The sequence below is a fragment of the Zophobas morio genome, unplaced genomic scaffold, assembly GCF_036711695.1.
Source record: "Zophobas morio isolate AGI-343-1 ecotype UQ-CSIRO unplaced genomic scaffold, CSIRO_AGI_Zmor_V1 ptg000004l, whole genome shotgun sequence".
Classification (NCBI taxonomy): Eukaryota; Metazoa; Arthropoda; class Insecta; order Coleoptera; family Tenebrionidae; genus Zophobas; species Zophobas morio.
The window spans coordinates 1,878,851-2,021,154 of NW_026972109.1; the positions used below are offsets into that span (position 1 = coordinate 1,878,851).

General features: G+C 32.9%; 12 protein-coding genes across 22 annotated transcripts; 8 read left to right on the top strand and 4 right to left on the bottom strand.

The window, feature by feature from the left end:
• Positions 1–35,098: 35,098 nt before the first annotated feature.
• On the bottom strand, positions 35,099–37,682 carry LOC135136898 (splicing factor U2af 38 kDa subunit). Of its 2 annotated transcripts, XM_064066371.1 has the most exons (5): positions 37,591–37,682; positions 37,389–37,543; positions 37,186–37,340; positions 36,937–37,136; positions 35,099–35,429 (listed from the first exon to the last, which is right to left on the bottom strand). In XM_064066371.1, the coding sequence occupies exons 1-5, from the start codon at positions 37,632–37,634 to the stop codon at positions 35,300–35,302; spliced, it is 684 nt and encodes a 227-aa protein (XP_063922441.1). In that variant the 5' UTR covers positions 37,635–37,682; the 3' UTR covers positions 35,099–35,299. The 2 variants fall into 2 exon arrangements, with proteins under 2 accessions (XP_063922441.1, XP_063922433.1); XM_064066363.1 differs by having other exon boundaries at positions 37,186–37,543.
• A 50-nt stretch (positions 37,683–37,732) lies between these two features.
• LOC135136907 (uncharacterized) lies at positions 37,733–38,378 on the top strand. Its single transcript, XM_064066385.1, has 2 exons — positions 37,733–37,816; positions 37,873–38,378. The coding sequence occupies exons 1-2, from the start codon at positions 37,760–37,762 to the stop codon at positions 38,368–38,370; spliced, it is 555 nt and encodes a 184-aa protein (XP_063922455.1). The 5' UTR covers positions 37,733–37,759; the 3' UTR covers positions 38,371–38,378.
• Positions 38,379–44,841: 6,463 nt separating this feature from the next.
• LOC135136915 (multidrug resistance-associated protein 1) lies at positions 44,842–82,000 on the bottom strand. 7 transcript variants are annotated; one of them, XM_064066446.1, is made up of 19 exons: positions 81,815–82,000; positions 80,165–80,259; positions 79,641–79,946; positions 70,580–71,034; positions 70,230–70,427; positions 69,545–70,178; positions 68,916–69,062; positions 61,765–61,849; positions 61,005–61,712; positions 60,578–60,958; positions 54,825–54,908; positions 53,878–54,107; positions 53,686–53,703; positions 53,427–53,439; positions 52,697–52,878; positions 52,045–52,458; positions 45,992–46,299; positions 45,727–45,941; positions 44,842–45,677 (listed from the first exon to the last, which is right to left on the bottom strand). In XM_064066446.1, the coding sequence occupies exons 2-19, from the start codon at positions 80,207–80,209 to the stop codon at positions 45,319–45,321; spliced, it is 4,782 nt and encodes a 1,593-aa protein (XP_063922516.1). In that variant the 5' UTR covers positions 80,210–80,259; positions 81,815–82,000; the 3' UTR covers positions 44,842–45,318. The 7 variants fall into 7 exon arrangements, with proteins under 7 accessions (XP_063922516.1, XP_063922509.1, XP_063922494.1 ...); XM_064066439.1 differs by lacking the exons at positions 52,697–52,878; positions 53,427–53,439; positions 53,686–53,703 and having other exon boundaries at positions 53,884–54,107; positions 70,230–70,358; XM_064066424.1 differs by lacking the exons at positions 53,427–53,439; positions 53,686–53,703; positions 53,878–54,107 and having other exon boundaries at positions 52,697–52,917.
• On the top strand, positions 80,330–89,963 carry LOC135136973 (PIH1 domain-containing protein 1). Its single transcript, XM_064066492.1, has 5 exons — positions 80,330–80,580; positions 80,632–80,713; positions 89,006–89,586; positions 89,642–89,785; positions 89,834–89,963. The coding sequence occupies exons 1-5, from the start codon at positions 80,500–80,502 to the stop codon at positions 89,867–89,869; spliced, it is 924 nt and encodes a 307-aa protein (XP_063922562.1). The 5' UTR covers positions 80,330–80,499; the 3' UTR covers positions 89,870–89,963.
• LOC135136968 (sphingosine-1-phosphate phosphatase 2-like) lies at positions 89,804–97,034 on the bottom strand. The gene is made up of 4 exons (XM_064066479.1): positions 96,662–97,034; positions 96,364–96,614; positions 90,850–91,022; positions 89,804–90,800 (listed from the first exon to the last, which is right to left on the bottom strand). The coding sequence occupies exons 1-4, from the start codon at positions 96,936–96,938 to the stop codon at positions 90,383–90,385; spliced, it is 1,119 nt and encodes a 372-aa protein (XP_063922549.1). The 5' UTR covers positions 96,939–97,034; the 3' UTR covers positions 89,804–90,382.
• A 70-nt stretch (positions 97,035–97,104) lies between these two features.
• Positions 97,105–110,130, top strand: LOC135136955 (dnaJ homolog subfamily C member 16). Of its 2 annotated transcripts, none has more exons than XM_064066458.1 (9): positions 97,105–97,567; positions 97,618–97,878; positions 97,925–98,205; positions 98,259–98,439; positions 98,491–98,677; positions 98,729–98,939; positions 98,987–99,353; positions 108,854–109,096; positions 109,159–110,130. In XM_064066458.1, exons 1-9 carry the CDS (start codon positions 97,404–97,406, stop codon positions 109,571–109,573), a joined length of 2,310 nt encoding a protein of 769 aa, XP_063922528.1. In that variant the 5' UTR covers positions 97,105–97,403; the 3' UTR covers positions 109,574–110,130. The 2 variants fall into 2 exon arrangements, with proteins under 2 accessions (XP_063922528.1, XP_063922536.1); XM_064066466.1 differs by having other exon boundaries at positions 98,990–99,353.
• Positions 110,131–110,245: 115 nt separating this feature from the next.
• LOC135136991 (protein anon-73B1) lies at positions 110,246–110,843 on the top strand. Of its 3 annotated transcripts, none has more exons than XM_064066524.1 (3): positions 110,246–110,401; positions 110,455–110,642; positions 110,688–110,843. In XM_064066524.1, exons 2-3 carry the CDS (start codon positions 110,493–110,495, stop codon positions 110,787–110,789), a joined length of 252 nt encoding a protein of 83 aa, XP_063922594.1. In that variant the 5' UTR covers positions 110,246–110,401; positions 110,455–110,492; the 3' UTR covers positions 110,790–110,843. The 3 variants fall into 3 exon arrangements, with proteins under 3 accessions (XP_063922594.1, XP_063922603.1, XP_063922586.1); XM_064066533.1 differs by having other exon boundaries at positions 110,246–110,396; XM_064066516.1 differs by lacking the exon at positions 110,246–110,401 and having other exon boundaries at positions 110,408–110,642.
• On the bottom strand, positions 110,794–111,889 carry LOC135136980 (charged multivesicular body protein 3). The gene is made up of 4 exons (XM_064066505.1): positions 111,739–111,889; positions 111,626–111,686; positions 111,397–111,576; positions 110,794–111,345 (listed from the first exon to the last, which is right to left on the bottom strand). The coding sequence occupies exons 1-4, from the start codon at positions 111,781–111,783 to the stop codon at positions 110,978–110,980; spliced, it is 654 nt and encodes a 217-aa protein (XP_063922575.1). The 5' UTR covers positions 111,784–111,889; the 3' UTR covers positions 110,794–110,977.
• Positions 111,890–112,066: 177 nt separating this feature from the next.
• LOC135137010 (MICOS complex subunit MIC10-like) lies at positions 112,067–112,667 on the top strand. Its single transcript, XM_064066546.1, has 2 exons — positions 112,067–112,352; positions 112,437–112,667. The coding sequence occupies exons 1-2, from the start codon at positions 112,274–112,276 to the stop codon at positions 112,586–112,588; spliced, it is 231 nt and encodes a 76-aa protein (XP_063922616.1). The 5' UTR covers positions 112,067–112,273; the 3' UTR covers positions 112,589–112,667.
• Positions 112,668–118,005: 5,338 nt separating this feature from the next.
• LOC135133964 (kinesin-like protein KIF9) lies at positions 118,006–120,814 on the top strand. The gene is made up of 11 exons (XM_064062533.1): positions 118,006–118,315; positions 118,362–118,455; positions 118,507–118,729; positions 118,776–118,900; positions 118,952–119,172; positions 119,222–119,372; positions 119,420–119,707; positions 119,754–119,892; positions 119,939–120,261; positions 120,311–120,586; positions 120,635–120,814. Exons 1-11 carry the CDS (start codon positions 118,065–118,067, stop codon positions 120,812–120,814), a joined length of 2,271 nt encoding a protein of 756 aa, XP_063918603.1. The 5' UTR covers positions 118,006–118,064.
• A 7,868-nt stretch (positions 120,815–128,682) lies between these two features.
• LOC135137018 (transcription factor BTF3 homolog 4) lies at positions 128,683–129,555 on the top strand. The gene is made up of 2 exons (XM_064066558.1): positions 128,683–128,789; positions 128,870–129,555. Exon 2 carries the CDS (start codon positions 128,883–128,885, stop codon positions 129,372–129,374), a length of 492 nt encoding a protein of 163 aa, XP_063922628.1. The 5' UTR covers positions 128,683–128,789; positions 128,870–128,882; the 3' UTR covers positions 129,375–129,555.
• Positions 129,556–135,869: 6,314 nt separating this feature from the next.
• Positions 135,870–137,670, top strand: LOC135137027 (ras-related protein Ral-a). Its single transcript, XM_064066570.1, has 3 exons — positions 135,870–136,171; positions 136,257–136,750; positions 136,970–137,670. The coding sequence occupies exons 2-3, from the start codon at positions 136,262–136,264 to the stop codon at positions 137,084–137,086; spliced, it is 606 nt and encodes a 201-aa protein (XP_063922640.1). The 5' UTR covers positions 135,870–136,171; positions 136,257–136,261; the 3' UTR covers positions 137,087–137,670.
• Positions 137,671–142,304: the final 4,634 nt, after the last annotated feature.

The window sequence follows — 142,304 nt, forward strand, 5'->3', positions numbered from 1 at the left end:
GGGTCCCCGAGATTCGTTCAAGCTACTTCAAAAACCAGACAAAAGGGCTCCCAGAGATACTTTCAAACTTCTTCAAAAACAAAACAAAAGGAGTCCCCGAGATTCTTTAAAACATCTTCAAAAACCAGACATAGGAGGTCCCCGTGTTTCTTCCAAATTCCTTCAAAAACAAAACAAAAATAGTCCCCCAGGTTCTTTAAAACTTCTTCAAAAACCAGACACAATGGATCCCCTAGGTTCCTTTAAACTACGTCAAAAACCAGACACAAAGAGTGCACGAGATTCTTTCAAACTAATTAAAAAACCAGACACCAGAGGTCCCCGAGTTTCTTCCAAATTTCTTCAAAAATAAAACAAAAATAGTCCCCCAAATTCTTTAAAACTTCTTCAAAAACCAGACACAATGGATCCCCGACGTTCCTTTAAACTACGTCAAAAACCAGACACAAAAGAGTCCACGAGATTCTTTCAAACTAATTCAAAAACCAGACACAAGCGGTCCCCGAGATTCTTTCAAACTTCTTCAAAAACAAACAAAAGAGATCCCGAGATTCTTTCAAACTAATTCAAAAACCGGACACAAGAGGTCCTCCAGATTCTTTAAACTACTTCAAAAACAAAATGAAAGGATTCCAAGAGATTCTTTCAATCTACTTCAGAAACCAGACGCAAGAGTTCCCTGAGATTCTTTCAAACTTCTTCAAAAACCAGCTATATGAGGTCCCCGAGATTCTTTCAACCTTCTTAAAAAACCAAACACAAGAGATCCCGGAAATTCCTTTAAACTACGTCAAACACCTTCGCCCTTTTCGTCCTTCTTCTTTTTCGTCCTTTTCGTCCCTCGTTTTTTTCGTCCTTCGTTTTCTTCGTCTTTCGTCCTTTCCGTCCTTCGTTCATTTCGTCCTTCGTCCTTTTCGTCCTTTTCAGCCTTCGTCCTTTTAGTCCTTCGTCCTTTTCGTTCTTTTCGTCCTTCGTCCGTTCCGTCCTTAGTCCATTTCGTCCTTCGTCCTTTTCGTCCTTTTCAGCCTTCATCCTTTTCGTCCTTCGTCCTTTTTGTTCTTTTCGTCCTTCGTCCTTTCCGTCCTTCGTCCTTTTCCTCCTTCGTCCTTTTCGTCCTTTTCTGCTTTCGTCCTTTTCGTCCTTCGAGATTCTTTCAAACTACTTCGAAAACAAAACAAAAGGAGTCTCCGAGATTCTTGCAAACCACTTCAAAATCCAAACAAAACGAGTCTCTGAGATTCTTTTAAACCACTTCAAAAATAAAACAAAAATAGTCCCAGAGATTCCTTCAAACTACTTCAAAAATTCAAACACAAATAGTCCCCGAGATTCTATTAAACTACTTCAAAAAGTAGAAAAACGGGGTCCTTTTTCGTAATTTTTCGTCCTTTTTCGTATTTTTCATCCTTTTCTGTTATTCTCGTCCCTTTTCGTATTTTTCGTCCTTTCGTCCTTTTCGTCCTTTAGCGTCCTTGTTTGTTCTTCTTTGTCCTTTTCGTCCTTTTTCGTCCTTTTTCGTATTTTTCGTCCTTTTGGTCCTTTTCACCCTTTTTCGTCCTTGTTCGTCCTTTTTCGTCCTCTGCGTTCTTTTCGTCCTTCTTCGTCATTTTTCGTCCTTTTTCGTCCTTCTTCGTATTTTTCGTCCTTTTCGTCCTTGTTCGTCCTTTTTTGTATTTTTCGTCTTTTTCGTCCTTCTTCGTCCTTTTTCCTCCTTTTACATATTTTTCTTCCTTTTTCGTATTTTTCGTACTTTCCGTCCTTATTCGTCCTTGTTCGTCCATTTCGTCCTTTTTCGTCCTTTTTTGTACTCTTCGTCCTTTTCGTCATTTTTCGTCCTTTGTCGTATTTTTCGTCCTTGTTCGTATTTTTGGTCCTTTTTCGTCCTTTTTCAACCTTTCCGTCCTTTTCGTCCTTTTTTGTCCTTGTTCGTCCTTTTTCGTTCTTTTCGTCCTTTTCGTCCTATTTCGTCCCTGTTCGTCTTTTTCGTCCTTGTCGTCCTTTTTGTCCTTTTTCGTCCTTTGTCGTATTTTTCGTCCTTTTTCGTTCTTTCTTGAAAATTTAAATACGGAGCATGAAAATATGTAAAGACGAAACTTTGAAAAAGCGTATTAAAAACACTTGAAAAAAAATCTTGAAAAAATATTGGTTTAAAAAAATAAATTTGAAATTTTGAACACATCTTTAAAATTTCATGAAAGTTTAAAATTTCAGAAAAAATTTAGAAAAAGTGCAAAAGACGTTGAAAAATCTTGAGTCTTAAAATATGAATATAAAACCTTGAAAAAATCTTGATTATTGAAGAAAGAACTTAAAAATATTCAAGAAAATGTTTAAAATTTCAAGACGGAATTTGAAAATCTTTTTAAAATCTTGAAAATTTTTAAAGAGGTATTGAGATTCTGTCAAAAAATTTTTGGTAAAATCTTTAAAGGAAACTTAAATAAAATCTTACATTTTTGAAGAAGGATCTTGAATATTTTGAAAAACATAGGTTTATATTTTTAAGAAGGATCTCGAAAATTCAGAAAAAATGTTGCATTTTTTAAGGATCTTGAAAATCCCAAAAAACCTTTAAAATATTAACGATTTTGGAAATCTTGAAAAAATCATGAAAAATCTTGAAAATTTAAATATGCAGCACGAAAATGTTAAGATAAAACTTTGAAAAACTTTTCGTCCTTATTCGTCCTTTTTCGTGTTTTTTCGTCCTTTTTCGTCCTTGTTCGTCCTTTTCGTCTTTTTTCGTCCTTGTTCCTCCTGTTTCGCCCTTTTTCGTATTTTTCCTCCTTTTCGTCCTTTTCGTCCTTTCCGTCCTTTTTTGTCATTTTTCGTCCTTCTTCGTGTTTTTCGTCCTTCTCGTCCTTTTTCGTCCTTGTTCGTCCTTTTCGTCTTTTTTCGTCCTTGTTCGTCCTGTTTCGTCCTTTTTCGTATATTTCCTCCTTTTCGTCTTTATTCGTCCTTTTTCGTGCTTTGTCGTCCTTTTTCGTCCTTGTTCGTCCTCTTCGTCCTTTTCGACCTTTATCGTCCTTCTTCGTATTTTTCGTCCTTTTTCGACCTTTTTCATATTTTTCGTCCTTTCCGTTCTTTACGTCCTTGTTCGTCCTTGTTCGTTCTTTTCGCCTTTTTTCGTCCTTGTTCGTCCTGTTTCATCCTTTTTCGTATTTTTCCTCCTTTTCGTCCTTTTCGTCCTTTTTCGTCCTTGTTCGTCCTCTTTGTCCTTTTCGACCTTTTTCATATTTTTCGTCCTTTTCGTCCTTTACGTCGTTTTTCGTTCTCTTCGTCCTTTTTCGTCCTGTTTTGTCCTTTTTCGAACGTTGTCGTATTTTTCGTCTCTTTCGTCCTTCTCGTCCTTTTTCGTATTTTTCGTCCTTTTCGTCCTCATTCGTTCTTGTTCGTCCTTTGTCGTCGTTTTTGTTTTTTTCGTCCTTTTTCGTCCATTGTCGAACTTTTCGTCGTGTTCGTAATTTTCATCCTTTTTTGTCCTTGTTCGTCCTTTTTCGTCATTTTCGTCCTTGTTATCCTTTTTCATCCTTTTCGTCCTTTCTCTTCTTTTGTCGTATTTTTCGTCCTTTTTCATCCTTTGTCGTCCTCTCTCGTCCTTCTTCGTCCTTTTTCATTCTTTCTTGAAAATTTAAATATAGAGCATGAAAATGTTAAGACGAAACTTTGAAAAAGTGTATTAAAAACACTTTAAAAAAATGTGAAAAAAATCTTGAAAAAGTATTGGTTCAAAAAAAAAATTTGAAATTTTGAACACATCTTTAAAATTTCATGAAAGATGTTGAAAATTTCAGAAAAAAATAAAAAAAAAAGCACAAAAGACGTTGAAGTCGTAAAATATGAATATAAAACCTTGGAAAAATCTTGATTATTGAAGAAAGATCTTAAAAATATTCAAGAAATGTTTAAAATTTCAAGAAGGAATTTGAAATTATTTTTAAAATTCTTGAAAAATTTTAAAAAGGTATTGAGATTCTGTCAAAAAATTTTGGGAAAAATCTCTAAAGGAAACTTGAATAAAATCTTGCATTTTTGAAGAAGGATCTTGAAAATTCAGAAAAAATGTTGCATTTTTAAGGATCTTGAAAATCGCAAAAAACCTTTAAAATATCAACAATGATTTTGGAAATCTTGAAAAAATCATTAAAAATCTTGAAAATTTAAATATGGAGGATGAAAATGTTAAGATAAAACTTTGAGAATCTCCATAAAAAAAACTTCAAAAAATCTTAAAAGTCTTGGTTTAAAACAATAAATTCGAGATTTTGATAACATCTTTAAAATTTCAAGAAGGATCTTAAAAATTTTGAAAGTCTTAAAATGAATGTAAAATCTTGGAAAAATCTTGAGTATTGAAGAAAGATGTTGAAAATATTCAAGAAAATGTCTAAACTTTCAAGAAGGGCATTGAAAATCTTTTTAAAAATTTTTTAAATTTGTTAAAGAGGAATTGAGATTATGTCAAAAAATCTTGGGAAAAATCTCTAAAGAAAAGTTAAATAAAATTTTAATGTTTAAAAAAGATCTTGATTATTTTGAAAAACATAGGTTTATATTTTTAAGAAAAATCTTGAAAATTCTGAAAAAGAATTCCATTTTTTAAGGATCTTGAAAATCCTCAAAAACCTTTAAAATATCAAGAATGATTTTGGAAATCTTGAAATCATGACATTCATTTATATATAGTAATAGACCGATTCCGGAAAAACTGGGTGGCCAAGAATTGTGAAAAAAATTACATTCACGTAGGAAAGATGGATCTATCAAGGAGAATGAGTCGACTAGCTTTCGAAATATTCGATTTCAAAATCAAATTTTTAATAAATTTCAAAAGTTGCTATACCATTTTGAAGATTTCAAAAATTGGCAGGAATTTTCGAAGAATTGAACTCGTAGGAAATTTTCGAGAATCAAAATGAACAAAAAAATCTCATTGCTAGTTTCGTCAGAAGAATAAAAAAAATTAAATTTCAAAAATTATGGAAAATTGAGCTTTTAATGAAATTGCCTTAAAAATCAACAAAACATTCTGGGAGATAAATTTTTCAAACTACTTCAAAAACAAAACAAAAATAAAATAAAACTTCGACCTCTTTCAGGCTCCAATTTAAATTTTTCCAACGCCAGTTCATCAGGTCCAATCGGAATGCGCCCCTGCATCTACTCATTTGAAAAAGTCCAAAATAAATCGACATTATTTGCAAACAATTCAACATACAGTTGATGAAAATTCTAGCTATTTAATATTTATTCAGTATTTTAAATGTGATGAACTCATGACAAGCCTCCAGTTATAAATCCCGGAATGCAGTACCCATTTTATGCTTTTTGTTATTAATGAGTAACATTTTACGAGTACGAGCATTATAAAAACACATTCGCGAATTTATTATTGTAACCTACATTTAGCATTTTTTAGAGAAAACGTCTGTTGAGTAACACTGTTGTTAAAAAATCCAGTGTTCTTAATCTCAAAGCCCGATGATGAGAAATTTATTATCGTTTATAACGCGTCCCAAGTCGTAATGAAAATAAAACAGGCTGTGTCAAAATCGATACAGCGCGACAAAGTACCGAACTCCCACTGTTCCGGTCTTAAAAATTATTATAGATACGGTGCGTAAATCTAAGAATGACACTCTTGTATACATTACACATTGGACGTTACTTCGACAAATATCTATCTTAGTGAACCGTCCACTTATTGCTCTCTAAGTGCTAGAACAGCAACTTTCTTTCCTGTTATTATTTTCGCGTTTCGTTCCTCCGTCCGGTGTTTTTCATTGTCACTTTTATTGGTTTAACAATAATTATTACTTCGCAACAAACTTTTCCTCTTAGATCCTAATTTACGACCGAGTCAAAAGTGTTTGCTTGCCGCTTTACCAACTAATGATATTAATTACGTTACACAAAATACAAAAACAATAAAATTAACAAGTTCGTTTAGCTTGTATTTGTCTTTCCAATATTTTCGCTACAATCCATCATTCGGATGTTAATTATAAAATAGGGCGCAGAGCACACAGTTCGCGTAGATCGAATCCACCCCTAAAAAATATGACTTTACCCTCCCCTCATACAAACTAGCTTACGTGCGATCCTCCTAGTTTTAATCAAAGCAAGCTATAAAACACCCTCATCTCATGACACGTCAAATGAAAAAGCATTACTTCCAAGCTTACTTAATGGTGATGACCTTATACCCCCGGATTCCAATTTTGGTCAACCGTCGGTGCGTGAAATAACATGATGCCGTGCGTATGCCACTGTTAATGCTAACATTTTCTTGGTAATTCATATTCAAAGTTTTATACGCAGCGCGCAAGTTTTGGGCAAATCGCAGCGGGACAAGTGAGAAAACGACGAAAAGTAATCATTAGACGTGCGAATCAAAGTACTAAAATGTTTTATTGCTTTGTCATCACACGAGTGTAAAAATGTCTATATAAAAATAGAATCTCTAAGACGACATGCTGCGAAAAGTGGAAATAATAAAATTAATAATAATAACCCCCAATCTTGTAATACTTATGTTCCCAGATTTTGTACGTAAATCCTGGATTATTTATGTTTCTAATGAAGCTAATTCGAGGCTTGACGTCCGTCACAAAGTTTACGTGACGTCCCCTATCCCTATGTTATTTTCGTTCACTGGCTTTCCCTTTAGTTTTTGACTTAAAGCTTTCACTTAACGCTTGATTTTAACTGTGACGTTTGAAATGCGCATCTACATACACTGGGTGTGTGGAAAATGGCGGATTAACCCTGCGGTACGTTATGTACGGGGGTTTTGAGAAAAAAATTTGTATGATGTAGAGTACGAAAAAAATCAGTCTCATCCTAGCTAGTATCTGTTAAGACTGATTTTAGCAAATGACATATTCTCTTAGCAAATAGTAGCCCCTCCCACCCACCCTTTCTTTTCTTAGAAGATATATCATTTGTCAAGAAGATTTTTGAACATCTTGCAAAAACGCACTCGAGCACCTAAGGACCGTTTACATTAAAAAAAAGGCACTAAGGATGCCCGAAATTATTATTAAACATATCTGGGTGCAACATTACTGTATTTTCAAATTTAAGCGGATTCATCAACCACACCTACAAGTACTATGAACCTTCGCAATTCTTTAATCTTTCAGAAAAAAAGCAACTAGGATCCCAGAGGTTCTTTTACCTTATTTAAGAAAAAAAAATACAATTGGGCCACGGAGAATCTTTACACCAAAAAAGGCATTAAATATAGGTGAGTGCAACATTAATTACTGTATCCTTAAATTAAGGCGGATTCATAAGTCACAATTACGGAAACTAGGAACCCGAGAGAATCTCTCACATTTTAAGAAATGTGTAATTTTTCTATCCAAGAAAATTAATTTTTATTTGATTATTTTTTTTAATATTTGATTTTTCAATTTGTCGTTTTTTAATTTTTCGATTTGCAGTTTTTCGTATTTTCAGCTTTTGACTTTTTCAATTTTTGATTTTTGGACTTTTGAATTTTTCAGTTTTACGATTTTGTCGTTTTTAGTTTTTCAATTTTTGTATTTAAATTTTACGATTTTATTTAATTTATGATTTTTAATTCCACAGCACATCGGTGTCATTCGAATGTTATTGCTTTCACCACGTTTGTTTATATCCTGTTGACTGAGTATTTTTTAATAGCACCCATTTTTGAATTTTTATAAATTACACCGTTTTTCGGTTATGATTTCTGTTTTTCGATTTTTATTTTGCAATTGTTTAATTGTACAATGTTTCGTGTTGCAAGTTTTTAGAATTTTCAATTTTAAGTTTTTCAAAATTTTTTTTCAATATTTTAATTTCAATTTGTCGATTTCACAGTTATCTCGATTTGTTAATTTCTAGATCGTGTATTCAGTTTTTGGATTTTCCAGTTTCTCGATTTTTAATATTTCGATTTTCATATTTTCCACTTGTGAATTTTTGTTTCTTCAATTTTTCCACTTTGCAGTTTTCCGATTTTAGGGTTTCTAGTTTTCAATTTTACAATTTTTGGATTTTTTAATTTTTTAATTTTGTAATTTTTCGGTGTCCCAGATTTTTAATTTTCAATTTTGCACTTCCTCAATTTTTCAATTTGTAGATATTTTAATTTTTTCTTATTTCAATTAATCGAGATTTCAATTTTTAATTTAGCTTTTTTTCAAGTTCTCAATTGTTTATTTAATGTTTCATTTTCTCAGATTCTAATTTTTAATTTAATTCAAAAAGAACAAATTTTTTTAATCTGAAATTTTCACAATTTTACAGTTTTTGGATTTTTCAATTTTTATATTTAAATTTGTCTTAACTAATTAATTTTGAATTGCGTTCACCGCATCTATTTATAATGTGTTTTGACTGAACGTTTTTTTAAATAGCACCCATTTTTGAGTTTTTAAAAATGCTTTAGTTCTCCGTTTTTGTAATTTCTCTATTTTCTGATTTTTGTTAGATTTCACAATTTTTTGAATTTGTTGTAAGTTTTTCAGAGTTTCTATTTATCAACTCCTGAATTTTTAAATTTTTCGATTTTACAGTCACTTAGATTTTTACCTTTTGTATAAAGTAGTTCTTTGGTAGAAGACCATTTTAATATTTTTTGAAAATTTTTGGAAAATATTTTCCTCATTTTTTAAGTTTTTTCACGGATTAAAACAAAAAGGAACTCAGATTATTAATCTACGAAAAACTCTTTATGAATCACTATTTTTTCCCATTCGGATACCTGTCCTTTTAACAATTTTTGGAAATTTTTTGAAAATTTTTTAAAACATATTTTGCCAATTTTCTCGCTGGTGGGAACGGACATAGTCAAAATGACGTCAAATTATTAATCAACAAATAATTGTTTATAAAATAGTGCTCTTTTGTTTGAAAGAAAGAGACCATTTTAAAATTTTTTCAAAATTTTTCTTAACTAATTAATTTTTAATTGCTTTCACCGTGTTTATTTTGATTGTGTTGGCTGAGTACTTTTTCAATAGCACCCATTTTTGAGTTTTTAAAAATTATTTAGTTTTCTGATTTTGTAATTCCTCGATTTTCCGATTTTTCTTAGATTTTACAATTTTTCGAATTTGTTTTAACTTTCTTAAAGTTTCTATTTATCAATTATTGAATTTTTAAATTTTACGATATTACAGTTACTTAGATTTTTAACTTTTCCATAAAGTAGACCTTCTTTTCCTTCGAAAGAAAACCATTTTAATATTTTTTGAACATTTTTGGAAAATAATTTCTTAAGTTCTAAACCTTGAAAAAATTTTTAAAATGACCTCAAATTATTGATCTACGAAAAACTCTCCAAGAATCATAATTTTTCCCTTTCGCATAACTGCCCTTTCAATAATTTTTGGAAATTTTTTGAAAATTTTTGCCAATTTTCTTGCTTATACAATGGACAGAATTAAAATGACGTCAAATTATTAATCTACAAAGAATAATCTGTAAAGTAGTTCTTTTCTTGTTTGAAACAAGGAGATCACTTTAACATGTTTAGGAAAATTTTTGGAAAATATTTTCTTCATTTTTTAAGTTTTTTCAAGGATTAAAGCAAAAATTACCTCAAATTATTACTGTACGGAAAACCCTCCATAAATCAGTATCTTTTCCCTTTCGCAAAACTGCCCTTTTAAGAATTTTTGGTAAATTTTTGAAAGTATTTTCCTCATTTTTAAAGTTTTTTTCAAGAATTAGAGCAAAAATTACCTCAAATTATTAATCTACTAAAAACTCTCTATAAATCAGTATCTTTTCCCTTTCGCATAGTTGCCCATTTAAGAATTTTTGGGAAATTTTTGAAAATTTTTGAAAACTCATTTTGCCAATTTTCTCGCTTGTTGGAACGAGTATAATCAAAATGACCTCAAATTATTAATTTACAAAGAATTCTCTATAAAGTGGTTTTCCTATGAAAGTTTTTAAAAATTTTTTAGTTTTCAGATTTTGTAATTTCTCAATTTTCCGATTTTTGTTAGACTTTATAATTTTTCGATTTGCAATTTTTTGAATTTATTAACTAAGCTTTTCAATGTTTTTAATTTGAATTAAACGATAATTTAAATTTTTATGTTTTCAATTTTTTGATTTGCAGTTTTTCTAGTTTTTAATTTTTAGTTTTTTCAAATGTTAGCTTTCAAATAATCAAGTTTTCGTTTTTGCATTTTTAAATTTTGGACAAAAAGAACAAACTGAAATTTTGAAAAAATATAAAGAAACATCCATATTAAAAAATCTAAAAATTGTAAATGTAACCGAAAAACGAAAAATAAAATATCGAAAAAAAATAATAGAAAGAACCAAAAGCAACGAAATATTGAAAAATCGAAAAACTCAAAAGTGCAAACTGGAAACTCAAAAAATTGCAAATTAAAAAATTGCGGAAACGAAAAATTAAAAATCGAAAAACTGAAAATTCGAAAATTTGCAGCAAAAGAAATTGAAGAAACCGAAAAATTCAAAAATAGAATTGTGAGATCCAAAAATTGCAAATCTCAAAGGTGAAGTAACGAAAAACTAAAAAATCGAAAAATTGAACTGAAAACTCAAAAAATTGCAAATCAATTGGTGAAAGGAGAAATTAAAAATCGACGAACGGAAAATTTGAAACACTGAAAAAACGAAAAAAGTAAAAATCCGGAAGTTGAAAACTCAAAAAGTCACAAAACGGATTTATTGAAAAATTCGAAGAGTTGCATTACGGACAGCCCACATATTAAACGACATCAATTTTGCGGAGACGATTGTAACACTAATTTTTCACATTTATTTTTAGAATATTAAAAAAATCCAGAAATATATCGGATTTCATCTTTTCAGGGCTCAGGTTACCCTAATAATTTTGTTTTTAATTAAAACTGCACGCCCCGATCACAGCTAACTCTAAATCACTCTGTTTTCGACCTCACTGTTGCAATTTTGTAAAGTGAAATTAACGCTGATGTGTTCAGGTGTTAGCAGTTGGCTTAATAACCGCGCAAATAATTTTAATTACGTAACAAAAAAAAGTAGATTGCAGTTCACTGTTCCGCCAAACTTCTGTTTAGCACTACATAACTTGATAATAAAAACCGTAATATTTCGTCTGTGGATGGAATTTTATATTCTGCGAGTGTGGAACGACCAAAAAACGCCAATAAAAAAATTATTAAGTTTTTCTATCTCATTTATGATGTTTTTCCTTTCGTAGCATAGAACAAAATTACACGGCGAATTAATTCGAAATTTCGTTAAACAAGGAATTTCGTAATGTGCACGAGTTCATTGTACTCCATTTCATATTAAGCTGGGGACGGCGATGTGGGAGTGGTATAACTTTTACATTCAGGGATGTCGATACTCTCATTAATAATTGAGATTTGTCTGTTATATAAAATGAAAATAGTGTGCATGATTGGAATGTAAATTGTTTTAAGTTTGAAGTTGGATTTGTCAGTTAAAAATAGTAGTCCCGTTAAGAAAGTACACCTCAATAATTTAAGTCTAATAGTTCTCAGAATGGTTGCACGCTTGAGCTAGAACATATATTCTAATCCATACACGTGCTTTGGAACTAAACTATAAAGTAAGCAAAAATTACAAGTAGTGCTTTAATAGTTAAAACTGAACTGAAAACGTAGGTGACTTAAACACAATCGTATTGTTGTGGTTTAATATTCTCGTGGGTCAGCTTCGCGTTTGAACAAATCTTAATTAAATTAAAAGTTTAATTAACTACTTAACTTTGATTACCGAAACTTGTTATCAAGACACATTAACAAGCGGAACTAAAATGCAAAGATTACTGTCGTTGAGTAAAAAGGCGGCTTTACGGCCTACTTAGCGACTAAAACCCGAATGCGTACTTGTTATCGTAAATAAATTTAATCAAAAATAAATTTTTCAAGCAAAGTAGGTAACGGCTGTTTTTTAAAGTTGTTTCGCGTAATCGATAACACAGAGGTAGTAAAATTCCGGTGCGCTAATGGCTCGGGGAGAAGTCTAATGGGAACGTGTTCAGGTCATTCGAGACTTAATTTAAAATTTTTATTTGTAAAAGGTCAGATTAATTTCGAGCTTACAATACCCAGGGACAGTGGTCTTATCGCTGCATCAAAACACAATTTAATGAGACATTCACGTGACAGTTAGCTATGTCATCAACAAGGGCTGTTGGTAAAACACGATAAGTAATCTGCTTCATAAAGATTAGGTATTTGCCCCGGCGTTAAACCACAATTAATCAATCAGACTCAAATCGAGCCGGCCTAAATTGAAACTTTTTCACCCATAGATTAAAACCTTTAGTCGACGACGCTATTTGATGTCATTAAGATTTAAAGGTGAAAACCTCTTCAGCTAGGGTTTCTCATCGAGCATCAAAGTTGTTTTCAAAGCGGAAAAACGACTGATGTATTCAATCTCTCAAATTGGGTAAGAGAGTATGCAAAGCAGGGAGTGAACTAAAGTGCGTTATATGTAAATCAATCTTAGAATTCATTACTTTCCACGTTCTACTTCAAATATCATCCCGATATTTAATATTGAAAGAGGTCCCGCAGGACCTCCGCCTTTTGTACTACTTTTATGCACGAAGCGCGACTGCCGTTAAACAATGTGTCCCTCTGCGTACTCCCCTAAGCTCTTATCCCTACGCGAAAATATGTCATTCGGTGCATTACGTTTTGAATAAGGCGTAAGTTCTCATGTGAATTGCTCCTATTTGAACAACTACGTCTTTTGTTGCTGCTAAAACGCTCCGGAATTAACCGGAAAGCAAAAATTCGTTTTTCTCGAAGTCGTTCCACGATTTTTTTGTCAGAAACTTTCAAACACAACTAGCTACCAGATCTTGGAAATTATTTATGCTTGTTTTATTAAAGGAAAACATTAGAATTCACGACTCTCCTGCATATATTAACTATAAATAACAAAAAATAACACATGCATACTTTATGCACTGAGCTTTATTTCCCAGAATAGAACTTTTAGTACCTTCTGGCAGCCGCAGTGTTCAGTAAATTTACTATCAACCTGTGGGTTGCTCTACAAGCGAATTTAACATTATGGTTATAGAACAGGTAAAATATTGCCCAATATTTTTTTAAGCTTTAGCTTGTTAAACGATAATTTGTCAACAGGATAAAGTACGTGGAGAAATTAAGCTCGAACATTCCACTAATACGGAGCCAAATAAAGGACCTCGAAAATGGTAACCGCATTTAATCGTTTCAGAAGACGAATTTGTTACGGATTCAGTCCTGGTCTTTTAACTCGTACACACAGAGAAGTCTTTTGTAAATATCAATTCGGATAAATCAAAGCATCCTTTTCCAGTCTATAAAACCCCAAAACGAAACTATTAACGTTTGATGTCGGGAGTTAGGTGAAACCTCGAGTGAAACAACAAATAGATTTGACTCGTTTTCGAAAACTGAGAACTTGATTGATCTAAGCTAATTTTGGTACTATTTTTTACTTTTATTTTTAGCAATAAAGAATTAAAATATCAAAAATTAAAAAAAAAAATTGAAGAGTTCCTAAAATTGATAATGTTGAAAAATTTGAGAAATCGAAAACTTGAAAAATCGGGAAATCCAAACATGAAAAAAACAAAAAAACTGAAAAATGTAACGTTGAAAAAACGAAAAAGTGAAAAATACTAGAACGACTAAAGAATCGAAAAACTGAAAAATCACAAAATTGAACAAAATATCCAAAAATTAGGAAATTAAAAAATTGAAAAATTGAAAAATAGAACTGAAGAACTGAAAGATCGAAACTTTGGGAAGTCGAGAAATGGGAAAATCAAAAAACAGATTAATTGAGAAATCGAAAAACTGAAAATTCAGAAACGTCAAAATTTGAAAATTAAAACATATAGGAGAACTGAAAAATCGAAAACTCCAAAAATCTAAAATTTAAAACATTGAAAAATTAAAATATCGTAAAATTGAAAAATGGAGAAATCTAAAAATCGAACAATTTTAAAAATTGAAAACTAGAAATATTGAAGAACTGACAAATCGAGAAATCGAAAAATCTAAAATTTACCACATTGAAAAATTCAAATATCGAAAAATTGTAAAATTGAAAAACATATCGTTGAAAAAACGAAAAATTGAAAATCCAAAAAGTAAAAAGTCGAGAAATCAAAAAACCAGAACTCGAAAAATCGAAAAGTCGAAATACTTTAATAAATTGAAAAAATACAAGAAAAACCAAAGAATTGAAAAACTGAAAAATTACAAAATTGAACGAAATATCCAAAAATTAAGAAACTAAAAAATTGAACAGTCAAAAACCTGAAAAATCAAAAAATTGAACTGAAAAACTGAAAGATCGAAACTTTCAGAAGTCGAGAAAAGGGAAAATCAAAAAATAAATTAATTGACAAATCGGAAAACGTAAAAATTTGAAAATTAAAAAATTTTGGAGAACTGAAGAATCCAAAAGTACAAAAATCTAAAATTTAAAACATTGAAAAATTAAAATATCATAAAATTGAAAAAATTGAGAAATATAAAATTTAAAAATTGAAAAATTGAAAAATCAAATCGAGAAATCGAAACTCGATAATTAAAAAAAATGGAAAAATGAAAAATCAAAACATCGAAAAATTCAAAAACTGAGACATCGAGAAATCAAGGAGTCGAAAAGTCGAGAAATCGAAAAATTGAAAAATTGAGAAACCGAAATTGAACAAAATTGAAAAATCGAAAAGTCAAAAATGGAAAAATTGATAAACCAAGAGATTGAACAATCAAAACATCGAGACGTCCGAATCTCAACAAATTGAACAAAAAACTGAGACATCGAGAAATCGAAAAATCAAAAGAACAAGGATTCGAAAAGTTGGGAGGTTGAAAAACTGAAAAATTGGGAAATCTAAAAATCGAACAATTTTAAAAGTTGAAAAATAGAAATATTGAAGAACAGACAAATCGAGAAATCGAAAAATCTAAAATTTAAAACATTGAAAAGTTCAAATATCGAAAAATAGTAAAATCAACATGAAAAAATGAAAAAAATTGAAAAACTTAACGTTGAAAAAACGAAAAATTGAAAATCCAAGAAGTAAAAAGTCAAGAAATCGAAAAATCCAGAACTCGAAAAATGGAAAAGCCGAAATACTAAAAAAATCCCAAAACTCAACTATCAAAAAATTGAAAAAATACAAGAAAAACTAAAGAATCGAAAAACTGAAAAATCACAAAATTGAACGAAATATCCAGAAATTAGGAAACTAAAAAATTGAAAATTGATTAATTGACAAATCGGAAAACTGAAAATTCAGAAACGTCAAAATTTGAAAATTAAAAAATTTTGGAAAACTGAAAATTCGAAAAGTCCAAAAATCTACAATTTAAAACATTGAAAAATTAATATCATAAAATTGAAAAATGGAGAAATTTAGAATTTAAAAATCTAAAAATTGAAAAATCAACAAATCGAGAAATCGAAACTCGAATTGGAAAAATGAAAATCGAAAAATCGAAAAATTCAAAAGAACGAGAAATCAAGGAATCAAAAAGTCGAGAAGTCGAAAAATTGATAAATTGAGAAACCGAAATAAGAAAAAATCGAAAAATCGAAAAGTTAAAAATGGAAAAATTGATAAACCGAGAGATTGAACAATCAAAAGATCGAAACATCCGAATCTCGATAAATCGAGATCTCAAAAAATTGAGAAATCGAAAATTTAAAAATTCGGAAAATTGAAAAATCGAAATATCGAAAAGTTGAAAAATTGAGTAATCGAAATATAAAACAGTCGAAAAATTGAAAAACCTAAAGTTTGAAAAACGAAAAATGAAAATCTGGAAAACTAGAAAATTGGGAAATCGAAAAACCAAAAAAGCAAAGTCGAAAAATGAAAGAATTAAAGAACTGAAAAATCGAAACTTGGCGAAGTCGAGAAATAGGAAACTCAAAAATAGGTTAATTGAGAAATCGGAAAACTGAAAATTTAAGAACGTCAAAATATGAAAAATTGAAAAATAAAAATACTGAAGAACTGAAAAATCAAAAAATTGAAAAATCTTAAATTTAACACATTGAACAATAATTAAAATATCACAAAATTGAAAAATCGAGAAATCCAAACATCAAAAATCAAAAAATAAAAATTTAGTTTTCTTTGTATAACACGATTACTAAAGAACATATTTCACATAGTAAGTTCTCGTAGAACGATTTTACAATTAAACTCCTCCTCTCGGCTTACGACGAATAAAAAAAATCATCAGAATTGAGACAGGGCGGGTGGGCGGGGCTTATATTTTGTCTTTTTTTTAATACACATGGCCATTTTTTCACAACAAAAAACTTAGACCATGGTTAAAATGGTACATTTTTGCAATATATTTGGATTTTAAGTTTCCTGTTGTGAAAAGAAGTCTACTCATCTTAAAATAAAAAGGCAAAATATAAAACCCGCCCACCCGCCCTATCTCAATTGGGATGATTTTTTTTATTCGCCGTTAACCAAGGGGGCGGAGCTTAACTGCATAATCGTATTATTCAGAGATTACTATGTACATTAATGAAAAATTAAAGACAAAAATTAAGCCATACCCCCCCTTGTGCTGATGTAAATAATAATTCATTCATTCGTTGGCAGACCTAGGGGCGGAGCCTAATTGCAAAATCCAATTTTCCTTGCAAAAATTTACCATTTTAAATGTGTGTTAAATTTCTAAGAATAAAAAAAATCATCACAATTGAGATGGGGCGGGTGGGCGGGGTTTATATTTTGCTTTTTTTCTTAATATGCATATTATTCTTTGAAAAACACGATACTCAAAAACATGTTTTTTAATTTCTTGTCAAGAATTAAGTATTTTGCAGTTAAGCTCCGCCCTCTTGGTTCTCGGCGAATAAAAAAATCATCACAATTGAGATAGGGCGGGTGGGCGGGCTTACATTTTGTCGTTTTGTTTTAATATGTGTAGAGTTCTTTTCATAACAAGAAACTTAAAACATGTTCAAAATGGAAAATTTGTATAAGGAAACATGTATGTATGTTAAGGAAATAAACAGGCAAAATATAAGCCCCGCCCACCCGCCCTATCTCAATTGTGATAATTTTTTTTATTTGTCGTGAGCCAAAGAAGCGGAGCTTAACTGCAAAATCCTTATTTCTCTACAAGAAATTAAATACATGTTTTTGAATATCGTGTTGTTCAAAAAATACCATCTATATTAAGAAAAAACGGCAAAATATAAACCCCGCCCACCCACCCATTTCGATTGTGATGATTTTTTTTATTCTTAGAAATTTAAAACACATAAAAATCGAGAAATCAAAAAATCTAAAATATAAAACATGGAACAATTGAAATATCGCAAAATTGAAAAATGGAGAAATCCCAATATGTATCAAAAAAGCAAAAAATAACAATTCGAAAATTTAAAATTAAAAAATCCGAAGATTGAAAATTGGAAAATCGAAAGATTGAAAAGCTCAAAGTAAAAAATCGGAAAACCGAGAAATCCAAAAACCGAAACATCGAAAAATTCGAAAACTGAGACATCGAGAAATCGAAAAATTAGGGGATGGAGAAATCTAGGAGTTGAAAGCCGAGAAGAAAAGTTAAAAATTGAAAAATTGAAGAATCGAAAAATTGAACAACCGAAACATCGAATCATCTGAATTCAATAAATCGAGAAATGGAAAAATTGAAAAATCTGAAAATTTGAAAAAAGAAAAATTGGAAAATCGAAAATTTTAAAAATTCGGAAAATTGAAAAATTGAAATATAGAAGAAGTGAAAACTCGAGAAATCGAAAAACCTAGAATTTTAAAAATTGAGAAACCGAAGTATAGAACAGTCGACAAATTGGAAAATTTAAAGTTTAACAAAAAATTGATAATCGAAAACGTAAAAAATCGAGAAATCAAAAAATCCAGGAGTCGAAAAATCGAAAAATTAAAGAAGTGAAAAATCGAAACTTTGGGAAGTCGAGAAATAAAAAAGTCTGTAGATCAAACAAGTTCTCAGGCGACGAAATGTCTCTTCTGTGTGTAATTTTTATTAAAATGTCTTTGGTTTTTGATCTCTTAGAAGGAAACGAAATCTTTTCGAGCTTTTTTCCCGTAATTGGGTATTTATTTGTTTAAGACCTTATTACCTAGCAACATCGTGATGCTTATTACGTGGCCAACAAGTAAAAATGAGCCCTCGTACGCAAATACACGTCCTCTAATTTGAAAAAAACAAACAAGCCCTAAGTGGGCCCATGTGAAGCAATAATTAGAACAATTTGCGAGCAAGAAAACGTAAACAAGAATCTTGTACAACAAACGAGGTAATAATATTCCCAAAAAAGGGTCATTTTGCCGAAACTCGGCCGAGGGCTTATCCCGAAAATTTAAGACAATGTCGTGTGCGGTCCAAAAAATGCACCGTACACAATTTCAACTGTAATTAGTGCAGGAATGTATGTTCTACAACAAAAACTTGAACCCTCACAAAGCGTAATTTTACAAGCACGCCTCAATGAAATTGCGAACTTTCATTCATAAATAATTCAACCTGAAATAATATCGTTAGACCGTTAGAAAGCTTTCGGTTTTCTATCACTATTGTATGTGCGGGCGAGTTTTTTTTATTCGATTTTACTCACGCTCATTAGACCCGAACTTAACTCTTTGTATTAACGAACGCACTAATACAATTCTTGTTGAAAAGATTAATCAAGTTATATCCGGTCAACCGGAAATTTAGTTCAACTTTATAAATCACATTACTTTTAATTAGATTTTACCACCACATACACCGGCTAATATCCTTCTAATGATCCCGGTCGAAGAGCAAAGACTCGGTCAAGTGATTGTGGTTCTTTACCCTGTTATTTTAGTGGATTTATTAAACACGAAAGAAATCAACTCGACGTTGTTGGTCGGCACGCACGGTTTATGTGTGTTGATTAAAAATTCATTATTTGCTTGTATGGATTCTTTTTTACTTTCATTCTATATTCTCCTACACTATAATTTCGCCTCGCGTTACGATCTTCCTTATAATATTTCGCCTCATAAAACTTTTACTAAAACTATGTCGTTACCGGTAAATACCGAGGACGGGTTTTCCATTAAGAAAAGTCATTACGTGGTGGTTACTTTTGCTCCAGTATAGTTAACTACGTGTATTATTGTCGATGAAATACTCGTAAGAGAAACGAAAGTTGAAATTTGTGTTCTCGCTTCACGCTGAATGATTGACAAGCAATACACGATGAAAAAAATAAACCACCATGGGATTTCCCGACTCACTACGTTAAACAAACTTTTCCGAAAACACTAAACTCGGAATATTACCCACCACTCACTTTAAAATATCATCGAGATAACCCGCATTGTGTACGACCATTTCATAAAAATTTTAGTAGGCAGCCAAGCTTGTAATATTTTCTTTGCAGTAAATGCAGTGTCCATTTGCATATACACGTATTTATTTTGTTACGCTCATAAAGTTTATCCGTATCAGACACGTCCTAACAAGGATTTGTCGTAAAATGTTTACGGAGATACGCCCAATATACTTGACCTAAAATTGTTAGCGCACTTTTTGCGCTAATAAAACAACCTTAATTATGTAAAACACGAATTAGGAACTCCGCGCCTAATGATAGTAACATGTGCAGCCAGAAGTTTCCTTTGAACAAAGTTCGGGACAATGGTTATAAAACCATAAACTAAACTATGCTGCAGGAATTCCAACAATCGCAGGAATTGCTTTTTTGTGGCGTCTCCTGATCACGAAACACGAAATTTTTAATTTTTAGATTCAACTAAACCTTCACCGATTATGTGTATATTATGCGCAACTTATAAAGTAAGTAGGATAGTTCGAGCTCTTTAATGATAAGGATCCGCAGGTAAATTTATGTGGGTGTTGATTATATTATCTAGAATACCCACGATTTATGTGCTTAGTCCATTACCTCATCCTCTCAAATTCGCAAGTAGCCCCATCAACTTCCAACGAGCCCCTAAATGAGAAAAAATCGGCGGCGACAATATGGGGGTGCTAATTCCCCGGCAATATTTCTGGTGGAGTAATTTGATTCCGATAAAACTACGAAAACGTCGCAATATAAGCTGTTTCATCGTCCCTTTAACAACGCGTTTGTTATTTCCCCCACGATATATTGGTCAGCATCGTGCGAGCAAAAAGCAAATAATTCGAAATAAATCCAACTTATGCTTAGCGATGTGTGAGAACTCGGGGGAAGTTAGTTTGCAAGCCCTTCTACAATAGAAACAGACGTGCTGTCTGCCGCCCCGCGCCCTACGCAAACAGAGAGCATCCGCCCTTCCCGCAAACCAGGACCGGACTGGTCACAAAGCCCCGACACTACAAGCTTAAGGGGGAACACTAGACGAGAGACAAGTTTGAATTGGGCGCCATTTATGATAGGCGGCCCACAACATACCTTCAGCACAGAATAATCATTTCTGGTATTCTTTTGACATATTAATTTTAATATTCGAGATAAATATTATAATATTCAAACACAATTTAGACACTGTAGAGGAAATAAGGCTTATCAAACCCGTCTTTTACTTTATTCGCCTAAATGTATTATTAATACCGTTTTCTTGTTGTTTAGATAAAGGAACAAATTAAATCGAAACATTAAAAAATCAAAAAATTAGAATATCTGAAAATTGAAAATCCAGAAATTGAAAAGTTCTCAATATTCAAATCCTGAAAAATTGAGAAATAAAAGAAAAGAAAAATCCAAAATTTAAAAATTCGAGAAATTGAAAAATTCAAATATCGAAAAATTGAAAAATTGGGAAATCGGAACACCAAAAAATCAAAAAAACAAAAATCTAAAATACAAAAATCAAAAAATTGAACACTCGAAAAGCCAAAATGTCGAAAAATCGAAACATCGCAATGTTCAAAAACTGAAACATCGAGAAATCAAAACATCAACAATAGAGAAGTCAAACAATCAAAAAATTAAGAAACCAAATTAGACCAAAATTGAAAAATCGAAAAGTTAATAATTGAAAAATCGAATAATCGAGAAATCAAAACATCAAGGAAAACAAAAAAATTAACGGAAAATGTAGAACTTTAAAATTGAAAAATTAAAATACCTATCAAAAAATTGAAAAACCAAATCGAAACATCAAAAAATGGAAAAATTAAAGAACCGAAACATTGCAAAATCCCAGAACTGAAATACTGACAAACTAAAAAATGGAAGGAAAATTGGAAAATCGAAAAAGTGAAAAAATTCAAAACTGAAATCTTGAAAAACTGAAAAATGGAAAGAAAATTGTAGTATGTAACTAATAATTAAAATTTCGAAAATTTTTACTTTTTTAATTTTTCGATTTTTTAATTGCCCGCAATTTTTGGATGTTTCAACTTTTAGATTTTACAATTTTCTGATTTGCAATTTCATGAGTTTTCATTTTTTAATTATCCAGTTTTTCGATTTACAGTTTTTCGTTTCGGTTTTTTATTTTCAAAATTTTCAGTTTTTCAACTTTTTTAATTTCTCGATTTTTCAATTTTTGGTTTCTTTCATTTTTGATTTTCAATTTAAATATGTAACTAATAATTAAAATTTTGAAAATTTTTTGATTTTTAATTTCCCCCAATTTTTGGATGTTTCAACTTTTAGATTTTGCAATTTCACGAGTTTTCATTTTTTAATTATTCAGTTTTTCGATTTGCGGTTTTTGTTTCGGTTTTTTTATTTTCAAAATTTTCATTTTTTTAACTTTTTTAGTTTCTCGATTTTTCAATTTTTGGTTTCATTAATTTTTGATTCTCAATTTAAATATGTAACTAATAATCAAAATTTTGAAAATTTTTACTTTTTTAATTTTTCGATTTTTAATTTTCCCCAATTTTTGGATGTTTCGGCTTTTAGATTTTGCAATTTTCTGATCTGGAATTTCTGCTATCTTCAGCCTGTTTTTATAATTTTTCTTTCTCTTAATGTGATTTTTTTAAAATTTTCGATTTTTCAAGTTTTAGATTTTTTAATTTCTCGATTTTTCAATTTTTCGTTTCATTTTTGATTTACCGTGTTTCCAGTTTTCAATTTAAATATGTATCTAATTATAATTTTGAAAATTTTTACTTTGATTTTGGGATTTTAGAATTTTTAATTTTTTCAATTTTTCGATTTTCAATTTTTTATATTCTTCCAATTTTTGGATGTTTCAATTTTTAGATTTTGTAATTTTCTGATTTGCAATTTCACGAGTTTTCATTTTTTGATTATTCATTTTTTCGATTTCTCAATTTTTCGTGTCTTCATTTTTTCGATTTGCAGTTTTTCGTTTCGGGATTTTTGTTATTTTCTAAATTTTCAGTTTTTGAATAGTCTGAATGTGCAATTTTTAAATTTTTCGATTTTTCAACTTTAATTTCTCGATTTTTCAATTTTTTGTTTCTTTCATTTTTGATTTTCAATTAGACCAAAATTGAAAAATCGAAAAGTTAATAATTGAAAAATTGAAACATTTTAAATGAAAAAAAATCGGTAAACCGAAAAATTGAAAAATCTAAAAATCGAGAAATTGAACAATCTAAAAATTAAACAATGCAAAAATCCAAGAATTGAAAAACCAAAAAATCTAAACCGAGAACTTGAAAAATCGAATAATCGAGAAATCAAAACATCAAGGAAAACAAAAAAATTAACGGAAAATGTAGAACTTAAAAATTGAAAAATTAAAATACCTATCGAAAAATTGAAAAATCGAGAAATCGAAACATCAAAAAATGGAAAAATTGAAGAACCGAAACATTGCAAAATCCCAGAACTGAAATACTGAAAAACTGAAAAATGGAAGGAAAATTTAAAAATCGAAAAAGTGAAAAAATTCAAAACTGAAATCTTGAAAAACTGAAAAATGGAAAGAAAATTGAAGAATCGAAAAAGTGAAAAAATCCAAAACTGAAACATTGGAAAATTCAGAAATGGAAAAATTGAAAAATCACAATTCAAGAAAGAATTGAAAAATCGAGAAATAGAGAAATGGGAAAATCAAAAAACCAGTTAATCGAAAAATTTAGAAACGTCAAAAATTGAAAATTGAAAAATAAAAAAAATTAAAAATCGTAACACTGAAACATCGGAAAATTGAGAAATCGAAAAATGAAGAAATTCGAGAAACCGAAAATATGAAGAATCGAGAAATCGAAGAATCGATAAATTGAAAAAACCCAACAGTAATATGTCGAAAAATTGAGAAATCGAAATCGGGCAAAACTGAAGTACCGTAAACTTAATAAATTGAAAAACTGAAAATTTTTGAAAAAAAAATCGTATCAAAAATTAAAAATTCAAAAAAGCGAGAAATTGAACAATCAAAAAATCAAAACATTGAAATCCCAGTAAGTTATAAATAGGAACATCTAAAAAACAAAAACTTTCAAAATCCAAGAATTGAACAACAAAAAAATCCAAGCCTGAAAACTCAGAAAATCGAATGATCGAGAACTCAATACATCAAAGAAAACAAAAAATCTAAAATTTAAAAATTCGACAAATTGAAAAATCATGGAACTGAAAAATCGAAAAGTCGAGATAGTGAGAAATCTAAAAACCTAAAACTTTAAAAACTGAAAAATTAAAATATCGAAAAATTTAAAATCCGAGAAAACACAATATCAAAAATTTGAAAAATTGAAGAAACGAAATATTGCAAAATTCCAAAGCTGAAATATTGAAAAACCTAAAAATGGAAGGAAAATTAAAGAATCGAAACAGTGAAAAAATCCAAAACTGAAACATCGAAAAATTGAGAAATGAAGAAATGGGAAAATCAAAAAAATTGGTCTAAAGAGTTTAGAGAGTACTTCCCTCGCTATCGGAAACGTGACGACTGCATGCCTATTATGTTTATTCTCACATTAGATTTCAAAGCATTCGGTTTTGTAGTTCCTGATTAAATCAATAAAATAAATTTGCGCATTCATTAAATTTTTTGAGTCACCCTGTATATCCGAATCCAAAAAATATGAATGGAATGATAAATTACAAGACACTCATCATATTTTATACATTTTAAATAGGATTATTCGGCAAACTTTAGAGCTGACGTCATCAATTTTTTGGAGGGGATAAACAAATATATTTTGATTAAAAATTTATTATGCTCTTTATAACCTTAAAACATTTGCAAGATTTCAAAGCATTGGGTTCTGTAGTTCCTGCTTAAATCAATAAAATAAATTTACGCATTAATTAATTTTTGGGGTCATCCTGTACATGCAAATCCAAAAAACATGAATGGAATAATGAATCACAAGAAGAGACTCATAATATTTTATACAATTTAGATAGGATTTATTCAGCAAAATTTTGGGGTGGCGTTATCCATTTTTTAAGAGGGATGAGCAAATATATTTTGATCAAAAATTTACGATGCTTATGATAAATTTAAATGGATGTAGAAACATTTGTGACTGCCAAAGACGTTTTTTTGAGAAAATTATCTTTGAATTTAGACCAAATTGAAATAGACACTAGGCAACAGGCAAAAGAAAGAGAAATTAGGATTATGGCTTCAAATTTTGGACGTATTTAGAGGTAATAGTCATACATACTATGGACAACAAAGTGAGGAAAAAGCTGTCAAGTGTTTTGAAACAAATAAAAATATAAAAACTGAACTTGCTTGTTTATTTCAAAACAATTTCCTTACTTGGCTGCTAGTCCAGACAGGGTTCTAGAAGATAGGAGTGCATTAGTCGAAATTAAATGCCCTTCAAAATCGCAAGATTTGTCTCCCGAAGAAGCGGTCAGAAAAATAATCAAATTTTGTATATTGACAGACAGAGAATTGAAACTAAAAAAAAATCATGATTACTACTTTCAAGTCCAGGGACAAATGCTTGTTACGGGTATTTCACAAGTTTATTTTGTTGTGTGGACACCCAAAGGAATTAATATAGAAAAAAACGAAGAAATATGTAAAAAGGTGGCAGATAAACTTGGCAGATTTTACTTTGGCGCATTATTGCCCGAAATAATTGATTTAAGAAGAAAGAGGAACCTGCCTTTGCGAGAGATTTTTTTAAAATAAATAAAATTTGTTTCTATTTTTTTATGTACTTTAATAATTTATTAGGAGTACATTTATCATCACCAAGACTTGCATATTTTTATTATAAATATATTTTGAAAATGATCTCTCGGCAAATGAAAACATATACGAGCACTTTTTCGAGTAAACAGTGAAGGGAGAAGTTACTGGGCGTAGGGCTTTTTTAACACCTCCTTTCTGGGATAAGTAGTAGATACACTTAGATACTTATACGTGTTAAACAAAAGCTGTATTTTATACATTTTTTATTATTATTATAAATATGTTTATTAGTTTTATTAATTAACAAAGTAAAATATATATTAACAATAATATTACAATGAATTTTTAGTAATCATGTGTATTGAATTCAGGATCCTGAGTGGAGTAAAAATATTATAGTTCCCCAGTTTTAATTCGATTTTATGATAGTACCTCATTGCGTAAAAGTTAATTTCCTTAACAATAGATTACTACGGCCGGTCCTGGCGGCTTGTTATAAAACTGAGTTTCTTGCCATAAATTAGAAAAATCAGCCGTGAATGCTAACAATCAGCTTATGGTAGAGCAGGCGATAAGGGTTTTACCTGGAAAGTCGCTTCCGTAAATTTTAGTGGCGCTCCTATCACCAAAGTACTGAACTAACGGCTCAAATTCTGTCGAATTGATACCCATTTTTTTTTTCAATAATTATTAGTTTTTGTTAAAAACTCTGCTAAGCAATAGATCAGTAATTTTCCTCTGATATTCCTGTTAAAATTATTCGACGTATTTTGCTTTAATTTGTGGTATATTTTGATTTTAATAAACACATTATTATTTAAACAAATTGTACCACTAACAAACATTTAATGACTCTGCGCCCTGTAAAAAGTGACGTTTTATCCATGTGCGAATTTTCAAGCGATTCGATGATGGTTATGACTCAAAAAACTTGAAAAGAAAACATACAATGGCGCTTTTTTTACGATATTTCTCAGCCATATTTTTTTAATTGATTGAACTGGTCTCTGCGCTTTAGAATATGAAAAAAGCTGCAGTTATATCTATATTAATATCATTTTTTCATACAAAAAACCAAAAAAATGTTATACCTCGTCTAGTCCCCTTAAAACACAGAAAAAACGCTGTCATTTCGTGTCCACACTCCTAAAACGACATAATAATAAACGTAATGAGTGCGATAATTGTCGTTAGTCCGGGCCTGGTGGTTTCAGACACGCTCCAGGGAAACTTTAAAATAGAGGAAACTAAACTTTGCGGCGAATGGGGGAATGCTTGGTTCGGCCCCTTCTAATTTTATTTGTTAGATTGGCCACTCGTTTCATAAGAAGAATCCCGGCGCTGAAAAAATATTTACACCGTCGAAATTATTCCGCCTTTAGAACGAATGGAAATTCCTGCAACAGTTTTATATTGGAAAATTCGTCGCATGCTTTAGAGCTCATTAAAATATAAAATATTTAAAATGGCGCCATTTAAAAGCTTTTAATTAACATTCAGGAGTTCTTAGTTGGACAAATCCGATTATCAGTCAGTTATTTCTGATTAAATATAAGTTTTCGGGATTGGTTCTAGTTTCGTGAAAAATGATTACCGAGTTGATTGCAGCAGTAGCAGCGAGCGACTTCCTATGTAATTTATATCATAGCAAAGAAAGGCTTAAATAATGTAATATAATGCCGGTTCCAATATGAGAAACATCGAGGCACGCAAAATGAAATACCGACTTTGTGTGTCTTTTTAGAACATTAGTAGGGTTCCTGCAGTCATTATTGTATGAAATATGAACGTTAATAGTATTTTTAAATATAGACCAGAACTGTGCGTCTAAGTTTACACATCAAGTGCGTAATTTAAATAATTAATCATCGTGTTGGCGCGCCCATCATCTCGCGTTTTACCGAACTTAATTACACTAGTGATTGTGGCAAACAATAAATCTCCAACACTTCCGGCTCAACAGCTCTGCCTATCGAGTTAAAAATTTCCCGATTAAAAAATGAATTGGAATCCAGATTGACGTGTCCCGGCGCATCCGCCAAAACGTAAAAATTAAATTTACACCACAATGCATTCTTGCTATTATTACCATTGATTTGATCCCGTGATTCCATTTTCGCCGTTATTGGGGCCAAATCGATGGTCTCATCCGTCGACATTTCCAATTTAAATAATTTTTAATAATGGATCTGCAAGCCGGCGCTCGCGTCTGTTTGTCTAACCCTCCGGTCCCCCAACTTATTTGTCACGGGGACTTTGAAAACGCCAAACATTATCTGAAGCCCGCAGAGTTTAATATGGTAATGTGCCCCTCCGTCCCGCTAATATGTATTTATGATCTTATCTAGCATTCGTAGCATTGTGGATTGCAATCAGGATTATTGCTGCTAATATGTAGATTATAGCCGAATTTACATTTCCTTTGTTCTGGGGCAGATGCTCCAGTTTATTATTGGACGGGAAATTAGGATTTATGCCGGGTATTATGATCTCGCGTGTGCCGCTGCGGCTAATCTCGTAGATCGGACCTTCGATTGTTCGCAAGGCGAGTTTCTTCTTCATTTATCAACGCCGCTTTCGAGATATTGTGGGAAAAGATGCTTGCGACTGCTTGATAAAGCAGACAATTACTCCGATTTACATCGGCGGCTGAGTTTCTAAACAGTTAAATGAAACAGCGAAACCTTGCCTAATAATTTTGTGGCTACATGAATTATTTAACGGGCCACGGAATCGCACTCTTTCGACGTGGAAAGAGAGACGTCCGCAAACTTAGGGTCCAACGCTGACCGCCTTGCGTCACTGTACGAGTTCATGGAATTCTAGGTTATGTTTATGCAGCGATTCGCGCGAATTTTAATCTCTCATTATTGTATGAAACGCTTGTGCGATAAGAGTGTTCGCTTTGATTTACTGCTGATCGTGCAGCACAATTTCATAAACTTTGTTGGTTATTTGCGGCACTGGAGTTGAGATATGAAGGCGGGCGTCGGTGGTCATTAATTTAAGTTTTGTGTTTTGGTTTTTTGCATGAAATTCGCAATGGAGTCATTGTCGACGCAAATAAAAAGTCGAACTGTGGAATTTTATTTCAGTGAGAGTAAAATTTGTTTGGTATTTTCACTAATGTCGGACCATTCCCATTACCTTAACAAAAAAAAACTACTCTGTCTGGTGTCTGTATCCATTTTTATACAAGTAATAGCAACTACTGGCTAATCATCCCCACCACCAATGAGATGACGTTATCTCCAAAGTTTATAATGAATTTTTTTTTAATGTTATAAATAAGATATTATTTATTTGTTTATCCCTTCCAAAAATTGATGAAGTCATTCCAAAATGTACAAAATATCATTAGTCTTATAAGGTAAGACGTAAATAACGGTCCTTTTGACTTGCATTTTTCAGTCCTTTACTATTCCATTTTTTTGTTTTTTCATTTTTTCAATTTCAAATTTTGGGTTTTCAACTTTTGAATTTTTCAATTTTTCGAACTGAGCTTCTCGAGTCAATTTTTAAATTTTCAATGTTCCAATTTTGTAATTTTTTGTTTTTTTAATTTCAATTTTCCCGTTTGCAATATTTCAATTTTTTGTTTTTCTTTTCCACAATTGTGCGATATCTCTTCGAGTTTTAATTTTTAAATTTTCCAGTTTTCCGATTTTCCAACTTTCCAACTTTACAACGTTTCAATTTTTAGATTAGATTTTGCAGTAATAAACAATGATCTATTTTATCGAAAACTTTTTCGAAATTAGTATATATGATATCACATTGTCCATTACCATCATACCGACTACGTATATTACGATTAACGTAAAATATAAGCCCCGTCCACCGCCCTATCTCAATTGTGATGATTTTTTTTAATCGTCGAGAGCCAAAGGAGCGAAAATTATTTGCAAAATTCTCATTGTCTCTGTAAAAAAAAAATACCATGTAATATGCCCTGATCTAAATAGTAATGAAGTTTCATTAGTTCGCACACCTAGGGGCGGAGCCTAATTCTAAAATCCATATTTCCTTAAAAAAAATTACCATTTTAAACGTGTTTTAAGTTTCTTAGAAAAAAAATCATCACAATTGAGATGGGGTGGGTGGGCCGGGTTTTATATTATGCCTTTTTTCTTAATATACATAGTATTCTTTGAACAACCCAATACTCAAAAACATGTTTTCAATTTCTTGTAAAGAAATAAGTATTTTGTAGTTAAGCTCCTCTTGGTTCTCGGCGAATTAAAAAAAATCATCACAATTAAGACAGGGCGGGTAGGTGAACTTACATTCTGCCTTTTTGTTTTAATATTTCTACTACTATACTTCTTTTCACAACATGAAATTTAAAACATGTTGAAAATGATCCATTTTTGTAGAGAAATATGTATTTTACGCTCCGCTCTTGGTGTAACAACGAATGAAAAATTCATCACAATTGAGATCGGGGGGTGGGTGGGGTTTAATCTTTGTTTTTTTTAATATATAGTTTTCTTTCAAGAACAGGATAGTTAACATATTTTCAGTTTCTTGTTGTCAAAAAAGACTTCGTATATTAAAAAAACTTGGAAAAAATATAAGCCCCGCCCACCCACCCTATCTCAATTGTGATGACTTTTTTTATTCATCGTGAGCCAAGAGAGCGGAACTTAACTGCAAAATCCTTATTTCTCTACGAAATAAAAAATAAGTGTTGTTCAAAGAATACTAAGTATATTAAGAAAAAATTAAGCCAAAGATTAGGCCCCACCCATACTCGCCCCGATATTTTTTATTTTTTTATTTTTTTTTATTTTTTTTTTATTTTAATAATTACTTTTCCAACAGGCCGAGAGGCCCAATTACAGGAAAAGGGGACATACAAAAACACCCAGAGACAGAGCGGGAATCGAACCCACGACCCAAAGTGTAGTGGGCAGATGCCAAGCCACCTCACCCACCGGGTCCTCTATATTAATTCTCAATTGTGATGAATTTTTCATTCGTTGTCAGATCGAGGGGCGGGGCTTAATTCCATATTTGTCTACAAGAATTTACTATTCTGAACATATTTTAAGTTTCTTGTGTTGAAAACGACCACGTAGATTAAGAAAAAAGGCAAAATATAAGCCCCGCCCACCCATCCTGTCATGTTTTTAATTTATTGTAAAGAAATAAGTATTTTGCAGTTAAGCTCCGCCCTCTTGCTTCACGGCGAATAAAAAAAAATCATTACAATTGAGACTGGGTGGGTGGGCGGGCTTACATTTTGCCTTTGTAGTTTTAATATGTGTAGACTTTTTTTCACAACAAGAAACTTAAATCATGTTTTTAAAATGGAAAATTTGTATAAGAAAATATTAATTTTGCAATTAGGCTCCGTTTCATAATTGCAAAACAATGTTTTACGTTTCTTGTTGTGAAAAAATGGCTATGTATATCAAGAAAAAAGGGACAAAATATATGCCCCGCCCACCCACCCCTTCTCAATTATGCTGAATTTTTTATTCATCGTGAGATAAATGGTGGAGCTTATTTGCAAAATTCTCATTTCTCTCCAAGAAATTACAATATAAAATATGTTTTTAAAAGGGCAGAATTTTCTAGAGAAATTTTGACGTTACAATTAAACTCCGCCCCTCGGTCTGATTGGCAATGTTTTCATCACAATTGAGATTTTTGTTTTTTTTTTCTTTATGTACATTGTTTTCTTTCAGCAATTTTTTTGGCACAAAGAACATGAAATGTTATAATAGCAGTAAAAAATATAGGGTTTATATATTATTCAATGATTTTGGACTATACAATGTAAGGATTTTACAATTAAGCTCCGCCCCTCGACTCACAACGAAAAAAAAATCATCAGAATTGAGATAGGGCGGGTGGGCGGGGCTTATATTTTGCCTTTTGCAAGGAAATATGGATTTTGCATTTGTGGAGTGGAGCCTAATTGTAAAATCGAGATTTCCTTATACAAATTGTCCTTTTTAAACATGTTTTAAGTTTCTTGTTGCGAAAAGAAGTCTACACATATTAAAACAACAAAGGCAAAATGTAAGCCCGCCCACCCGCCCTATCGCTATTCTGATGATTTTTTTATTGGACGAGAACCAAGAGGGCGGAGCTTAACTGCAAAATGCTTATTTCTCTACAAGAGATATAGCAGAATTGTAGAAAAGAAAAACAAAAAATTAAAAATTGCAAATAGAAAAACTGAAGAAATGAAAAATTGAAAAAAAGTGAAATTGAAAAAACAAAAAATTTCAAATTAAATCATTTTTGTAGAGAAAAATTAATCACAATTGAGATCGGGGGGTGGGTGGGGTTTAATCTTTGTTTTTTTTTTTTAATATATAGTTTTCTTTCAAGAACAGGATAGTTAATATATTTTCAGTTTCTTGTTGTCAAAAAAGACTTTGTATATTAAGAAAAAATGGACAAAATATATGCCCCGCCCACCCGCCCCTTCTCAATTGTGATGAATTTTTTATACATCGTGACATAAATGGTGGAGCTTATTTGCAAAATTCTCATTTCTCTCAACAAATTACAATATAAAATAGTTATGTTTTTAAAAGGGCAAAATTTTCTTGAGAAATTTTGACGGTACAATTAAACTCCGCCTCTCGATCTGATTGGCAATGAAAAACTGACAATTGAGATCTTTGTTTTTTTTCTTTATGTACATAGTTTTCTTTCACCAATTTTTTGGCACAAAGAACAAAAAATGTTATAATAGGAGTAAAAAATATAGTGTTAATACATTATTCAATGATTTTGGACTGTACGATGTAAGGATTTTACAATTAAGCTCCGCCCCTCGGCTCACGGCGAATAAAAAAATCATCACCATTGCGATAGGGCGGGTGGGCGGGGCTTATATTTTGTCTTTTGCAAGGAAATATGGATTTTGCATTTATGGGGTGGAGCCTAATTGCAAAATCGAGATTTCCTTATACAAATTGTCCTTTTTAAACATGTTTTAAGTTTCTTGTTGCGAAAAGAAGTCTACACATATTAAAACAACCAAGAGGGCGGAGCTTAACTGCAAAATGCTTATTTCTCTACAAGGAATTAAAATAAAAATATGTCTTTGAATATCGAGTTATTCAAAGAATACTAAGTATATTAAGACAAAGAAACCCCAAAATATAAACAAATATTTTTCCGATTTCAATTTTTGAAATTTCAATTTATACATTTTGCAATTTTTCGAATTGAGTTTCTCAAGTTTTCAATTTTTTATTTTTCCATTTGCAATTTTTCGTTTCAGTTTTTTATTTTCTTTATTTTTACAAGTTTTCAATTTGTCGATGCTCCGATTTTATAACTTTTTATTTTTCCAATTTCATTTTTTTCAATTTTTCGTTTCGTCGACTTTTCCATATGCAATTTTTCAATTTTTTGTCTTGTTTTCTACAATTCTGCGATATCTTTTCGGGTTTTCATTTTTCAATTTTCCACTTTTCCGATTTCTCTAGAAAATTCTACCCTTTTATAGACAATGTTCAAATGGTAACTTCTTGTAGAGAAATGAGGATTTTGCAATTAAGCTCACAATGAATATAAAAGTCATCACAATTGAGAAGGGGTGGGTGGGCGGGTCATATATTTTGCCCAGTTTTTCTTAATATACGAAGTCCTTTTCCCCAACAAGAAGCTGAAAACATGCTATCTTGTTGTTGAAAGAAAACTCTATACGTTAAAAAAAAAAAAGATTAAACACCACCCGCCCGCCCCAATCTCAATTGTGATGAATTTTTTCTAAGAAACTTAAAACACGTTTAAAATGGTAAATTGTTGTAAGGAAATATGGTTTTTACAATTAGGCTCCGCCCCTGGGTCTGCGAACTAATGAAACTTCATTATTATTTAGATCAAGGCATGTATGGGTGGGGCTTAATCTTTGGATTTAATTTTTTCTTAATAGTTTACTCAAAAATATGTCTTACATGCTAATTTCTTGTAAAGAAATAATAAGGATTTTGGAAGTAAATTTCGCTCCTTTGGCGGTCGACGATTAAAAAAAAATCATTCAAAAATTCAAAACTCGTGAAATTTGAAACCGAAAAACTGCAAAATCTAATAATTGAAACGTTCGAAAGTTGGAAAATCGGAAAACTGGAAAATTTAAAAATGAAACCTCCAGTTTTGTTTTTCTTGGTAACGTTATCAAAATTCCAAAAACATCATTTTTTCGAAACACCAAAAAACAGAAAATAATAAAATCAATAATAAACCCAAACAACATTAATTTGTTGAAATATATATTAAATTATTATTTATTTACATTGCTGAACGAGCGGTTAAACTAAAGTTTAACTTTTTTTCAGTTCTGAAATTAATTTACACAAGCCAGATTAACCTTTCGAAACTGGGTTTACGACACGTTGATAAATTATTTAATCGCAAATCCCTCATTTGCGCTAAAATGGAATATCCAACGAAATAATATTAACAAAGTGTTTAACACGAAATTATTATTATTAATGGAACGTGGTTTAAATTCTGCAACTACGCCGAATTTACTCCACTTCTGCAATTATTAAAAAATTTCAACTCCTGCAAGTGCTCGAGAAGACGTAATAATATTATCGTTTTCCTTCATCCATCCGCCACAGATTTTAAAAATTACATCATCTGGTGGTCGCGGCTTGAAACAGTGTTTTTAATTTTCCTTTGTATTAACGCTTCAGGCTTTGGAGATTTGAAATGGACTCATAAATTTAAAGTTTCATTATGATTCTTTGTAATCAAAAATATGTTTATACTAACATTCTTTTATTACGGATATTAATCTTTCGTTTCATCATTTATGAATATTATTTTATAAAGCAACATTTTTATTAGCGCCGAAGCAAATACAGCTGCAAACAAGCACAGATTTATGGCGCACAATGCGGTAAATTTTCATTACTTTCTACCCGATTAAATTTTTCACTACATATCTGTAATTAATAGCTCGAATTAATTCAGCTAGTTCTTGCACTTTTTAGATGTAAATAAGGCTGATTTACGGGACAGAACATAAACATTAAACCCTTTGTGTGCTCTGTGTGAAAAACATAATGCATCTGACATTATTTTATAATTCAAAAACATCAATAATTCATGATCAAATGGCATTAAAAACTAAACGGAAATATGGGATAGCTCATTAAAACACAATTCGATTTGTTTTAAAAACGATAAATCGAGAACAAAGGCTTTATCAACATGAAAAGTCGCGGTTGTAGAAACATTTAGCTGAATATTTTAATTTCCTTTTTGTGACGCTTTGATTTCCAAATTTCTACATTCATTTGTCATACACATTACACGATGTGTTGCGAAGTAATTTCGGGCCGCCATCGAATCGTCCGTCGTTTGCATATTAACCCTATTTATCAAGTACAAGATAACTGGAGGGTTTTGCAAATATACAGATGTATTTCAGCCAGCGCGGGTCAGCTTACCGTAATTGCGATTATTTGCATTTCACTCGAGTGCTGCTGAAAAATAGTGGCGATAATTGCGTGACCGGCGCAAGAACTATAGGTAATGCTAGTAATCGAGGTGAAAAGCTTGCTGAGATTGTGAAAATCTAAAGACGCCGCCAGCAGTGGCCTAAACAAGCAAAGGGCGGTAATTAGAATTACTTGGTGGCCAGACAGATTAAGTTAACTTATTGTAGTTTGCTTATGTTAACGGGTTTGCTGGAATAACTAGTATTACGTTACGATATTCTAGACACTGCAGAAACGTCTGCTACGACGTAAACACCTGGATTTTGCTTGTTTTGTTTTTCGTACATAAATAAATACACAACGGCCCTTCGTTAAAAAAATAATAATTAAGCGCATCTAACCTGTTTACTAAATAGACATCAAAGTTTAAATAAACCACTCGTTGCAAAAAATAATCCTTTGAGGGTTTAATTGTGAATTTTTTAACAAAAAAAGCTTTAATTCGCTCGCGCTTGAGCTCCGTTTCTTATACATTGCGTCGCAAACCACCTTATTAATTAAAAATGAACACACAAAATAAAAACGCTGGAAATCAGGTAACGAAAACCCCCAATCCCAATGAATTGTTTATTAGATCTACATCCGTTAACATATTTCTTATTCAAACACAGAGCATAAACAAAATAATCCAAAAGAACTTACAATACAAATCTATACGAAGATACTTACTTGACTAACACAAATCCACAAAAGAACAAAAAGAACAATAGATTATTGATCGAATAAGAAACTTCTTTGTGAAATAATTATAAATTCAGTATCTGCCACTACGCCCTGAGCGATGACGTGGTGAACGAGATTTCCTTTCCCTCGAACGGGAACGTCTTCGTGGCGAGCGTGACCTAGAGCGCCTGCGGCCGGATTTTCTTCGCGAATATAAGTATCTGCAACAACGTTTTGAAAATAATCGCCAGATAAAAAGTGTTTTTAATCCCGAATTAATGGATCGGGGATCCGTGATGAATTACGTTCCCCGAACGACATTAAACGCTCAAATGAATCTGTCAACACATCTTTCTAATTTAATTGATCAATGTAATCGCTTCATCAAAAGGGTCAAGCATGTTTTCATAAACATATCAGTCCATTACGCTAAGTATTCATCGCAATATCTTAATGTAGCGGACCACAAATAACCCCCGGTTATTATCGAAATGTTAATGCATTCGAACCGAATTATTTACAACAGTGAAAGCATGGCGGCGCTTAAATATCACTTGAAATTTATTTATTATCCGACGAGGGTTTTCGGAATCGTGCACTACAACTTGTACGAGAAATACGACAGGATTTCGTCGAGAATATTGGATTGCGTGTTCAGCGTGCCGTATTTTATTTACCATTTGATACTCCTATTTTTGGAAAAAAACCAGTTTTCGGAAATTAATAGAAACAAATTAAAATTGTTCGCTTTGACGATGGTTTGTTTTGGGAAAATTACGACTGACTATTTCTGGTTTGTACTGAAGCGCCGCCAAATGGTTCAGATTATCCATGAAATCGAAAAAATGTGCACAAAGCTGCCGATTGATTTTAACCACAAAAAAATCAAAATTCAAACTGTAACACTATTTATAGCGATTTTAATTCTCTGGATTGTCACTTACGCGATAAATTTTACTAGTGGGTACGACGCAACGGTGACGTGGATCACCGAAATTATTATTTTCATCGGATTTACGAATTATTTCATGTATGTAGTGACAAACGTAATTAGGAGGTTGTTTCTACTCATAAATAACAAAGTCATTAATTTCGCGTTAGAAATGCCCGCACAAAGCGTAATTTTAGCGATGAAAAAAAACACCGAAATACATCTGACGCTCGCAAATCTAGCAAGAAAGTTAAACTCGTTATTTGCCGTCCCACTACTAGGCAACACTTTAATACTTTTTGGTTTAAGCGTAATTGTCGCCTATCATCTCACGCTGAATTTATATCTGTCCAAAAATGTGTCTGAAAACGTAGACAAAATAATCGGGGACTCGATTTTCTTGCTTTTCGTCGCATTCCAATTAGTATTCATGGTGTACTCCTGGGATTCCATTCCTCAAACCGTGAGTATTTTTTCACTCTTTGGTTTGTAACAATGCAGATAATTCAGGCGCACAAAACGGGATTATTTTTGCATAAATTCTGGAACGAGTTTCCCGAAAATGGGTGCGACGAAGAAATAGACAGCATAAGTCTCCACCTACTACAAAATAAAATAAAATTCACTGTGTGTAAATTCGTGGAATTAAACTGGTCCTTAATTCATCTGGTAAGTTACGTTATAACGACCGATTTTACACCTTTTCGTTTCAGATAATTCAAACCACAGCGATGTACCTAGTGTGGCTAATCCAACTTAAATCCTAACAATGCGCATGCGCCTAACACCTGACTCACCGTCTCAGCTCCCGTGAGATGGGTTTCAAGTGCATGAAATTACAGAACCCGGACCTGGTGCACTCCCCCATCTCGTACTGGCGACAGCACGCTTCCCTAAAGTCAGTGACTGGACTCAGCTCAGCATACACCGGGCGCCCCCCAAACCAACGATTATTCAAATCGTTTACAGCCCTCTCGGCATCCTCTTCGCGCCGGAACTACAAAAAACACAATTATATTTACCATAACCCCACAAATAAAACTCACTTTAATATAAACATTCCCTACAAGGTGGTCACCCAAATTATCACAAACATTCATTTCCTCGATTTCCCCGTACTTATCCTCGCACTCAACGAATACATCCTCGAAGAAATTATCATAGTGCTCTTGCATTTCTTCATCAGAGACGTTAGCCACCACTAGAAACGCAAATTTAGGGGGGTTAACTACGACAATGTCAAACTTACAGTGACTTCCGTCCGCCGATTTCGCAGAGTTCTGCGGGTTCACGTACAGGTTTTGGAGGAGGCAGGTTTGAGAGAAAGTCGGTTTGTTGTGGATGCGGGAGCATCGGTCCCCGTGCCGGCAAGCCCCGATTTTGAAGTAGAAGGAACAGTTGACTCTAGAACGTGCAGTTGTAATGGTGCTCTTTTCGAGCTTCGTACTTACTTGTCCTTCTCTGTACCGAAAATTGACGCCAAATATTCTGCCATTTTTGCCTAAGTTTGTTTTTAAATTACAAAAATAATGTGACGCTTTGCCATAACACGAACCACAACGTCAAACCTGCCAAGATGGTGGGTCGGTAAAGCAGGGTGCTGCCGCGGTGTAAATAAACATGGCGGAGGGAGTGGATTCTGTACTGAAAATAGCGAATTCGCAGGTGCTACCGCAAGTATTAAGGTGAATTTAGGTGTAAATAATGACTCTGTAATTTTTTGTGTGTTGTAGTTCTTGCATGACTGCGTGGACGATTTAACAGGGACGAAACAAGCGAATTTTAACAACTACAACAGCGACCTCGAGTGGACGATTGACGACTTTAATCATGCCAAAAGGAGTGTTCAAAAAATTTACCGCCAAAGTGTGATTAATGACAAGGTGGAAATAGAATTCAGTGTGGGAGATAACGTGGAAAGGGAAATCAGGAAGTGTCTAGAATTGAGGAAAGATGATATTTTTGAAACTCTAGTGAAAGAGAAGTTGGTGAACAGTGGTCATAATTTGGTGGAAAATATTGACTGGAAGTTGAAGTGGGTGCTTGGAAATTCAAAATTGGCGTCAGTGAGGGAGGCGTTGTTGCAGGTTGATCTTCATTGCGCGAAAAGTGGCCCCAATTTTGATAAAGTTAGCAAAAATAGTGTTAATTTTGAGGTAAATCTGGAAATGCTGGACTTACTTATTGATCAACTACAAAAAGTTAGGGAAGAGTTGGAAATAAATAAATAGGGTATGAAGGTTTTTTGTATTATTTATCCACTGAGGAAATATACAAAGTGGGGCCTTGTAGTATTGTGTACAGATATTGTTTGAGTATTATTGTTACATTATCTGATTTAAATATGAAATATATTTAAAGCAGATTAATAACAGGAAAAATGTAGACAAGTTCAATTTCTCAGTATATGCTTAACTTCGACTGTTTATGTTCATACTTCAACCGAATTAAAAAAAATCAGCGATTAAAATAAAATGAAATTTGGTTGATTTTGTGTCCTCAGTGCAGAGAAAACACTGACTGATTAATTCATACTCAGTTTTTTTTCCCAAAAACACTCATAAATTTGAAGAAATTCGGCAAAAATGTAAAATGACGGACAAATTTTTACCAACAATTTACCAAGTTTCAAATAATCTTAAAATATTTCTACGATTTCTCAAAAAAAATAAGATCTATAAATTCTTACCAAAAACAAAACCAACAAAAGAAAAGTCCATTAAAGCATAACCAACTAAACACTAGGCAAGATGTTTAAAATTCCTGCCTTATGCACATAAGTAACCTCCGAATTTGGATCATTTAAAGATAAAACTGATTTTGCTAAAGGGCATGCTCTCTAAGAAAAGAGAGGGTGGGTGGGCGAGCGTAATAGCTGCCAAGAAAAGACTGAGTTTGGCAAATGACATAGCTTCTAAGAAAATAGAGGGCGGGTGGGCGGGGTTAGTACTTGCTAATAAGAGAGCGATTTTGGTAAATGACATACTCTCTAAGAAAAGAGAGGTTGGGGGGGGCTAGTAGCTAAGATAAGAGTGATTTTGGCAAATCAGATATCCTCTAAGAAGAGAGGGTGGGTGGGTGGGGCTAGTAGCTGCCAAGATAAGACTGATGTTGGCAAAAGGCATAGCATCTAAGAAAATAGAGGGCGGGTGGGCGGGGCTAGTATCTTCTAAGAAAAGAGAGGGGAGGTTATTTTCTTAGAGAGATCTCATTTGCCAAAATTACTCTTATACTAGCAGGTACTAGCCCTGCCCACTCATCCTCTCTTTTCTTAGAAGGTATCTGATCAGCCAAATTCAGCTTTAGCTTAGCAGCTATTTCCCCGACCACCCACCCTCTCTTTTCTTAGAAGGTATGTCATTTGCCAAAATCAGTTTTATTTTGGCAGTTACTAGCTAGAATAAGACTGATTTTGGCAGATGAGATATCTTTTAAGAAAAGAGAGGGTGGGTGGGCGGGGCTAATCTCTTCTAGGATAAGACTGATTTTGGCAAATGAGATATCTTCTAAGAAAAAAGAGGGGAGGTTATTTTCTTAGAGAGATCTCATTTTCCAAAATTACTCTTATCCTAGCAGGTACTAGTCCTGCCCACTCATCCTCTCTTTTCTTAGAAGGTATCTGATCAGCCAAAATAAGTCTTATCTTATCAGCTACTGCCCCGCCCACCCACCCTCTCTTTTCTTAGAAGGTGTGTCATTTGCCATTATCGATCTTATTGTAGCAGGTACTAGCCCCACCCACCCGCCCTCTCTTTTCTTAAAGAGTATCTCATTTGCCAAAATCACTCTTATCTTAGCAACAAGTACTGGCAACGCCCACCCACCCACCCTCATTTTCTTAGAGGGATCTATATAATACCAAAGAAAAATTAATATATTTCAACAATGTTAGTACTAAGTAAAGTTTCACCCCACATTTTGTTTTTTAATTTATTATAATAATAGGTGTAATATATTTTTAACAGGCCAATTTTGACCTTGAGGTGTTTTTTTTATAAAAATCTCAAAGTCAGGGGTTTCTATGATATATAGATCCACTGAAATCATTGACAAAATCTTTAGAGTTATCCACAACTTAAAAAAAAAAATAACCTTAAAAATGGGGTGAAATGTTAAAAAACGCATTATGAAAAACTTCACAACAAAAATTGTCTTTTTACTTCCCGAGAAATTCTAATGACTATAACTCTGCAACTCTCGGCTCCGCCTCGGGTTTATTTGCAAATTTCAGTTGCAGTTAGGTCCAAGACGAAGCCGAGAGTTGCGAGAATATTAACAATGACTGCAATCATTAATAAAAATAGTAACATAGACTCTAGAGACTATATGTTTGTAGATCTCGGCTTCGTCTCGGCCTATTTGCCATAAATGATAATTGATTTACACGATTTTTAAGTTTGTATTTTTTCTTAAGGTACACCGTTATCCGATAACTTTTTTTTGACGACACTATAAAAATCGGTATATTTTATTTAGTGATTTTGGAAAAACGGTAGGAATTTCTGAAAAAACGAAGCCGACAATGACTTCTAAGATATCGAAATGTACAAGAAAATGTCCAACTAATTTTCGGAAATGGTTGAAAAATGGTCGAAAATATCAAAAGTGCCATAATCAGTCTGATCTTATCAAATACTAGTCCCGCCCACCCACCCTCTATTTTTTTTTAAAGTATGTTATTTGCAAAAATCAGTCTTATTGCAGTCCACCCCCCTTCTTCTCCTTCTAACAACTAATTTTATTTCTGATCATTCATTTTATTCATATCGGTTAAAATCAGTCATTGAAAAGGAAACAGGGTGGGTGGGCGGGACTAATTATGTTCTTCTGTTGACTGGGACTGGAAGCTAATATAATAAATTTTAATACTAAGTATTTGCTATAAAATTTATTTCTTATTTTATGTACCTGACCTGACTTGACCTGTCGTGACTTCTCTCTTGTCCAAAATAAACAAATTTTAAACATTTTTGTAAATATGTAAAAACTACAAAATACACTCTTGAAAGAAATGTATTTTGTGAAACAAAAATTAATAATAATTTTCTTTTTTATCTACAAAATTTTTATACCGAGCTAATTTCGCGAAACTGTAAAAATTGCTATATTTCAATTAGTGATTTTGGAAAAATGGTAGGAATTTCCGAAGAAACAAAGCCGAGAATGACTTTTGGATATCGAAATCTACAAGAAAATGTCTTCAACTAATTTTCGGAATTAGTTGAAAAATGGTCGAATATGTCAAATAGTAGCCCCACCCACCCACCCTCTATTCTTTTAGAGAGATCTCATTTGCCAAAATTAGTCTTATCCTAGCAGGTACTAGGCCTGCCCACCCATCCTCTCTTTTCTTGGAAGGTATTTCATCAGCCAAAATCAGTCTTACTTTAGCAGCTACTGCCCCGCCCACCCACCCTCTCTTTTCTTGGAAGGTATGTCAGCTGCCAAAATCGATCTTATTTTAGCAGGTATTAACCCCTCCCACCCGACCTCATTTTCTTAGAGGGATCTCATTAAATATATAACACCAAAGAAAAAGGGACAAATTAGTAATATATTTACATACCTAAACAATGTTAGTACAAAGTAAAATTGTCCGTTTCACCCCACATTTTGTTTTTTAATTTATTATAAGGTACTTTATCATTTTTAACAGGTCAGTTTTGACGTTGAAGTTTTTTTTATATATATCTTTTTTAAAGTTTAATTTTTTTATTTTTAATTTTCAATTTATAATTTTTGGATTTTTCAATATTCCAATTTCTCGGTGTTTCAATGTTACAATTTTTCGTTTTTCGAAAATTTTACGTCTCTACATATTTATATTTTTACTTTTTTCAGTTTTTGATGTTTCAGCTTTTTATGGATTTACTTTCTGGATTTTTAATTTTTGATATTTGATTTTTCATTTTTTGCTTATTGATTTTGCAATTTTTCAATTTCTTAATTACATATTTTAACTTCCAATATTTCGATTTTTTAATTTTTTCATGTTTCAATGTTACAGCTGTTCGTTCGTTTTCAATTTTTGATTTTCCGATTTAAAATTTTATCCAATTTTTCAGTTTTTGATTGCTCAAATTCTCAATCTTCCAATTTTTTAATTTTTCACGATTTTCTATTTTTTTATATTTTTTATGTTTCAGTATAAAATTTTGAGATTTTACTATTTCTGAATTTGGCAGTTTTCATGTTTCTTTTCAAATTCTAGATATTTTTGTTTTTCGATTTTTAATTGTTAACAATTTTTGGATGTTACGCTACAATTTTTGGTTTTTTCAATGTTGAGATTTTACAATGTCTCGTTTTTTGAATTTTAAATTTTTTCTTCTGTAAAGTTTCATTTTTTCAATTTTAGATTTTCAACTTTTTGGTTATTGTTTTTGTAATTTTTAAAGTTTCGATTTCTCAGTTTTTTATGTATTCACTTTCTGGATTTTTAACTTTTTGATATTTGATTTTTCAATTTTTTCATATATCAATGTTACAATTTTTCAATTTCTGGATACTTTATTTTTGGTTTTTTCAGTTTTTCAATTTTTTGCCAATAAGCAAAAAATCAATAAATTTTTCAATTTTTCAATTACATATTCTAACTCCCAATATTTCGATTTTTACATTTTTTCATCTCCAAGATTTTTTTGACTTCTAAAAAATATAACACTAGATTTTTTAGACTTCTTTAAAAATAAAACATAAGTAATCTCCGAGATTGTTTGGGCTTCTTAGAAAAAATAAACCCCAGTGACCTCCAAGATTTTTTGGACATCCTTAAAAAAATAAAACACCAGATTTTTTGTACTTCCTTAAAAATAAAACACAAGGAATTTCGGAGATTCTTTCGACTTCTTAAAAAAATTACACATCAAATTTCCCACATTTTTTCGTCTTTAAAGAAATAAAACACTAGGGACCCTCAACATTTTTTGACTTCTTCTTTCATTCTTTGGACTTACTTCTTTAAAAAAATTAAAGATCAAATTTCCCATATATAAAAATTTCAAAGTCAGCGGTTTTTATATGGATCCATCGGAATCACGGTCAAAATCTTTAGAGATCCTTAAAAATGGGGTGAAATGTTAAAAAATGCATTAAGAAAAACTTCACAACAGAAATTGTCTTTTTACTTCTCGAGCAATTCTAATGACTATAAATTTGCAACTCTCGGCTCCACCTCGGGTTTATTTGCAAATTACAGTTGAAGTTAGGTCCAAGGCGAAGCCGAGAGTTGCAAGAATATTAACAATGATTGCAATCATTAATAAAAATAGTAACAGAGATTCTAGTGACTATATGTTTGCAGTTCTCGGCTTCGGCTCGGCCTATTGGTAATGTACACTGTTATTCGGAACGTTTTTTTTTTTTGACGAAATTGTAAAAACTGCTATATTTCAATTAGCGATTTTGGAAAAACAGTAGGAATTTCCGAAGAAACGAAGCCGAAAATGACTTCCTGGATATCGAAATATACAAGAAAATGTCAAAAGTGCCATAATCAGTCTTATCTTATCAAATATTTGCCCCGCCCACCCACCCTCTGTTTTTTAGAGGATATATGATTTGCCAAAATCAGTCTTATCGTAGCCCACCCCCTCTTCTTCTCATTCTAACAACTAATTTTATTTCTGATCATTCATTTCATTCAGATCGGTTAAAATCAATCACTGAAAAGGAGGCAGTTTGGGTGGGCGGGGCTAATTATATTCTTCTGTCGAGTGGGAGTGGAAACTAATAATATAATCTAGGATATGAAAAAAGTAAAAAAGCGCTAATTGTTACTTTTTTTAATACTATTTGATATAAAATGTATTTGTTATTTTATGCACCTGACCTGACTTGACCTGTCTTGACTTCCCTATTGTTCAAAATAAACAAATTTTAAAAATTTCTGTAAATATATAAAAACTACAAAATACACTCTTGAAACAAAATTTATTTTGTGAAACAAAAATTAATAATTTTCTTTTTTATCTATAAAATTTTTATACTGAGCTATTTCGCGAAACTGCAAAAATTGCTATATTCCAATTAGGATTTTGGAAAAACGGTAGGAATTTCCGAAGAAACAAAAGCCGAAATTGACTTGGATATCGAAATCTACATACAAGGAAATGTTTTCAACTAATTTTCGGAAACAGTTGAAAAAAGGTCGAAAATGTCAAAGTCTTATCTTATCAAATACTAGCCCCGCCCACCCACCCTCCATTTTTTTAGAGGATATGTGATTTGCCAAAATTAGTCTTATCTTAGCAAGTACTAGCGAATTGACTTTTTATTTTATAAAAAAGCAATAAAAAACTTCAACAATGAAAAAAAAAGTGAGGTCACCAAAAATTATGTTTGGTAAATATGAATTAAAGCGGCAAAATTGTAAAATCATGTCATTATTGTTTTAGAGGGACATAAACGAAGAAAATTTGATTAACGATTTACCTTGCTTACGATAACCTAAAACGTTTCCAAAATTTCAGAGCAGTTTCAAAGTTAAATTGCAAGATGTTGTAATTTTGATTGTTTTTCTCCAAAATCTGGATGTCTAGGATAAAAATTCAACAGGGCTTCATAAATCTTATGTGCTGAAGTATCTTATTTTATAAAATTTAAACAATATTTACTACTACGTCAGCAAATACGGACAGACAGACAGACGGAAATTGCGACCTATTGGCACAATCCGACCCTGTGCAGGGTTAAAGAAAAAGTCCAGTATCAACATTATTTCTATTTATAAAAAGTTACAGTACAATTATAGATTAAAAATAGTGAACAATAGGTACAATAAAACTTTGATCAATTTTGTAACGCAACTGGGAATACTGTATAAGTTCTATGAAGAAGTGACACTACACGTAACATCCTAACATATGCAATAGTTATTGCAAACGATTGTTCCTAATTATTAACAAGATCACAATTTTTAGAAAAATCTAATTCACATCATAAGGCAAGTGTATAATAAAATAAACCAAGTACAAAAATAGAAAAAAATTCATACGAAAATAATCTAAAGCACCAAAACGACATTAAGTAACAAACTCCATAAAGGTATCAACAATACATGTAACAATCATCAAACAATCTTAAAACCTGACCCACGTGATAATGTGACTTACTGAACACATAGATTATTAAAGATAATGACAAACACAAACTCAATTTTATTTACAAAAATCTTAAATTCAAGCTAACCCTGCATCTTTACACATACTGTGAAATACTGACTGATGTTGTTTGAGTAAGTTCGGCGGCGAATCGAACTCCACTATCTTCCCCTGATCTAAAACTATCACCCGGTCCGAGTCCATGATGGTGTTCAACCTATGCGCTATAGTCAAGACCGTGCAATCCTTAAACTCGCTCCTGATGGTCCTCTGGATCAAATCGTCCGTCTCCAAATCCACCGCGGCCGTCGCCTCGTCCAACACCAAGACTTTCGTTTTCCTCAACAGCGCCCGACTCAAACAAATCAACTGTCGTTGACCCACCGACAAATTCTCGCCGCCTTCGCTAACCTCGTGGTACAAACCCGCCGTTAAACCTGTCAAAATACATAAATAAACACGTTTTCACCGAATAAATCCCACCACCTTTCACGAAAGATTTCAAATGAGCGTGCTCCAGAGCCGTCCACACTTCCTCGTCGGTGTGCTTATCGAAAGGATCGAGATTCATTCGAAGCGATCCTGAGAATAATACGGCATCCTGGGGGATAATTGTGAGCCGCGACCGCAATGTATGCAGTCCTAAACCTGCTATATTCACTCCGTCGATAAGGATTTCGCCTTCGGCGGCCTCGATAATCCTGAAGTGTTAATAATTAAAACGTCACGGGATTAGGGAGGGACACTTTACCTAAATAAAGCTAATGTAAGGCTTGATTTTCCCGCTCCCGTCCTACCCACAATGCCCACTTTTTCTCCACCCTGTATGCTAAAGTTGACCCCTTTTAGCACTAAGTCCAGGCCTGGTCTGTACCTCACTGCGTATTTGCTGAATTCGACTTTTCCGCTATCGGGCCACGTGGATGGAGGGCTTTTATTGGGGATCTCCCAGTCGGCTTCCTGGGGGGCTTCGCCGTACTCTTTGATACGTTCGACGGCGACGATGTTGGTTTCCACGTCGGACGTCATCCGCACCAGCCAGTTCAAAGTTTGCGTTATCTATGTTCGAAGAACGGGGGTTATTTTTGTTTTAGCTGGTGGATTGATTAAATACACACAGATAGACCCAGTGGTTGAAAGTAATTCAAACCCGCCCTTTATTTTCTTAGAGGGTATGTTATTTGGCAAAATCAATATCTTAGTAAGTACTAACCCCGCCCACCCACTCTTTATTTTCTTATAAGATCAGGTCATCTGCCAAAATCAGTTTTATTTTGGCAGATGATGCCTTTTTGTTTTAATATGTGTAGACTATAATTGCAAAATCCATATTTCCTTGCAAAAATGTACCATTTTAACCATGTTCTAAGTTTCTTGTTGTGAAAAGATGGCCATGCATAATAAGAAAAAAAGGCAAAATATAGTAGTGAAGTTTTCATTCATTGGCAAACCTAGGGGCGGACCCTAATTGCAAAATCCATATTTCCTTACACAAATTTACCATTTTAAAAGTGTTTTAAGTTTCCAAGATTAAAAAAGATCATTACAATTGAGATGGGGTGGGTGGGCGGGGTTTATATTTTGCCTGTTTGTTGTAATATGTGTAGACTTTTTTGATTTGTATAAGGAAATATCCATATTTTTTTCGACTTTTTCGTTTTACGATTTTTTTCGACTGTTCAGTTTTAAAATTTTCAGGTTTTTTCAACTTTTCAATTTCGAGATGTTTTAATTTTTTGTTTTTTCAATTTTTCTATTTCTTAGTTTCCTGATTTTTAAATTTTTTGATTTGCAATTTTTCAATTCCTCGCTCTTTCAATGTTTAAATTTTCGATTGTTTAATTTGTCAATTTTTTTAATTTTTAGGTTTTCGACCTTTCAGTCGTTATAATCTTAATTTTTCAGTTCACAATTTTTTGATTTTTTAATTTTTCGATATTTGAATTATACGACTTCTCAATTCTTCGATTTTCAGTTTTACGATTTTTCAATATTTCTATTTGAATTTTTCGAGTTTGAAATTTCACAAAAAAAGAAACATAAAATGCGAGCGCAGCGAGCACGTTCAGGTGCAATTTAAAACATCGTTATTGGTGTCCCTGAGAAGCTAAATTATTAAGAACAATTTTGTTGTTATTTAAATAAATAATTTCTAAGGATGTTGAAGTGAAAATTTGGAAAATCGGAAAAAGGAAACGGAAAACTGAAAAATTCAGTCAGTTTTTCAATATTTCATTTTTCGTTTTTTAGAGTTTTCAACTTTTGGATTTGCAATTTTTAAATTTCACAGTTTGTTTTTAATATTGCGATTTTTCAGTTTTCAAGTTTTAATTATTTGTTTTTAAAATTTTTCAGTTTCTCGATATTTTACTTTCACATTTTTCCATTTTTTGATTTGCGAGTTTTCCACTATTAAATTTCAAAATATTCAGTTATGCGTTTTTTCAATTTTTTGATTTTTTGTTTCTCGATTTTTGATTTTTAATTTTTTGTTTTTCCAATTTTTCAATTTCTTAGTTTCTTGAGTTTTCAATTTTTTTAATTGCAATTTTTCAATTCTTCGATTTTTGAGCTTTTAATCTGTACAATGTTAATTTTTGACTTTTTACTTTTTCGATATTTGAATTCTTGGACTTCTAAATTCCTCGATTTTCAGTTTTACGATTTTTCAATATTTCGATTTGAATTTTTCGGGTTTGCAATTCCACAAAAAAATAAACATAAAATGCGAGCGCAGCGAGCACGTTCAGGTGTAATTTAAAACATAGTTATTGATGTCCCTGAGAAGCTAAATTAATTATAAGAACAATTTTGTTGTTATTTAAATACCATGTAAGCCCCGCCCACCCGCCCCATATCAATTCTCATGATTTTTTTATTGGTCGGAAGCCGAGGGGCGGAGATTAATTGTAAAATCCTTATTTTTCTGCGAGAAATTACCGTATGAAATATGTGCTTAAGTAATCGTGTTATACAAAGAGATTAAAAAAGAAAACCAACCACACGTCTCGATCTCAATCGTGATGAATTTTTCATTCTTTGTCAGACCGAGGGGCGGAGCGTAATTGCAAAATCGATATTTCCCTATACAAATTTACCATTTTAAACATGTTTTAAGTTTCTTGTTGTGAAAATATGTTTCTTTGTTTCTTCAATTTTACTATATACAACTGTTCGGGTTTTTGTTTTCAAGTGTTTCAGTTTTGCGATTGAAAATTTGAACTTTCATTTTCTCATTTTTCAAGTTTTCCATTTTTTAATTTTTCGTTTCTTCAATTTTTCGATTTGCAATGTTTCCTTTTGGTTTTTATTTTATTTATTTTTTGACTTCAACGTTTCTTCACTCTTTGATTTGCGATTTCTAGTTTTCATTTTAAATATGTAAGAATGATAGTAATTCTTAAAATTTCCACTTTTTCAATTTTACGATTTTAGAATTTTCCCATTTTTTTATTATTGGATTTTGAGACTTTCATTTATTCGATTTGTCAGTTTTTCGATTTTTATTTTTTCAATAATGTTCCAGTTTTTTGACTATTCAATTTTGACGATTCAATAATTTTTCGACTTTACAATTTTTGGGTTTTCTAATTTTTCGATTCGATTCGTTTTTTCTTTCCAATTTTCCGAAACATTTATTTTTATTTTTAGTTTTTCAATGTTTCAATTTTTCGTTTCTTCGGTTCATCGATTTTTTAATTTTTCGAATCGAAAAATTGCAAAATTATAAAATTGAAAAATCAAAAATGAAAAAACGAAAAAGCATAAAATGAAAACTTACAAAACTCTAAAAATTCGAAATCAAGAACTTAAAAAATTGAAGAAACAAAAAACTGGAAAATCGAAAAATTAAAAATTAATGAACTTAAAAATTGAATAACTGCAAAATAGAAGAAACGAAATATTGTAGAATTGAAATATTGAAAATTATAGAAAACGGAAAATCGCATAATTGGAAATTCAAGAATTGCAAAATTAAAAATTAGAAAACCTACCAATTGAACACTCGAAGATTGAAATTTTTTAAAAATTGAATAAACGAAAAATTATAAAATCGAAAGAAACATTGGAAAAATCCAGGACATGATTAAACGAAAAATTGTGATGTAAAAAAAGAGAAAACGGAAATTAATTCAAAAATAAAACATCAAGAGTCCATATTCTTCCAAAAACAAAAATCTTGGAGGTCCTACAATCTTTTCCAATTTTTCCAAAAATGAAAGTATCAGGAATCCCCGAGGTTTTTTCAAATTGCCCCTAAAACAGAACAAAACCCCAAGGTTCTTTCAAGTTATTTTAAAGATAAAACACCAAAGATTTCTAGGATTCTTTAAAATTCTTCCAAGAACAAGAAAACAGGCCTCCGAAATCCTTAAAAAAAATCAAATATAACATTCATTCGTGTTTGAGACTGTTTCAAATTTTTCAAAAATAAAACAGCAGGAATCCTCAAAATTTTTTCAAATTCTTCCAGAAAAAAAAACACTAGAGCCCTAGAAATTCTTCCAACGTTTTTCAAAAATAAAACACCAGGAATCCTTAAGATTCTATCAAATTCTCCTTAAAACAGAGCACCAGAACCCTAAGGTTCTTTCAAATTATTTTAAAAATAAAACAGCAAGAGCCCTGAAGATTCTTCAAAAATTTTTCAAAAGTAACAAATTTCTACGATTGTTTCAAATTCTTCTAAGAACAAAACAAAAGAAAAATAAACTTGAAGTCCAAGAATTCTGTCAAATTCTTATAAAAACAGGGGCCTCTGACATACTAAAAAATTTAATAAAACATCAAGGGCCCTTCAAATTCTTCTAGAAAAAAAAAACACCGAAACCCCATAAATCCTTTCAACATTTTTCAAAAATAAAACACTAGAAAAAATTCTTTCAAATTTTCCCTTAAACAAGATACTGAAAGCCGAGGTTCTTTCAAACTGCTTCAAAAATGAAACATCGAGTACCAGGAATCCTCGAGATTCTTTCAAATTATTTCAAACTCAAAATACCAAAGGTCCTGAAGTTTCTGCCAGAGCTTTTCAAAAATAAAACACACGTAATCTTCAAGATTCTTTCAAATTCTTACAAAAATAAATCACCGGAAATTCCCAAGATTCTTTTTTTATAAAACATCAGGTCTTCGAGATCCTTTCAAATTTTTCAAAAATAAAACATCAGCGGTTCCCAAGGTTTTTTAACTTCTTCCCGAAACAAAACATCGAACGCCATAAAGATTCTTTATTTTTTTAAATAAAACACCGGGAATTTTCAAGACTCAAATTTTTTCAAAAAAAGGATTTCCAGGATTTTTTCAAATTATTTAAAGAAGGAATAAATTAAAATAAAACACCAGGGGTTCTTGAAATCCAAATTTTGTAAAATAAAACAAGAGCCCCAAAATTGTTTTCTCTCAAGGGATCTCAAGATTTTGTCGATTTTTTTTTATAAAACATTAGAATCTCCAAGATTATTTTAACTTCTTCCAAAAAACCAGAGGCCTACGATATTCTTAAAAAAAAAAATAATAAAATAAAACACCAGGGGCGCATAATATTTTGTTTTGTCTTTTTTTAATAAAACATCAGGTGCCTCAGTATTATTTACAATTCTTCCAAAAACAAAAAACCAGATACCCCCGAGATTGTTTAATAAAATCTACAAATAAAACACTAGGGATTCTCGAGAATCTTTCAGGTTTTTCAAAAATAAAACACCGAGAATAATCAAGATTTTTTAAAATTTTTGAAAAAACCAAATCAAATTAAAATAAAATAAAACATCCGAAGCCCAAACATTATTTCTATTTTTTCCAAAAACCAAAAAAAGAGACCTAAGAGATTCTTAAAAAACATAAAAAACAGGGGATCTCGAAATTTTGTCATTTTTTTCTAAAATAAAACATTAGGTACCTCAACATTTTTTCATATTCTTCCAAAAACAAAAAAAAAAAACGGAAACCCCGAGATCCTTAAAAAAATTTAAATAGAACCCCAGGGATCCTCAAAATTTTTTCAAGTTTTTCAAAAATAAGTCAGCAGGAACATACATTTTGCCTTTGTTGTTTTAATATGTGTTGACTTCTTTTCACAACAAGAAACTTAAATCATGTTTAAAATGGAAAATTTGCATAAGGAAATATCGACTTTGCAATTAGGCTCCGCCCCACAATTGTAAAATTTATTAAGAAAAAGATGATTAAGCCCCACCCACCAGCCTTATCTCAATTCTGATGATTTTTTTTAATTGTCGTAAGCCGAGGGGCGGAGCTTAATTGTAATTCAATGTTATCATGTATGTTAGATAATAAGCGAAACATTTTCTTGGTTAAAATTAAAATAAATTTTCATTGTACTTATATCATAAAATGTGAAAGAAATCACTTATTTTCGAGTATGCGACATACTTTGCCCGTTTTTTAAGACATATTAATGCAAGTGGTTTGTCTTTAGTGCACATCTGCCCCTCTGTAATCTAATAAATTTTCCTTTATATTTATTAGAAACAAAAGCGAGCTCACGAAAGCCTAAACAAATTTTCCAATGTGTTATTTATATTTATTTTTACGTTTTCAATAGCACCAGCAAGTATTTAAAACAAGTGATTGACTAGAAATATCGGCAAAGTTGTGTTAGGCTCACCGGCAACGTTGTAAATAATCTTAATGCTTATGAGTTTCTTACAATTTTTTTCCGTCGCCCTCTATCGAGTGGTAGATTTAAGAATAGTTTTGTTGCTGTTATGGGGGTAGTCATCTCTTATACTAAGATGAGTCTATCTGTATGTACTTAATCGATGCCTGGTGACCACTTACCTGGAGCGAATACGTCACAGACAGCCCAACCAATCCGGGATTTTGGTCTTTCCCTAGCACTGCAAACAAAGCCGCAAAGAAAATGATCAAGTTGCCGATCATCTCGAGCCTGACAGCCAGCCATCTGTTCGAAATGATACTTGGATAATAGCAAACTTGGTTAACGTCCACCTTGTGTTCCGATTCTCTGATAAACCGGTCTTGTTCCCGGAATGCTCTGATGGCTTGCACTCCCGTGATAGTCTCCCCGAAATGCGAATAAATCGGCGATCGAGACACCGACTCTAAACGCTTTAATTGACGTGACGTAGCCACATAGAACCTCTGAATAAAATAGTACAGTATTCCTATTGGTACGATTACACTGATGAAAATCGGCGTCGTATAACTGATTACAACTAGTGTACCCAAGACCTAAAATATCGTGAGTTATTTTCTTTGCGGACGCATTCAAACAACGCGATGCAGCGTGAAGCGAAGCAGTTATATTTAAATTTTCCGTAAATTGCACAACATTTTCCCTCAGACGTAATACATTTAACATAAAATAATAATAATAAAACGGAAAAGGCGTGGGACAGGTAAAAGCCAAATGAATCATGAAATACGAATGGAAACCTCGCTGTGCAAATACTGGGTGTCAAGATTATACCTCAAACAGGCAATAAATTCCGTCTGTCATGCCCCAAGGCAAAGTGGCATCCATAGTTTCGACATCTCGAGCAAAGCGACCCAAAATTCGTCCAAGAGGGGTGGTATCAAAGAACAACATTGGAGCTCGTAAAATACCCCGAAGCATGATCTGGTGTAATTTTATGGAGGCATAGCAACAACCTAATTGAGGCGCCAGATCAGCGAATAATGACACAACGGCTGAAATTTTCAAAAGTCGAGTTAGGGGTGTTACTAGAATTGCTGCCCGTCGCCAGTTTTAGTTACAGTTATAGTTAAAACTAGGAATGTGTTGCGTTTTTCAAAGTAACAACTTATCAACACATTTATTCACCAGATGTGTGCATCGAAAAAGAAATACTGTGTCTGGTACTATACAAAAAAAGCTTGAGTTAGTAGAAATCGGATCGTGTTAGTGATTACTAGTTTTACATATAATTAGACGGAAATAAAATTTACAAGCTTTTTGGCTACTAAAAGCGACTTGCAGAGGAGAAAAAGTTAAATTACAAGCGTGCGTCGTAATTTATATATTTATTTACAATCGACTGAAAGAAAATTCACCTCGGCACCAGTTAGAATACCTAGAGACAAAGAAAATAAGCCCAAAATAAAAGAAACGAAAAAGAAAATAGTTTTAGTGTGATAAAAGAAAACATAAAAATAAATTTGCATTTAAATATAACTGCTGTTAAAGTGTTTAAGATGACACTTACAATACAACTACTCTCAATGACTTCGTAACAATTGAAAGGGAGTTCCTCATCGAGGCCGCCTAAATCTCTAGAAAATCGACTCAGAATTCTGCCGACAGGAATTAACTCGAAAAAACTCATCGGTTGTCGAAAAATGTTAAGTAGGAGACCTTTATGAATTTCGGAGGCGGCATTTAAAGACGCTATTGTTAAATTTACCTCCGACGAACAAATCGATATTGCTACAAGTTCAAAGTTTATTTTACACAAACACAAGCAACGAGAGACTACGCTATGACACTAAACAGGAGATCAAGCAGCTAAAGGTTAACACAAAATTAAAACAAAAAGAAGTGAAGCTGTAAAAATGTCAAGTGTTGTCAAATGTATCGTGAACGAAAATGTTGGCCGTGATAAAGCTTTAAAAAAACATATAACTGCTTTGATGACACTGACTAGTTCAAACACAAACCGAGAAAAAACAAGTGATCCATCCTCTGATAGTCATCGGTAATATATTGTCCAAAGTATCTACATCTTTAGAAAACCTATTTAAAATACGCCCAACTGGAGTAACGTCAAAAAAGGTCGTGCAAGGAACTCGTAAGATGTTTGATAGTAGCAACTGGTGAAGCAACTGAGCTCCGTTTAGCGATCCTATGAATAACGTCAACGCCGATAACAACACGGCAACAGCTGAAAACCGATCACAAACCTCATAAAATTCACATGTACAAGGGGTAAATTCGTCACAAAATAATAAAACAAAGTGCAAATAAATAAGCCAAAACATAAACCAAAAAGCATGTAAGCGGTAAGCTAAATCGGACAAAACACGGTTTTGTTAGTGGGTGATTTTAGAATCGTGTTAATATTTACCGTGAACATCATTACAAAAGCGGATTGAAGGGTGCCTGGTAATACGTTATCCAAGATGTTAATATCGTTAGAAAACCTGTTCAAGATTCGGCCCTGAGGTGTCGTGTCAAACATTAACATTGGCCAACGAAAACTACTGCTTAAAAGGATCTCGTGAGTTTTCACGGCTGCATGGATAAATCCGATTGCATAAGTGAGAGACATAACAAGAGAAGTAACACCTAGAAGTTAATAATGACACAAGTGTTAATCTGATTCCTGTTTGAATTAAAATAATGCGATTGCAAACTAAAGTACCACCAATTTAGCCAGCGTAATGATAAATTCCATTTTATTGGAACGAGATTGAGCTCACTAAACACACTATTATCCTTCCCCGTTCCAATAAAATGGAATTTAGTTGTCATGCTATTAAAAAAAAATTGTCTGCAATTAATGGAAATTAAAAAAGCAGCAAACTAATCATGCCGCTAACTATGAAAAAATAATGAAATAATAGGATTACTTTAGTCGGGGACATCGAAAAAAACTTACCTTGGCCTAAACCTAAGGCACCATAAATGCCAAGATAAAAGTCTCTTGTCCCTGAATCAGTCACATTATCGTCCGCCCAAACACCTAAAAAAAATTGGTGGAATGTTATTTCGATAGAACTTCCCTCGCCCCCCAATATTTCAATTTGAGTTTCTCGAAGTTTCAATTTTTAATTTTTCAATTTTTCGATTCTTTATTTTTTCATTTTAGCTTTGTTTATCCTTCTACAAAATTTTGGAACAAACGTTTAAAAAATTGCGATTTTTTGTAAATTCTTCCAATGCCAAAAAATGTCAAGAATGGGGTGTTTAATCTAAAAAACTAAGCTGTTACGCTTTAGAAATTGACTCTGTATAGTTAAAAATAATTTCAGAGTATAGTCCTCAAAAAACCGTAGAACCGTCTTTGACTTTTTTTCTATCTCTAATAATATTTAATGAAATATCGAGGACGGCGCGTTTGGTGAGTCACCCTGTATATTTATCTCCAAAGTGTATTTCACATTTTTTTTATTCTTTTATTCACAATAACTATACCCAGAAATTGTACCACGTCACAGATTAGACATTAATTTACCGGTTTTTCAGTTTTTTATTTTTCAATTTTTCGATTCTTTCTGTAATTTTTCATTTCTTAAAATTTTCGACTTGCAATTTTTCGTTTCGGTGTTTTATTTTGTTTATTTTTTCAATTATATGAATTTTCTACGTTCCGATTTTATAATTTTTTTTGTTTTTTCAAGCTTAATTTTCTGTTTCTCGTTTCTTCCATTTTTTTTGTTAACTTGATTTTTTGCATGATTTCATTTGTTTTACTCTCGGTTAGTCAAGTTTTTGTCAGTATGCATTGTCAGCTAACCTCTTGTACGTTTATGCAATAAATTATATCTAACTTATCATATCTATTATCTTTCTTCAATTTTTAGATTCTTTAATTTTTTCATTTCTTCAAATTTTCGATTTGCAATTTTTCAGTTATTTTTTTTTGTTTCTTTTTTCATTTTTAAATTCTTCAGTTTTTCGATTTTCCAACTTTTGGATGTTTCAATTTTTAGATTTTGCAGATGTTCGATTTGTAAATTCACGAGTCTTCAGTTTTTGGTATTTCGATTTTTAGATTTTTCAATTTTTCATTTCTTCAATGCAATTTTTAGCTTCTGTATTTTGTTGATTTTTTTTTCAATGTTTTTTGATTTGTAGTGTTTCCAGTTTTCAACTTAAATATGTATCTAATAATAATTATTATAATTTTGAAAATTTTTACTGTAATTTTGGGATTTTAGAATTTTTAATTTTTTCAATTTTTCGATTTTGCAATTTTCCTATTTGCAATTTCACGAGTTTCCATTTTTTAATTATTCAGTTTTTCGATTTCTCAATCGTTCATGTTTTCAATTTTTCGATTTGGAGTTTTTCAGTGGTCTGTCATTAAAATTTTTCTATTTTCCATGTGAAAATTTTCAATTTTTGGATTTTTTGATTTTTCGTTTTTTTAATTCTTCTACACTCCTTCATTCTAGTGACTACTATTGATAGTGTTCAGTCTTATCCTAGCAGGTACTAGCCCCGCCCACCCACCCTCTCTTTTCTTAGAGGGTACATGATTTGCCAAAATCAGTCGTGACTTAGGAAGTACTAGCTCCGCCCACCCGCCCTCATTTTTTTTGGTTATTTTTTAAATTTTCGATTTTTCAATGGGCTGTTTTTATAATTTTTCTTTCTTTCAATGTAAAATTTTAAATTTGGCGATTTTTCAACTTTTATTAGGTTTTTTAATTTCTCGATTTTTCAATTTTTCGTTTCTTTCACGTTTGATTTGCAGTGTTTCCAGTTTTCAATTTAAATTTGTATCGAATAATTATTATAATTTTGAAAATTTTTACTATTTTGTTTTGGGATTTTAGAATTTTTTAATTTTTCAATTTTTCGATTTTTAATTTCTCCCAACTTTTGGATGTTTCAATTTTTAGATTTTGCAATTTTCTGATTTGCAATTTCACAAGTTTCCATTTTTTAATTATTCAGTTTTTCGATTTCTCAATCTTTCATGTTTTCAATTTTTCGATTTGCAGTTTTTCGTTTCGTGTTTTTTTTTGTTTTTTACATTTTCCGTTTTTCAGTGGTCTGTTTTTATAATTTTTCTTTTTTCCATGTGAAAATTTTCAATTTTTGGATTTTTTTAATTTCAATTCTTCTACACTCCTTCATTCTAGTAACTACTATTGATAGTGTTCAGTCTTATCTTACCAAATATTAGCCCCGCCCACCCCCCCTCCTCTATTTTCGTAGAAGATATATCATTTGCCAAAATCAGTCTTATCCTAGCAGGTACTAGCCCCGCCCACCCACCCTCTCTTTTCTTAGAGGGCACATGATTTGCCAAAATCAGTCGTGTCTTACGAAGTACTAGCCCCGCCCACCCACCCTCTCTTTTCTTAGAGGGTACATGATTTGCCAAAATCAGTCGTGCCTTACGAAGTACTAGCCCCGCCCACCCGCCCCCAATTTTTTTTGTTATTTTTTAAATTTTCGATTTTTCAATGGGCTGTTTTTATAATTGTTCTTTCTTTCAATGTAAAATTTTAAATTTGGCGATTTTCAACTTTTATTAGATTTTTTAATTTCCTGATTTTTCAATTTTTCGTTTCTTTCACGTTTGATTTGCAGTGTTTCCAGTTTTCAATTTAAATTTGTATCGAATAATTATTATAATTTTGAAAATTTTTACTATTTTGTTTTGGGATTTTAGAATTTTTTAATTTTTCAATTTTTCGATTTTTAATTTCTCCCAACTTTTGGATGTTTCAATTTTTAGATTTTGCAATTTTCTGATTTGCAATTTCACGAGTTTTCATTTTTTAATTATCCAGTTTTTCGATTTGCAGTTTTTGTTTAATTTTAATTTTTCACTTTTTAATTTCTCCCAAATTTTGGATGTTTCAACTTTTAGATTTTGCAATTTTCTGATTTGCAAATTCACGAGTTTTCATTTTTTAATTATTCAGTTTTTCGATTTCTCAATTTTTCATATCTTCAGTCTGTTTTTATAATTTTTCTTTCTCTTAATGTGAAATTTTTAAAATTTTCGATTTTTTAATTTCTCGATTTTTCAATTTTTCGTTTCTTGCAATTTTGATCTGCAGTGTTTCCAGTGTTCAATTTAAATATGTATCGAATAATTATTATAATTTTGAAAATTTTTACTATTTTAATTTTGGGATTTTAGAATTTTTTAATTTTTCAATTTTTCGATATTTAATTTCCTCCAAATTTTGGATGTTTCAATTTTTAGATTTTGCAATTTTCTGATTTGTAATTTCACGAGTTTTAATTTTTTGATTATACAGTTTTTCGATTTCTCAAATTTTCATGTCTTCAATTTTTCGATTTGCAGTTTTTCGTTTCGGTTTTTTTTTGTTATTTTTTTAAATTTTGGTTTTTCAGTGGTCTGTTTTTATCATTTATCTTTTTTTCAATGTGAAATTTTTAATTTTTCAATTTTTCGATTTTTAATTTCTCCCAAATTTTGGATGTTTCAACTTTTAGATTTTGCAATTTTCTGATTTGCAATTTCACGAGTTTTCATTTTTTAATTTTTCAGTTTTTCGATTTCTCAATTCTTCATGTCTTCAATTTTCCGATTTGCAATTTTTCGTTTCGGTTTTTTTTATTTTTTTAAATTTCGGTTTTTCACTGGTCTGTTTTCATAATTTTTCTTTTTTTCAATGTGAAAATTTTAAATTTCTCGATTTTTCAATTTTTCGTTTCTTTCTGAAAAAATTGCTCGGAGGTTATTTCGACAGAACTTCCCTCGCTCCCCAAGTGCAGTTCAAGAAATCACGCCTCTTCGATTTTCCGAGCTTTTAATTTTTTGGTTGTTCGATTTCTGGATATTTCGGTTATTCAATTTTTCGATTTTTAAGATCAAAAATTTTTAACATCGAAAAATTGAAAAATCGAAACCCGGGAAATCGAAAACTTGAAAAGTCGAGAAATCGAAATACGGAAAATCGAAAACTTGAAAAATCGGTAAATCGAAAAAGTCGAAAGATTGTAAAAATCGAGAAATCGAAATCCGGAAAATCGAAAACTTGAAAAGTCGAGAAATCGAGAAAAAGTCGAAAAATAGTAAAAATCGAAAAACCGAAGTGACAAAAATTCGAAGAAATGTAAAATTTGAAAAATCGAAAAACCAAAAAATCATAAACTAGAAAGCGAGAAATCGCCATATCTACAATTTAAAAAATGGAAAAATTGAAAAAACGAAACTCGAACATTCCCAAAATTGAAAAATCGAAAAATTGAAATATCGTGAAATGGAAACACCACAAAATCGAGAAACTGAGAAGCCGAGAAATCAAAAAATCCAAAATTCAAAAATTTGAACTTAAAATAAACGATAAATCGAAAAATTGAAAAATCTAGAAATCAAAATTTTTCATTTCTTCAATTTTTATAATTTTTCTTTCTTTCAATGTGAATTTTTAAATTTTTCGATTTTTTAACTTTTAGTGTTTCCAGTTTTCAATTTAAATATGTATCTAATAATAATTACAATTTTGAAAATTTTTACTTTTTAAATTTTGGGATCTTTAAATTTTTTAATTTTTCAATTCTTCGATTTTTAGTTATTTAATTTCTCCCAATTTTTGGATGTTTCAATTTTTAGATTTTGCAATTTTTGATTTGCAATTTCACGAGTTTTTTTAAATTATTCAATTTTTCGATTTCTCAATATTTCATATCTTCAATTTTTCGATTTGCAGTATTTCGTTTCGTTTTTTTTTGTTATTTTTTAAATTTTCGGTCTTTCAATAGTCTGTTTTTATAATTTTTCTTACTTTTAATGTGAAATTTTTCAATTTTTAGTTTCTTTCATTTTTGATTTGCAGTGTTTCCAGTTTTCAATTCAAATATGTATCTAATAAAAATTTTTTACTTTTTTAATTTTGCGACTTTCGAATTTTTTAATACATATTTAGATTCTGCAATTTTCTGATTTGCAATTTCACGAGTTTTCATTTTTTAATTATTCAGTTTTTCGATTTCTCAATTTTTCATGTTTCCAATATTTCGATTTGCACTTTTTCGTTTCGGTTTTTTTTTTTGATATATTTTAAATTTTCGGTTTTTCATTGATCCAATTTTTCTTTTTTCAATGTAAAAATTTTCAATTTTTGGAGTTTTTAATTTTTCGATTTTTCAATTCTTCTACACTTTTTCATTCTAGTGACTACTCTTGATAGTGTTCAGACTTATCTTAGCAAATACTAGCCCTACCCCCACCCCTCTATTTTCGTAAAAGGTATATCATTTGCCAAAATCAGTCGTATATTAGGAAGTATTTTTGTTTTTTTTTATTTTGACTAATCAGTTTCATGATTTTTCAATTTTTCTTTTATTCATTTTTTTTCTTTTTTCTAGTTTTCATTTTAAATATGCAATAATAACTACAATTTCAAAAATTTTAATGTTAATTTAACTTTTTTGAGTGACCCTGTAAAAGCAAATCTAAAAAATGAGGTTCTTAATTTGATCAATGAAAAATTGGTCGAAGGCTATGACTGTAAAAATCTAATTTTACGATTTTCGTTTGGTGATAGCCGCTGTAATGTATAAACCAGAGGCATAAATACCACCTCTTGTGCTTCAACATTAGGTAATAGCAATCTGACGCTCAAGTGTTTATTTACATTGGAAGAATGCCACGTAGAAATTAGTTTTTTTACTTTTCGAGATAATTACGCTACTCACCTAGCCACACATTCGACCCGATGCTAAAACCTTGGAACAACATATTGAGGAAAATCGTGGCAAAAGTCAAAAACAACCCAATCGACTTCAAGTAGTGCTTGTAAACACTCCACTTAACGCTACCAGTTTCAGTTTTTTCCACCTCTATCAACTTGTCGCCTTTCACCGGCGGCTTTTTGGGTTCTTCCACTGAGCTAGACCGATGACGCAAACTCCGATCGGCACTATCAACAGACTTTTGCCTCTGTAGCGACAGACTCGTTTGATCAGACCCCGTTTCGGACACCGATTCGGAAACCCGTGACCTATGCCTCGACAATTTCTTACTAATTTCTTCCGAAACGGCAGTCCCACTCAGTTGGTTTTTCAAAGCGTCCAGTTCTACAAAACATGTTTAGAACTTAAGTAAACCCGACTCAGTACCAACCTTCTTCGTCTTCTTCCACTTCGTTAATATGCTGCAACAAAAACTCCGAAAACGCGCCTTTTTTATCTAGTAGTTGTTGATAAGTACCACACTCTGAGACTTCTCCGTCTTTAAGTACAACGATTTTGTCAGTCTGGGGTAAGTACGTAATTCCGTGAGTCACCAATACTCTCGTCTTATGTTTAAGTAACCCTTCTGGTCCAATCACCTGTTCGAAAATATGTTTCCCTACGTGACTATCCACAGCGCTTAACGGATCATCCAAAAAGTATATATCCGAGTTTGCGTAAACCGCTCGAGCCAAACTAACCCTCTGTTTCTGGCCACCGGACAAATTTATACCCTTTTCGCCGATTTCGGTTTGGTCACCGGCAGGCAACATAGCGAAATCCGGCGTCAAAGCACAAGCTTCCACCACTTTATCGTAAAGCGCTTTATCGAACGACTTCCCGAATAAAATATTATCTCTTAAGCTAGCATTCTGAATCCACGCTTGCTGCGCAACGTACGCTATACTACCCAAGGTGTTAACACGACCTGAAGTTTTATCCATTTCGCCTAAAAACGCAGAAACCAAACTGCTCTTCCCTGAACCTACCGAACCCACGACTGCAGTCAGAGTATTTTTTTCTAAACGAAGATTGATATTTTTTAACGTCGGGTCGTCGTCCCAGTTGAAGGAACCGTTTTCGATTACGAGCGGGGCAGCTGAAAATCATCGATTAAACGTATACAAAATTGTAACGAAAAATGTACGTACTTTCAGAAGAATCGTGGGTCACACTAGTCGGATCGAGCTCTTCAGCGTTCATAAATTTGTTTATCCTTTGAATCGAGACCATCGCCTATGAACAGGTGACAAGTTAAGGGGTGCGCTACTATTATGAAAACACGACTGTGCGTGTTTCATAATTTTTTACGGCAAAGAGGCGAAAGAAATTAAAGCAATAATGGAATTATTGGAAAGCTCCCACGATCGTGTCGTTATGGGGAACGCTAGACGAGAGACAAGTTTGAATTGGGCGCCATTTGTTGCCTTAAACGCAACCAGCAATTCTTCTTTAAATCTACCTGATGCGAATAATGATGATTTATGACAGGTCCACAACATACGTTCAGCACAGAATAATCATTTCTCGTATTCTTTTGACATATTAATTTTAATATTCGAGATAATTATTATATTATTCAAACACAATTTAGACCCTGTAGAGCAAACAAGGCTTATCAAGCCCGTCTATTAGTTTATTCGCCTAAATGTATTATTAATACCGTTTTCTTGTTTAGATAAGGGAATAAATTAAATGCACAGTTGTATTTTTAAACGCTCTGTATTTTTGCTCGGTAAAAATGAAAAATGAAATATACTTAAAACAGACAACAAATCGGAAAAATCGAAAAATCAAAAACTTTAAAAATCGAAAAATCAAAACACCCAAAAATCGAAACATTAAAAAATTAAATTAAAGAACCGAAACATTGCAAAATCCCAGAACTGCAATACTGAAAAACTGAAAAATGGAAGGAAAATTGAAAAATCGAAAAAGTGAAAAAATTCAAAACTGAAATCTTCAAAAACTGAAAAATGGGAAGAAAATTGTAATATGTAACTAATAATTAAAATTTCGAAAATTTTTACTTTTTTAATTTTTCGGTTTTTAATTTTTTAATTTCCCCCAATTTTTGGATGTTTCAACTTTTAAATTTTACAATTTTCTGATTTGCAATTTCATGAGTTTTCGTTTTTTAATTATCCAGTTTTTCGATTTGCAGTTTTTCGTTTCGGTTTTTTTATTTTCAAAATTTTCAGTTTTTCAACTTTTTTAATTTCTCGATTTTTCAATTTCTGGTTTCTTTCATTTTTGATTTTCAATTTAAATATGTAAATAATAATTAAAATTTTGAAAATTTTTACTTTTTTAACTTTTCGATTTTTAATTTCCCCCAATTTTTGGATGTTTCAACTTTTAGATTTTGCAATTTCCCGAGTTTTCATTTTTTAATTATTCAGTTTTTCGATTTGCGGTTTTTGTTTCGGTATTTTTATTTTCAAAATTTTCATTTTTTTAACTTTTTTAGTTTCTCGATTTTTCAATTTTTGGTTCCTTTAATTTTTGATTCTCAATTTAAATATGTAACTAATAATTAAAATTTTGAAAATTTTTACTTTTTTAATTTTTCGATTTTTAATTTTCCCCGATTTTTGATGTTTCAGCTTTTAGATTTTGCAATTTTCTGATCTGGAATTTCTGCAGTCTTCAGTCTGTTTTTATAATTTTTCTTTCTCTTAATGTGAATTTTTTAAAATTTTCGATTTTTCAAGTTTTAGATTTTTTAATTTCTCGATTTTTCAATTTTTCGTTTCATTTTTGATTTACCGTGTTTCCAGTTTTCAATTTAAATATGTATCTAATTATAATTTTGAAAATTTTTACTTCTTTAATTTTGGGATTTTAGAATTTTTAATTTTTTCAATTTGTCGATTTTCAATGTTTTAAATTCTTCCAATTTTTGGATGTTTCAATTTTTAGATTTTGCAGTTTTCTGATTTGCAATTTCACGAGTTTTCAATTTTTGATTATTCATTTTTTCGATTTCTCAGTTTTTCATGTCTTCATTTTTTCGATTTGCAGTTTTTCGTTTCGGTTTTTTTGTTATTTTCTAAATTTTCAGTTTTTCAATAGTCTGAATGTGCAATTTTAAAATTTTTCGATTTTTCAACTTTAATTTCTCGATTTTTCAATTTTTTGTTTCTTTCATTTTTGATTTTCAATTTAAATATGTATCTAATAATTATATTTTGAAAAATTCAAAAATCAAAAATTGAACACTCGAAAAGCCAAAAAGTCGAAAAATCGAAACATCGGAATGTTCAAAAACTGAAACATCGAGAAATCAAAACATCAACAGTAGAGGAGTCAAAAAATCAAAAAATTAAGAAATCAAATTAGACCAAAATCGAAAAATCGAAAAGTTAATAATTGAAAAATTGAAACATTTTAAATGAAAAAAAATCGGTAAACCGAAAAATTGAAAAATCTAAAAATCGAGAAATTGAACAATCTAAAAATTAAACAATGTAAAAATCCAAGAATTGGAAAACCAAAAAATCTAAACCGAGAACTTGAAAAATCGAATAATCGAGAAATCAAAACATCAAGGAAAACAAAAAAATTAACGGAAAATGTAGAACTTAAAAATTGAAAAATTAAAATACCTATCGAAAAATTGAAAAACCGAGAAATCGAAACACCAAAAAATGAAAAAATTGAAGAACCGAAACATTGCAAAATCCCAGAACTGAAATACTGAAAAACTGAAAAATGGAAAGAAAATTGAAGAATCGAAAAAGTGAAAAAATTCAAAACTTAAATCTTGAAAAACTGAAAAATGGAAAGAAAATTGAACAATCGAAAAAGTGAAAAAACCCAAAACTGAAACATTGAAAAATTCAGAAATGGAAAAATTGAAAAATCACAATTGAAGAAAGAATTGAAAAATCGAGAAATAGAGAAATGGGAAAATCAAAAAATCAGTTAATCGAAAAATTTAGAAACGTCAAAAATTGAAAACTGAAAAATAAAAAAAAAAAATAAAAATCGTAACACTGAAACATCGGAAAATTGAGAAATCGAAAAATGAAGAAATTCGAGAAACCGAAAATATGAAGAATCGAGAAATCGAAAAAATCGATAAATTAAAAAAACCCAACAGTAATATGTCGAAAAATTGAAAAATCGAAATCGGGCAAAACTGAAGTACCGTAAAGTTAATAAATTGAGAAACTGAAAATTTAAAAAAAAAAATCGTATCAAAATCTAAAAATTCAAAAAATCGAGAAATTGAACAATCAAAAACTCAAAACATTGAAATCCCAGTAAGTTGATAAATAGGAAAATTTAAAAAACAAAAATTTTCAAAATCCAAGAATTGAACAACAAAAAAAATCAAGCCTGAAAACTCAGAAAATCGAATGATCGAGAACTCAATACATCAAAGAAAACAAAAAATCTAAAATTTAAAAATTCGTCAAATTGAAAAATCATGGAACTGAAAAATCGAAAAGTCGAGATAGTGAGAAATCTAAAAACCTAAAACTTTAACAACTGAAAAATTAAAATATCGAAAAATTTAAAAACCGAGAAAACACAATATTAAAAATTTGAAAAATTGAAGAAACGAAATACTGCAAAATTCCAAAGCTGAAATATTGAAAAACCTAAAAATGGAAGGAAAATTAAAGAATCGAAACAGTGAAAAAATCCAAAACTGAAACATTAAAAAATCAAAAAATTAAAATATCTGAAAATTGAAAATTCAGAAATTGAAAAGTTCTCAATATTCAAATCCTGAAAAATTGAGAAATCCAAGCATCAAAAAATAGTAAAATCGAAAAATGTAAAATTTAAAAAATCCAAAAATTGAGAAATAAAACAAAAAGAAAAATCGAAAATTTAAAAATTCGAAAAACTGAAAAATTAAAATATCGAAAAATTGAAGAATTGGGAAATCGAAACACCAAAAAATCAAAAAAACAAAAAACTAAAATTGAAAAATCACAAAAATGAACACTCGAAAAGCCAAAAAGTCGAAAAATCGAACCATCGGAATGTTCAAAAACTGAAACATCGAGAAATGAAAACATCAACAGTAGAGGAGTCAAAAAATCAAAAAATTAAGAAATCAAATTAGACCAAAATTGAAAAATCGAAAAGTTAATAATTGAAAAATTGAAACATTTTAAATGAAAAAAAAATCGGTAAACCGAAAAATTGAAAAATCTAAAAATTAAACAATGTAAAAATCCAAGAATTGGAACACCAAAAAATCTAAACCGAGAACTTGAAAAATCGAATAATCGAGAAATCAAAACATCAAGGAAAACAAAAAAAATTAACGGGAAATGTAGAACTTAAAAATTGAAAAATTAAAATACCTATCGAAAAATTGAAAAACCGAGAAATCGAAACATCAAAAATGGAAAAATTGAAGAACCGAAACACTGCAAAATCCCAGAACTGAAATACTGAAAAACTGAAAAATGGAAGGAAAATTGAAAAATCGAAAAAGTGAAAAAATTCAAAACTGAAACATTGAAAAATTCAGAAATGGAAAAATTGAAAAATCACAATTGAAGAAAGAATTGAAAAATCGAGAAATAGAGAAATGGGAAAATCAAAAAATCAGTTAATCGAAAAATTGAGAAATCGAAAAATTTAGAAACGTCAAAAATTGAAAAGTAAAAAATAAAAAAAATTAAAAATCGTAACACTGAAACATCGGAAAATTGAGAAATCGAAAAATGAAGAAATTTGGGAAACCGAAAATATGAAGAATCGAGAAATCGAAGAATCGATAAATTGAAAAATCCCAACAGTAATATGTCGAAAAATTGAGAAATGGAAATCGGGCAAACTGAAGTACCGTAAAGTTAATAAATTGAAAAACTGAAAATTTTTGAAAAAAAAATCGTATCAAAAACTAAAAATTCAAAAAATCGAGAAATTGAACAATCAAAAAATCAAAACATTGAAATCCCAGTAAGTTGATAAATAGGAAAATTTAAAAAACAAAAATTTTCAAAATCCAAGAATTGAACAACAAAAAAAATCGAAGCCTGAAAACTCAGAAAATCGAATGATCGAGAACTCAATACATCAAAGAAAACAAAAAATCTAAAATTTAAAAATTCGACAAATTGAAAAATCATGGAACTGAAAAATCGAAAAGTCGAGATAGTGAGAAATCTAAAAACCTAAAACTTTAAAAACTGAAAAATTAAAATATCGAAAAATTTAAAAACCGAGAAAACACAATTGAAAAATTGAAGAAGCGAAATATTGCAAAATTCCAAAGCTGAAATATTGAAAAACCTAAAAATGGAAGGAAAATTAAAGAATCGAAACAGTGAAAAAATCCAAAACTGAAACATTGAAAAATTGAGAAATGAAGAAATGGGAAAATCAATAAAATAAATTTACGCATTAATTAATTTTTGGGGTCATCCTGTATATGCAAATTAAAAAAACATGAATGGAATGGTAAATCACAAGAATAGATTCATCATATTTTATACAATTTAGATAGTATTTATTCAGCACAATTTTGGGGTGACGTCATCAATTTTTTAGAGGGGATAAGTAAATATATTGTGATTTAAACGGTCCTGGTTTAATAACAAAAAAATATGTCGTAAAAAAATGTACGATTATGGTTTAAATATTTTTTAGATAATCCTGACATGGATGTAGAAACATTTATGACAGCCAAAGAGGTTTTTTTTTTGAAAAAATTATCTTTGAATTTAGACCAAATTGAAATAGACACTAGGCAACAGGCACATCTGGGCAAAAGAAAGAGAAATTAGGGTTACGGCTTCAAATTTTGGATGTATTTACAAACTTAGACCGACTACAGCAACAGCCAAAACTGTGGAGTCTCTGTTGTATAGTACATTTAGAGGTAATAGCCATACATACTATGGACAACAAAGTGAGGAAAAAGCTGTCAAGTGTTTTGAAATAAATAAAAATATAAAAACTTGTTTATTTCAAAACAATTGCCTTACTTGGCTGCTAGTCCAGACAGGGTTCTAGAGGACAGGAGTGCATTAGTCGAAATTAAATGCCCTTCAAAATCGCAAGATTTGTCTCCCGAAGAAGCGGTAAGAAAAAAAATAATCAAATTTTGTACATTGACTGACAGAGAATTGAAACTAAAAAAAATCATGTTTACTACTTTCAAGTCCAGGGACAAATGCTTGTTACGGGTATTTCACAAGTTCATTTTGTTGTGTGGCCACCCAAAGGAATTAATATAGGAAAAAAACGAAGAAATATATAAAAAGATGGCAGATAAACTTGGCAGATTTTACTTTGACGCATTATTGCCCGAAATAATTGGTTTAAGAAGAAAGAGGAACCTGCCTTTGCGAGAGATTTTTTTAAAATAAATAAAATTTGTTTCTATTTTTTTATGTACTTTAATAATTTATTAGGAGTACATTTTTCATCACCAAGACTTGCATATTTTTATTATAAATATATTTTGAAAATGATCTCTCGGCAAATGAAAACATATACGAGCACTTTTTTCGAGTAAACAATGAAGGGAGAAGTTACTGGGCGTAGGGCTTTTTTAAAACACCTCCTTTCTGGGATAAGTAGTAGATACACTTAGCTACTTATACGTGTTAAACAAAAGCTGTATTTTATATATTTTTTATTATTATTATAAATATATTTATTAGTTTTATTAATTAACAAAGCAAAATATATATTAACAATAATATTACAATGAATTTTTAGTAATCATAAATTTTAGTGGCGCTCCTATCGGCAAAGTACTTAACTAACGGCTCAAAATCTGTCGAATTGATAACCATTTTTTTCAATAATTGTTAGTTTTTATTAAAAACTCTGCTAACCAATAGATCATTAATTTTCCTCTGATATTCCTGTTAAAATTATTCGACGTATTTTGCATTAATTTGTGGTATATTTTGATTTTAATAAACACATTATTATTTAAACAAATTGTACGACTAACTAACATTTAATGACTCTGCGGCCTGTAAAAAATGATGTTTTATCCATGTGCGAATTTTCAAGCGATTCTATGATGGTTATGACTCAAAAAACTTGAAAAGAAAACATACAATGGTGCTTTTTTTACGATATTTCTGAGCCATATTTTTTTAGTTGATTGAACTGTTCTCTGCGCTCTAGAATATGAAAAAAGCTGCAGTTTGATGTATGATTCATCTATATTAATGTCATTTTTTCATACAAAAAACCAAAAAAATATTATACCTCGTCTAGCGAGTCCCCTTAAGGTCCAGATTTGTGAACAATCTGAATGGTTTAAGTCGATCGTGCGAACTTCTACGAATACGATATGTTTATAGCTTACTTGGACCAGGTTTGAAATCATCATTGGCAACATGCTCAGCGGAAACCTTAGTATATTGAAGAGAGAAACAGATACAAAGGCCTTACTCGCATCAAGAACGTTATTCTCGTCCACCAGGACATATGTACCGAAAGAGACTAGTGATACCTAGAGCATGCAGATGAAACAAATAGTAGAATAGGCTTAAACCACATCCGTTAAAATTCAAGTGCTATGGTTTCAGTACACCTCCATGTTAAAACGCGATGAAATGTGTTATTGTTTTTATTGTAATCAATGTAATCAAGTACCTCAACACAGTACACTATCAACATGGGTAGTAATGACATTGGCAGTCGCATTATGCTAAACAAAGAGAGTGAAACAAATGCCACTTCGGGTGTCAATATGTTCTCGGCGCTGCTGTAGACGTAAACTGCGAAGGTGACTAAACACACCTACACATGTAAAGTATTACAAAAACGAAAATCAAAATAAATACATAATTTAAAAATAAACAGCTGTAAAAAATATAGTTAAACACGAAATTATTTTTTTTTTTTATTGAAACTGTAGTATATTTTTCATTGCCAATTGTGTCGATTTTCGCGTAAATACTGAACCATTTTTTAAAAATACGATATACTCACCAGGAACGGTGCGCATGACCAAATAAACGACGTGCCTGCGTTCATATAAGCCGCTTCTTTAAGCACTTGTATTTCCTTCCCCCTAATCTTCAAAATCTGCTTCTCAAAACTCGGCTCCCACGCATACAACTTAAGTACTTTAATTCCGCTAAGTACTTCATTCATCAACTTCACGCGTTCATCCTTATTCTTCATTTGCTTGATTTGTAAAACTTTGACTTTATTGGCTATGTACCCGTTGATAGGAATCAAAATAATCATGACGGCCAAACCGGCCAAAACCGACGGTCCTAGAATATCCCACAGGAAGTACAACGATAGAATAATCTGCAGAGGTGCCGACCAGATCATATTAATATAGGCCGTGAGATCAATGAATTTTTGTGCGTCGACTGACATCAAATTGACTATTTCTCCGACTGTGCTTTCTTTGCGCGCTTTATTCGAAACTTTCAGCGACTTCTTATAAATCGCGGAAACCAAAGCTGTACGTATCCGCATTCCCACGACGAACATCCGATTAAAGTACTGGGACAAAACGATAGTTTGGATGGTGGCGGTGACAAAAAGCAAACCAGCGTAGAAAAACCCTTTCCATTGCTCTTCGCTATTTTTGACGAACTGTATAAGCAAACTAAACACAAAAACAGTTGATTTAGTGTCACAAAAATCCAACCTGACTTACTTTAGTATCTGCGGGCTCACGAAAGTGAGCAAATCTTGAATTAACTTTAGTAAGGCACCAAATACGAACGTGGGTCCGAACGCTTTGACCAGAGCCGGGAGGATCGACGCTTGTTTCTTTTTGGTCGAGCTGTCGACAATATCCACACGTGCTGAGTCTAATTTATACGAAGCGCGCGTTTGATGTGTGGGAGAATTTCTGTAAAAAAACACTACTGAGGACGAAGTACGGGTTAAACAAGCACAACAGCGGAAAACTGACTCTACAACAAAGGTGAGTTTGTGTTAGGTACGACAACAAGCGGCGCGTGTTATATTGAAGCTGAAGCAATTTTATTTTGTTAGTGTTACCTTTCGCTTTTTTGGAGAACTTTTCGCCAGTGTTTCTCGAACATGGGGACCACTTCTCGCGCCGAGTCTTCGTGTTTCATGTCCCATAGGTCCGAGTCTACCAGCGGGCGTCTGAAGCCGCGCCACGCAAGGGGGTCGAACCACGAGAACAATAAGCGAGAGAGGAAACTGCTGTTTTCTTCGGGGCATGGGTGCTGCAATTTCGGGTACTCGCTATGTCTTGGAGGTCGATCCGCGAAACAATTTAAAAACAACATGATTAGGACGACGGGGTAATAAATTAAGTAACTGATGTACGCATATTGAGACTCTGGTAGATCTTCTTTGGAACCTCTGACTTCGGTTCTGAATTGGACGGCTCCACATACCGCCGTTAATAGCCAAAATAAGAACTGCAATCCGGACGTGCAGAGGCCATATTTACGATTATAGACTAAAAGTACGGCCGACAGAGCCTGGAATAAACAAATACGGATTACTCACAAAAATCGCAAAATCTTTAAACATTTATAACTGTCAATTAAAGTGTCAACTAGGTGTAATGCCAACATCATTATTTTAAAAATAAATTGCATGGCCTACTAGAGGACTTTTGGTATCGCTACTAACAACAAAGAATTGAAATACTGCCTAAAAACACGAAAATAGTGAAAATTAAATGTCAAACAGCGACAAATCATCACCTGTCTTGAATTATCAATTTTGATTTTTTTTAACGCGTTTTTTGATGGTTTGACCATAGATTAATATAGATGCGACATACAGGCTGATTTTGCAAAACCACCATTACTGACATTGGATTCCTCAACCGCCAAAGACAAGCGCCAAATTTAAATAGTACAATAATTAACAGTGAGAAAAAAAATGAAAAATTAAAATAATCGAAAATTCGAGAAATTTAATAATCGAAAAATCGAAACCTTAAAAAATCGTAAAATTGAAACATTGAAAAATCGAAATATCGAAAAAATGTAAAATTCAAAAATCTAAAATTTAAACACCGAATAACGAAAAATCGAGAAATCGAAACATCCAAATTTAAAAAATCGGATAACTGAAAAATCGAAAAACCGAGAAATCGAAAAATCAAAAGATCAAGAAATCGTGGAGTCGAAAAGTCGAACAATTGAGAAACCGAAATAGGCCAAAATCGAAAAATCGAAAAGTTAAAAATTGAACAATTTATAAATAACTTTTTAAATAAATAAATAAATAAATAAATTGAGAAATTGACAATCAAAATATCGAAAAATCCAAATTTCGACTTCTCGATTCGTTGATTTTTCAGTTTTTCGATTTTTAAATTTTAGATTTCCGAACTTTTATTTGTTTGATTTTTTTATGTTTGGATTTCTCTATTTTCAATTTTACGATATTTTAACTTTTCAATGTTTTAAATTTTCGATCTTTCGATTTTTCAGTTTTTGAATATTTTTTTATTTTTCAAATTTTGACGTTTCTGAATTTACAGTTTTCGGATTTCTCAATTAATCTATTTTTTTATATTCCCATTTCTCCACTTCCCAAAGTTTCGATTTTTCAGTTCTTCAGTTCTTCAATTTTTCGATTTTTTAAGTTTGCGATTTTTCGACTTTTTTGACTTTTCTGTTTCTCAATTTTTTAATTTCCTAACTTTTGGATATTTCGTTCAATTTTGTGGTTTTTCAATTTTTCGATGTCTCAATTTTAACTTCTTAATTTTTAAAATACTAGGTTTTTTCGATTTTTTGAATTTCCAGTTTTTCTATATTTCAACTTTTCGGAATTTTCGGAATTTTTAAATTTTCGATTTTCCAAATTTTCGATGTTTCAATTTTTAAATTAACCGATTGTTCAATTTCTCGATTTTTAAATTTTAGATTTTCCAATTTTTATTTTTTTTATTTTTTATGTTTCGATTTCTCTTTCTCCATTGTACAATTTTCCCATATTTGAACTTTTCAATGTTTTAAATTTTCGATTTCGAGGAAATTGACAGTTTATAAATGCCAAATTTGAAAAATTGAAAAATCGAAAATTTTAAAACACGACATGAAAAGTCGGGAAATCGAAAAATCTAAAATTTTAAATATTGAAAAATTAAAATACCAAAAAATTGAGAAATCTAAAATTTAAAAATCGAAAAAGTGAAAAGTCAACACAGAAAAATCCAGAAGTCAAAAATGGAGAGTCGAAGAACAGAAATATTGAAAAATCCAAAAACTGAAATATCCAAAAACTGAGAACCTAAAGAATCAAAAATTTGAGAAATTGAAAAATCAAAAAAGTGAAGTCGAAATATCGAAACCTTAAACAAATCGAAAAATTGAAAAATCGAAAACCCGAAAAATCAAAAAATTAAAGAATTGAAAAACAGGAAAATCGAAACACTCGAAGGTCAACAAATGGGAAAATCAAAACATCGATTAATTGAAAAATCGAAAAATAGAGTTTATGAAAGTCAAATTTGAAAAATTAAAATATCCAAAATATGACAAAATGACAATTGAAAAACAGGAAATCTAAAACCGGGAAGTCGAAAAATCAAAAGATTAAGAAATCGAAACATTTGAAAAATTCGAAAACTTGAAAAATTCAAATATCGAAGAACTGAACTGAAAAATTGAGCAATCGACAAATCTAAAATTTTAAAAATTAAAATCTCTAAAATTTAAAATCGAAAATTGAAAAATCCAGGAGTCAAAAATCGAAAAGTCACATCGAGATATTAAAAAATCCCAAAACTGAGATATCGAAAAACTGAAAAATGAAAGATAAACTGAGAATCTAATAACCTGAAAAATCCGAAAACTGAAATATCCAAAAACTCAGAACCTAAAACGTCGAAAAATTGAGCAATTGAAAAATCCAAAAAGTGAAGTCGAAAAATCGAAACCTCAAAAAAACTAAAAATGAAAAATTCAAAAATTAAAGAATTGAAGAACAGGAATATCGAAACCCTCGAAAGTCAAGAAATGGGAAAATCAAAACATCGATTAATTGTAAAATCGAAAAATTGACAGTTTATAAATGCCAAATTTGAAAAATTGAAAAATCGAAAATTTGAAAAAACGACAGTTGAAAAACAGAAAATCTAAAACTGGAAAGCCGAAAAATCGAAACATTTGAAAAACTGAAATATGGAAGAGCTGAAATGAAAAATGGAGAAATCGAAAAATCTAAAATTTTAAATATTGAAAAATCTAAATACCAAAAAATTGAGAAATTTAAAATGGAAAAGTCGAAGAATAGAAATATTGAAAAATCCCAAAACTGAAATATTGAAAAACTGAAAAATCCCAAAACTGAAATATCCAAAAACTGAGAACCCAAAGAATCGAAAAATTGGGAATCGAAAAATAAAAAAAGTGAAGTCGAAATATCGAAAAATCCAGAAGTCAAAAATGGAAATGTCGAGGAACAGAAATATTGAAATATCCCAAAACTGAAATATCGAAAAACTGAAAAATGAAAGAAAAACTAAAAAATCCCAAAACTGGAATATCCAAAAGAATCGAAAAATTGAGAAATCGAAAAATCAAAAACCTGAAAAATCAAAAAAATTACAGAATTGAAGAACAGGAAAATCGAAACACTCGAAGGTCAAGAAATGGGAAACTCAAAAAATCGATTAATTGAAAAATCGAAAAATTGCGAGTTTATGAAAGTCAAATTTGAAAAATTAAAAAATCGAAAATTTGACAAAATGACAATTGAAAAACAGAAAATCTAAAACCGGGAAGTCGAAAAATCAAAAGATTAAGAAATCGAAACATTTGAAAAATTCAAATATCGAAGAACTGAACTGAAAATTCGAGAAATCGACAAATCTAAAATTTTTAAAATTAAAAAATCTAAAATTTAAAATCGAAAAATTGAAAAATCTAAAAAGTAAAATAATCGACACATCGAAAAATCCAGGAGTCAAAAATCGAAAAGTCGAAGAATCGAAATATTGAAAAATCCCAAACCGAAATATCGAAAAACTGAAAAATAAAAGATAAACTGAGAATCTAATAACCTGAAAAATCCGAAAACTGAGAACCTAAAAAGTCGAAAAACTGAGCAATTGAAAAATCCAAAAAATGAAGTCGGAAAATCGAAACCTCAAAAAAACTAAAAAATGAAAAATCGAAAAATAAAGAATTGAAGAACAGGAATATCGAAACCCTCGAAAGTCAAGAAATGGGAAAATCAAAACATCGATTAATTGTAAAATCAAAAATTTGACAGTTTATAAATACCAAATTTGAAAAATTGAAAAATCGAAAATTTGAAAGAACCACAATTGAAAAACAGAAAATCTAAAACCAGGAAGTCGAAAAATCGATAGATTAAGAAATCAAAACATTTGAAAAATTCGAAAACATTAAAAACGGAAACATCGAAGAACTGAAATGAAAAATCGAGAAATCGAAAAATCGAAAATTTAAAAATCGAAAAATTGAAAAAACGACAATTGAAAAACAGAACATCTAAAACCGGGATTCTTCAGATTTTCAATTTTTCGAAGTTTCGGTGTTACAATTTTATGATTTTCCGGGGTTTAGATTTTTCACTATTTCGATTATAGTTTTTCGATTTTCCATTTTTTGGTTTTTCACTGTTCCGATTCTTCAGCTTCTCAACTTTGCAATGTTTCGCTTTTTCAACTTTTTAATTTTTCGATTTTCCATTTCGTTTTTTTTTTTAATTTGAACTTTTTCGAACTTGTAGTTTTTCCATTTGTACATTTGTTAGAATTTTCGATTTTCAGTTATCCGGTTTTTCAACTTGAGTTCTTTAATTGTCAGATTTTTCGTTTCTTTAGTTTGTCGATTTGCAATTTTTCGATTATGAATCTTTCAATACTTCGACTTTTCAATTTTCCGATTTTTAATTTTTGAATTTTTCAGTTTTTCGATTATTAATTTTTTAATTTTTATTTTGAAATTTTTCAAATTTACAGTTTTTTGGTTTGCAATTTTTCGATTTTCTACTTGAATTTTTGGATTTTTCAATTTTTCGATTTTCCAGTTTTTCACTTTTTTGATGTTTCAGTGTTCCAATTTTTCGACTTCCCAATATTTAGATTTTTCAGTACATATATATTTCCATTGTAGTTTTTCGATTTTCCAATTTTTGATTTTTCAGTGTTCGGATTTTTCAGTTTCTCAGATTTGCACTGTTTTGATTTTTCATTTGTTCGATTTTTCAACTTTGGAATTTTTTAATTTTTCGATTTTCCAATTCTGTTTCAATTTTTAATTTGAAATTTTTCGAATTTGTAGTTTTTCGATTACACACAATTGAAAAAGAGAAAATCTAAAACCGGGAAGTAGAAAAATCGATAGATTAAGAAATCAAAACATATGAAAAATTCGAAAACAAAAACTGAGGAATTAAAAAATTGAAAAATTGAGAAATCGAAAAATAAAAAAAGTGAAGTTGAAAAATTGAAACCTGAAAAAATAGAAAAATTGAAACCCAAAAAACCTGAAAAATCAATCAATTGAAAAATCGACAAATAGAGTTTATAAAAGTCAAAAATTGAAAAATCGAAATATTTAAAAATCGTAAAATTGAAGAGAAAAACTGAAAAATTGTGAAATTGTAAAATCGAAAAACTCATTTAACTTAAACTACGGCGCTTCTCTATGTTCTCTGGTCTGACAGTTATGGTCAAATAACTGTCAAATAGCTGCAATCCCAACATAATTATTTTAAAAATAAACTTCATGGCCAACTAGGCGACTTTATCAAGTCTTTGAAACGCATTAAAAAAATTGTGCACCCAGATTTCTTACAAATTAAATTCTTATGTAAATCGAAACCCCGATGTTTGCATACAATGGAACAAAAACTTAATGTTTGCAGCACTAAAATATAATTACAACGACAAGATTCTTAAAAAAAAAAAAAAAACAAAATAAATGCAAACAATTTTTAACAAACAAAATATGGAGGGTGTTTTATCAACTCATTTAATATGCAACTTGATAATTACTCTTTTTACATCGTTTAATTTGTTCCAGGAAGCAATTAATAGTATATTACATATCGAGGGTGGTAAGAAGCTAATTACGAACGAAGTTTACACACGAGCGAGCGTAGCGAGCGAGTGATGTAATATGAGTTCGTAATTAGCTTACCACCAGAGTTGTGTCATATACTTTTTTCTACTCATTAAGGTTGAAGTTTGTCATTTTCCCATCGCTGGCAGTGGATGAAATTTCATTTCACCCTCTAGTGGAAAAATACTCGGCCGTCTACGATTTTAAAGGGTCGTCCAGCCTGAGCGTTTCGCAGCTAGCGAAACGTGTCGCGTATCGCCTGCACCGACCGCACCGTCCGCTTCGCGCGCTTCGAAAATCATGACGCCTAGGCTGGACGACCCGTTAGTGTTTGACGTTTAATACTGCTAGTTTACACAAGTGAAAACAATGAACATGAGTGAGACTGACGAAGTTTCTGAAGAAATTTTGAATGCTGCCAATGCGGCATTTTCGAATCTGGGGTGGGATTTTGTTTCTCGATCGAAGTGATAAATTATCACTTGCGATAAATGTCATTGCGTAGCTTTCAAATGCAAGTTTGCATTTATTTTTTGCATATAAGCTTATTAAATGCTCAAAAGTTTACAATTACCTTAATTTTAAGAACTTATAACTCAGAATTACGCTTTTGAACTTCTATTTTGACATAAATTCCGAGGTTATGTCTCCAAAATTTATCACTTCACTCAGAGCTATCGAGAAAATATCACTCCATGAAGAGTTGATTTCGTGCAAGAATCGAGAAATGTGACAGAAATGTCTCACCAACTCAGCCTCTCAACCAATCAGCAAACGAGATTTTATCGCTATCGAGTTTCTTTCGATCGAGAAACAAAATCCCACCCCTGATACAAGTGCAGTTATTGATACAGGAAGCAGCCAACTAAGTTTAAACAAAGATACAAGTTCAAATAATATTTTACTTACGATAAAAGTGTAAATATTATTGGTGATAATTGCACAAATTGTTCTATTACAGTTAATGTATTTCAAAAATAAAATACCTACCATAAACAAACATTTATTTCCTAATTTCTTAGAAAAAATAGTATATGCAACTCGCGGATGAAGAAATTTCAACGGCTCGAGTTTCTTTTTCGCACTCGCTCGTTGCACTCGCTCGTGTGAAAAAATCACTCTCGCCGTTGAAATTCAACTTCATCCACTAGTTCCATAATGTACTATTTCTACGATCTATAATGAAGAATCACTTTCAGAAGAATTTTTTTTTGGGAAAGCAGATATTTAAGTTGCTATGGAAACTACCCAAACAGGCACGTAATATACAGGGTGTCTCAGAAATAAGTACATTAATTTTAATCAGTTATAGAGCTCATTGAACTCAACAACTTTTTTTAGTAGAGTTTTGTCAAGAACTTTTTAATTATCAAGTTAAAAATTGTTAAAGTTATACCCCAATTAAGGTTACCCGCCCATGGATCCTCAGTCACCCATGGACACCAATAATTATTATAATTAATAATTTATGGTCAAAAACAGTTACTAGGATACGTATTTTCCTAATCTTGTCAATGTGACAAACATTTAGAGAGAAATTGCTCCCTAATGGCGTACGGAATTTCATCGGCCCAAATGTGGGTGTTGAACACCTTCCCTCGTGTAACCGAGCTCATCAGTTGAAGGTATAAGAGATACAAAATTTGCTTGTTCGTTTATTTTTCTATTAACCCACTCACAAAAGTCTTGCCTACGTGGTAAGTCTGTTAGTTTCAATAACTGAACTTTCTGGTCCTGAAAGGTGTACATTTGTTCTCTGAGTATCCTCCAAATACTACTCTCCGATACATCACACTAGACAGTGATACGTGCTAGTGCCCGGTCGAACTTCGCCACTCTTCAAAACAGCCTCTTCAATATTAGCAATTCTATTACAACGTAACTCACCCCGATCCTGAGATCCAGGTTTAAAAGATCCGTACTCTCGAAAATGCTGCAACGTTCTTAAAACTGCGCACATTTGGCAGACGACGATTTGGGAGATTTTCTGAAAAAATTCGTTGGGCGCGAGTGCCGTTTCTCCGAGCTTCACCGTACGTTAAAACGATATCGGTGCATTCCAGATTTGAAAACAAAGCCATTTCAACACATTTCGTCTATAAATTAGAAATCTGTGCCAAACAAACTTTAAAGAGACAACGTTTAATAACATTGACATAAAAATAATTGTCAGTGTCAAAACGGTTGCTACGGTACCTTCTTCATTGTTGTAGTGTTGCTATTATTTTTAAGTTATTATTTAAGGTGAACATAGACGGCTCGTGAATATATGGGTGGGAAAATTCGAAATTCGACTTGAGTTTTCGAAAAAATGTTAGATAAAAAAGTTGTTCCGTTTCACGAGTTCTGTTACTGGTTAAAATTAATGTACTTATTTCTGAGACACCCTGTATATATATTACGTGCCTGTTCATTCATTACATACCAGTGGGTGTAACTATGGTTTTACTATGAGGCTAGACAGTTCGTAATTCATGGATTACTATGTGGGAGTAGAAAAAGTAGTTTTACTGGCTAGTTTAGGTAAAACACACTTTACAATAAATAAATATCTAATGTTAATTTTAGTCTACCGTGAGAGACGCCAATGGTCTAGGGAACCCCACTATTTACGACTTTCTCGGAGATTTACGTTGACTGAAACCTTGACCAGTCACACTTAATATTACTTCACAATAATTAGCCGTTTTTTGCATGCTACAAATAGAAGTCTACGGATTTTTTTAATGTGGAACTAAGTGTAAACAATGTCCGGAACTCGACCCAAAAATGGGAAACTCCCACTACCGCTCAAAAGTAAAATTAAATGAACATTTTCAAACAAAAAAACATTGAATTTCTACAAAATTTGCACCAGTGCCGTCACTGTTTATTATTTTTAAATCATTATGTAACAACAATTATAAACAATCGTAAATTGCGACTTTCGCCAGATTACCCTCAATAAGTGACCTAGTGTGAAGGATGAATTTGAGGTTATCCATGACAGATGTCAAAACGCCACTAAATAAAAATAAATTTGTACTTACAAAAGACAACAGTTTTATAATGGGTGTATAAATATCCACATTGCTAACACCACTATCACTAGAACTCGCTGAATTTATTGATGTCACTAAATCAGTTACAGTCAACACAAAAAGAACTGCAGTCCCGAGCAACTTTGACACATTTACCCAGTTCCACGGAATATCACGTTTTTTGCTATGTAAAATATAATAAACTTCTAAACTCGAAAACGTCCACAAGAAAACACAAGGAATCCAAATCAGCACTGTCTTCTCGAAGCATTTTGTAACGTCTGGATCATTTGTGTGCCACGACAGCGACGAGTTCTAAAACAAAAAAAATCAACGGATAACGACAAACCCCAACGAACAAAAAAACCGCACACGTCTTTGTTGTAAACCAATTTGAGCGACACCGGCGCTTCATAACCTAATTTCATTCAACTAACACCCCGATTTTTATAGCACGAAAAATTCAATTCGCTAATTGGTAGACAACAAAGCCGTTTTAAGCGAACAGAATCGATAATTAACACTTTACTTACCCAAAATGTGGAGCCGCAAAACTTGTCCATCGAACTCTCCGCCATTTTTGCCCGGGAACTGCGCAGACGCTGTGGCAATCGAGGTGGTGAAACCGCTAAAATAAAAAAAAGTGAAAGAAACGATTTCGACTTGAGTGTTCCGGTCACTCAATAAAACGCCAGAAAAATCCAATTAAAGACGTTTTTTTAATAAACGAGAAGAATAATAATAGTGGAGTAGGTACAATGACGAGTCGGTTTTAGTGACTGACGCATGTGCACTACTCGCACAACTGTCAAATTAACTTGAAAGTGTTTGTTTTGGTGTTGAATTTCTTATTGATTACACGTTCAACATGACTTCGAACTCGTCCTCGTCGAAAAATGTGTTTTTAGATATCGATCCTACAATCGTCGAAAAAAATCTTCGCTTCACGGTACGTGGACTTGGGGGTTTTTTGCGATTTTTAGGTTAACTCGTGTTACAGGCGGACCCCAGCGAGGATGAGTTTAGTAAAATGTTTCAGCAGCCGGAGCAGTACCCCTCGAAACTTGTAAAACCCTTTCCTGGTAAGACGGACAATACGATGATTTATTATTTAAACTTAGAAAGTCGGCGAAATATACATCTGCATTTTTACGTTATCAACAAATTTGATTGATAAGCAAAAGTCATTCCACAACTGATAATAAAGTCATGAGTCATTATAAATCAAGGTTGAAACAATTATCTAAGAATAGTTGATAAATTGGAGTTGGTGATACACAACAATGTATTTAATTAGAACTACAGATAAACACTCCTTTTAATTGTTGTTATTGGGGACAATAAACGCGTTAATTTCTTGACTTGTTGTCGTTTTGGACAAGATTAACGAACTACCTGAAAATCGCGACCTCATTGTTAATAACACTTGAATTATCAAAAAATAAACCGGCAAGGACTTATTCAGAAGACGCTCTTTCGCAACGTCGTTTATTAAAAAAATCTGATGACGTCAACTTTACAGTTATTTAAATAAAACACAGGATCCGACCATGAGAAAACAATACTTGTTATTTTAAAGATTCACATTTCCTGTTGTACGTTTTTAAAAATTATATTATAACTAAACCTACACTTGACTTTTTGTTGACTTGTTCTCGTTGCTTAAATCTGAACAATTGCGTTCTGACTTTATGTTTTACGACGGCTTATCACCTAATCCACACACAATAGCAACTGAACTACTTATCTCTTAAATTTTTTTTTGAGTAAAAAATTTCACCTGACTGAAAACCTAAAAAACTTAGGAATGTAGCTGTAACCGGTTGTTGGAGACCCGAAGATGGGTTTTGTGCACACCCATATTCCTTTCTTTCACCTTTAAATTAAAAATAAATTGCATAACTGTGGAAACGTCAAGGTCGCTTACTATAAACAATTCTTAATTTTGGTGTTCAAGTTTATTTTAAATGGACAGAATCTTGCAAGTCGGATGTATTTATAAGAAACAGGTTTTGCGTGCTTCGCTCGTTGCGCCGAAAAAAATTTACACACTTTTCCGAATTTGTTTAATTTAGAGTCATACGGTCACTACGTGGAGTTAAATTCGGAGTTATGTAACGAATTCAGCTTGTGCAACAGATTAATAAGAGCAACCGTTGTTTCGGGGTACAAGTTATAATTACCTTTCTTTCCGCACTGATTGCAACACTTGAAAAATTTTCACACAAAGTTACCAGTTTTTTCGAAAATGTGACACTCAAAGGTATAGTTTTTGACTAATCGTCCGTGATTCTGACACCGAATTCACGTTTGGAAAAGAGCGCCTGTAATTTCGACCGCGCTTTACGCGCGTCACTACTTGACTGATGCTATCGGAATCGGACAATCTATTTATTTTAATTCATGTAATGTGCGAACACTAACCAGATAATACATAAACAATTAATACCATGAAAACATGTCCAATTAATTAATAATAACACAAGTGTTATTTTCATTATTAATTGCACAAGTTCTTCAGACTCATGTAGGTGTGATAAAACCGTAAAATCAATTTCGTATTTTAATAAACCTGAAATTACGCAACTTGTGGCAATTTTGTTACACTCTTATCACGAACGTGGCGTGCGAGTGTCTAAAATTCGAATATTGAATGAAAATGGGTAACGCTGAGGTGCTGAATTATATCAAGGCCTCGGTCACGCTCCTATTCATCACCTGTACAAACCCACTGATCGATTTTCAGTTTAGCGTAATTGTTGTTCGATCGGTGTTTTCGAAAAAAATTGTTTTGTTGTTACAATTTAGTAATTGAGTATGTAAATTCCACCCGTTTGGCTTGGGATCTCACTCCTATTTTTATTTAATCTTATCTATTGACTTTATGCAAACGTAACGCGATTGTTCAGCTAACGATAATGCGAAAAGTGATGTGTAACGCCAACCACCCTGTTCTAGAATATCGATTGTCAAGAGATAGTCGTTATATTTTAGGAAATGATTTATTGAGTCCGCTGTACGATACTCTGAGATCGCGATTTTGTTACTTCAGGATGCACACAATTATATAATAATTTATTCCGAGAAGATATTAAGTAAATAACTGAAAGTTTTTACTTTTGATGTTTATAAATTGACTCACACGTTATTATACATTAAAACATCAATACAATGTTTAAATTGCTGTGAAGCAACTATGTTGATGAGTGATGACGATGACTAAATTTATTGTCCTTGAGAAATTCCGCGTACCGTCAATTTTGGGGACTAGGATAACGCTGAATTGTAGTGATGTATATAATAGCCGTCGATTCGCACAGAATGTTACCTGTTTAACTCAGCAAAAAAAGAACACTAAGAATCCGACACGAATTTTGTTGTGTTGTCTTAAAAAATTCGGTCATTTATGGAAGAAGAAGAAAAGTTGTCTGTAAGACCATGGAATTTATTGTTTCAATAACAAGCGACGTCAGTTTTGGCAACATAATATTTTAAGTTTAAATTTCAGCGGTTACTAGACAACTTTTTTTTCATCACAACAAAGGTAATTAAATTCATGACGTAACAAAGATTTACGATTCACGGAACTACATGTACATATTTAAAAATTTAGCATCAAAGTGAACACAAGATTCATAAATGCACTGAAATATAAAATAATAAATATAATATGGTGAAACGCTGATCAAAATTTGCCTAATCATCCCCGCCAACAATGGGATGACGTCATCTACAAAATTTACAGTACTAAATGTTATTTAACTTTTATAAAGTAAACTACTCTTGTACGTGTCGTTTACTTCAAGAGGCACGGGAAGTTCTGTTTTGGTCTGGTTTTTTGCTGCTTTTGAGGACTTTAATTCGTGTTTTTGTGGCCTGTTTTTCTTGTCGCCCTCTTTTTTGACGTCTTTTTTTAAGGTTATTTTTTGTTCCTTTTTTTGTCGGAAATTTTTGCCCTTTTTATGGGATTTTATTTAGTCGCTTTTTTGGTCGTGTTTTTTGTTACCTTTTTTGTGTTTTTTCTTGTGGCATTTTTTACGCCTTTTCTCGACTTTTTTTGTAGTCTCTTTTTTGCCTGCCTTTATTTTCTCATTTTTTTAGCACTTTATGAACTTTTATTCATGTTTACTTTCCGAGCGTAAGCTAAGGAAGTATAGTAAACGAGTCCATCGGTCGAATTGCCACTTTCATATTTTCTTGATGTCTCATGACCTCTAGAGTACGAAAAAAGTGGTCTCTCGTTTCCGTTGTTTGATTTTCTTCCATTTTTCAGATTTTTGATATTTCAGTTGTGGCATTTTTCAGTATATCCATTTTTCAATTTTTTGGTTTATTTCAAATATTTCGATTTTTCAATTTTTAACTTTTCGATTTTGGCCTATTATAATTTTTCAATGTTTGAGTGTTTGAATTTTTCGATTTTCCAATTTCTCAATTTTTGGTCATTTCTGTTTTGGAACTTTTCAATTTCTCGATTTTTCAGTTTTTTAGTTAAGTATTAGATTTTTCGATTTTACAATTTTTCGAATTTTTGTTTGCTTTTTTAGTTTTTTGGTTTTATAATTATTAGATTTTACAAATTGAATTTCTCATTTTCTCGATTTAATGTTTCAATTTTGCGATTCTTCAGTTTTTGTTCTATTTTTCGGATTTTCGATATTTCAGTTCTGGCATTTTTCAGTATTTCGATTTTTTAATTTTTGGTTTATCGATTTTTTTTTTAATTTGAAATATTTCGATTTTTCAGTTTTTAAATTTTCGGTTTTGGCCTCTTTCGATTTCTCAGTTTTTCGGCATCTGGATTTTTCGATTCCTCGATCATTTGATGTTTCGATATCTCAACGTTTCAGTGTTTGAATTTTTCGGTTTTTCGACTTTTTGGCTTTCCAATTTTCGAATTTCTTAATTTTTCATCATTTCTGTTTTGGAATTTTTCAATTTCTCAATTTTTCCGTTTTTCGGTTTCTTGATTTTTTTATATGAATTTTAATTTTTCAATTTTTTAAATGAGTACTAGATTTTTCGATTTTTTGTTTGCTTTTTTAATTTTTTGGTTTTATAATTTTTAGATTTTACGATTTGTTTCTTGACATCTCGGCTTTTCGATTTATAGAATTTTACGATTTTTCGATTTCTGAAATTTGGGAACCTTTTAACTTCTGGATTTTTCAGTTTTTCGAGATTTTGATGTACGGACGGATTTTTCGTTTTTTCAATTTGTTTGATTTCTCATTTTCTCGACTTAATGTTTCAATTTTTCGATTGTTCAGTTTTTCTTCCATTTCTCGGATTTTCGATATTTCAGTTGTGGCAATTTTCAATATTTCAATTTTTTAATTTTTTGGTTTATCGATTTTTTTTTTTTTTTTTGATTCTAAATATTTCAATTTTTCAGTTTCTGAATTTTCGATTTTGGCCTCTTTCGATTTCTCAATTTTTCGACATCTGGACTTTTCGACTCCTCAATCATTTGATGTTTCGATTCTCAAGGTTTCAGTGTTTGAATTTTTCGATTTTCCGACTTTTTGGCTTTTCGATTTTCCAATTTCTCAATTTTTCGTCATTTCTGTTGTGGAATTTTTCAGCTCCTCGATTTTTCAGTTTTTCGGTTTCTTGATTTTTGGATATGAATTTTAATTTTTCAACTTTTTAAGTATTAGATTTTTCGGTTTTTCAATTTTTCGAATTTTTGTCTGCTTTTTAGTTTTTTGGTTTTGCAATTTTTAGATTTTACGATTTTTTGATTTCTAGATTTCTGAAGTTTGGGAACCTTTCAACTTCTGGAATTTTTTAATTTTTCGACATTTTGATGTTGGGACAGATTTTTCGTTTTTTCAATTTGTTTGATTTCTCATTTTCTCGATTTAATGTTTCAATTTTTCAATTCTTCAGTTTTTCTTCCATTATTCGGATTTTCGATATTTCAATTGTGGCATTTTTCAATATTTCGATTTTTTAATTTTTTGGTTTATCGATTTTCTTTTTAATTTTAAATATTTCGATTTTTCAGTTTCTAAATTTTCGATTTTGGCCTCTTTCGATTTCTTAATTTTTCGACATCTGGACTTTTCGACTCCTCGATCATTTGATGTTTCGATTCTCAAGGTTTCAGTGTTTGAATTTTTCGTCATTTCTGTTTTGGAATTTTTCAGCTCCTCGATTTTTCAGTTTTTCGGTTTCTTGATTTTTTGATATGAATTTTAATTTTTCAATTTTTTAAATGAGTATTAGATTTTTCGGTTTTTCCATTTTTCGAATTTTTGTCTGCTTTTTGGTTTTCTGGTTTTACAATTTTTAGATTTTACGATTTTTTGATTTTTAGATTTCTGAAGTTTGGGAACCTTTCAACTTCTGGAATTTTTGAATTTTTCGAGATTTTGATGTTTGGACAGATTTTTCGTTTTTTCAATTTATTTGATTTCACATTTTCTCGATTTGATGTTTCAATTTTTCGATTCTTCAGTTTTTCTTCCATTTTTCGGATTTTCGATATTTCAGTTGTGGAATTTTTCAGTATTTCGATTTTTCAATTTTTTAGTTTATCGAAATGAATATGAATTTTTAGATGAGTTTTTCAAAACTGAAATTGTCCATTATGTATTCGTATTAGGTACCCCTTATGCAAATTTAAACCCATTCTCGACGATTTTCGAAATTTAACTAAATACATATTCTTGTGGATTTTGGACCGTAGAAGTCACTTCTGGCCTCATTTCTTCGATAACTTAAACAGTTTTTCCAGAATCGTCCATTGAAATATCGCAATTTTTAAAAATTTCGAAAAAATCGAATTTCACACGGAATTTTCCGAAAATATTGCTTCGTTATCATCAACACGCTATATTTTTGGAATCAGCATGTCGAGATCTACGTCCCTGAATTTTTTCCGAATTTTTTGACAACTTTTTTAAAAGTGAAATTTTTCCAATGGTCCCCCCTTCTTCAAATTTCGGCAAATTTTTGACATTTTCGAAACTTAACTAAACACATTTTCTTGTAGATTTCGAGCTCTAGAACTTATTTCGGGCCTCGTTTCTTTGATATCTGCAACCGTTTTTCCGGAATCGACCGTTGAAATATCGAAATTTTTAGAAATTATAAAAAATTCCCATTTCGTACCGATTCTTTCGAAAATGTTGCTCCGTGACCATCAACACGCTATATTTTTGGAATCAGCATGTCGAGATCTACGCCCCTGAATTTTTTCGTGATTTTTAGACCACTTTTTTAAAAGTGAAATTTTTCCAATGGTCCCCCCTTCTTCAAATTTCGGCCAAATTTTGACATTTTCGAAACCTAACTAAATACATTTTCTTGTAGATTTCGAGCTCTAGAACTCACTTCGGGCCTCGTTTCTTTGATATCTGCAACCGTTTTTCCGGAATCGACCGTTTAAATATCGAAATTTTTAGAAATTTTAAAAAATTCCCATTTCGTACCGATTCTTTCGAAAATGTTGTCCGTGACCATCAACACACTATATTTTTGGAATCAACATGTCGAGATCTACGTCCCTGAATTTTTTCCGAATTTTTAGACAACTTTTTTAAAAGTGAAATTTTTCCAATGGTCCCCCCTTCTTCAAATTTCGGCAAATTTTTGACATTTTCGAAACTTAACTAAACACGTTTTCTTGTAGATTTCGAGCTCTAGAACTCACTTCGGGCCTCGTTTCTTTGATATCTGCAACCGTTTTTCCGGAATCGACCGTTGAAATATCGAAATTTTTAGAAATTATAAAAAATTCCCATTTCGTACCGATTCTTTCGAAAATGTTGCTCCGTGACCATCAACACACTATATTTTTGGAATCAGCATGTCGAGATCTACGCCCCTGAATTTTTTCGTGATTTTTAGACCACTTTTTTAAAAGTGAAATTTTTCCAATGGTCCCCCCTTCTTCAAATTTCGGCCAAATTTTGACATTTTCGAAACCTAACTAAATACATTTTCTTGTAGATTTCGAGCTCTAGAACTCAGTTCGGGCCTCGTTTCTTTGATATCTGCAACCGTTTTTCCGGAATCGACCGTTTAAATATCGAAATTTTTAGAAATTTTAAAAAATTCCCATTTCGTACCGATTCTTTCGAAAATGTTGTCCGTGACCATCAACACACTATATTTTTGGAATCAGCATGTCGAGATCTACGTCCCTGAATTTTTTCGTGATTTTTAGACAACTTTTTTAAAAGTGAAAATTTTCCAATGGTCCCCCCTTCTTCAAATTTCGGCCAAATTTTGACATTTTCGAAACTTAACTAAATACATTTTTCGGCAAATTTTTGACATTTTCGAAACTTAACTAAACACGTTTTCTTGTAGATTTCGAGCTCTAGAACTCACTTCGGGCCTCGTTTCTTTGATATCTGCAACCGTTTTTCCGGAATCGACCGTTGAAATATCGAAATTTTTAGAAATTATAAAAAATTCCCATTTCGTACCGATTCTTTCGAAAATGTTGCTCCGTGACCATCAACACACTATATTTTTGGAATCAGCATGTCGAGATCTACGTCCCTGAATTTTTTCGTGATTTTTAGACAACTTTTTTAAAAGTGAAATTTTTCCAATGGTCCCCCCTTCTTCAAATTTCGGCTAATTTTTGACATTTTCGAAACTTAACTAAATACATTTTCTTGTAGATTTCGAGCTCTAGAACTCACTTCGGGATTCGTTTCTTTGATATCTGCAACCGTTTTTCCGGAATCGACCGTTGAAATATCGAAATTTTTAGAAATTTTCAAAATTCGCATTTTATACCCATTCTTTCGAAAATGTTGTCCGTGATCATCAACACACTATATTTTTGGAGTCAGCATGTCGAGATTTACGTCCCTGAATTTTTCCCGAATTTTTAGAAAACTTTTTTAAAAGTGAATTTTTTCCAATGGTAGAAATATAAACATAAACAACCGAAGTTAGGATGTCCTGAGAAAACATTTTTCCTGTTAGTTATCTGCTTTTTTTTTATTGACAAGGATCGATGAACAGAAATGATAATACTTCGCAAATCGCAACTGAGATAAAAAAAAAATTAAAACGCTTTAGTGAAATGACCTTAAGATATCTGATGATAAGTGAAGGCTCCTGCATCATAAAACGATAAAATCTAGCTTGTGGACTTTTGGAGTTATCAAATACAATTATCTTGCTTTTTCATAGTAACATAAGCACACTCCAAGGTGTTATCTCACCGATTTAAACTATAACAATAAGTGCACTACAGCGTGCACTCTTATCAGTATTAGGGATGATGAGCGAAAAAACCAATACTGTCGGTGTGCTTTAATTTACGATAATCTATTTTTGTAAATAGAATAAACACTCATTTTATTGTACGAGTATAAGTCAAACTCTTCTCTATTCGTTTCTAGGATTCTGCATCAAAACCCGAGAAGTCGGTTCCGACTCAAAATTCTTCGTAAATATTTGCCACACTGACGCAATTCCGCCACCGAAAGACATAACCGAAAAAGAGCTCGCCAATATTCTAGAATCAGATGACATCGCGGACTACAGAGTACCGATGAGCATCGGTGATGTTCGCACCGAAACCGACAAAAAAGGGGAAGAAGCCCGGGTTTCCGACGTCGCTATACACCCCGATTTTTTCCAGAAAATAGAACGAAGCGTGTTATTCAAAAATTTCTTCATCACGATTGTGTTCGAGGGGTTGAAAGATAAGCACGGGATTATCACCCACGACGATAAAATAATTTTGAAAAATAGGAAAGCGTTCGGGACGTTGCAGGTGCACAGGATACAGCAACGGGAGATAAATGAGAAAATGAAAAACGTGAGTGGTGCCTCAATAATTGAGGATAGTACGAAGAGGAAGCCTTTGATTGAAACGATTTCGAGTGGCGAAATTCCGTGTAGAAGCCCCGAGTACAAACTATTTAGGCGAAGAGCGCAACCGAATTGTCTGATTGGAGAATTTAAATTCCCCGACGTTGTAAGACTTGTAAATATTTGTTCACGCGTTTTTGTACGTTTTATTAATGTTTCAGATTTCAACTAAAGAGCTCACGCTAGATGTGGGTGAAGATAGAATTGTTATAGAGTCGACCTCAAAACATTATTTACTTGATATATTTGTTCCCCTTGTTATTAGACAATCGTCTTGTACGTCCATTTTCAACAAATCTACAAAGGTAAGTAATTGAAGTCGATCGTTTCTCAATATTTATATTTTGTTTTAGATTTTAACGGTAACAATGCCCCTGGTTGGAGGCTAAATCTCACTTAAATTTATAAGGAATACAGTGGTTACTTAAATGTATATAAATTCAGTTACAATATAAAAAATTGATTATGACTATGGCATCTGAATTGTTGTTTAAATTTCAGTTATCACAAGCTTTCTTGATTTGCCGCACTACGAACACTATGTTTTATTATCGTATAGTTTGAGCATAAATTCAGCGAATACTTGAAAAAGTTTGTGTAAATGCATTGACTGATATGTACTTAAAAGTGTAGTGTAGATTGTCTCTCTTTAGAAAAAAGTACTCATTAAACAAAAAAAAAACAATCTCGCTGTACTTTATTCTAAAGCGACATAGCATGCAAATATCCCGAGATTCCGATAATCAGATCTACATGATGAGCAGTAAAACGAACACTATTTATTGCTTTTAAAGCCACGAAACGAAACAATAAATTAACAATTTGATTGAATTAATTCACTACTATTAAATCAAGATCAAAAAATCACCGCTATGAAAATAACTACACATCAACAGCCACTATCAAATCTCCGTGAAAAACGTCGGTCTTTCAATTTTCAAATATCTAAAAAGCTGCGGAATGAGATAGAGGGCGTTGAAGCCGATCATGCCACAAGTGATATATTTGCACCCCAATTCGACAATCGTCTTGTGTTTATTGCTTAACGAATTGACCGATTTTTTCAAAACGTCGGCGTCCTCTCTCAATAAAGCACAAATGAAGTTGTAGGACGCGCTTTTCGATATTGCTCTCGTGAGTAACACTAACGCGAAACCGATTATCGTACGTAAAATCGTACAACCTAACATGGTATACGAAGGCCACATTATTGCATAAGGCGGTGTTAAGTCTGAAGACGTCATTATTCCGAGTTGGTAGTTCAGCCATGCTCCGACGTGGATTCCGACGCAGACGGAAAGGATCATCGCTGTATCACCTCTGGAAAGTCACAAATTAGTTGATAAGTTTGGGGGTGGAGGAAAGGTACCTTGTTGGTGTCCATTTACCGCTATTTGGGTAGTACACAATCATGAGGATTGATGCAACCAATAGCAAGAAGGGAGAAGTGGGGTCGGTTAGTAAATAATTGTCCAAGTAGTCGACGACGGGCACGAGTGGGGTCATGATGCCTATAGCCAACGCCAATCCAACGATGATGTCCTGCAAGAAAACTTTTTGTAATTTTTGGAATAATTTTGTCATTGTTTTGGAATATTTTGATATCAAATGAAGCACAACTCATATTTAATTTTTTTTTTTTCAGAAGGGATAAATTTTAGTTGCTATATAATATCTAAAATAAAATGAGTAATTGAAATTAAAAAAAAAAAAAAAAAAAAAACTCAGGCGGCAGCTCTTTGTGCAGGTGGCTGCCTGGCTACAAGTCATAAATTAGTGGAACGCCCTATTTTGCATTTTGTGCAATCTCGAGATCATATGTCTCAACAAACGGTCAGTCGAAGACGAAATCGTATTTTTGTAATAACCAAATTAAAAACAAATAAATTTTATTTTCCGTTATATTTAGATCAGAAGGGGTCCCTTAACTTCCGGTGATGGTTCAGCATCACAAGCATATCCGTATAAAATGTTGATGTTTATACATCGGAAGAATGTCATGTAGATATTTGTTTGATTGGAATGAGTATATCGCCTCAAAATAGACTAAAATTATCCATAAACAAAATATTTTGAATGTTATTTTGATCAATAATAAATTGACCGATTCATTAATTTTTTTGAGTCACCCTGTATAAGCAAATCTCCACGTTTAAAATGTTCGCAGTTAATTTTAAGTGTTATTTTTTATGAATTTGAAAAAGTCTTGGGTGCCGGAGGTTTGGTGTACAATTTTTGGAAAATTCTGACATGATCTGTTTGGGATCCCATTTTTTTTTTTTGAAAAATTTAAAACAATCTTGAGGTTCTAGGTATTCCTTTTTGGAAAGAATTTGAAAGTGCTTTGGAGCTTCTAGTGTCTTTTCCTATAAAAATTTAATTAAATTTCTTAGGGGATATGTCATTTGCCAAAATCAGTTTTATCTTAACATGTACTAGCACCGCCCACCCACCCTCTCTTTCCTTAGAGGCTCTATTTTTTAATTTTTCGTTTTGTCAATTATTCAAGTTCTTGGTTTTTATTGTTCATTTTCCTAATGTTTTAGGTTTCATTTCCTTTATTTTTTGAGTGTTTCTTTCGATTTTATAATTTTGCATTTACTCAATTTGTCAAATTTTCATTCTTTGATTTTTAGATTTTCCAGTTTTCCCAATTTTTAAATTTTTCAATTTCTATTCGATTTTCTGATTTCTTTAATTTTCAATATTTCGATTTTGCATTTTTTTTTTTTCGATTTTGCACGTTTAGATTTTTAAGTTTCTCAATTTTTAACCATTCGTTTCTTCAAATTTCCAAGTTCTTGATTTCCAGTGCTTACATTTTTCAGAGTTTGTATTTTATATTTCTTCGTTTTTTTGATTCGAAAAAAATTGTTGAAAAATCTAAACAAACTGAAAAATCGAAATTTGCAAAAGCAAAAAATTGCAAATTGAAAAAAATTAATGAATCGAAAAATTTGGAAACTGAAAAATTGTAAAGTTGAAAAACTGTAAAACTGAAAGATCGAAAAAGTTTTAAGTGAAAACTAGAAAAACTGAAGAAACGAAAAATTGAAAAATCGAAAGTCTGAAAACCGAAAAATTGAAAAATCGAAATACTGAAAATCGAAAATCTCATTTGCCAAAATCACTCTTACCTTAGCAGCAACTAGCCCCGCCCACCCGCCCTCTATTCTTTTAGAGGGATTTCATTTGCCAAAATCAGTCATCCTAGAAGATACTAGCCCCGCCCACCCGTCTTCTATTTTTTTAGAGGGATCTCATTTGCCACAATCAGTCATCCTAGAAGACACTAGTCCCGCCCACCCACCCTCTCTTTTCTTAAAGGGTATGTGATTTGCCAAAATCAGTCTTATCCTAGCTAGTGGCTGCTAAGATAAAACTGAGTTTGGCAAAAGATATATCCTCTAAGAAAAGAGAGAGTGGGTAGAGCTAATAGCTGCTAAGACTGATATTGGCAGATGAGATAGCTTCTAAGAAAAGAGAGGGTGGGTGGGCGGGGCTAGAGTATCTTCTAGGATAAGACTGATTTTGGCAAATCTTCTTCTTCTCTTTTCTTAGAAGGGATCTCATTTGCCAAAATCAGTCATCATACTCGTAGAAGACACTAGCCCCGCCCACCCACCCTCTCTTTTCTTAGAGGGTATGTGATTTGCCAAAAGATATATCCTCTCAGAAAAGAGAGGGTGGGTGGAGCTAATAGCTGCTAAGACTGATATTGGCAGATGAGATAGCTTCTAAGAAAAGAGAGGGTGGGTGGGCGGGGCTAGTATCTTCTAGGATAAGACTGATTTTGGCAAATCTTCTTGTTCTCTTTTCTTAGAAGGGATCTCATTTGCCAAAATCAGTCATCATAGAAGACACTAGCCCCGCCCACCCACCCTCTCTTTTCTTAGAGGGTATGTGATTTGCCAAAATCAGTCTTATCCCAGCTAGTAGCTGCTAAGATCAAACTGAGTTTGGCAAAAGATATATCCTCTAAGAAAAGAGAGGGTGGATGGAGCTAATTAATAGCTGCTAAGACTGATATTGGCAGATGAGATAGCTTCTAAGAAAAGAGAGGATGGGTGGGCGGGGCTAGTATATTCTAGGATAGGACTGATTTTGGGAAATCTTCTTCTCTTTTCTTAGAAGGGATCTCATTTGCCAAAATCAGTCATCATAGAAGACACTAGCCCCGCCCACTCACCCTCTCTTTTCTTAGAGGGTATGTGATTTGCCAAAATCAGTCTTATCCTAGCTAGTAGCTGCTAAGATAAAACTGATTTTGGCAAATGATATATCCTATAAGAAAAGAGAGGGTGGGCGGGCGGGGCTAGTATCGTCTAGGATAAGACTGATTTTGGCAAATCTTCTTCTTCTCTTTTCTTAGAAGGGATCTCATTTGCCAAAATCAGTCTTATTCTAGAAGATACTAGCCCCGCCCACCCACCCTATCTTTTCTTAGAAGATATTTCCTTTGCCAAAATTGGTCTTATCCTAGAAGACACTAAGCCCGCCCATCCACCCTCTATTTTCTTAGAGGGTACGTCATTTGCCAAAATCAGTCTTATCATAGAAAATACTAGCCCCGCCCACCCACCCTCTCTTTTCTTAGAAGATATTTCCTTTGCCAAAATTGGTCTTATCCTAGAAGATACTAAGCCCGCCCATCCACCCTCTATTTTCTTAGAGGATACGTCATTTGCCAAAATCAGTCTTACCATAGAAAATACTAGCCCCGCCCACCCACCCTCTCTTTTCTTAGAAGGTATCTCATCTGTCAAAATCAGTCTTATCCTAGCTAGTAACTGCTAAAATAAAACTGATTTTGGCAAATGAAATACCTTCTAAGAAAAGAGAGGGTTGATGGGCGGGCTAGTAGCTGATAATATAAGACAAAATTTTGCCGAATAAATCCCATCTAAATTGTACAAAATATGGTGAGTCTCTTCTTGTGATTTATCATTCCATTCATATTTTTCGGATTTGCATATACAGGGTGACTCAAAAAAAAAATAATGAAAGCGTGAATTTATTTTATTGATTTAACCAGGAACTACAAAACCGAATCCTTTGAAATCTTGGAGATGTTTTAAGGTTATCACAAGCATGGTAAATTTTTGATGAAAATGAATTTGCTCATCCCCCCTAAAAAATTGATGACGTCACCTCAAAATTTTGCTGAATAAATCGTATCTTAAATGTGCAAAGTATGAGTCAATACTTGTGATTTATCACTGAATTAATGTTTTTTTGATTTACTTATAGGGGGTGTCTCAACAAAATTAATGACGTCATCAACATTTTTGCAAGCACACGTATATCAACTTGGATTGGTGCGCTGTAATACTAAAAGTAACAGTATTGTATTCCCAAAATTTGCTATGAGAAAGGAGTGAGCCGTTCCTGATCTATCAATAAAATAAAATGACTCATTCATTCATTTTTTGAGCCACCTGTTTAAGTAAATTGTGGTGACCGAATTCGAATTAAAATTTCGCGCTGAACTTAATTAACAGCGGCGCGAAATCACATCTGAATAATTTGAATTTGAAAAAAAATCAATCTAAAAAATCGTTAAACATAGGCAACCATGTGCACGTTCACGCTTTTTGGCTAGTTGGTAGCTCGCTAGGGGATTCTAGTGAGAGGGTTTTTTAACTTTGATGATTTATTAATTAGAACAGCGGACAGTCGGTTTATGAGTTTTATTAACAAATAACAAGTGTGTGCTAGAATAAAAATAGAATATGATCATTAGGTCCACAAATGAATATAGAGTGAATGTTGAGCGCTTGAAGAATGAATGAATATTGACTGACGGAGTTATGATGAATGAATGCGTTTAGAATTATGAATTCATGCTACCCAAAGTTCCAAAGTGGGGCCTTACGGGTGGAGAGGGGTGAAACAGGTTCCCGCCAGACGCACTAACAGCGTCACTTTTGGTATATGTGTTGTGAGTGTAACCACGTGGTGAGTAGGTTAAATTAGTTGGCTTGGTGGTTAATAAAAAAAAGAAAGCCTTTGTTTAACGACAATTAATCGTAACAATGACGACGCCACAGTTTCCCCAACGCGTGTACCTAATTCTTGCGGCTTTCTAATCGGGAACACGTGAAAATTTAATTCATTGTTTGTAAATTCACAGATCAGGTTAGGATTTTAATCGTTAACTGGCGCTAACACAATTTAACAGACATTAGATTTATTTAAATAAATGCTTCCAGGAAAATTTCATGAAATTCACTGAGTCAGAACTCGTTTGATTGAAGTGAAAAAAAAAATTGTCTAATTACGAATAAGTTTCGTAAGCATTCGGTTTTACAGATTCCAAATTAAATTGCAGAATGTTGTTTCACAATTTTCATTTTTTTTTTTCCAACAATCTGGACGTTTCGGGTAAAAACTCAACACGGATTCATAAACTACACGTGTAGAACTATGTTATTTTATACAATTTAAAACCCATTTACTATGTACAATTTTGAAGTGACGTCATCACATTATTATTGGGGATGATCAGACAAATTTTGGTTAGCGTTTCGCCATCTATATGATATTCCTCATATAAATATAAAATTTGACAACAATCGGCCCAGTACTTTCGGAGATTATCTGTCTAATAAAAATCGGGACGGCAGACAGACGACAACGTAAAAACAAAAATATACAGAACAACACTTATAAAGTTTGACTGGAAATGGACACCTGCACATTAAAGTTGATAACCCAGCCCATAATGGCCCTGTTATCACTACATGTAATCACAAGAAATTTTAAAATCGCGTCATACATTCGCGATTAGTGAATTAGTTGGAATTGATTAAATATGAGTCACAAAATCAGCCCACCTTACTAAATATAATCACAAAAATTTAATCTATGAAAAAATAGTTACCAAAACTGAGTGCATGCCCAAGTAGAGTCGACTTAAACAAATAACAGAGCACCATATTATTGCAATAACCAACCCCAGTGGAATGTTGTACTGGTAGCGATTTACGGTACACAGAAGAAACGAAAACGGGAACGCGACGGCTACCATCGCATGGGTGGAAGGCATTCCATATTCCAGCGACCATTTACTTTGTAGTCGGACGACAGGGGGACCTGGTCTAGGCCAGCGCAGAATATCTTTAATAGCTTGACCTACAAGTCATACATAAACACACGAAGTGTGGCCATTTTTTCATTACCTATATACATCACGATGGTCCAAATTAAAACAACCCTTCTCCCTACAGCACCATCAATGTTCCAGAACCAAAACGGAATGAAACTTGAATAAAACGTTTCATCGCCAAGCGCGGTTCCAAAAACAAATAAATAGTACCAAAACTTATTAGCTATCACATACTTTTTTCCACTTGATTCACTACTATCACTGTTGTCTGGACTCTTCTCGGGGTTGGTGATAACCCCAAAGTAAGTTTGAATTTTCGCCACTAATTCGGGTTCCTTTAAATAAGACATATTTAATAACGAATTTAATGCCACTTTTTCGTTGAAATATAAAAATATTAAGGAAATATTAAAGCGAATTTGTTTGACTTTTGACAAAATGCGGTAATCGGAACATCGGCATTTGTTTTATGCAGTTGTGCGTCGGCCGACTTCGATGTTTTTCGTGTTGGTTAAACGTGGTCAAAAGTGGGTCAAGATAATAAAGTCGATACAAATATAATAAAGCAGTTTGTGTTGATTCCGGAAAGTAAATAATTATTTAAGACGTGATTACACTCATCCGCATTTTTGGAATTTTTTTACAAAAAGACGCATCGCGGGATTGCGTACTTTTGTTATCCCGGCGGTGACAACTCCGTTTGACGGTTGACAGTTTTCCTGTGAAAAATCAATATTTTCATGATTTTTGCTCCGATTTTCGTATATGTGTTATAATTGAATCATTTTCAGACATTATATGAGTTCTAAGTGACAATGAAATGGATGTCCAAATTCTGGATATATTGTGGTTATATTTCCGTTTGTTTACTACTAAATGCACTAGCGGAATTAGGTAACCCCTACGAAATTCTGGGTGTACATAGAAAGGCGAGTCAAGTGGAAATAAGAAAAGCCTACAAACAACTAGCGAAAGAATGGTAAGAAACGATTTTGCAGACCCATTAGAACCCTCACCCACTCTTGTCAGGCACCCGGACAAAACCAAGGACCCATCAGCTGAGGAGCGCTTCGTCAGCATCAAACAAGCTTACGAGTTGTTATCCGACCCGGAACGCAGAAAAAAGTACGACGATAAAGGAATAACAGAGGATGATTTTTACAACAAACCTGAGCACCCCCCTTTCCAAACCAATAACGCTTTTGACGACATTTTCGGCTCCCACGGGGCTCATTTCAACTTTCAGGAGAACGACATAACGTTTTTTCACAAGTTGTCGATAACTGCGAGGTACCGTGGTCACGATTTATTAAATCAATTACAATTTTCGTTGCAGGCAATATGACAAATTAATTGTTCCAAAGAGCGAGAAGACGCCTCATTTAATATTTTTTTACACTGATTGGTGTTTCGCTTGCCTTCAAACTGCTCCATACTGCCGCAAATTGATCGACAAATTGGAACCATTGGGTGTGAATTTTGTGACCGTTCATTCAGGGAAAGAGTCGCTGCTAGCAAGGCGCCTTAATATACATAGTATACCGTGCATTGTGTTAGTGCTTGATGGAAACGTGTTTGTTTACAAAGAGACAATTACTAGTGTTCAGAAGATTATTGGTGAGTCTTGAAAAAGACTAGTTTTGTGTTATAGTATTGATTTTGGGTTGTAGAATTTCTTAGGAATAAGTTGCCATATAAACTCGTTCCGAAATTGAAGAATGACGATGTGGGGGAGTTTTTGAATGGTTGGGAGGATAATAGAGTGCGCGGGTTGATTTTTGAACCACGACAAATCACGCGGTTGCGGTATATAGTCACTGCCTACCATTTCAGACATAGGGTTGCCTTTGGGTACGTTTTTGATTGAATTTTTAAATTAATTAATTTATTATTTTTTTTAAGCTTTGTAGATTCTCAAGAAATCAGGCGCAAGTATCAGGTTCCACAAGACATGGACACGGTGTTGCTTTTCAACGAGAACACTTCCTCCCCCATGGCTAGTTTGTCAATGAAAGACATACCGACTTCCACTTTGCACCATATTGTGTCCTCAAATCAGTACCTTGCACTTCCAAGGTTGTCTTCTCAGGTAGTCCACATTTCTGTGTCCATTCCCAACTTATTAACTCGTTCTTCATAGGAAGTTTTAGATGCTTTATGTCCCTGTGAGTGGAACAAACCCCGCAAGCGCTTGTGCGTCGTTCTGGTGACTAAAACCTCCTCCAGTCACGATCCTCACCGCCAATCTTTCAGAATTTACGCACAAAACTCGCCCTACAACACCGAGAAAGTGCGCTTTGCGTACATCTACCACGACAAGCAAGCGGAGTTCGTGAATTCTTTAATTCCAGGTAGCGTTCGTTAATTTCTGTGTCTTTTCTACAATTTATTTTTTCAGAAGGCGAGTTTGTGGAACCGCTGCTGCGGATTGTGATTCTGTGGCGCAGAGACACGTCGCACATCAAGTACGAGTGGATAACTGACAAGTGGGAGTGGGAGACGAATTTGAATCAGACTACGCAAAAATTGGACAGCACGATTAGCAGGTTGCTGCGATCGAGTGAAGCTTTGACGTATGAAGCGTTCGTTAACGATTTGTTTGACGAGCACGCGAAGGGGATCATTGGACGGATTGTCGCACGAGTTAGGACTTTCCTTGAGTCGATTTATGACGATTTAGGCAAGGACCAGATTCTACCAGCCTTGTCTATTATTGGAACGATTATTTTTATACTGGCGGTTGGATATTTTATGGCGTATTTAGTGTGAGTATTTTCTTTTGTGTTTGTTGCGTCATGTAGTTGTTAAAAAAGCGTAAAATAGTTGTGTGGGTTCGTTTATGGAAACTGTATTGTTGTTAAGATTGGGTCATTGTACACTGTAACGGTGTTTATGTCGCGGGAAGTAGCTCAAGGAAGGTTGGAGGTCTGTTGTTATTGACCTGTCTGAAAGTTTAAAATTTTGGAAGCTAAGATTGTTCCCGTCGTTCCAAATGTTGTGGTTAAAGATTAAATGCGTCGTAATATGAGGTTTGATAAAGCCGCTGATCCGGCTCGAAGGACCATAAGTTGAATGTTATAGCTCAGGATGAATTTGACTTTGATTTTGAGTAATTAATAAGAATTTGCTACCTGAAGTCACCGCACTACTTTAAGAAAGTCGAATTTAAGTATACTGTGGTAAAGTAGGTACTTAGATCCAACGGGTTTCTTTGGGGATAGTACTCAACAATTACCATGAAGATAGTAAATCGTTAATTTTTTATCACTCCAAAAACGATGACTTCACTTAAAATTTTTAAGATAAATTTTTCTTAAAAAATTACGGATGGTCTACGTTTGTGGTTTCTAATGTATTCATTTTTTTGCACATTTTTCTGTTTTTTTTTCTGTTCCCCTTTATTGTCCCCCGTTTTACCCCTTTTATTTGTGTCTTTTTTTCGCATTTTTGTCCAATATTTTTCGTCTTTTTTGTCTCCCTTTTTTTGTGGACTTTTTTCGCGTTTTTTTTTTCCGCCGTTTTGCAGCATTTTGTTGACTTTGTCGGGTCTTCATAGTGGCTATTTTTGCTGCCTCTTTTTTTGTCGGATTTTTTTATCGTCTTTGTGCGGATTTTTTTTTTTTCTCTTTTTTTCTTGTTCCTTTTCCCATTTTCTGTTTGTTATTTATCGCCAATATTTCGTCCCATTTTTGACCCTTTTTTTCGCCTTTTTCAACTTTAATTGTCACCTTTTTGTCGGATATTTTTCACCTTTTTTTTTTGTTGGATTTTCTTTAGTCGCCTTTTTTTGTTGACTTTTTGTCGCTTTTCTTGGCGCTTTTTACGCCTCTTTTCCGCTTTTTTTCTCCCCTTTTTTTTGTCCCCTCTGTCGGAAATTTTTTACTTGTGTTTTTTTATCCCTTTCTTTGTCGGAACATTTATCCCCTTTTTGTGGGATATTTTGGCCTATTTTTATCTAATTTTATTTAGTGGACTTTTTCTACCTCCTTTTTTTGTTCCCTCTTTGTCGGATATTTTTTGCTTTTTTTTTACCCCTTTTCTGACACCTTTTGTCGCCTTTGCACATTTTAGATAGGATTTATTCGGCCAAATTTTGAGCTGACGTCCAGTGCCGAAACTAGCTATAGGCCAAGTAGGCCCTTGCCTAGGGGCGCCAACGACAAGGGGCGCCAAATTCGTCCAAAAATTATGTTGTATAGTTTTGGAAATTTCATTGTACCCTATAAAATTTTATTGGCAATAACGAGACGGACAGTAGTACAATAGCAAGAGATATTTACAACTTAAGTTGTCAGGTGTCGGTAATCCCCAGATGATGGAAACCAGAATAATCCAGGTCCTAGCAGGGACCATCGTTACTTATGAACGGAAATGACCATTATTTTATGAGTATAACTACCTGCCAAATGTTCTCAGACAAATTCGAGTGAAATGGTGTGAGCCATAAATATTTCTTACCATTGTACTACTGTCCGTCTCGTTATCGTCAATAAAATTATATAGGGTAGAATGAAATTTCCAAAACTATACTAAGAATTATGTCATATTAATTTTTTTTTTTTTTGAACGGAAGCTCAGAAACATGTAACCGGTGCGACAGGTTTTTGAATGTTTATTTTATTTTGAACTTACATAATATTTATAGATTTATACATATTATATGTATACCTACATGTATAATCTTGAATTTTTTTTCTTTTTTTTTATATTTTATCATAGTATCTGTTTTGCATACTTAAAAAATATAAATAAAACTGTTCTGTAAAATTGGGGGGGCGCATAACGCAAGGTTCGCCTATACCTAAATATTCTTTGGTTTCGGCACTGCTGACGTCATCAATTTTTTGGAAGGGATAAGCAAATATGTATACCGAGTGTCTGGAAAATAGCGGATTAACTCTTCAGTACGTTATGTACGAGGGTTTCGGGAGTTGCAAAAATAGTGACTGAAATCCACCTTTTAAGGACAACAAACATAAACTGATTTTAGAAACTACTAGCCCCGCCCACCCACCCTCACTTTTCTTAGAGAATATGTCATTTGCCAAAATCGATCTTATCTTAGAAGGTACTAACCCCGCCCACACACCCACATCCACTTAAAGGGATCTCATTTGCCAAAATCAGTCTTATCCTAGCAGGTACTAGCCTGCCCACCTATCCTCTCTTTTTTTTAGAAGGTATCTCATTGTCCAAAATCATTCTTATCTCAGCAGGAACTAGTCCCGCCCACCCGCCCTCTCTTTTCTTAGAAAGTATCTCATTTGCCAAAGTCACTCTTATCTTAGCAAGATCTAGCCCCGCCCACCCACCCTTTCTTTTCTTAGAGGCTATATCATTTGCCAAAATCACTCTTATGTTAGCAGGATCTAGCCCCGCCCACCCACCATCTCTTTTCTTAGAGGATATGTCATTTGCCAAAATCACTCTTATCTTAGCAAGATTTAGCCCCGCCCACCCACCCTCTCTTTTCTTAGCGGATGTCATTTGCCAAAATCAGTCTTATCCTAGCTAGTAGCTGCTAAAATGAAACTGATTTTGGCAAATAACATTCCTTCTAAGAAAAGAGAGGGTGGGCGGGCGGGGCTAGTCGCAGCTAAGATAAGACTGATTTTGGCAAATGAGGTCCCTTCCAAGAAAATGAGGGTGGGTGGACGGGATTAGTACCTGGTAAAATAAGATCGATTTTGGCAAATAACATACTCTGTAAGAAAAGAGAGGGTGGGTGGGCGGGGCTAGTATCTATTAAGACTAATTTTGACAAATGACATATTCTTTAAGAAAAGAGACGGCGAGTGGGCGGGGCTAATATTTCTTAAGATAAGGCTGATTTTGATAAACGACTGAACAATATTACGCGTAATCACTGGAATGAAGAGGGGGTGGGTGGATGGGGCTATTGCTTGCTGATAAAAGACTGTAAGAAACAGTTAAACTTAGCCCCGCCCACCCACCCATTCTCTTGTTTTTTCTTCTAAAATAAGAAATAAATTTTATATCAAGTAGTATAACAAAAAATTACGATTAGCGCTTTTTTTTAACAGCCTACATTTTATTAGTTCGCATTCTCGCTCTACAAAAAAAAAGAACATATAATTAACCCCGCCTTCATTTACACTGATTCATTTTATCTGGTTCGAATGAAAGGTGGGTCTCATACTGAACAGAAATAAAATCGTTAGAATGAAAACTGCGCGCGTGGGCGGGACTAGTACCTGCTAAGATAAGACTAACTTTGGTAAATGACTTACCCTTTAAGAAAATAAGGAGGGGTGTGGGAGGGGCTAATATTTGCTAAGATAAGACTGACTGGAAAATTACATACTCTCTAACAAAATAGAGGAAGGGTGGGCGGGGTTAGTATTTCTTAAGATATGGCTGATTTTGTTAAGTGACTGAACAATTTGAAGAGTAATCACTGGAATAAAGACGGGGTGGGTGAGCGGGGCTATTGCTTGCAAATAAATGACTGTAGGAAAAAACTTTTTTCGCACCTGTTTTTTTTTTGTTGCCCCTTTTATTTAACGCTATTTTTTGGTGTTTTTTTTTTTGGCACATTTTGGTCCACAAAATTTTTTTAGTCACCTTTATTTGGTGGACTTTCTGTCATGTTTATTGTCGCCTTTTTTGGCCCCCTTTCCATCGCATTTATTGTCGAACAATTTTCATCCTTTTTCGTCTCTCTTTTTTGTGGAATGTTTGTTCGTTTTTCTTGTCCCTCTTTACGCTTTTTTATCCGTACTTTTTTATCGCTTTTTTTCCTGTTCCCCTTTGTTGTCCCCCGTTTTATCCCCATTATTTCTTTTAGGTGTCTTTTTTGCATTTTTGTCGGATTTTTTTCGCCTGTTTTTTTTTTATTCCCTTTTTTGACTTCTGTGAACTTTTTTCGTGTTTTTTTGTAGATTTTTTGTTTTTTTTGTCGCCTCTTTTTTCACCTCTTCTTTTGAAGGCATTTTCCCCCTTTTTTTATCGTTTTTTTTTTTTATGAGATATTTTCCGCCATTTTGCAGCGTTTTGTTGACTTTGTAGGGTCTTCATAGTCGCTTTTTTTGTGTCTCCTTTTTTTGTCGGATATTTTGGGCGATTGTGATAGGATTTTATTGAGGCCTATTTTTTGGACTTTTTGCTGCCTCTTTTTTTGTCGGATTTTTTTTATCATATTTTTTGCGATTTTTTTTTTTTGTCTTTTTTTCTTGTTCCTTTTCCCATTTTCTGTTTGTTATTTATCGCCAATATTTGGTCCCATTTTTGACCCTTTTTTACCCCTTTTTCAACTTTAATTGTCACCTTTTTGTCGGATATTTTTCACCTTTTTTTGTTGGATTTTCTTTAGTCGCCTTTTTTTGTTGACTTTGGCGCTTTTTGCACCTCTTTTCCGCTTTTTTTCTCCCCCTTTTTTGTTCCCTCTTTGTCCGAAATTTTTTACGTGTGTTTTTTTACCCCTTTTTGTCAGAATATTTATCCTCTTTTTTTGACATCTTTTGTCGCCTTTTTTGTGTTTTCTTATTTATATAGCATTTTTTGTGGGATATTTGTGCCTTGTTTTATCTTATTTTATTTAGTGACCTTTTTTCTCCCTCCTTTTTTTGTTCCCTCTTTGTCGGATATTTTTTGCTTTTTTTCCCCCTTTTTTGACACCTTTTGTCGCCTTTGGACATTTTAGATAGGATTTATTCGGCCAAATTTTGACCTTACGTTATCAATTTTTTGGAGGAGATAAGCAAATATACCATACAAAAATAGTGACCGAAATCCACCTTTTTAGGACAACAAACATAAACTGATTTTAGAAACTACTAGCCCCGCCCACCCATCCTCACTTTTCTTAGAGAATATGTCATTTGCCAAAATCGATCTTATCTTAGCAGGTACTGACCCCGCCCACCTAACCTCTCTTTTCTTAGACGGTATCTCATTTTCCAAAATCACTCTTATCTTAGCAGGAACTAGCCCCGCCCACCCGCCCTCTCTTTTCTTAGAGGGTATCTCATTTGCCAAAATCATTCTTATCTTAGCAGGATCTAGCCCCGCCCACCCACCCTCTCTTTTCTTAGAGGATATGTCATTTGCCAAAATCACTCTTATCGTAGCAAAATCTAGCCCCGCCCACCCACCCTCTCTTTTCGTAGAGGCTATGTCTTTTGCCAAAATCAGTCTTATCCTAGCTACCAGCTGCTAAAATAAAACTGATTTTGGCAAATGACATACCTTCTAAGAAAAGAGAGGGTGGGCGGGCGGGGCCAGTACCTGCTAAGATAAGACTGATGTTGGCAAATGAGGTCCCTTCTAAGAAAATGAGGGTGGGTGGGCGGGGTTAGTACCTGCTAAAATAAGATCGATTTTGGCAGATGACATACCCTGTAATAAAAGAGAGGGTGGGTGGGCGGGGCTAGTACCTGCTAAGATAAGAGTGATTTTGGCAAATGATATTCTTTAAGAAAAGAGAGGGCGGGTGGGCGGGGCTAGTATTTCTTAAGTTAAGGCTTCTTTTTCACCTTTGTTGTCTTTTTTGTCGGATATTTTGGCCGATTTTGATAGGAACTTATTGAGTAGCCTATTTTTGGACTTTTTTGCTGCCTCTTTTTGTGTTGGAATTTTTTTAATCGTTTTTTTTCGTCATCAATTTTTTGGAAGATAAGCAAATATACCGGGTGTCTGGAAAATAGCGGATTAACTCTTCAGTACGTTATATACGGGAGTTTCGGGAGTCGCAAAAAATAGTGACTGAAATCCACCTTTTTAGGGCAACAAACATAAACTGATTTTAGGAACTACTAGCCCCGCCCACCTATCCTCTCTTTTCTTAGAATGTATCTCATTATCCAAAATCAGTCTTATCTTAGCCGCTACTAGCCCCGCCCACCGACCCTCTCTTTTCTTACGAGGATATGTCATTTGCCAAAATCAGTTTTATTTCAGCAACTACTAGCTAGGATAAGATTTTTTTTTTTTTTTTTGAAAAATTTAAAACAATTTTAAGGTTCTAGGTATTCCTATTTGGAAAGAATTTGAAAGTGCTTTGAAACCTTTAGTGTCTTTTCTTATAATACTTTAATTAAATTTCGTAGGGGATTTTTTTTTTTTTTTTTGATTTGCCAAAATCACTCTTATCTTAGCAGGTACTAGCCCCGCCCACCCACCCTCTCTTTTCTTAGAGGATATGTCATTTGCCAAAGTCAGTCTTATCTTAGCAAGAATCAGTCTTATAGTACCTGCTAAAATGAAACTGATTTTGGCAAATGACATTCCTTCTAAGAAAAGAGAGGGTGAGCGGGCGGGGCTAGTAGCTGCTAAAATAAGATCGATTTTGGCAAATGACATACCCTGTAAGAAAAGAGAGGGTGGGTGGGCGGGGCTAGTACCTGCTAAGATAAGACTGATTTTGGCAAATGAGATCCCTTCCGAGAAAATGAGAGAATATTAAGCGTAATCACTGGAATGAAGAGGAGGTGGGTGGGCGTGGCTATTGCTTGCTGATAAAAGACCATAGGAAAAAGTTAAATTTAGCCCCGCCCACCCACCCGTTTTCTCTTTTTTTTTCTAAAATAAGAAATAAATCTTATAGCAAATAGTATAACAAAAAATTATGGTTAGCGCTTTTTTTTAACAGCCGACGTTTTATTAGTTCTCTTTCTCGCTCCATAAAACAAGATATATTTAACCCCGCCTTCATTTCCCTGATTCATTTTATCTAGTCCAAATGAAACGTGGATCTCATGAACTGAACAGAATAAAATCGTGAGAAAAAAATAGAGGGCGGGTGGGCGGGGTTAGTATTTCTTAAGATAAGGCTGATTTTGGTAAGTGACTGAACAATATGAAGAGTAATCACTGGAATAAAGAGGGAGTGGGTGGGCGGGACTATAACTTGCTTATAAATGACTGTAGGAAAAAGTTTAACTTTTTTCACCTGTTTTTTTGCTGCCCCTTTTATATAACGGCACTTTTTGACGTCTTTTTTGACACATTTTGTGGACCTTTTTTGTCGAGATTTTTTTAATCGCCTTTTTTTTTGTGGACTTTCTGTCGTGTTTATTGTCGCCTTTTTCATCGCATTTTTTGTCGGACAATTTTTATTTATATTTTTTTTTGTCTATTTTGTTTTTGGTCTCGCCTTTTTTTCGCCTTCTCTTTTGTCCCCTTTTTCTGTCGCCTTTTTTATGACATTTTTGATTGTTTTTGTAGTCGCTTTTTACGCGTTTTTATCCCTTGTTGTCTCGCGTTTTACCCCCTTTCTTTGTGTATTTTTTTGCTTGTTTTTTTTTTTGTTCCTTTTTTTTATTTTTTTCGTGCGCTCTTTTTTTGTCTCTTCTTGTGAAGTCATTTCCCTCCCTATTTTATCCTTCTTTTTAACAGAATATTTTTCACCTTTTTGTTGAAGCGTTTTGTCGGATCTTCATGGTCGCCTTTTTCGTGGACCTTTTTTCCTTGTCGCCGTTTTTCCGATGGCTTTGGAGTTTTTGGTGTAATCGCCTTTTTTTAATCCTTCATGGCAATTTTTTCCGACTGTTTTTTTTTTGTCCCCTTTTAAAACGGATATTTTGACCGATTTTGATAGGATTTTATTGAGTGGCTTATTTTTTGGACTTTTTTGCTGCCTCTTTTTTGCAGGCATTTTTTTTGACAGAATTTTTTAATCTTTTTTTTTGGTGGATTTTTTTGTCTTTTTTTTCTTGTTACTTTTCCCATTTTTTGTTGGATATTTATCGCCAATTTTTTTGTTCCATTTTTGACACTTTTTTACCCCCTTTTCAACTTTTATTGTCACCTTTTTTGTCGGACATTTTTCACCTTTTTTTTTTGTTGGATTTTCTTTAGTCGCCTTTTTTTATTGACTCTTTTTATGGCTTTTCTTGACCCTTTTTATGCCTCTTTTTCGTTTTTTTTTTCTCCCTCCTTTTTTGTCACAGTTTTTGTCGCCTTTTTTATGTCTTCTTTTTTATATCGCATTTTTTCTCGGATATTTTTGCCCATTTTTATCGGATTTTATTTTGTGGCCCTTTTTGGACTTTCTAAAAGAACATATAATTAACTCCGCCCACTCTCCCCACCTTCATTTCAGTGATTCATTTTTTCTAGTCCGAATGAAAGGTTATAATAAGAACACAGCGAGTGGGCGTAGCTAGTACTTGCTAAGATAAGACTAACTGTGGAAAATTAGATACCCTCTAAGAAAATAGAGGGCGGGTGGGCGGGGCTAGTATTAATTAAGTTATAAGGCTGATTTTGATAAATGACTGAACAATATTAAGAGTAATCACTAGAATGAAGAGAGGGTGGGTGGGCGGGGCTATTACTTGCTTATAAGAAAAACTAAGCCCCGTCCACCCACCCGTTCTCTCATTTTTTTCTTATAAAATAAAAAATCTTATAGCAAATAGTATAACAAAAAATTACGGTTAGCGTTTTTTTTAACAGCCTACATTTTTTTGCTGGCTTATAAATGACTGTAGGAAAACAGTAATTTTTTTCACCTGGTTTATTGCTGCCCCTTGTATTAAACACTTGACGGTTTTTTTACTCACATTTTTTGTCGCATGTTTTTTTGTTATCTTTTTGCCTTTTTTGTCTAATTTTATTTAGCTGCCTTTTTTCGCGTTTTATATTGCCGGTACTATGTCTGTTTTTTCAGTCGCCCTTTTTGCCTCTTTTGTATGGCATTTTTGTCGGAGATAATATTTACTGCAATAATATTATTAGTGTTGTTATAGATGAGATTTTTTCAGGTTTAAATTATCGAGAATACTAAATAGACTAGAATGGGTTTAATGAGGACAGTACGACATGCTAAACTCTGTATTTCTTTTAGAAAAACATCGTGCAGAAGTGGTGCCTTTACAAATATTTTTTATTCTATAATGTTTCCACAAAGCAATAAATTTTAATTTTATACTTATAAGTAGTTGCTTTCAACTGTCATTAATTTGCATCTTTTGTCTACGACAGGATAAATTTTCCACCCGTTTCGAGCATATTTTAATACTAAAATCTTTTTCATTTACTTGAATTAACTCTGAAGTGTCATTGACACAAATTTTGTACAGATCGTACTCATGTAATTACATAACTTTATTAAACCAAAACAGTGATACAGATAAAATCTCGATAAATTATATAAATATTTTCAAGTATGTTCGTTGATATTTTTATTTTTATCGGTCACGTTCAATCGAAAATAAAACGAGTCAGAGTTGGCGTTGCCCCTCCAGCTTTGGGTGGTACCACTGCACAACTAAAACATAAAAATATTTATTTTTGTTATTAGGCGTTTGGAGGAAGAGAGCATTCAGCAACAAAAAGCCAAAGCAAAATCCGGAAACAATAACAATGACAGCTCGAATCCTTCCTACCAGCCGGAATTGCGTCTACACGAACTGCGTGCAGAAAAGTACAACGGTCTAGTGAGACTTTTAAAGCCCGGTTGTCGAACAATTCTACTGGTATTGGACATGCAGTCGCGCCAACAATTAATTCCACCCTTCCACAAATCGGTATGGCCGTACCGAAAGTAAGTCATTTTATTTGCTTGTTAACTCTTTTTAATTTATTTATTTTTTGTTATTATTATAGAAATAAGACATTGATGTTTTCCTATATGTACATTGAACGTGGCCTTAGCTGGTATAAGGAGCTACTTCAGTTGTCCTTGCCAGAAGAGCGTGAACTGAACATTAATCCTCGAAATTGCGTCGGTACAGTGCTGTCGCTGAACGGCCACAGAAAATACTTCTGTATGTTCCACGCCAAGCACACCGAGCGCAAGTCAAAAAGCAAGCACAGAGCCAAAATAACGAAAAAGTTCGACGAGAAAGACTGTGAGAGCGGAACGTTTATCGGCTTCGATTCCGAGTCGTCCGAGTCAGAAGAGGAACTTCTGCTTCAAGAAAACCTACTGGACGGTCTGCCGAATTGGCTAGACCGACTATTCGAGGGAACAACACAACGTTATCACATTAATTATTGGCCAGAATTTCCAAATAAATAAATACCGTTAACACGTGAATATAGCATATAGAAGTTACATAACTCATGTTATTTGTCTGTTTGTTGTATTTATACATATCCGTAATGTTTGTATAATTCCACGCATTTTACGCCTTATTTCGACTGTTGTTTTTATGTGGAAATACGTTTGTTGTGTTCTACTTTCAATCATGATTCTTCTAGTCACATTCTTAGGATAGAATATAGCTGAATCGGTTTCGATAAATCCAGTTTCATATTGAAATTTTTCAAGTGGATTGTTAGAGTAGCTTGAATTTTTAAACGCAAAAGCGGGAGTTCCCAGAAAATTTTATGCTTATTTTCGGTTTTCGGAACTCGTCGTAAGTAATACTCATAGAGCCTACTGAAATTTTAAAAGTTATACTAGTTGGTTAGTGGTCGCTAGACTTTAAGATTCTTTTTATTCAGTGGTCTATAAAATATTATATGTTAATTTATTTGTGCCATATTTATTTATTATTGATTGGATAATTTCATCCAAACTTTGTGTATTATTACCTTGTGATTCGAATTTACAAATAAAGTTGTTTTCAGTTATTCAGGTTTATGCTCCACGAGACCATTTTCAAAAATTTACGAATAATTTTCATTGGATAATTTTGAGCATAAAGACAACTGCACCAACTGTTGCAGGTCTGCCAACATAAAGTAACATTGGTGTTTTTTTTTTCTCTTTTATTAATTAAACACATAATATTATAATAAAGCAATTTGTACAATTCACCAACACACAAAGTAAACAGCAAACTATGAGTATGAAAAGATTTATTCGAACAACGGTAACTTAATAGTCGTGGATTGAGGTTATGTATACATTTGGTGTTGACATTTTGAAATTCGCAACTTATTGATTTCTTGTAGTAAGTTTTCCGTGTCGTAGGCCACACGACCACGCTAAAATGAACGCTGCTATTAACATCGGTGTCGAAGACATGACCGCCACCATTGTACGGTACGGTCTTTATCTGGGGGCCCTCTTCCAAATCGCCTGTTTGGCTGCCTGCATTTTCATGCCGGATTCATCGGACGACAATAACTGGTTATCCAGAGTACGTATCAACTCCCATTTTCACCCATTTAGTTGGTACTTTCAGGGAGACAGCGACGACGAAAGTTCCGAGCAAAGCACCCCTCAAAATACCCCCCGTAGACCGTACCATCGAACCCGAAAACAAGAAAAAAAGAAGCGACGTTAAAATCCTCATTTTAAATATTTATTTAATTAAAAACAATAAACTTCTTAACAAGCATTAGTGAACAGTTAGAATCCTATTATTTACAAAGTATTGCATAAATACACTAAAAAAATATTCATTTTTATCCACAGTGAAGCAAATACAGTTATTAAATACTCTTAAAAGAACAACAGTGCGTTCGTCATTACTTAAGACTTGAGAGCTGCTAATCTGCTTTGCATTTCTTCGATTTCTTCCTCATCTTCTTCCTCGACTTCTACAGGTTTCTCAACCGGTCTTTCTCCCACTGGAGGAGCTGGAGCTTCACCTAATTTACCTTCAGTGATTTCCCATAATACTTTATCAATTTCGTTCTGCGCGGCTTCCTCCATTTCTTCAGTGTTGTCCTCAAAAGTGTCCATGGTTTCATCCAACATTTCTTCAATAATTCCGGCTTTCATCATCTCTTTGGACATGTTTTGCATGGTTTGGGCTACCTCTGGTACGCGGATCAAGCGCTGCATGGCTTGCATGACTTCCGTGGATTTAGCTAGAGAGCCGGCAACTCTGAGAGTAGCTACAATTTAACTAATAATAATAATTTTCAAGTGTCAAAATCATTCATTACCCAGCTGGTTTTTCATCTGCAACATGACTGAGTTAATGTGCGCCTTGGAAGTATAAATTTTAGTTATAGCACGACGTGCGTGCAAAATTTCTTTCGCCAAAATGTTACAAGTGTCTTTGTCACCCTTCTTTGCGGCTTCCTTAAGAGAGCGCTTCACTTTCTCCTCTTCTCGTTTGATAGCTACGGGATTCACCGAGTTTGTAATCAGGGGGGTTATTCACGAACTTACCTCTAATCTGACGGTCCAATTGGTATCCTTCTTTCCTGAGTTTGGAGTTCCATTCGTTTACCTACAACACAATTAGTGTCAAACGCAGATTTGCCTTTTTTTGTGTCAAGTACCATGTCCTTTGGGTTTCTTTCTGGTGTTTTCCCGAACAGACCCATGGTGTTATCGAAAATTTATAAAGACTCTCCCGAATTAGTGGTCGAAAGTGATCTCATCCTCACGTTGACAAGTGTTTGACAACACAAAATTTGACGTTTACCGCATAGTTAACTGTAGGACGCGATCACGATTTACGATTTTCAATTTCAATTTTATTAACGGGATTCATGAATAACGTAGACTGAGAATTTGTCGTTTAGTTGGATTGAACCCGAATTTCGCATCCAAAACCCCTTTGTCGTGATTTTAACATGACCATCTCCGCCTACTAAGCAAAATCCCCTAAAACTTCTGTCACCTGTCATGGATTTAAAATAGTGCGCTAATGTCACACCCAAGGTGCAAATCTACCCCAATTCTGCCGCTACCCCTTTAGATTATCCAGGCAAGCACTCGAAACCCGTTTAAACACACATTCTGAAAATATCTCTGACCTCATTGGACTATTGGACATCTTGGCACGAAAATTGATTGACCTCCCAAAAAAAGATGGCTACGCAAGTGCTAGTGGAAGAGGAGTTGGGCCGAAAATGGGACCGGTGTTTTTCGGATTCATTACTGAAATTCGGTAAGAACGACGCTTTAGCACGACTTTACAATTTGTTTTTCGTAATTGTATTATGTCATCAACATAACCTATAATTGTCACCAGGCGGCGGACTTGTCCTAGGCTCGGTCTTTTCCCTGTTATTTTTTAAGAGAAGACGGTGGCCCATTCTTCTAGGTGGCGGCTTCGGCGTGGGAATGGCATACTCGAACTGCGAGCGAGACTTGAACGCCACCATTCGTGATCGAAGCCTCTAATCCAGCGCCTCATTAGTACATTAGCCTATTCCTACAAACATCTTTTGGTAGAGTGTAAATAAATGGTTTAGTTGTTTAAGTTGATTTATTCCATGTTACACAATTGACGTTCCTAATGTCCAATTGTCACTTTTTTTGTGAATGAAGTCAACAATGGCTGAACGAAAGTACACAAAGATTTATTTTCGAATTTTTCCGATGGAGAAGATGCTCTGGGACTATTTAAAAATTCTCGATGATCACAGGACGATCTATATTCGGTGCTTGCAGCAGCTGGCCAAGTCAAAAGAGCACATGATGCCCACGTTTTGGACGTTTCGTACTGATTGTGGGCATCATCTATCTGGGAGATAGATGTAGACGAACTAAATCCAAAACTATGGCATGTTGATAGTCCTAGTCCAAGATTGAGACCTATAATTGAAAGTTTCCGGAAAAACTTGGTGGCCAAAAATTATGAAAAACATCGTGTTTATCCAGGAACTATGCGTCGATCAAATAGAATAATCTTAAGTCGATACAACGAGTGGTTTTCGAAATATCCGGTTTCTAAATACATATTTTTTAATATCTCAAAAATTGTCATATTTCATTGTAGCGATTTTGTAAAAATGGCACGAATTTTGGAAAAACTGAAGCTATAAAAAACTTAAGAGGATCGAAATGGATGAAAAAAATTTCTTTCGCTTAATTTTGAAGAAATTTTAATTTGTATTGAAAAAAATTGGCCTTTAGTGAAGTTGCCTAAAAATTCATGAAAAATTCTAGGAAATTGATTTCGATGAGCTGAAACTAAAAATATAGCACATTGTTGGTCACAGTCCAAGATTGAGGGCCACAACTGAAAATACTGGAAGAATTTTGACAATTTTTTTATACATTTTTCATTTATTTAAGTCTGTCCATGTGTAAACTTTGATCTTTAAAATTTTCAAGTTTTGACATTTCTAACATTTGCCTTGTATATAATATACAAGGGAAATGTTAGAAATATACTAGTTTTTTTGAAGTATAAAATTTCACCTTGGCACGAATGGGTCTAGGTTTTAAAAATAAAAATATCTTTTTGACAAAAAATATGCACAGACAATAATATATTAAAAAAATATTTAGTTCAAAATTTTATTTTATTTTATTATTTGATAAGTTAAGACTGATTTTGCCACTTTCCACTCCCACTCGACAGAGGAACACAATTAGCCCCGCCCACCCTCCCTACCTCTTTCAGTGATTGATTTTATCCGATCTGAATCAATGATCTTATACTCAACAGAAATAAAATTAGTCGTTAGAATGAGAAGAGGGGGGGGTGGGCGGAGCGAGTACTTGCTAAAATAAGACTGATTTTGGCAAATGACATACTCCCCAAGAAAATAGAGGGTGGGTGGGCGGGGCTAGTGCTTGATAGATAAGACTGAAGATTTTAAGAGGAGTCAGTGGGCGGGGCTACTGGTTGCTTATAAGACTTTTCAGAAGAAAGCCAAACTCAGCCCGGCCCATTTCTTTTCTCTATTTCACTGACTTATTTAATTTACTATAAAATGGGATTTAAATTATATTTTGAGAAATGGTAGAATCTAAGATTGAAAACAGAGTAAAAAGTACTTACCTCTACTCCGTTTTATCCTCCATTCTTATTGGCCCTGATTTTATATTGATAAATAATAGAATCTAGGATTAATACAATTTAATTTTTACTAATTGTTTCAGTTTTTAGATTTTGCAATTTTTCGATCAGCAAATTCACGTGTTTTCAATTTTTTATTTCTTCCATTTTTTAGTTTTTCATTTTTTTGTTAGTATTTGCTAAGATAAGACTGACTTTGGCAGACAATATATCCTTTAAAAAAACAGAGGGCGGGTGGGCGGGTCTAGTACTTGCTAAGATACGATTGATTTCGATAAATGACATACCATCTCAGAAAATAGATTTTTTTCTGGATTTTTAGACATTTCAACAAAATCTCAATTTTTCAAAACCTCATTACTTAGGCACTTTGAAAATTTCGATACTTTTTCGACCACCCACGAGAGTTTAAGCATACTTTATCGTAGATTTCGGGTTCCAGTAGTTACTTTTGGAAACTCTTTTTTCCACAATCGCCCAAGGAAATTATGGCAAAATTAAGGATTTTTGAAAAAAAAAAAGACTTTCAAACCGAATATTTCAAAAATTTTGCTCCGTGAACATATTTTTCGAATCGGAAACCTACATGACAAATTTTTTTGGGATTTTTGAACAACTATCTCAAGATCTGAATTTTTCGATTTATGAAAATTTCACTGTTTTTTCGACCACTTTCGTTGGATGTTTTTTTTTATAGATTTCGACTTCCTGAAGTTACTTTCGGCCTCGTTTCTTTGAAAACTCTTACTATTTTTCCAGAATCGTCCGACGAAATTATGGCAAAAGGGCAGTATACGATATGGTTCTAAATTCGGCCAAAAATATGGCGTGCTGATAGTCCCAGTCCAAGATTGAGGGCTTAATCGAAAATTCTCGAAAAATTTTGGAAATTTTGTAAAAGACCTATTTCTAGCGATTCCGGAAAAACTGGCTGGCCAAAAATTATTAAAAAAATCGCGTTTACGCCGGAATTGTGTGTCTATCAGACAGAAACATCCCAAGTCGATACGACTACTAGTTTTCGGAATATTTGATTCCAAAATCAAAATTACCTTTTTAGTCGATTTTGGAAAAATGGTAGGAAGAACAGAAGCCGCAAGTTACCTAACACTTCACAAAAAAATCTGGGAGATAGATTTAGACGAGCTAAATCCAAAACTATGACATGTTGATAGTCCTAGTCCAAGATTGAGAGCTATAATTAAATTTCCGGAAAAACTTGGTGGCCAAAAATTATGAAAAACATCGTGTTTATCCAGGAACTATGCGTCGATCAAATAGAATAAAAATGGTACGAATTTTGGAAAAACTGAACCTATAAAAAATTTAAGAGGATCGAAATGGATGAAAAAAATTTCTTTTGCTCAATTTTGAAGGTGCTCGAGAAAAGATTCAAAATCTTAAAAGGGGTGGTATTGGAAAAAAAGGCTCTTTGTGAAGTTGCCTAAAAATTCACAAAAAATTCTGAAAATTTGATTTCGATGAGCTCAAACTAAAAATATAGCACATTGTTGGTCCCAGTCCAAGATTGAGGGCCATAAATGAAAATACTGGAAGAATTTTGACAATTTTCTTATACATTTTTCATTTCTTTAAATCTATCCATTTGTAAATTTTGATCTTTAAAATTTTCAAATTTTGACATTTCCAACATTTCGCTTGTATTTAACATACTAGTTTTTTTGAAGCATGAAATGTCACTTTGGCACGAATGCGTCTAGGTTTTAAAAATAAAAATAAATTTTTTTGACAAAATATATTTAGTTCAAAATTTTATTTTATTTTAGAATTTGTTAAGACAAGACTGATGTTTGGCACTTTCCACTCCCACTCGACAGAAGAAGATAATTAGCGCCGCCCACCCACCCTGCCTCCTTTTCAGTGATTGATTTTATCCGATCTGAATGAAATCAACGATCTTCTACTCAATAGAAATAAAATTAGTCGTTAGAATGAGGAGAGGGGTGGGCGGGCGGGGCTAGTACTTGCTAAGATAACACTGATTTTGGCAAATGACATACACCCCAAGAAAATACAGTGTGGGTGGGCGGGGCTAGTATTTGATAAGATAAGACTGATTTTGGCACTTTGAAAATTTTCGAAAATTAGTTGAAAACATTTTCTTGTAGATTTCGATATCCAGAAGTCATTTTTGGCTTTGTTTACTTTACATCGTAGATTCTATTATTAGTTTCCACTCCCACTCGACAGAAGAACATAATTAATTTTAGCCATTTTGAAAAAACTGTCTGGCCGAAAATTGTGAAAAAAATCGTGTTTGCGCAGAAGTTATACGTCTATCGGATAGAATAATTCCAAGTCGACACGACAACTAGTTTTCGAAATATTCAGTTTCAAAGTGTAATTTTTAAAATATCACAAAAATTGCCATCTTTCGATTTAGCAATTTTGGAAAAATTGTAGGAATTTTCGGCAAACTGAAGCCATAACGATTTTCAGAGGAACGAAATGAACAAAAAAATCTTGTTTGCTCAATTTCAAAAGTGCTCAAGAAATCCAAAATTTCAAAACGGGTGATATTGAACAATTGGGATTTTTGCGAAGTTGCCTAAAAAATTCACGAAAAATTCTGGAAGATAGATTTCGACGAGATGAATCCAAAAATAAGCCAAGTTGATAAGTCCAGTCCAAGATTGAGAGCTATAATTGAAAATTCCGTAGGAATTTTAGCAATTTTGTTAAGCAATTTATTAGTTAGTAAATAGTTAATAGTTTTTCCGTTTTATATAAAAAGTAACGCAGATATGCAACAATGTTTAATTGGTTTAATCAACCTGGCGCCTCCACCACAATCGTCCACCACACACCCAAGTTTTACATTTTATTTATAAAACAAAATAAAAACCCCCATTTACATTAATACGTTAACCACCCACGATGCTTCATCTCATACAATTTCTTCTTACGTTGTTCGATTTCAATCAAATCTTTAAATTTTTCAAACGCTTCAGCTTCCAAATCTTCAGGCGTTTCTAGTACTTCACAGACTTTTATTTCTTCTTCCTCGTCTTCCTCTTGTAACACGTCCTCGATATTCTAAGCAGCCACATTGTTACCCTCATCCCCACAACCAACTCAACTCACCAGCGGCATTCCTTCCGACGACTCCACTTCACCAACCGTGGTATTTCGCCTCACAAAAAGCATTAAAATCGTCATTAAGCGCCTTCTTCTGCTCTTTACAAATATTAACATGAGTTTTAACCTCGACTTGACACTTCAAAACTAAGTCTTGTTGATCGACTTGGTCTTGTTCGTTTTTTTGCAGCTCTTTCAAAACGCACTTTTCGTAGTTACTTAAGACGATTCTAGCGCCTTCTTGACCCATTGCTTGTTGAAATTCGCGCGTCATTTTTGCCTGGTGCCAAAAAACATAGTACAAACCGACAAACACATCAGAAACCTACCATAAACAAGTCGTTTCTGTGTTTTTCCACCCGACAGGTAATCCCTCTCAAGTTTCCCAACTCTTTCAAGTACAATTTGTTTTTCGTAATTGTATTATGTCATCAACATAACCTATAATTGTCACCAGGCGGCGGACTTGTCCTCGGCTCGGTCTTTTCCCTGTTATTTTTTAAGAGAAGACGGTGGCCCATCCTTCTAGGTGGCGGCTTCGGCGTGGGAATGGCATACTCGAACTGCGAGCGAGACTTGAACGCCACCATTCGTGATCGGAGCCTCTAATCCAGCGCCTCGTTAGTACTTTAGCCTATTCCTATAAACATCTTTTGGTAGAGTGTAAATAAATGGTTTAGTTCTTTAAGTTGATTTATTCCATGTTACACAATTGACGTTCCTAATGTCCAATTGTCACTTTTTTTGTGAATGAAATCAACAATGGCTGAAAGAAAGTACACAAAGATTTATTTTCGAATTTTTCCGATGGAGAAGATGCTCTGGGACTATTTAAAAATTCTCGATGATCACAGGACGATCTATATTCGGTGCTTGCAGCAGCTGGCCAAGTCAAAAGAGCACATGATGCCCACGTTTTGGACGTTCCGTACTGATAGTGTTTTTTTCCAAAACACCCAGAAACAGATCTATGATGGGGTCATGCCTGAGGTTTTAGATAAGTATGTCTGTATGATTTTCCAAACGATTTCGTCATTTTCGTTGTAGTGTCTCGCAGGGGCACGATGCCGTCGTTATGGCGTACGGACAAACCGGATCTGGGAAATCTTTAACGATTAGCGACTTGCATAATCGTTATGAGGTTAACACACGTTTGATATTAACGCTTTTATTAATCAGTTAGTTACACTAGGATAGAGGTATTCTGCCAAGAGTAGCGTCAGATTTACTACACATGAAAGCAGAAGCAACAAAAAACAACATGAAAGTATGCATTCAAGTGTCCTACGCGGAATTTTCCAGATCCACAGTCAACGATTTACTGAAACCATGTCCCAATCACCTCCACAATTTGAAAGACATAGTTAAAATAAAAGCTAAAACGGTGGAAGACGCGTTTAAAGCCATATTTAAAGGTTGAATCTTGAGGACAAAAACCCAATACCGAGTTTCGTTTTTCAGGTGAAGGCCGTAAAACATTCTCTGAAAATAGTCGCTACCCTTCGCATTCCTGTAGCTCGATTTTTACGTTTCATATCCACATGAAGAAGCTAGAAATGCAGGAAAACGCGATACGAAAGTGCAAGGTTTCTTATTAAATTTGATCAAACGTATTACGTAATTATTGTTTTGTGTAGCTGCACGTTATAGATCTTGCAGGAGCCGACTCCATCGGAAATTTCTCTTGTTTGTTTAAAAATCCACAAGAAGTGGGGGCCGGCAATTTAGCTAAAACCCAACTGGAACAATTTTTTCTAGTGTTGTGTTCTAACATCCCTGAACATATTAGAATCAAGCAGAGATTAAATCCGATGATCCAGTATTTGGGTGATTCTTTAAAAAAAGCTACTATATTTCGGTATATTGACACTATATCGGTAAACAATTTAAATGATGTGTTTTTATAGCTTCGTTGGTCATATTCGTGTGTCCAGAGAAGATTTACTAGTAACGATTTCAATGCTACGTTTTGGCGAACTCATTGGTGGTTTAAAAGCCACAAAGTACGAACTTAGAGTCGATAAAGCAGTTAAGCACGAACAAGTGATTGATTTACAGGTAAACAACACACTGCTGGTGATTAAGTACAATCACGCCAGTTCTAGAAACAATTAACTAAGCTTAAGTTGGAAAATAAGTACAACGCGATTTTAATGCACCAAGACCTCGCTAAATCGCTAAGTGGGGAAAGGTTCGCCCACATTGAGAGAACAGTCAACGAATATCTACAAAACAAAATCACCCAATTAACTCTACTAAACGTGTGCGATATTAACATCGCACTAGAAATTCTAAAAATGATTTGCAAGAAGTTTGAAGAAGAAAAAACTATGGAGAGAGACAGCGTAGTTTCTGCTACGAAACCAAAACGGTCGTCGTCTGGAAGCAATAAAGTATTAAAAAAACGAAAACGAAGTGGTGGTAAAAACGATGTTCTAGGTCCAACAAAAATCAGCTCGAAGTTCTCACAAATCCTCGATGTCTGATAAGATGATAAAACGTACAACCGACGAAAAAGGAACCTCGGACAAAGTGCGACCTTCTTCTGCTAAACCCAGTAAAGAAAAAGTGCCTTCGGGTGAGTCGTTGATCCGGCTTTCGTTTGTCTGAATTTATTAATCTAGTACACGAAACTGCATCCAAAAGATCCAAAATTGCAAGCAGTACAAGTTTGATCAAGCAGCAAGTTGCCGAAAAACGCAGGTCTTCTAGTAGACTTTCATTGCGTTCTAATGAGGCTTTGTTGATGGGCCACATTCCTCCCGAGTCTACCGAAGCCTGGAATTTATACACCCAAGAGAGACAAGATGAGTACGCCCGGCTTGTGGAAATTTACAAAACTAACGAAGCCGCTGCCAAAGTCGCGTATAAAACGTACTTGAAAGAGTTGGGGAACTTGAGAGGGATTACCTGTCGGGTGGAAAAACACAGAAACGACTTGTTTATGGTAGGTTTCTGATGTGTTTGTCGGTTTGTACTATGTTTTTTGGCACCAGGCTAAAATGACGCGCGAATTTCAACAAGCAATGGGTCAAGAAGGGGCTCGAATCGTCTTAAGTAACTACGAAAAGTGCGTTTTGAAAGAGCTGCAAAAATCCGAGCAAGACCAAGTCGATCAACAAGACTTAGTTTTGAAGTGTCAAGTCGAAGTTAAAACTCACGTTAATATTTGTAAAGAGCAGAAGCAGGCGCTGCATGACGATTTTAATGCTTTTTGTGAGGCGAAATACCATGCTCCGGTTGATGTAGAGCCGTCGGAAGGAATGCCGCTGGTGAGTTGGGTTGGTTGTGGGGATGAGGGTAACAATGTGGCTGCTTAGAATATTGAGGACGTGTTACAAGAGGAAGACGAGGAAGAAGTAGTAAAGGTCTGTGAAGTACTAGAAACGCCTGAAGATTTGGAAGCTGAAGCGTTTGAAAAATTTAAAGAGTTGATTGAAATCGAACAACGTAAGAAGAAATTGTATGAGATGAAGCATCGTGGGTGGTTAACGTATTAATGTAAATGGGGGTTTTTATTTTGTTTTATAAATAAAATGTAAAACTTGGGTGTGTGGTGGACGATTGTGGTGGAGGCGCCGGGTTGATTAAACCAATTAAACATTGTTGCATATCTGCGTTACTTTTTATATAAAACGGAAAAACTATTAACTATTTACTAACTAATAAATTCCTTAACAAAATTGCTAAAATTCCTCCGGAATTTTCAATTATAGCTCTCAATCTTGGACTGGACTTATCGACTTGGCTTATTTTTGGATTCATGTCGTCGAAATCTATCTTCCAGAATTTTTTGTAAATTTTAGACAACTTCGCAAAAATTCCAATTTTTCAATACCACCCGTTTTGAAATTTTGGATTTCTTGAGCACTTTTGAAATTGAGCAAACAAGATTTTTTTGTTCATTTCGATCCTCTGAAAATCGTTATGGCTTCAGTTTGCCGAAAATTCCTACAATTTTTCCAAAATTGCTAAAATGAAACATGACGATTTTGAAATATTTTAAAAATTCCATTTTGAAACTAAATATTTCGAAAACTAGTTGTCGTGTCGACTTGAAATTATTGTATCCGATAGACGTATAACTTCTACGTAAACACGATTTTTTTCACAATTTTCGGCCAGACAGTTTTTTCAAAATGGCTAAAATTAATTATGTTCTTCTGTCGACTGGGAGTGGAAACTAATAATAGAATCTACGATGTAAAGTAAACAAAGCCAAAAATGACTTCTGGATATCGAAATCTACAAGAAAATGTTTTCAACTAATTTTCGAAAATTTTCAAAGTGTCAAAATCAGTCTTATCTTATCAAATACTAGCCCCGCCCACCCACCCTATATTTACTTGGGGTATATGTCATTTGCCAAAATCAGTCTTATCTTAGCAAGTACTAGCCCCACCCGCCCTCCCCTCTCCTCATTCTAACGACTAATAATTTTATTTCTATTGAGTAGAAGATCGTTGATTTCATTCAGATCGGATAAAATCAATCACTGAAAAGGAGGCAGGGTGGGTGGGCGGCGCTAATTATCTTCTTCTGTCGAGTGAGAGTGGAAAGTGCCAAACATCAGTCTTGTCTTATCAAATACTAAAATAAAATAAAATTTTAACCAAATATTTTTTGTCAAAAAAATATATTTTTATTTTTAAAACCTAGACGCATTCGTGCCAAGGTGACATTTCATGCTTCAAAAAAACTAGTAAATACAAGCGAAATGTTAGAAATGTCAAAATTTGAAAATTTTAAAGATCAAAATTTACAAATGGAGAGATTTAAAGAAATGAAAAATGTATAAGAAAATTGTCAAAATTCTTCCAGTATTTTCAGTTATGGCCCTCAATCTTGGACTGGGACCAACAATGTGCTATATTTTTAGTTTCAGCTCATCGAAATCAAATTTCCAGAATTTTTTGTGAATTTTTAGGCAACTTCACAAAGAGCCCTTTTTTCCAATACCACCCCTTTTAAAATTTTGAATCTTTTCTCGAGCACCTTCAAAATTGAGCAAAAGAGATTTTTTTCATCCATTTCGATCCTCTTAAATTTTTTATAGGTTCAGTTTTTCCAAAATTCGTATCATTTTTATTCTATTTGATCGACGCATAGTTCCTGGATAAACACGATGTTTTTCATAATTTTTGGCCACCAAGTTTTTCCGGAAATTTAATTATAGCTCTCAATCTTGCACTAGGACTATCAACATGTCATAGTTTTGGATTTAGCTCGTCTAAATCTATCTCCCAGATTTTTTTGTGAAGTGTTAGGTAACTTGCGGCTTCTGTTCTTCCTACCATTTTTCCAAAATCGACTAAAAAGGTAATGTTGATTTTGGAATCAAATATTCCGAAAACTAGTCGTCGACTTGGGATGTTTCTGTCTGATAGACACACAATTCCGGCGTAAACGCGATTTTTTTAATAATTTTTGGCCAGCCAGTTTTTCCGGAATCGCTAGAAATAGGTCTTTTACAAAATTTCCAAAATTTTTCTAGAATTTTCGATTGAGCCCTCAATCTTGGACTGGGACTATCAGCACGCCATATTTTTGGCCGGATTTCTACGACCCGAAATCTGCAAGAAAATGTATCTAGTGAAATTTCGAAAATTTCGTTGAAAATTGGTCGGAAAATGGTCGTATTTTGCTTAGATTTATACTTTTCAAAGGACGATTCTGGAAAAACCATTGGATTTATCGAAGAAATGAAAGCGGGAGTAACTTCTACGGCCAGAAATCTACAAGAAAATGTATATAGTGAAATTTCGAAAATTTCGTTGAAAATTGGTCGAAAAATGGTCGTATTTTACTTAGGTTTGTACTTTTCAAAGGACGATTCTAGAAAAACCATTGGAGTTATCGAAGATATGAAAACGGGAGTGACTTCTACGGTTCGAAATCTACAAGAAGATCTATATAGTGAAATTTCGAAAACTTTGTTGAAAATTGGTCGAAAATTGGTCGTATTTTGCATAGATTTGTACAATTCAAATGACGATTTTGGAAAAACCATTGGAGTTATCGAAGAAATGAACGCGGGAGTGACTTCTACGGCCCGAAATTACAAGAAAATGTATATAGTGAAATTTCGAAAATTTCGTTGAAAATTGGTCGGAAAATAGTCATATTTTGCATAGATTTGTACTCTTCAAAGGACGATTCTGGAAAAACCATTGGAGTTATCGAAGAAATGAAAGCGGGAGTGAATTCTACGACCCGAAATCTACAAGAAAATATATAAAGTGAAATTTCGAAAATTTCGTTGAAAATTGGTCGGAAAATGGTCGTATTTTGCTTAGATTTATACTTTTCAAAGGACGATTCTGGAAAAACCATTGGAGTTATCGATGAAATGAAAGCGGGACTGACTTCTACGACCCGAAATCTACAAGAAAATGTATATAGTGAAATTTCGAAAATTTCGTTGAAAATTGGTCGAAAAATGGTATTTTGCATAGATTTGTACTTTTCAAAGGCCGATTCTGGAAAAACCTTGCGAGTTATGGAAGAAATGAAAGCGAGAGTGACTTCTATAGCCCGAAATCTACAAGAAAATGTATATTGTTTTTTATCCCTTTTCGTCCTTCTCGTTCTTTTTCGTCATTATTATCCTTTTTCGTCCTTCTCGTCCTTTTTCGTCTTTATTATCCCTTTTCGTCCTTTTTCGTCCTTACTATTCTTTTTCGTTCTTCTTCGTCATTTTTCGTCCTTTTCTTCCTTATTATCCCTATTCGTCCTTTTTCGTCCTTCTCGTCCTTTTTTGTCCTTATTATCCTTTTTCGTCCTCTTTCGTCCTTTTTCGTCTTTTTTCGTCCTTTATCGTCCATTTTCGTCCTTATTATCCTTTTTCTTCCTTTTTCGTCCTTCTCGTCCTTTTTCGTCCTTATCATCCTTTTTCGTCGTTCTTCGTTATTTTTCGTCCGTTTTCATCCTTATTCGTCGTTTTCGTCTTTTTCGTCCTCTTAGTCCTAATTATCCTTTATCGTCATTTTTCGTCATTTTTCATCCCTTTCGCACTTATTATCCTTTTTCATCCTTTGTCGTCCTTTTCGTCCTTTTTTGTCCTTAACCTTTTTCGTCCTTTATCGTCCTTTTTCGTTATTTTTCGTCCTTTTCGCCCTTATTATTCTTTTTCGTCTGTTTTTGTCTTTTTCGCCCTTTTTTGTCCTTATTATCCTTTTTCGTCCTCTTTCGTTCTTTTTCATCCTCCTGTTCCGAAAAGGACGAAAAAGGACGTTCGTTCTTTGTTGACCTTGTTATCCTTTTTCGTCTTTTTTTGTTCTTTTTCGTCTTTTATCGATTTTTTTCGTCCTTTTTCGTCCTTACTATCCTTTTTCGTCCTTCTTTTCGGACGAATAAAGACGAAAAAGGAAAATAAGGACGAATAAGGACGAAAAAGGAAGAAAAAGGACGAAACGCTATGACATAGAGGGCGAAGTTTAACTGCAAAGTCCGCATGTTTGGGGCATCATCGTATTGTTGAAAATAGACTATTTTTGAATAAAATAGGGAAGAAATATTCTTATTTTTGGCCATCTAGTTTTTCTGGAATCGCGCTAAACACCTTCAAAATGGCCAAAATTCCTCCGAAATTTTCAGTTAATCCTCGACTAGAACCATCAACATAGTTTTGGATTCAACTCGTCTAGATCTATCTTCCAAAATTTTTTGTGAATTTTTAGCCAATTTTGACAAAATCCCAATTTTTCAATAATTTTAAATCTTTTCAAAGGGTATATTTTTATAATAGTCTCCTTTTCACAACAATAAACTTAAAACATGTTTAAAATGGTAAATATTTGTAAAGAAATATGGATTTTGTAATTAAGCTCCGCCCCTCGATCTGACAACAAATGAAAAATTCATCACAATTGAGACAGGGGTGGGTGGGTGAGGCTTAATCATTGGCTGATCTTTCTTATTATAAAACAGTTTTCTCTTTCATTTGTAAGTAATTTTTTTATTCGTCGTGACCCGGGGGCGGAGCTTAATAACAATATCCTTATTTCTCTACAAGAAATTACCATGTGACCCATGTTTTAACCGAAAGTTATACCGCACTCATTTTTACAAAATCGCCAAAATAAAATGTGTCAATTTTTGAAATATTTAAAAAAAATTATTTAGAAACTGGATATTTAGAAAACCAGTCGTTGGATCAACTTGGGTTTAATTTATTTGATAGACGCACAACTCCGGCGTAAACACGATTTTTTTCATAATTTTTGGCCAGCCAGTTTTTCCGGAATCGCCATAAATATGTCATTAACAAAATTTCCAAAATTTTTCTAGAATTTTCGATATAGCCCTCAATCTTGGATTGGGACTATCAATATGCCATATTTTTGGATTCAGATCGTCGGAATCTATCTCCCAGAATTTTTTGTGAATTTTTTGGAAACTTTGCGAAAGGCCCAATTTTTCAATTTTGGAATTTTGGACCTTTTCTCGAGAACTTTCAAAATGCAAAAGAGACTTTTCGTCCATTTCGATCCTTTGCCGGTTATTACGGCTTCAGTTCTTATAAAAATCCAAACATCTTTACAAAATCGCTAAAATGAAATTTGACATTTTTTTTTATATTTTAAAAATTCGAGTTTGAAAGGGAATTGTCAAAATTCTTCCAATATTTCCAGCTATGCCGCTCTATCTTGGACTGGGAGGAGCCATATTTTCTATTTTTAGATTCAGTTCATCGAAATTAATCTCCCAGAATTTTTTGTGAATTTATATGCAATTTCTCAAAAAGGCCAACTTTTTCCCTTTTGAAATTTTTGATTTTTTCTCGAGCACCTTAACAATTAACCAAAGAGGTTTATTTGGTCCATTTGATCCCCTGACGTTTTTTACGCCTTCAATTCTTTAAAAATATCCACCATTTTTCCAAAATTGTCAGAATGAAATCCAACAATTTTTGAGATTAAAAAAAAAATCACCTAGAAACCGAATATTTCGAAAACTAGTCGTCGTATCGATTTGAGATTAGTCTATTTGATCGACGCCTAATTCTTGCATAAACAGGATTTTTTTCATTATTTTTGGCCACCCAGTTTTCCGGAATCGCGTTAAATACCTCATTAACAAAATAGCCAAAATTCCTCCGAAATGTTCAGTTTCAGCCCTCAATTTTGGACTAGGACTATCAACATGCCATACTTTTTGATTCAGCTCGTCTGGATATATCTCCCAGAATTTTCTATGAATTTTCGCGAAAAGCCCAATTTTTCTGTACAAGATGTTTAAAAGGGTAAATTGTTCTATGAAAATATTGAATTTGGAAGTATGCTCCACCTTTTGGTCTGACAACGAATCAAAAATTTATCACAACTAAGACTGGGGCGGGTGGGTGGGGCTTAATCATTGGCTTGACTTTCTTAATCTTTATAGTTTTCTTCCAACAACACGATGCTGAAAATATGTCTCACTTGGTAATTTCTTGTAGAGAAATAAAGGATTCTGCAAATAAGCTCCGCCCCCGGTTCCTGCTTCAACGAATAAATAAAAATTAATCACAATAAAGATGGCGGCGGGTGGGTGGGGCTTAAACATTGGCTGCTTTTTGTTAGTATATCGATAGTTTTCTTTCTACAATGCAATATTAAAACATAATTGTAACTTCACTTCACTCTAAATTCACCATTTGATATATTATATACCTTATTGTTGAAAGAAGACAATGTATATTACGAGAAGAAAATCAAAGGACAAGTCTGCCCCACCCACCCGCCCCATCTCAATTGTGATTAATTTTTTTATTCGTTGTGAATCGAGGGTGGAGCTTAATTGCAAAAGCCTTACTTTTCTACAAGAAATTACAATGTGAAACATCGTGTTGTTGAAAGAAAACTATATAAATTAATAAAGAGAAGCCAATGATGAAGCCTCGCCCGCCCACCCGAGTCTCAATTGTGACAAATTTTTCATTCGTTGTCAAAGAGAGAGGCGGAGCATAATTGCAAATTCGATATTTTTCTACAAAGTTACATTTTCTTGAACTTTAGAGTCGTTTAAAGAGATAATTATACAAGGATTTTCGAATAATAATGCACAAGTTTTCTTTAAAATTTTGGTTGTTTAAAACAGCGATTATCGCATAAGACTGTGAAGAATTTTTATCAAAAGTCCAATCTGGGCTCATTTCAAAGTTCATTTTCTTGTGAAATTTCAAATTGTTTCAAGAAATTTTTGTAAATTAAAAATTTTATATTATGTAAATTAGTGGTGAGCCGGGAGGCGGAGCTTAATAACATCCTTATTTCTCTAAAAGTGTTGTCGAAAGAGATCGATAGATATTATATTAAGAAAAAGAAAGAAAATTATGCCCCACCCACCCGCCCCGGTTTCAACTGTGATGAATTTTTTATTCGTTATGAAATAGAGGGCGGAGCTTAACTGCAAAGTGCAAACATGATCGTATTGTTGAAAATAGACTATTTTGAAAAAAAAAATAGGGAATGAATATTCTTATTTTTGGCTATCTAGTTCCTCCAAAATTTTCAGTTAATCCTGGACTAGGACCATCAACATAGTTTTGGATTCAGCTCAATTTTTCAATACTTTTAAATCTTTTAAAAGGTTACATTTTTATAATAGTCTCCTTTTCATAACAATGAACTTAAAACATGTTTAAAATGGTAAATATTTGTAAAGAAATATGGATTTTGTAATTAAGCTCCGCCCCTCGATGTGACAACAAATGAAAAATTCATCACAATTTAGATAGGGGTGGGTTGGTTGGGCTTAATCATTGACTGGTCTTTCTTAATATAAAATAGTTTTCTCTCTCATTTGTACCGATTTCAATTGTGATGAAGAAGAAAAAAAACAAAATCACCAAAATGAAATATATAGCAATTTTTGAGATATTTTAAAAATTCGACTTTGAAACGAGTATTTTGAAAATTAGTTTTATAGTAAACAAGAGTATACTTTGAGTAAATTTAATGTAAATTAAATTATATATTTATAACGAATAAATAAATATATCAACTCGGGTTCGGTTTTGACACTTTGAGAACCTGTCAGAAAATAGCCCCATTTAGTGAACACCCTGATACTAACTATAATTATACCGGAATATTCTCCAGTCGTTGACTTTAATGAATAGTGTGTTTGTTGTCTATTTTTAAATTGAGTAAAAATAGTTTCGATAAGTTTTGTTTGACTGTGGTTTGAGTTGAAAGTAGGCAACCAGTAATTCATCATTTTCGCAACGTTTAAAACAAAAAATGCAACCCCCAGGTGGCAAAAGTGACACAACGGAAGTTAAAAGTCACTAAAGTTTCCTAAAACCTGCGACACATTTTAATTTTTCGCGAACCATGCCCATTCAACCTTGATTTTCCCATCAATTTTGAATCTCGCGCCAAGCAGGGCTGACCCGAATCAATTTTGCGCAAGTAGGAAGTCAACCATCTTCCTTTTTGTCGCACCGGTTTCAAAGCACATGTGCTTTGTTAGCACCACAGAGAAAGACTGGTAAATAACAGCAAAACTATCCCCAGAATAAACGTTCTCCAAGCCGTCGATTGTGCAGTGTTAACGTAGCGCGATTTCAGACCATCCGTCACAATGAACACAGAAAAGCTGAAGAAGTTGCAGTCACAGGTGAGGATCGGTGGTAAGGGCACACCACGACGCAAAAAGAAGGTCGTGCACTCCACCCAAGCCACAGACGACAAGAAGCTGCAGTCCTCCCTGAAGAAACTCTCAGTAAACACAATACCTGGTATCGAAGAAGTCAACATGATCAAGGACGACGGCACGGTTATCCACTTCAACAACCCGAAGGCTCAAGCGTCCTTGGCGGCGAACACCTTCGCCATCACCGGACACGGGGAAAACAAACAAATCACAGAAATGCTGCCGGGCATTCTTAGTCAGTTGGGGCCGGAAGGTTTGAATCAGCTCAAGAGATTAGCCAGCACCGTCGCCAACACGGGGTTGGGGAGAATCGTGCCGGATGACGAGGAGGACGTGCCAGATTTAGTGGAGAACTTCGACGAGGCGTCGAAGGCGGAAGTCGCGAAGAAGGACGGCGAGGAGAAGCCGAAAGAAAACTAATTCTGTTAAGCTTAGTGAGCTTGATCTTATTGCTCTTGTTTGTATGATTTTTCGAGGCACATTTTGTGGTGTTTGGTGGAAATGTGTCAAATAATAATGTACCAAATCTCTTTTCGTTAAAATTTAAACATCCATCTTGTATAGAATATTTTATAGGAAATACAAAATATTCTAATGCAAATGCTCGTATTCTTAATTAAGCGCAGTCGCAATGGCTAGTTTTTTGTGGTTGAGGTTTCTAGTGACGTCTTTGTTATCAAGAAATGAAAATGTAGTTGGAAGGCGTAATTACAACATTATTTTTATGATGTTTTGTTCCGAGACCTGAGGTATAATTTGAAATACACATTTGGGGTTAGTGTGGTTTCATAAAGTTTATATCTTGCCTATTGTAAAATTTATTAGTCATTTATTGAAAACTTAGACGAAATTTTCAAGGACTTGGAATTCTTTTGAACAATTTTTTTTCACAGATGATTTACTTACAAAAATTTCTCTCAACAATTTTAAATTTCACAAAAAAAAACCTTTTTCATTGTCTTCTTTTTTTTTAGAAAATTTGTCTTAAAACCCAGGTCGGAAATTGGAAAAAAAAAATCATCACGCTCTTTTTTTCTGTGATAATTCGCTCTTTAAACAACTTTAAAGTTCAAGAAAATTTAACTTTGTAGAAAAACGTCGGATTTGCATGTAAGCTCCTCTTGCTCTGACAACGAATGAAAAATTTATCACAATTGAGACGGGCGGGTGGGCGGGGCCTAATCATTGACTTCTCTTTATTAATCTGTAGTTTTCTTTCAACAACAGGATGCTTAAAACATGTTTTACATGGTAATTTCTTGTCGAAAAATTTAATTTTGAAATTTTTAACCTTTTCTCGAAAACCGTCAAGATCGTGCAAACATTTTTTTTTTGTCTATTTCGATCCCCTAAAGTTTTTTACGGCTTCAGTTTTTCCAAAATTCGTACCATTTTTACAAAATCGCCAAAATAAAATGTGTCAATTTTTGATATATTAAAAAAAATACTTAGAAACTGAATATTTAGAAAACCAGTCGTCGAATCAACTTGGGTTTATTCTATTTGATAGACGCACAACTCCCGTGTAAACACGATTTTTTCCATAATTTTTGGCCAGCCAGTTTTTACGGAATCGCCATAAATAAATTTCCAAAATTTTTCTAGAATTTTCCATTATAGCCCTCAATCTTGGATTGGGACTATCAACATCCATATTTTTGGATGCAGGTCGACGAAATCTATCTCCCAGATTTTTTTGTGGATTTTTTGGAAAATTTGTGAAAAGCCCAATTTTTCAATTTTGGAATTTTGGACCTTTTCTCAGAACCTTCAAAATTGAGCAGAAAACATGTTTTTATCCATTTCGATCCCCTGAAGTTTATTAGGGCTTCAGTTCTTCTAAAAATCCTACCATCTTTTCAAAATCGCTAAATTGAAATATGGTAATTATGAAGATATTGTAAAAATTCGACTCTGAAAGCGGATAATTCGAAAACCAGTTTTTATGTCGACTTTTATGTCAGTTTCAGGCCTCAATTTTGGACTAGGACTATCAACATGCCATAGTTTTGGATTCAGCTCATCTGGATCTATTTCCCGGAATTTTCTCTTTTTTTTTCGTCACCACAATATGTTTAAAAGGGTAAATTTTTCGATGGAAATATTGAATTTGCAATTATGCTCCGCCTTTCGGTCTGACAACGAATGAAAAATTCATCACAATTGAGACTGGGGGGTGTGGGTGGGGCTTAATATTTGTTAATCTATAGTTTTCTTTCAACAACACGATGCTTAAAATATGTTGACATGGTAATTTCTTGTAGAAAAATACGGTTTCTGCAACTAAGCTCCGCCTCCGATTCGTGACGAATAAAAAAAAAACATCACAACTGAGATGAAGTAGTCATTTTTTCGTAATAAGAAACTTAAAAACATGTTTAAAATGGTAATTTTTGTAGGCAAATGTGAATTTTGCAATTAAACTCCGCCCCTCGATCTGACAACAAATAAAAAAAATATCACAATTGAGCTGGGGCGAGTGGGTGGAGCTTAATAATCCGCTTCTATTTCTTAATGTATATAATTCTCTTTCAACACGATGCTTAAAACATATTTCACATGGTAATTTCTTGAGAGAAATAAGGATATTGTCATTAAGCTCCGCCCCCGGGTCACGACGAATAAAAAAATTACTTACAAATGAAAGAGAAAACTGTTGTATAATAAGAAAGACTAGCCAATAATTAAGCCGCACCCACCCGCCCCAGTCTCAGTTGTGATAAATTTTTCATTCGTTGTCAGAGCGAGAGGCGGAGCATAATTGCAGATTCGATGTTTTTCTACAAAGTAAAATTTTCTTGAACTTTAGAGTTGTCTAAAGAGATAATTATCACAGTAAAAAAGTTCTATCTTTAAAAAAATTTCTGCAAGTCTGAAATTGAAGTCATGTTCAGAAAATATTTTCGAATAATAGCGGACAATGAAAAAGTTAAAACAGAAAATTTTGCCCCACCCATCCGCCCCGATCTCAACTGTGATGAATTTTTTATTCGTTATGAGATAGGAGGCGGAGCTTAGTTGCAAAGACCATATGTTTGAGATGAAATAGCGAATAAATATTATTCTTATTTTATTAATTTTCATGTCGACGTTGTATTTTTCTGTCTGAGAGACACATAATTTCAGTTTTTTCCGAAATGGGGCTAAATAACTGCTTAAAAAAATTGTTAAAATTCTTCCATTATTTTCAATTATGGATCTCAATCTTGAACTGGGACCGTCAATATGCTATATTTTTAGATTGAGATGAATTTTTAGGCAAGATATGTAAAAAGGTAAATTTTTATAGAAAAATATTGAATTTGCTCCGCCTTTTATTCTGACAGCGAATGAAAAATTTATCGCAACGGGGCCTGGGGAGGGTGGGTGGGGCTTAATCAGTCACGTCTTTTTGTTATTTTTCATTCAACTACACGATACTTAAAATGTGCTTCACATGGTCACTTTTTGTATAGAATAAGCCTTTTACAATTAAGCTCCACCCCCCCCCCCCCCATTCACGACGAATAAAAAAAATCATCGCAATTGAGACGGGGCGGATGGGTGGTGCTTATATTTTGCTTTTTTTTTTTCTTAATACGCACGTAGTAATTTTTTCACAACAAGGAACTTAAAAACATGTTGAAAATGGTAATTTTTGTAGACAAATGTGGATTTTGCTATTAAACTCCGCCCCTCGATCTGACAACAAATAAAGAAATCATTACAATTCGGACATGGGTGGGTGGGTGGGGCTAAATCGTTTCTTTCTTTTTATTAATATATAGTTTTCTTTCTACAACAGAATTACTTAAAACATAATTCGTATCTTAAATTCACCATTCGATATTTTACGTATTTTATTGTTGAAAGAAGACTACGTATATTACGAGAAGAAAATCAAAGGATAAGCCCCACCCACCCGCCCCATTCCAATTGTGATTAATTATTTTATTGGTCGTGAGCCGGGGGCGGAGCTAATAGCAAACTCCTTATTTCTCTACAAGAAATTACCATTAACCATTAAGTATTGTGTTGTCGAAAGAAAACTACATATTAAGAAAAAGAAACCGAAAATTATGCCCCACCCACCCACCCGTATCTCAATTGTGATGAATTTTTTATTCGTTGTGACATAAGAGGCGGATCTTAATGCAAAGTCCGTATGTTTGGGACATTATCGTATTGTTGAAAATAGACTATTAAAAGAAAGTTGGGGAATTAAAATTCTTATTTTTGGCCACCTAGTATTTCTGGAATCGCACTAAACATCTCCTTGACAAAATGGCCAAAATTCCTCCGAAATTTTGTATTATAGCCCTTGATCTTGGACTAGGACTATCAGCATCCCATAATTTTGGATTCAGTTTGTCTAGATCTATCTCCCAGAATGTTTTATGAATTTTTAAGCAACTTCGCGAAATGCCAAATCTTCCAATGCAATGGTAAATTTTTTTATAGAATTAACGAATTGGCAATTATGCTCCCCCTCTCGCTGAGACAACGAATGAAAAATTTATCGCAATTGAGACTGGGGCGGTGGGTGGGGCTTAATCATTGGCTTCTCTTTATTAATCTGTATAGTTTTCTTTCAACAACACGATGCTTAAAACATATTTCACATGGTAACTTCTTGTGGAAAAACTTTAAAATTTTTAGGAAACTTCGCGAAAAACCCACTTTTTCAATTTTGGAATTTTGGACCCCTTCTCCAAAACCTTCAAACTTGTGCGAAAGAATTTTTTTTTTCTATTTCGACCCCTTAAAGTTTTTTAGGGCTTCAGTTCTGTGAAAATTCCTATGATTTTTCCAAAATCGCTAAAATGAAATATGACAATTTTTAAGATATTTTAAAAATTCGACTTTGAAAGAGAATATTTCGAAAACCAGTTTTCACTACGACTTAGGATTTTTCTGTCTGAGAGACACATAATTTCCGCGTAAACAAGATTTTTTTCACAATTTTTGGCCACCCAGTTTCCGAAATGGAGCTAAATAACTGTTAAAAAAAAATTGTCAAAATTCTTCCAGTATTTTCAGTTATGGAGCTCAGTCTTGGACTAGGACCATCATTACCATCAATATGCTATATTTTTAGATTGAGATGAATTTTTAGATAAAATATTGTAAAAGGTAAATTTTTATAGAGAAACATTGAATTTGCAATTATGCTCCGCCTTTCATTCTGACAGCGAATGAAAAATCTATCGCAACGGGGCCTGGGGCGGGTTGGTGTTACTTAATCATTGACCTCTTTTTATTAATCTATATATATTTTTCTTTCAATTACACGATACTTAAAATGTGCTTCACATGGTCATTTTTTGTATAGAATAAGGCTTTTGCAATTAAGCTCCGCCCCCCTGATTCACGACGAATAAAAAAAATCATCGCAATTGAGACGGGGCGGATGGGTGGTGCTTATATTTTGCTTTTCTTTATTAATACGTACGTAATAATATTACGTAGTAATTTTTTCACAATAAGGAACTTAAAAACATGTTGACAATGGTAATTTTTGTAGACAAATATGGATTTTGCTATTAAACTCCGCCCCTCTATCTGACAACAAATAAAGAAATCATCACAATTCAGACATGGGTGGGTGGGTGGGGCTAAATCATTTCCTTCTTTTTCTTAATATAATAGTTTTCTTTCTACAACACGATTTCTTAAAACATAATTCGAATCTCAAATTCACCATTCGATATTTTAGGTATTTCATTCTTGAAAGAAGACTACGTTATATTACGAAAAGAAAATTAAAGGATAAGCCCCACCCGCCCGCTCCATTCCAATTGTGATTAATTATTTTATTGGTCGTGAGCCGGGGGCGGAGCTAATAGCAAACTCCTTATTTCTCTACAAGAAATTACCATGTGTTAAGTATTATGTTGTCGAAAGAAAACTACATATTAAGAAAAAGAAACGGAAAATTATGCCCCACCCACCCACCCGTACCTGAATTGTGATGAATTTTTTATTCTTAACTTTTTTTTGTTAATCTATATTTTTCTTTGAAGTACACGATACTTAAAACATATACTTCACCTGGTAATTTCTTGTATAAAAGAAGGCTTTTGCAATTAAACTCCGCCCCCTGATTCACGACGAATAAAAAATGTATCGCAATTGAGACTGGGATGGGTGGGTGGGGCTTATATTTAGCTTTTTTTATTCTTAATATACGTAGTCATCTTTTCACAACAGGAAACTTAAATTTTTGTAGAGAAATAAATTTGATAATTAAGCTCTGCCCCTCGATCTGACAACAAATGAAAAATTCATAACTATTGAAATATGGGTGGGTGGGTGGGGCTTAAACTTTCAAGAAAAATTGTCCGTCATTACTTGAGGATTATTATGAAAAGGGCTCCAAATTATGCAACATATATACACCAAAGAATGATAATTTTACTCTTATTTATTTTTTCCAAAAAATTTTCTTATTGATTTTTCTGCTACACTAGTCAAGATTTAAACGTTTAATATGGCATGTGTTTTTTGGGTTGCGTGATTTTTCCGCTCTTTTAATAAAATGAAGTTTATAATACTGTAGGCCAGCGAATCTCGACTTTAACCAAAGAAGATTAACAAAATTTGTTAATCAATTGAAAAAAATTTGTTCAAATTTTGTTAATCTTTCCTTTGTGTGTTAAACGCGTACGTTTTTTTTAAGTGTCAAAAACACTGCTATCTGTACTGATTTTAGTAATCAAATGTGGTATTTTCGTGGTTTAGTTGTTTATTTAACTATAACTCACTGAATATCGTCGTCGTTTTATCTGTTTTTTATTTTGCAGCTGGTAATTAAGCGATAATAAAAAAAAAACAACTTGGCAGGGTGACACTTTTTCAAAATCGTCACTCGTCCCGCGCCAAAGTGACATCATCCGATGACCGGCAACCCAGCACGCCCTTCACAAAATCCGCAAAAAATAATCTCAATCGATAGATAATACCGTATTATTAACAATTACATAAGCCGAATTCTATTTATCTCCCCAACATAAATAGTTCCGATATGAAACATCTTGTTATGACAGTTCTCTGAACGATGACTAATAACAATGGCGTGAAGTAGGTTACAAATATTGTCAGCGAGTTGTAGCTGTCGCAGAGGTGGCCGTAGTGTTGTAGCACGCCTCAAGCCCAAGAAACCCATTAATGAGTTACTCTTCACCCAAAACCCACCAAGACTATCACCACAACAATCAATCACATTAAAAACCCCAAAGGTAAGCCAAAACACGACACCCCCATCGAGGTCAATGACTGTTTAAAGCGCCGGCACACTTTACCGAAAAATCGCCCCCTTTTCAGCGAAAATGTCGAAAAAACCGACCGCCCAACCCGCCCTGCATAAGGTCATCATGGTCGGCAGCGGGGGTGTGGGAAAATCGGCCCTAACGCTGCAATTCATGTACGACGAATTCGTCGAAGACTACGAACCCACCAAAGCCGATTCGTACAGGAAGAAGATTCTTCTGGATGGAGAGGACGTGCAAATTGATATTCTGGATACCGCCGGACAGGAGGACTACGCTGCCATCCGGGATAATTACTTCCGTAGCGGCGAGGGGTTCCTGTGTATTTTTTCCATTACGGAGGACGAAAGCTTCCAGGCCACACAAGAGTTCAGAGAGCAGATTCTGAGAGTTAAGAACGACGAAAACATTCCATTTCTGTTAGTTGGTAACAAAAGTGACCTTGAGGATAGGCGAAAAGTGTCGTTTCAAGAGGCTAGCGAGAGGGCGAAGCAATGGGGTGTTCCGTATGTTGAGACGTCAGCTAAGACGAGGGAGCATGTGGATAAGGTGAGCGTGTTTTTGGGGGAATTAATTTTTTTGTGGTGTAAATGAGGTTTCACAGATATTATCTCATTGGTGGGAACTTAGTCATACAATAACAGATAAGGTCAGAGAGCAACTGACACGTTAATAATTATACACTATTTTAATTATTTTTGCGGAACGCATAATTTTCCTTTTTTAGTATCAGGGTGAGTCACTGGTTGATAACGAGTGTTTTTGTAGGTTTTCTATGACTTGATGAGGGAGATCCGCGCCCGCAAAATGGAAGAAAACAAAACGAATAACGGCAGAGGCAAAGATAAAAGTAAAAAAAAGAAATTGAAATGTACCATACTGTAGAATGGTGGGTGTTTGAATGCTTATGCTTTAAGTGTAGTCGTAAACTATTTTCTACGACACGATTGGAATGTTGTAATATATCGTATTTGTATGTTTGTACTTCTTATACTTCAGTTATTTTGATTATAGGATCTATATTAAAGGCACTCTTCAGCCAAATTTATCCACTCATACTTTTAACTCGCATTTTGTTACTCTAGTTTTAAGAGTGTAAATGTGTTTCGTTTTTAAGAAATTATTTATTTTTAAACTTCATTATTGTGTAAAACAGTTTTAAAAAACAACTGTTTTGTTACACAACATTCTACATCACCAGTATTTTTATTTATTGTTATCATTCAGAGACGTTTGCACAATAATGATAGTTATCCATGGCTTTTAATGTAAGAGTAAGTAAATAAGTAAGTAAGAAAAATGAAATGCCTACATGTTTATAGCAATAGAACTTATTGGTTTGGTTAACCTAAAACAGATCTGTAACTTTCGTGGGGGAAGTATATTTTCGTACTTTTCATCAGTAAGTTGTTTTGACATCATTTGTACTGCCAATGCAATATGTTAAATAAAACCTAATCACGTCATAAGTAATTTTATTTCGACGCAAAATGATAGTGGGTAGTACGCTTCAATTGTTTTAATAGCTGACGTCAGTACAGTACAACTGTGAAAAAAAAACGACCTTTAATTGACTCTGGACCAATGAAAAACGTGCTTGTTGGCTCACGTGACCACAATAATGGTTTTGCACGCTTGACGGTGTTTATTTCATGGCTAACCCGATTAGTCACACACAACCACCACAGTGTGTTAAATTTTCTTTTCTTCGATAAATGAACAGATCGCTCATGCGTATTATAGTCAGTTGGTGTAAATGCACCTTTAGCTAATCGCGTAATTGGCTGACAGTTATGACAGAGAACATAGAGAAGCGTCATAGCTTAAATTAAATGAAGGTTGAGGGTGGTTGAGGACTCCTCGACTTATGTTGGCAACGGTGTTTCTCAATTTTTCAATTTCTCGGTTTTCAGTTTTTCTCTTCAATTTTACGATTTTTAAATATTTCGATTTTTCAATTTTTGACTTTTATAAACTCTTTATTTGTCGATTTTTCAATTGATTGATTTTTCAGGTTTTTTGGTTTTTCAATTTTTTCAGGTTTTGATTTTTCAACTTCACTTTTTTAATTTTTCGGTTTCTTAATTTTTAAATTTTTTAATTTCTCAGTTTTTGGACATTTCAGTTTTGGGATTTTTCAGTTTACTTATTATTCAATTTTTCGATCTTACGATTTTGCCGGTTTTCTGATTTTTCGATATCTCAATTTTTTGATTCTTTAGGTTCTCAGTTTTTGGATATTTCAGTTTCGGATTTTTCAGTTTTTCTTTCATTTTTCAGTTTTTCGATATTTCAGTTTTGGGATTTTTCAATATTTCTGTTCTTCGACTTTTCCATTTTCGACTTCTGGATTTTTCGATGTGTTGACTTTTTACTTTTTCGATTTTTAAATTTTAGATTTCTCAATTTTTTTGGTGTTTTAATTTTTCAATATTTAAAATTTTAGATTTTTCGATTTCTCGATTTTTCATTTCAGCTCTTCCATATTTTAATTTTTCAAATGTTTCGATTTTTCGACTTCCCGGTTTTAGATTTTCTGTTTTTCAATTGTCGTTTTTTGAAGTTTTCGATTTTTAGATTTTAGATTTTTCAGTTTTTTGATATTTTAATTTTTCAATATTTAAAATTTTAGATTTTTCGATTTCTTGATTTTTCATTTCAGTTTTTCGATATTTCCGTTTTTCATGTTTTCGAATTTTTCAAATGTTTTGATTTTTCGACTTCCCAGTTTTAGATTTTCTATTTTTCAATTGTCGTTTTTTCAAATTTTCGATTTTTCAAATTTGACATTTATAAGCTGTCAATTTTTCGATTTTTCAATTAATCGATGTCTTGATTTTCCCATTTCTTGACTTTCGAGGGTTTCAATATTCTTGTTCTTCAATTCTTTAATTTTTCGATTTTTAATTTTTTATTTTTTTTAAGGTTTCGATTTTTCGACTTCACTTTTTAGATTTTTGGATTGCTCAATTTTCCGACTATTTAGGTTCTTAGTTTTTGGATATTTCAGTTTTCGCATTTTTCAGCTTATTAGATTCTCAGTTTATCTTTCATTTTTCAGTTTTTCGATATCTCAGTTTTGGGATTTTTCAATATTTCGATTCTTCGACTTTTCGATTTTTGACTCCTGGATTTTTCGATGTGTTGATTATTTTACTTTTTAGATTTTTCAATTTTTCGATTTTCAATTCTAAATTTTGTAATTTTTAAAATTTTTGATTTTTCAAGTTTTCGAATTTTTCAAATGTTTTAATTTCTTAATCTATCGATTTTTCGACTTCCCGGTTTTAGATTTTCTCTTTTTCAATTGTGTATAATCGAAAAACTATAAATTCGAAAAATTTCAAATTAAAAATTGAAACATTAAAAAAAAATTATTGGAAAATCGAAAAATTAAAAAATTCCGAAGTTGAAAAATCGAACAAATGAAAAATCGAAAAAAAAATGCAAAACTGAGAAACTGAAAAATCCGAACACTGAAAAATCAAAAATTGGAAAATCGAAAAATTGGAACACTGAAACTTCAAAAAACTGAAAAACTGGAAAATCGAAAAATTGAAAAATCCAAAAATTTAAGTAGAAAATCGAAAAATTGCAAACCAAAAAACTGTAAATTTGAAAAATTTCAAAATAAAAATTAGAAAATTAATAATCGACAAACTGAAAAATTCAAAAATTAAAAATCGGAAAATTGAAAAGTCGATGAACTACAATCGAAATATTGAAAAATCTAAACATTGGGGAATTGAAAAACTGATACACTGAAACATCGAAAAATTGAAAGATTCATAATCGAAAAATTGCAAATCGACAAACTAAAGAAACGAAAAAATTTGACAATTAAAGAATTCAAGTTGAAAAACCGAAAAACTGAAAATCGAAAAAAATTCTAACAAATGTACAAATGGAAAAACTATAAGTTCGAAAAAATTCAAAATAAAAAAAGAAACGAAATGGAAAATCGAAAAATTAAAAAGTTGAAAAAGCGAAACATTGCAAAATTGAGAAACTGAAAAATCGGGACAGTGAAATATTAAAAAATGGAAAATCGAAAAACTAATCGAAATAGTGAAAAATCTAAACCCTGGAAAATCATAAAATTGTAACACTGAAACTTCCAAAAATTGAAAAGCTGAAGAATCCCGGTTTTAGATGTTCTGTTTTTCAATTCTCGTTTTTTCAATTTTTCGATTTTTAAATTTTAGATTTTTCGATTTCTCGATTTTTCATTTCAGTTCTTCGATATTTCCGTTTTTAATGTTTTCGAATTTTTCAAATGTTTTGATTTCTTAATCTATCGATTTTTCGACTTCCCGGTTTTAGATTTTCTGCTTTCAATTGTCGTTTTTTCAATTTTTCGAATTTGGCATTTATAAACTGTCAATTTTTCGATTTTACAATTAATCGATATTTTGATTTTCCTGTTTCTTGACTTTCGAGGGTTTCGATATTCCTGTTCTTCAATTGTTTAATTTTTCGATTTTTCATTTTTTAGTTTTTTTAAGGTTTCGATTTTGCGACTTCACTTTTTGGATTTTTCGATTGCTCAGTTTTTCGACTTTTTAGGTTCTCAGTTTTTGGATATTTCAGTTTTCGGATTTTTCAGGTTATTAGAATCTCAGTTTATCTTACATTTTTCAGTTTTTCGATATCTCAGTTTTGGGATTTTTCAATATTTCGGTTCTTCGACTTTTCGATTTTTGACTCCTGGATTTTTCGATGTGTCGATTATTTTACTTTTTAGATTTTTCAATTTTTCGATTTTAAATTTTAGATTTTTTAATTTTTAAAATTTTAGGTTTTTCGTTTTCTAGATTTTTCAGTTCAGTTCTTCGATATTTGAATTTTTCAAGTTTTCAAATTTTTCAAACGTTTCGATTTCTTAATCTTTTGATTTTTCGACTTCCCTGTTTTAGATTTTCGGTTTTTCAATTGTCATTTTATCAAATTTTCGATTTTTTAATTTTTCAAATTTGACTTTCATCTCTCAATTTTTCGATTTTTAAATTAATCGATGTTTTGATTTTCCCATTTCTTAACCTTCGAGTGTTTCGATTTTCCTGTTCTTCAATTCTTTAATTTTTTGATTTTCGGGTTCCTGATTTTTCACTTTTTTGATTTTTCGATTTTTCAGTTTTTACATATTTCAGTTTTAGGATTTTTCAATATTTCAATTCTTCGACTCTTCTGTCTTTGACTTCTGGATTTTTCGATGTGTCTACCTTTTTACTTTTTCGATTTTTCAATTTTTGGATTTTTAAATTTTAGATTTTTCAATCTTTTGATATTTTAATTTTTCAATATTTTTTAATCTTTCGATTTTTCGACTTCCAGGTTTTAGATGTTCTGTTTTTCAATTTTTCGATTTGTTAATTTTTCAATCCCGATTTATCGAGATTTGATTGTTCAAGTTTTCGATTTATTAGTTTTTCAATTTTTTATTTTGGCCTATTTCGATTTCTCAGATTTTCCAGTTTTCCATTTTTTCCTTTTTTGATTTTTCCGCTTTTCCAATATTTCAACTTTTAACTTTTTGTTTGTCGATTTCTCTATTTTTCGACTTCATCACTTTTCGATTTCTCGTTCTTTTGATCTTTCAATCTCTCAATTTTTCAATTTTTCGAATTTTTAAGTCTTTTGATTTCTCGATTTATCGAGATTTGGATTTTTCGATATTTTGATTGCCAACTTGTCGATTTATAAATTGTTCAATTTTTAACTTTTCGATTTTGGCCTATTTTGGTTTCTCAATTGTTCGACTTTTCGACTCTATGATTTCTTGATCTTTGGATTTTTCGATTTCTCGGTTTTCGATTTTCCAGTTTTTCGATGTTTCGATTTTTCAGTTATCCGATTTTTTAAATTTGGGAGTTACGATTTCTCGATTTTTCGTTATTCGGTTTTTAAATTTTAGATTTTTGAATTTGACATTTTTTCGATTTTCTGAAGTTTGATTTTTCGATTTTCAGTTCTTCGATATTTCAATTTTTCAATGTTTCAGTTTTACGATTTTTTTAAAGTTTCGATACTTCGACTTCACTTTTTTGATTTTTCGATTCTTTAGGTTCTCAGTTTTTGAATATCGCAGTTTTGGGATTGTTCA

Coding starts and splice junctions, on each gene's coding strand:
- LOC135136898 (XM_064066363.1), bottom strand. CDS start 37,634: ATGGCAGAATATTTGGCGTCAATTTTCGGTACAGAGAAGGACAA. Junction 37,544..37,590: donor TTCGGTACAGAGAAGGACAA/GTAAGTACGAAG, acceptor TGCACGTTCTAG/AGTCAACTGTTCCTTCTACT. Junction 37,137..37,185: donor TAGGGAATGTTTATATTAAA/GTGAGTTTTATT, acceptor TGTTTTTTGTAG/TTCCGGCGCGAAGAGGATGC.
- LOC135137018 (XM_064066558.1), top strand. CDS start 128,883: ATGAACACAGAAAAGCTGAAGAAGTTGCAGTCACAGGTGAGGATCGGT.
- LOC135136915 (XM_064066446.1), bottom strand. CDS start 80,209: ATGGCGGAGAGTTCGATGGACAAGTTTTGCGGCTCCACATTTTGG. Junction 61,850..68,915: donor TGATTTCAAACCTGGTCCAA/GTAAGCTATAAA, acceptor ACCTGTTCATAG/GCGATGGTCTCGATTCAAAG. Junction 54,108..54,824: donor TGCCTTAGGTTTAGGCCAAG/GTAAGTTTTTTT, acceptor ATCGGTTTTCAG/CTGTTGCCGTGTTGTTATCG.
- LOC135136991 (XM_064066524.1), top strand. CDS start 110,493: ATGAACGCTGCTATTAACATCGGTGTCGAAGACATGACCGCCACCATT. Junction 110,643..110,687: donor ACAATAACTGGTTATCCAGA/GTACGTATCAAC, acceptor TGGTACTTTCAG/GGAGACAGCGACGACGAAAG.
- LOC135137010 (XM_064066546.1), top strand. CDS start 112,274: ATGGCTACGCAAGTGCTAGTGGAAGAGGAGTTGGGCCGAAAATGGGAC. Junction 112,353..112,436: donor GGATTCATTACTGAAATTCG/GTAAGAACGACG, acceptor AATTGTCACCAG/GCGGCGGACTTGTCCTAGGC.
- LOC135136980 (XM_064066505.1), bottom strand. CDS start 111,783: ATGGGTCTGTTCGGGAAAACACCAGAAAGAAACCCAAAGGACATG. Junction 111,687..111,738: donor AAAGAAACCCAAAGGACATG/GTACTTGACACA, acceptor ATTGTGTTGTAG/GTAAACGAATGGAACTCCAA. Junction 111,346..111,396: donor GCAGATGAAAAACCAGCTGG/GTAATGAATGAT, acceptor GTTAAATTGTAG/CTACTCTCAGAGTTGCCGGC.
- LOC135136968 (XM_064066479.1), bottom strand. CDS start 96,938: ATGTCTTATTTAAAGGAACCCGAATTAGTGGCGAAAATTCAAACTTAC. Junction 96,615..96,661: donor GACCATCGTGATGTATATAG/GTAATGAAAAAA, acceptor TATGACTTGTAG/GTCAAGCTATTAAAGATATT. Junction 91,023..96,363: donor TGGGCATGCACTCAGTTTTG/GTAACTATTTTT, acceptor GTTTTCTTGCAG/GACATCATCGTTGGATTGGC.
- LOC135136907 (XM_064066385.1), top strand. CDS start 37,760: ATGGCGGAGGGAGTGGATTCTGTACTGAAAATAGCGAATTCGCAGGTG. Junction 37,817..37,872: donor ATTCGCAGGTGCTACCGCAA/GTATTAAGGTGA, acceptor TGTGTGTTGTAG/TTCTTGCATGACTGCGTGGA.
- LOC135136973 (XM_064066492.1), top strand. CDS start 80,500: ATGACTTCGAACTCGTCCTCGTCGAAAAATGTGTTTTTAGATATCGAT. Junction 80,714..89,005: donor ACTTGTAAAACCCTTTCCTG/GTAAGACGGACA, acceptor ATTCGTTTCTAG/GATTCTGCATCAAAACCCGA. Junction 89,786..89,833: donor TTTTCAACAAATCTACAAAG/GTAAGTAATTGA, acceptor ATTTTGTTTTAG/ATTTTAACGGTAACAATGCC.
- LOC135133964 (XM_064062533.1), top strand. CDS start 118,065: ATGAAATCAACAATGGCTGAAAGAAAGTACACAAAGATTTATTTTCGA. Junction 118,316..118,361: donor ATGCCTGAGGTTTTAGATAA/GTATGTCTGTAT, acceptor TTTTCGTTGTAG/TGTCTCGCAGGGGCACGATG. Junction 118,730..118,775: donor GTTTAAAGCCATATTTAAAG/GTTGAATCTTGA, acceptor TTCGTTTTTCAG/GTGAAGGCCGTAAAACATTC.
- LOC135136955 (XM_064066458.1), top strand. CDS start 97,404: ATGAAATGGATGTCCAAATTCTGGATATATTGTGGTTATATTTCCGTT. Junction 98,206..98,258: donor TAGTGTTCAGAAGATTATTG/GTGAGTCTTGAA, acceptor TTTGGGTTGTAG/AATTTCTTAGGAATAAGTTG. Junction 109,097..109,158: donor TCGGTATGGCCGTACCGAAA/GTAAGTCATTTT, acceptor TTATTATTATAG/AAATAAGACATTGATGTTTT.
- LOC135137027 (XM_064066570.1), top strand. CDS start 136,262: ATGTCGAAAAAACCGACCGCCCAACCCGCCCTGCATAAGGTCATCATG. Junction 136,751..136,969: donor CGAGGGAGCATGTGGATAAG/GTGAGCGTGTTT, acceptor GTGTTTTTGTAG/GTTTTCTATGACTTGATGAG.